General features: G+C 39.6%; 9 protein-coding genes, 2 long non-coding RNA genes and 1 other non-coding gene across 33 annotated transcripts; 8 read left to right on the forward strand and 4 right to left on the reverse strand.

Moving 5' to 3' along the window:
• Positions 1 to 7256: 7256 nt before the first annotated feature.
• On the reverse strand, positions 7257 to 9329 carry LOC112842498 (uncharacterized). Its single transcript, XR_003214286.1, has 3 exons — positions 9228 to 9329; positions 8313 to 9063; positions 7257 to 7779 (listed from the first exon to the last, which is right to left on the reverse strand). It is a non-coding gene; the product is annotated as an uncharacterized LOC112842498 (long non-coding RNA).
• Positions 9330 to 20686: 11357 nt separating this feature from the next.
• Positions 20687 to 34363, forward strand: LOC100704787 (integrin alpha-6). The gene is made up of 25 exons (XM_005467314.4): positions 20687 to 21006; positions 21082 to 21203; positions 23173 to 23252; positions 23332 to 23602; positions 23709 to 23828; positions 23968 to 24181; positions 25197 to 25393; positions 26129 to 26217; positions 26319 to 26446; positions 26886 to 26975; positions 27062 to 27126; positions 27689 to 27828; positions 28068 to 28211; positions 29127 to 29248; positions 29359 to 29509; positions 29798 to 29875; positions 29951 to 30030; positions 30148 to 30222; positions 30340 to 30442; positions 30535 to 30711; positions 30793 to 30894; positions 31042 to 31152; positions 31799 to 31903; positions 32150 to 32275; positions 32657 to 34363. Exons 1-25 carry the CDS (start codon positions 20831 to 20833, stop codon positions 32741 to 32743), a joined length of 3153 nt encoding a protein of 1050 aa, XP_005467371.1. The 5' UTR covers positions 20687 to 20830; the 3' UTR covers positions 32744 to 34363.
• gpc2 (glypican 2) lies at positions 34361 to 53783 on the reverse strand. Its single transcript, XM_003445246.4, has 11 exons — positions 52613 to 53783; positions 50760 to 50918; positions 49581 to 49715; positions 42446 to 42621; positions 42265 to 42345; positions 41656 to 41821; positions 40850 to 40980; positions 39963 to 40109; positions 39013 to 39149; positions 38011 to 38183; positions 34361 to 37930 (listed from the first exon to the last, which is right to left on the reverse strand). The coding sequence occupies exons 1-11, from the start codon at positions 52788 to 52790 to the stop codon at positions 37653 to 37655; spliced, it is 1761 nt and encodes a 586-aa protein (XP_003445294.1). The 5' UTR covers positions 52791 to 53783; the 3' UTR covers positions 34361 to 37652.
• On the forward strand, positions 52031 to 75739 carry stag3 (STAG3 cohesin complex component). Of its 19 annotated transcripts, none has more exons than XM_019362911.2 (33): positions 52031 to 52288; positions 54051 to 54142; positions 54698 to 54727; positions 55024 to 55117; positions 56498 to 56716; positions 57458 to 57554; positions 57862 to 57938; positions 58339 to 58543; positions 58804 to 58955; positions 59578 to 59775; positions 60307 to 60405; positions 60929 to 61008; positions 61513 to 61620; positions 61918 to 62014; positions 63355 to 63457; positions 63611 to 63714; positions 63863 to 63955; positions 64042 to 64134; positions 64651 to 64863; positions 65680 to 65747; positions 65836 to 65923; positions 66187 to 66267; positions 67562 to 67654; positions 68949 to 69117; positions 69555 to 69688; positions 70151 to 70252; positions 71116 to 71249; positions 71555 to 71677; positions 72016 to 72191; positions 73278 to 73470; positions 74805 to 74906; positions 75026 to 75113; positions 75468 to 75739. In XM_019362911.2, the coding sequence occupies exons 2-33, from the start codon at positions 54120 to 54122 to the stop codon at positions 75516 to 75518; spliced, it is 3687 nt and encodes a 1228-aa protein (XP_019218456.1). In that variant the 5' UTR covers positions 52031 to 52288; positions 54051 to 54119; the 3' UTR covers positions 75519 to 75739. The 19 variants fall into 19 exon arrangements, with proteins under 19 accessions (XP_019218456.1, XP_025766368.1, XP_025766365.1 ...); XM_019362925.2 differs by lacking the exon at positions 52031 to 52288 and having other exon boundaries at positions 54105 to 54142; positions 58339 to 58402; positions 58502 to 58543; XM_025910583.1 differs by lacking the exon at positions 54698 to 54727.
• LOC112847972 (uncharacterized) lies at positions 75131 to 76957 on the reverse strand. The gene is made up of 3 exons (XR_003221815.1): positions 76846 to 76957; positions 75439 to 76366; positions 75131 to 75285 (listed from the first exon to the last, which is right to left on the reverse strand). It is a non-coding gene; the product is annotated as an uncharacterized LOC112847972 (long non-coding RNA).
• Positions 76958 to 77021: 64 nt separating this feature from the next.
• On the forward strand, positions 77022 to 84966 carry mcm7 (minichromosome maintenance complex component 7). The gene is given in 16 exon segments (XM_003445180.5): positions 77022 to 77222; positions 79286 to 79365; positions 79855 to 80019; positions 80130 to 80254; positions 80341 to 80521; positions 80605 to 80742; positions 80826 to 80975; positions 81075 to 81189; positions 81276 to 81407; positions 81650 to 81733; positions 82000 to 82211; positions 82313 to 82388; positions 82391 to 82577; positions 82699 to 82867; positions 83943 to 84052; positions 84368 to 84966. Coding segments are annotated over 16 exon segments (2169 nt in total). The 5' UTR covers positions 77022 to 77191; the 3' UTR covers positions 84582 to 84966.
• An 845-nt stretch (positions 84967 to 85811) lies between these two features.
• Positions 85812 to 89273, forward strand: and4 (actinodin4). Its single transcript, XM_003445248.4, has 5 exons — positions 85812 to 86221; positions 86540 to 86591; positions 86687 to 86731; positions 86828 to 86988; positions 87551 to 89273. The coding sequence occupies exons 1-5, from the start codon at positions 86156 to 86158 to the stop codon at positions 88358 to 88360; spliced, it is 1134 nt and encodes a 377-aa protein (XP_003445296.1). The 5' UTR covers positions 85812 to 86155; the 3' UTR covers positions 88361 to 89273.
• Positions 89012 to 103122, reverse strand: cops6 (COP9 signalosome subunit 6). Of its 2 annotated transcripts, none has more exons than XM_005467331.4 (10): positions 103064 to 103122; positions 94255 to 94380; positions 94001 to 94132; positions 92951 to 93039; positions 92627 to 92689; positions 92490 to 92537; positions 92272 to 92386; positions 91365 to 91457; positions 91041 to 91141; positions 89012 to 89472 (listed from the first exon to the last, which is right to left on the reverse strand). In XM_005467331.4, the coding sequence occupies exons 2-10, from the start codon at positions 94364 to 94366 to the stop codon at positions 89332 to 89334; spliced, it is 894 nt and encodes a 297-aa protein (XP_005467388.1). In that variant the 5' UTR covers positions 94367 to 94380; positions 103064 to 103122; the 3' UTR covers positions 89012 to 89331. The 2 variants fall into 2 exon arrangements, with proteins under 2 accessions (XP_005467388.1, XP_003445229.1); XM_003445181.5 differs by lacking the exon at positions 103064 to 103122 and adding an exon at positions 95802 to 95926.
• LOC100705850 (uncharacterized) lies at positions 96125 to 100083 on the forward strand. The gene is made up of 3 exons (XM_005467330.4): positions 96125 to 96259; positions 96395 to 96470; positions 97828 to 100083. Exons 1-3 carry the CDS (start codon positions 96159 to 96161, stop codon positions 98875 to 98877), a joined length of 1227 nt encoding a protein of 408 aa, XP_005467387.1. The 5' UTR covers positions 96125 to 96158; the 3' UTR covers positions 98878 to 100083.
• Positions 101862 to 107222, forward strand: aurkb (aurora kinase B). Of its 2 annotated transcripts, XM_005467329.4 has the most exons (10): positions 101879 to 102012; positions 102859 to 102963; positions 103440 to 103478; positions 103722 to 103800; positions 104153 to 104198; positions 104290 to 104478; positions 105064 to 105202; positions 105303 to 105451; positions 105535 to 105709; positions 106474 to 107222. In XM_005467329.4, exons 4-10 carry the CDS (start codon positions 103782 to 103784, stop codon positions 106645 to 106647), a joined length of 891 nt encoding a protein of 296 aa, XP_005467386.1. In that variant the 5' UTR covers positions 101879 to 102012; positions 102859 to 102963; positions 103440 to 103478; positions 103722 to 103781; the 3' UTR covers positions 106648 to 107222. The 2 variants fall into 2 exon arrangements, with proteins under 2 accessions (XP_005467385.1, XP_005467386.1); XM_005467328.4 differs by lacking the exon at positions 102859 to 102963 and having other exon boundaries at positions 101862 to 102012.
• Positions 107223 to 108811: 1589 nt separating this feature from the next.
• Positions 108812 to 108893, forward strand: trnal-aag (transfer RNA leucine (anticodon AAG)). The gene has a single exon. It is a non-coding gene; the product is annotated as a tRNA-Leu (tRNA).
• Positions 108894 to 137958: 29065 nt separating this feature from the next.
• nkx3-2 (NK3 homeobox 2) lies at positions 137959 to 140551 on the forward strand. 2 transcript variants are annotated; one of them, XM_019362995.2, is made up of 3 exons: positions 137959 to 138633; positions 139329 to 139597; positions 139800 to 140551. In XM_019362995.2, exons 1-3 carry the CDS (start codon positions 138261 to 138263, stop codon positions 139866 to 139868), a joined length of 711 nt encoding a protein of 236 aa, XP_019218540.1. In that variant the 5' UTR covers positions 137959 to 138260; the 3' UTR covers positions 139869 to 140551. The 2 variants fall into 2 exon arrangements, with proteins under 2 accessions (XP_019218540.1, XP_005467390.1); XM_005467333.3 differs by having other exon boundaries at positions 137961 to 138633; positions 139329 to 140551.
• Positions 140552 to 141770: the final 1219 nt, after the last annotated feature.

Consider the following 141770-nt stretch of genomic DNA (forward strand, 5'->3'; position numbering starts at 1 on the left):
TGTGTTGGTGAACATATTCCAGTTTGTGTTTTTAAATCTGTCCTGGAGCACTGCGTCTGTCCCCTCTGGCCACACTTTAATTGTCCTCACAGCAGGTTTCACACGTTGGATGAGTGGTGAATACCTAGGTGTGAGGAACAGGGAGAGATGGTCCGATTGTCCAATGTGGGGGAGGGGTGTTGCTTTGTAGGCTCCAGCCAAGTTGGAATAAACATGGTCTAAAGTCTTGTCTCCTCTGGTGTGGCAGGAGACATGTTGGTGGAATCTGGGGAGGACTGTCTTTAAGTTGGTGTGGTTGAAGTCGCCAGCAACAATAAAAGCAGCCTCGGGATGTTTATTCTGGTGTTTGTTAATGGCTGCAGAAAGTTCTTTCATGGCCAACCTAGCATTAGCGTCGGGGGGGATATACACTGCAGTGAGTATGATCGAAGTGAGCTCTCTGGGGAGATAATAAGGTCTGCATTTGACCATTAAAAACTCCGCATTAGGTGAGCAGTGACTCTCAGTAGTAGTGGAGTTCATGCACCAAGCATTGTTAATATAAATGCACAAACCTCCACCTCTGGTCTTGCCGGAGTCATCTGCTAGCCTGTCGGCTTGGTGTGTGTGGCGTCCTGCTAACTCGATAGCATTGTCCGGGCAGCTGTTGTTCAACCATGTTTCGGTGAAAAACATGACATTTGAGTCCATAATCCGTCTGTTGTTAGTGATGGAGAGCCGTATCTCATCCATTTTGTTTGCCAGAGAACGGACATTGGCGAGGAAAATACTGGGTAAAGGCAGCCGATGTGGTGTTAGCTTTAGCTTAGCCCGTAGCCCTCCGCGCCTACCTCGCCTTTGTTTACGTTCTCTGCGCCGTCTGCGTGCACTTCCGCCCGGCCGGGGAGAGTGGGCAGCCTCCGGTGTTCTGGAGATCTCTGGGATGAGTCGGAGATCAGCGATAAAACTGTTGGAGTTATGAGTCCAGATGTCCAGAATCTCTTGTCTGCTGTAGGTCAGCAACGCACAGCAATTCTGGATGAATAATCCGGTTAAAAGTAGATAAAAAACCACTAAATAGCAGATTCTGGAGAGACACTGAGCCTCGCGTTCTTCACGCGCCACCATCTTGGTCAATGATTGACAAAAACATTAAATGATCATGTTTATTTGCACATCAATGTTCCATCGTCCATCTTTTAGAAGAAGTTTAGAAATTAAAAATACTAATAACACAGCAGGAAAAAGCCAACAGCACGAGTCCTGAAAGGCTTAAAGAGAAAATAAACGCACAAAGAATGAAACAAAAAGGCATAAAACCTCAAAACAAGAGTGAATTAAATCTGACCGACACACAAAGATGCTAAAAATCCCAAACATGAACCTGTCAGGTCATTAATACCTGTGTCGTTGCAGGCATCACTGCTCGCTGTCGGGGGCCCGGCGTGTCGGTCGACAGAGGCAGCCCATGAAGCATTGTCCTAGCGTCGGTTGCGACGGGCCGCTGCCGCGGTGCGCTCGCACCGTCGGGACCCGTCGGGGGACTTACATGGCCGCTCGCTTGCTCCAGCCTCTGAGTGTCTCTCTCCATTCCGGCGAGGGTGAGCTATCCCACTTCTGACACTAATGTGGCGAGCTCAGACAAGGAGAAGACAGAGGCATTGTTTGGTCTTGCTTCCCGCGAGCTAGCCAGGGAGCACAGCCGTTTATTGGCATTCGACAGGCGAGCACACAACGCTAACTCCACCGCTCGGCACAGCTCTAGCGTAACGACAACAACAACACAACATGGCGCTCTCTGTCAGAGAGAGCGTCACCTGTAACCATGGCAATATGACAAAACCCCGAACAGCCCTGGCCCGCTACAATATATAGTGATGGCAAACATCCTGTTTCCACCACCTGCTGGTGAAACCGTGTAACTGATTAAATCGTGTAGCTGATAAAATCATCCTCTGTTTATATAAACCATGTCTAGTCTTTTATTGAATACAGGTTTGAAAAAGTCGAATTGTGCCAGCATGTGAGTAGTAGGTAGGTGACCTGAGCAACAGCCACCCTAATATATTATCCACAAAATGGTAACAGAACTTTAGCCCTTTGCATACATCTGCGCAGACAGCATGCTAACACAAATCTAGTGGAAAATCCAGGATACTGGTAGGACTGAGTTGCTGCTGACCGCAGTCCTGCAGTCAGACCCTAATCAGCAGGTAACAAAATGATGAGTAGTCAGGCTTGTAGCATTGTAGACTCCATTTCTATCTTATTTTTTTCTACAGCAGCAATACTGTAGTGACCACTTTAAAGTTGCTTTGAACCGTTTTTTGTTTTGTTTTGTTTTTTAAATGCTGTAAGTAAGTTTAAGGATATAATTCATCCACTGTTATCCTCTTCAATACTTTGTGCCAACACTGTGCAGAGCAGCTACGTAAACGCTACTCCCACAGAGGTTGATTATCTTGTTAATAATTTTACTAGGACTATGTACTATGTACCGTGTACAGCTCTGGATACTTTAGCTCCTCTGAAAAAGACAGCCTCAAATCACAAGTACTTGACTCCCTGGTATTATTCTCAAATGTGCACCTTAAAGCAGATAATTCGTTAATTGGAGAAGAAATTGCATGTAACTAATTTAAAAGATCATCATTTAGCCTGGAAAGGCAGTTTGCTGCTCTATGAAAAAGCCTTCTATAAAGCTAGAACATCTTACTACTCATCAGTGATTGAAGAAAATAAGAACAACTGTAGCCAGACTGACAAAAAGTGAGAGCTCTGTTGAGCCAACCATTCCTTTAACGTGAACTAGGAGTGACTTTCTTCACAAATAAAATTTTAACCGTTAAAGAAAAATAACCATAACACTGAAGTATAAATATCAACAGTACTGAAAGTAGCTATACATTATGCTACTTTCAGTACTGTTGATATTTATTTAGAGTCTTTTTCTGCAATTGATCCTTCTGAGTTAACTTGATTAGTTACCTTTTCCAAACCATCAACATATCTTTTAGACCCCAAGACTGCTCAAAGAAGTACTACCATTAAATTAATGTTTCAGTCTTAAATATGATCAACCTATCGACTATGTACCAAGGGCCTTCAAGCTGGCAGTATTGAAACCATTTCTTAAAAAGCCATCTCTTGACCCAGCAGTCTTAGCTAATCATACAGCTAATTGTTACACAATTCTTTATATAGTTAATTAGCTAATTGTACAGAGACAGTGGACTCATCTCTGTGCTTCTCCTGCTGGACTGCAGTGCAACGTTTGATACAGCTGACCAGAATATTTTATCACATCGATTACAACATACTGTAGATATTTATGCTACTATGCAGCAGTGGTTTGAATCATATCTATCTAATAGTTTCCATTTTGTTCATGTTAATCGAGAGTCTTCTTCACACAATAAGGTTAAATATGGAGTTCCACAGGGTTCAGTGTTAGGGCCAGTTCTGTTTATATTATGCACGCTTTTTTTAGGAAGTATTATTAGAATTAATTGCATATATTTTCACTCCTATGCAAATGACACACAACTTTATCAATCTATGAAGCCAGATAGCACACAGCAATTAAACTGCAGGAATGTCTAAGAGACATAAAGACCTTGATGAAGCCTATTTTTCTGCTTCTAAATTCAGTCCCTGGTGGTTCAGTCCCTGGCTGCTGTAGTCTGCATGCCAAATATTGCAGGCTAGTATGTTAGTGTCTTGAGCAAGATACAGTACAAACCCCAAGTTGCGCTCTGATGCATCCAGCGAAGTGTGAATGCGTGAGTAAGGCATGTTGTATAAAAAGCTTTTAACAACATTTTAAGTAAATCCAAAAAAAAAAAATAATAACAAACTGGACAAGTAGAGAACAAAGTAGTATCAAGCCCCAAAAACGGGTTGTCTATACCAGATGAACAGTATCTAAAAAATCAGGTACTTGAGAATTAAATGTTTTTTTAGCATGACAAAGACACCAAACACACTGCCAATGGAGTAAAAGCATACCAGGGCTGAAAAACACGCAGTAGAACACTATCAGTTATAAGACTGGCCTCCAGAGAGCCAGAACCTGAATAGTGTTGAAGCAGAGTGGGTCATCTTGACACAGAATAGAACAAAAGGCAGCTAGCATCTAAAGAAGAAAAGATTTAAAATGCTATTGAAAGACAACTTGAAAAATTACAAGAAATCTTGAGTTTGTGCTGTTCTGTGTTGAAGAATAAAGGTGGTATTGACCTTCAAAATCATTAGAAGTGTACAACTTCTGTGTTTCCCTTATATACTATATGCTTGTTTCCGTATGTTTCCACATTTTAGTAAATCACTTCACCTATTTCCTATTTTCCTTTAAAGAAAAAGAAATGAGCAGTAGCTAAAGAAAATCTATTGTTATTGCCTCTCTAAGAATGTCAGCTGCTCTGATACTTGGACTTGGCCATCTGTGGGGAAATAATATTTGGAAATGGAACTGCACTGGAATGTGCTATGATTTTGTCTGAAGTACATTTTTAAGATGAGGGATAGAATTTTATAATAACAGATTTTCTTTTTGTTTTTTGTAGCCCAAACAACACAAACAGTGTTTATTCAAATTTGGAAGAAGTGCATTTCACTATCAATTCATTTAATTCAGGAATATAATAGAAGTACAAACTGACAACTTTCACCAACCAGCAAGTAATGAAAATTAGCAGTATTAAGTTCAAATATGAGTTCCATCACCATCTACATGTATTCTTGTATATCACACATTGCCTTTCACTATACTGAAATCTTTGAAAGAGAAACAAGAGGACGAAGGATGAGAGAGTTTGCTGAGGACAGTGTTCTCTTACATGGTGAGTAAAATGCTGATGCCAATGACAGTGTTGAGTGCGGCCTGAATTTAAAACAAACCTCACATCCTGTTACAAATTCTGCTTTTGACTCTGTGATGTATGCAATTTGTGTCATTTATTCTTCTTTCAGAGTTAGACAATACACATTCGGATGTATTTATAGTTGGTTGATAGTTTATTTCACCTATCAGTGAAACAAACTCCACATCAGCTGAGAACAGTAACATGATTTAGTCAGATTAGTCCTTATGCATTTATTTCAAAGAATGGAAACAAGAACACAAGACATATTCACCTCCAACTACAAGCTGAACACCTCCTTCCCTTAGATAATATTCTAAACTTTGACACATAAATCATCATAAAGCTTTCCACTGTCCAGCCAGAACAATTAAGTGGGGCTCGACTATCATAAAATCCCTTTTTTTAGTAATCAAGTAGTGAAACAAGTTAATCTACTGAATTCAATGATCGTCTTGCAGTTACAATTATGTCATCACATAAATGAGAGCTTATTTGTAAATCATCATTACAGTACAGGTTTGTGTCAGTGTGTGGTTCTGTAATTTACAGTTTATATAGTTAAATGATATTTATGTGACCATACCTTTCGGTTTCAGGGTGTGAATAACTAACATACTGGATTCCCTTTAAGAAAAAAAAATGTAATGTGTAATACAGTACTTTTTTGAATAACAACCCCAACACTGGATACAATTAATATTGTTTATTTCTATTTTTTTTATAAAAGTATTCACAGATACTACAGTGAGCAGATAAGGCAAAATTTTACTTTGAGTGTAACAGTTACAAGACTATAAGCAGCATATAAATTGTTGCCTGTATAAAGACTTTTACATAAAAAATGTATACCTTTCTGCACAGCTACCAAACTGCCTTGCAATAAAAATACACTGCATATATTAACAACTCTACCGCTTTAATTGCAAACAAGAATCCTTCACCCCAGAGTAATCACATCTGCATCAAACATAAATCTTCATTTTTCAGTAAAAGGACAGCCTTTTACTGGCCTTCTCTGATGCCAGAGTATATGGTGCACCCTGGGGACTCCTTCTTACTCTTCCATCTTGAAGATTTTCTTGAGGGGAAATCCAGAGCCACATAGTTTAGTCCTACTTCTTCACCCTCCTGTAAATTATTAACAGAAATTAACAAACTTTTGAAAATATTTTTAATCACATTGAACACATAAACGCAAACAGCACAGACAACAATGCATAGCCTTGTCTCTTTGTCTTCAAACGATAGTCTTATTTGACATGAGATGACTTCATGTTTCTGTGCAATGGTAACTGCAGGTGTTTCATAACCTTTTGCTAGTTACGATCATGAAAACACATATCTAAAGTAGAGATATTACACTAAAGTGTGACCTAACCAAACATGTAATGTTTACTTTAAAGAACTTCTAGGTGGGATGTCAGATGTGATTGATTAGTAGACCATCATTTAACACCTCATTTTTCGATCAAACGTATTTTTTTTCTTTTTGCACTTTCATGTATTACATAACTTAAAACTGCTTTCTGTTTCTTATATATATATATATATATGTATATATATATATATATATGTATATATATATATACATATATATATACATATATATCTAAATATATATATATATATATCTAAATATATATATATATGTATATATATATATGTATATATATATGTATATATATATGTGTATGTATATATATGTATGTATGTATCCATCTGGCTCACTGGAAACACTACCTCCATAACTACACTTCTCTAGATTCTCTCACGGACATTTTATGATTACTGTTGTGATATCACTTGGATTCTTGGACTGGAATTGCACAGTTCTGATATGTCCAAATAACCAAGGTTATTAGATTATTAGATTCATTTTATTTATTTAATTATTCTTTATTTGAGCTCAGGCCAAGTCTCTGATATTTGAATGAAATACATGATCTAATCAGCAACCAGCAAAGGAAAGCAACAAACCTGGCAAGTGCAATGAGAACACTTTGTGAGCTCTGTCCAGCATCTTTCACCTCTGTCTACTCCCATGCTTACTGTATATTGTAATAATTGTATACAGAGCATCCAGGAAGTATTCACAGTGCTTCACTTCTTCCACATTTTGTCATGTTACAGCCTTATTCAAAAGTGATTAAATTATTTTTTTCTCCTCAAAATTCTATGAAGAATAACCCATAATGACATGATAAGCAAAGGTTTGCTTGAAATGTATTAAAATTTATTAAAACTTAAAAAAAACATAACATGTACTAAGGAGTGCTAAAAGTTGAAATGTGGTGTTCAAAGAAGAAAAAGAATTTGTGGCGCTACAAAGTTTGTCTAATCTGCTGTACAATAATAACAATAAAGACAGATATTGGTGCAAAAGTAAAACAATAATAAACACAAATATAAAGGTAATAGTAATGTATGATAACAGCAGAATTAATCAGACTACTCACTTTGTGAGTTATAAACATACAGTGCTGTTTTATGTGGACAGACAGGCAGACTTTAGTACTTTAGCTACACTTTATTCATAATCAAATATGTAACATTTTTTATGACACAGAATATAACATACAACAACTTAAGACACTAACAAAATCGCATAATGATTATATATATGAACAAATTAACAATGTAATTTTGTATGTTACAGAGAGCCAAATATCCTGCTGTCAGTCACCCATCTGCAGCTTGTGTGTATTGCAAAACTAAATCCATTACAAGGGTTTCTTTATTATTCTGGGTCAAATCCTGGATGTGGTGAAAAAAAAAGATGGGTCTCTATGCTCCATATCTGTGCATTCTAAAGTTAAGAAAACAAAGCAAAGCAAGAAAAACTTTCAGTCTCTGGATAAAATAAGAACTGCGATCACGATCACACAGAGAGCCAACAGCATCCCAAGCACAATGACAACTGGGTCCCACTTTTTTCCTGAAATCACACAAAGATGATTTAAATTGATTAATTATCGTAAATGATATTTAGAGTTTGCAGAAGGAAAATATTATTAAATGTACTTAAAGATAGAATTTGAATAATTTTAACAAAAGTGCATTTCACTAATTAATAACATTTTAAGTCACTATCAGAGAGTCATGTAATAACATTTGATAACTGTGGAAAGCAAGAAATTAATCCTTTTGTTTTAAATGTATTTGGCCTTTCTTCAGGTTTAAAGGTTTTAAAGAGTTTGCACTGGTCCTGAACCAAGTCCACAAGGAACACTAACAAATTATGTTATTGTATTCACATTAATGTAAAATATAATAAGACATTTTAGTGTGTGTTCAAATTATTTATGTAGCCATAAAAACAGTACACCAATACTAACAGTCTCAATAAGGTCAATTAAAGCTTGCAAAAAAAAATTCTGCACAAGGATTTCTGCAATTAGAAGTTTAAATTCTAAATTATTAAACAAGCTAATTTAAAATGGTTATTTTGATAAAATTCTGAATACATACTTATGTCCACTTTTGTTCCTTCACCAAACAGGATCTCTCCACATGTGATCACAGCACAGTAGTACGTCCCAGCATCAGATGAGTGTGTTCTAGTTTTGGACAGACTGTAGTCACATCTCCCGTCCTCTTTATTTCTGATACTGCCATAGTAAATGATGCCTGGATGGGATTCTGATGCACCTTTAAACCAGTGCACTTTGTCTTCATCTGGACACTGATCTGGGTCATTTTTGTTCTTAGAAAGAAGTGAACACTGTACAGCTATTGTATCACCCAGATGGTCTGGAATTATTTTCACTGTGACAAATTTATGCTGGGTCTTAGGATCTGTGTGAAACACAAAAACACATGAAATTGTATCAAATGTAATAGTTTAGGTAGACATATCAACAATATAATGAATATACTTTACCATTCACTGCCAAAATTGTGCCATTAATAAAGCTAACACTGAATGATGATCCTGCTTGACAGAAGTACATTGCTTCATCTTCTTTGCTTACATTTCTTATGATAAGAGAAAGCACATTACCCACTTTTGTGGCACTGAATCTTGAGTTGTTAAACTGATGTGAAATTTGCCCAAAACTTCCTTTAGCAACTGTTTGAACCATATATCCAAAATTCAGCTTAAACCAGTAAAACAACCTTGGATCACTTCCAAAGATTGCACATGTCAGAGTCACATTATCTCCAAGTTTAGCCTCAGTTAAAGAGATCTGCTGAGGAACCTCATTCATTTCAGTCACAGCTGAAGAAAAGAGACAAACAGTAACAGTTAGAACACAACAGAAAAGAAAGCATTTAAAAAGGTATATTCATCATGTAATGTAAAATATTACAAAGCCTCATGCCTCATAGTTTTGTATATTGTTTACAATTATACATCCTACAGTGCAGAAGAAATAAACTCACACAATGTACTGAGAAGAACCAAAGAAACCAGTCTTCCGATCATTGTGACACCGCAGCCTTCTCTTTATAACTGATGCTTTCCCCAAGAAGGAAGATTTAGTTACAAGCTGATCGAGGTTTACAAAGTGATTGGCTGAAACACAGAAAATGTGTTTCCTGTAAAATTTTGCAAACCATTTACTGTGAATCTCATCAGTTTCCACTGATTCTGCAGAAATAACAATATAATCTGTATTCAAGAAATGTAATTATATATACATGGAATTCCAATTAGAAAATTCAGTATAAATCTGACAGATGCTTGCATTTGCGAACAGTTTTAGTCTGTGTATAATTTCCAGTTTGTCATTTTAAGCATATGATGATAAATATGGTTTAGGTTAAGCAAAGTTCAACCAGTCTATAAAAGACATAACAAAAAGCCTGCTTTTATTACTCGTATCATTAAAATAAAATGAGAATAAAGTCTTACAGTAATAGTGGGGAGATGCCCAAAATCTAATATTTAAAGTTTTGATGCTCATATTTCTATAATATTACATTATATGTGGTGGATTTTACAATCCAGTGGCAAATGACTGAAGTTTTACATTTCTGTTCTGTGTCTGTTCAAACTGACTTGCTTTTTTCTTTTCCTTTGTTTTGTTTTTTTTTTCAGACAAACTGATAGTGGAGCTAAAAAAAAATGTAACACAAAGCTGAAAAAGAAATAAAAGGAATTAATTCAGATATTAAGAAGAATCAAAATATTGAAACCTGGTGAAAGAACAAAGATTATTTCTCAGTACAGTGTTTTTACTAATACAAATTATGTTGCCTTATACTTCTGCTTCAATGAGAATTATAATTCAATGCCATATTTTGAGTACACTTTACTTCACCTGATCCTTTTAGCTTTAGTTATTACATTTGATTGCTTTGTAAATTTAAATATGAAAGAATGGGTTAAAAGTTAAACAAGACTGACATGGATCACCTGTTATAATACAATCAGACAATTATTAACAGCGGTTTGAATAATTTCACTATTACTAAAAGAAGCATGTTGTTATTTGCTCGTGATAAAAGAAAACTTTGTTCAAAATCTTTTTGCTGTTTACACATCTTCTATTCAGATTCACTCAACTAGACTCAAACCAAATTCAATATATATTTTTAACTGAAAGACTGAAGTGAGAAACTGACACTATCAAACATCAATGACTAACAAGCATGTTCTTTTTCTTTTTTGTGACACGACATAGAAAATATAAAGAGGCCATCACAGACATACTGATTGTCTTGATAAAAACTGACTGCAGGATGTTTATAATGTGTGCAGCTTAGTGTCCTATAAATCTGTTTTGTTTCCCTCCCTGCAGGCCTTGTTGCACGTAGAATGCAAGAGTGTGTTTACCTCACTACCACACTGTGTAGACTGCTAATCCTTGGTAACTTTAATATCCACAGGTGTTGTCCCTCCAAACCTTTGGTTGGGGAATTTTTACAACTCTTGGGGTCATTTACAGTGGCTTGCAAAAGTATTCGGCCCCCTTGAACTTTTCCACATTTTGTCACATTCTTTTTAAATTAGTCACGTAGCCATAAAAACACTACACCAATACTAACAGTCTCAATAACATGAAAAGCATGCAAAATTTATTCTGCACGAAGATTTCCGCAATTAGAAGTTTAATCTTTAAATTAATAAACAAGCAAATTTAAAGTGATTGTTATTTTTAATAAAATTCTCAATACAATGCACATGTCAGAGTCACATTATCTCCAAGTTTAGCCTCAGTTAAAGAGATCTGCTGAGGAACCTCATTCATTTCAGTTAAAGGTGAAGAAACGAGACAAAACAGTAACAGTTAGAACACGACAGAAAAACTGATTTTAAAAAGGTATATTCATCATGTAATATAAAATATGACAAAGCCTCATGTCTCATGTATTTTGTTTCATAATGTTTACAATGAAGTAAACTCACACAATGTACTTAGAAGAATCAAAGAAACCAGTCTTCCGATCATTGTGCTACCTCAGTCTTCTCTTGTATAACTGATATCCTGTGATATGAAGCTGATCAAGGTTTACAAAGTGGAAATCACAGTGATTGGTTGAAACACAGAAAATATACTTCCTGTTGTATAGGAATTTCTTTCACTTATGTATTAATCACATTATTTTATTGTAATGCCTTGGTGCCACTGGATTTTAACATGTCTGACACCCATACTGTAAGACAAATGGTGGGGGTCTAGTTAGGAAGTTGGGGGAAGCAGACAACTCCACAGGAAGAGTCTTTTGTCTCTTCCAGGGAGTGGTGAATCTTAAGGTGTGAAACAGCTGTGTACTGCCTTTTGTTCATGGAGAAGGTATTTAACTGAGAGCCACACTACTCTCAGTGAGACTCTGCTGACCCTGCCCCGTGGTCATGCAGGCTCTCCACCAAGCTTGGTTTTCTGTTCTTTGTGTGTTTTGATTAAAGAATGTTAGCTACCGCTCACCGCTCATCTGCAGGCTTTATTTAGTGGAAAACTTCCACAACAGAATGGCGCTGTGAGCAGGGTGGTCCGTGTGGTCGCTGAACAACGGTTCCGTGGATGGGCTGATCACCCCTGAGGGAAAAGGTACCTTTGTCCTACCAGCTGTTGAAGCAAAGGAAATGGAGGAGTCACGGAGCCGTGTGTTTCAGTCACCACCGAGACCATCAACTTTGAGGGGACTCCTGCAGATGGGTGAGTTGTAGCTAACTTGTATACAGTCATGGAGAGTTTTTGTCTGGCTGAGGGGGGGAACGCTGGCCGACTCCGGAGTTCGAGTCTCCGGGGGGAAAATCCTGGCGGTTTGAGACCCCAGGCTTGTGTTGGGTACGGTCCATCACAAGGACATTGGCTCGAGCGCGCTGTTGGGGAGAAGCCGGCCCAGACCTGTGTTCGGTCCAAGTACGTCACAGGGACAGCGACTCGGGTACACTGTCGGGGAAAATCCTGGTGGTTTGAGACCCCAGGCTTGTGTTGAGAACGGCTCATCACAAGGACAGTGGCTCGAACACGCAGTTGGGGAGAAGCCGGCCCAGGCCTGTGTTCGGTCCAAGTACGCCACAGGAACGGCGGTTCGGGTACACTGTTGGGAATCATTTCTGCGTACTACAGTGCGTGAAATGACGGTATTTTAGCACTTTTCTGCCGGTAAGGGAAGAAGGCCATTGCAGAGGACGCTCTGAATGTAAAGGGAAACTGGATCCAGTAAAGCGGCAGGCCTTCCACCAGGCGGCCAGGGACAAAACTCAATGTGTGACTGTACGTTAAGAACTGTGGGTAAAAGTATGTTGTGAGATGAAAGAGAGTGGTTGTGTGGGAAAAGTTGATGTGTGTGTAAAAACAGCGAAAAATGGGGTTCAAAATGTTGAAAATGGGGAACAAAACAAGGAAAAAAAAAAAAAAAAAGAGAGGAGTGTAGAAATGTGTGTAAAAGTTGTTTCCAACTAGCAGGAGAGGGTGGTAATGCAGGCTACCAGCTCCCCTAGTGTGGACACACAAAAATTTCTTTTTTAGCAAAATTGTTGATAAAAATAAGCAATAAAATAGGAAGAGGGTTTGGTGATTTTCAATGTAGAACAACTACAATCTCTCTGGGTTTTTAAGAAAGGGGACTTCAGAACCAGAGAGGGGAGACGTGTTTCTTTAAGCAGTGATAAGAATGATCAAAATGTCTCAGTGTGTCACTTGCAGGTGAAGAGCAGACCCTGATCAATTTTTCACGTGCAGCAGTCGGAAGAAATTATAGGTTAACATCATTAGAAACACTCAAGCCAAGTTTTGGCTGAATTGTTTTACAGCTTAACTTCCATGTGTTTGTCACCCTGAGAACACAAGCTCCAAGAATCTCTCCCTGAAGACAAGAAATGCAGTTCCAGAACAACGAGATGGATATCAGGAGCTCACAGCAGGGTCCTGAGCAGTGAAGAAAAGGTCCAGCAGCAGCAGCTGTGCAAGACAGCGACAGCAAGAAGAAAAATGGCATCATCATGACTGGATAGATGGATGTGCATTTCCAACGAGCTGCAACTTCACTGTGTGTGAATGGACCTTTGAAAAGACTGTCTGAGTTGGACATTTGCCACTTTTGGAGCAAAATGGCAAGATGAGACAGTGGAAAACACAGGACAACTGACTCTCACTGGACTGCTGCAAGGGGGAGAGATGAGATGAGACCACAGTGGAAGGAGCAGGGGAGAACATGGCTGTTTTAGTGTGGGAACTGAAATTTGGGTTTAGGAAACTGGGAAGAAAAAACGACTGCCTTGCGTGGAGAATTGAAAAGTGTCTGGAGCACCGCAAAGAGGAGAGGTACACAAAATTACACAAACAGAAAAATGCATTAATCCTACTAACACAAACACACATGCAATGAAGCTCATGAAGACCAAATAGCATTTTAAGCATGCATTGCTGTTACCATCATCTTGTCCGGTTCACTTAGTGGGTTAAGAAGTGATACATAGACTAGTGAACTAATATTATTTTGGGGAAGGATGATTGAATTATTGCAGGGGTGAACAGAATGATGCAGGGGGGTCAGATGAGTGGAGACTAATAGATTATTGAGTTTCTTGTTTCTGATGTGTGGGGGAGGTCTTATCATGACACACATCTGGTTACATGGGGGAAAACAAAACTCGTTATCTAATAGAATATTGTTGTGTGAGGTGTGACTGGTGGATGAAAGTTTTGGGGAAGTTTTGCATTTTCTTTGGTACCACTTTGAAACTGCCAATTAGTTTTGTTTTGATCTATCATTCTAAGAATATGCTTAGACAACTTCTAAAAAGAGGCCTTCATGTTTTTTGATTTTTAACAGTGCACTGAGATTTTTTTTTTGTTTGGCAATTTTCTCTTTTGAAGCAGGCCTGCAATATCGGGATCGAAAGCGCTACACAACATGTTGAACAATCGCAAGTGAGTTTCTCCAAAAATTAGAATGGGCTCGGGAGAAAGCCACTTATTTGGGACAATCAGAAAACAAGTCCCTGGCAAAAAGGATTCAGCGAGGTAATCCAGTCTAAATTCTTTTTTCTTTTTTGAAATGACGTCATTGCTGGCAGTAGAAACTTATTGCGTCACGAGGTTCTACTGTCAGCAAATAAAAATGGGGACTGACTGGACTGACAAAAGCTTTTACTGACTTGACACCAGTATGCAAGATTGCACCTCCACCTTGACCTGACAAAAGGGTGGATGTATGTATGTTTCTTTTACAGGAGCAGAAAGATGACAGCAACAGGTTGTAGGGGCTTTGGGCCGTGCTGACTTAACCTTTTAATTGTCACTTTCTGTGTCTTTGAATTTACCAGCGGTGTGTTATTCATGACCTTGTATTGTTTACAGTGCAGAGGTCACTGTGAGAAAGTGTGCATACAGATGCGCTACGCTAACATCTATTCTTCCACAGCAGAGGGCTAATCATATGATCTAATCACATGATTTACAGCAGGACACACCACTGGCTAATGTTTTCTTACGACAGGGCCTGGAGTGATGCTACTCCAGAGGAGAATCCCTGGGAATTTTTAAGAGACAATGCACGACTTCATTGTGCATGTCTAATTGTGCTAAGCTGATATAGGGCAAAAGAGGGTTTTCCGTGGAAGCTTTCATTTTAAATTGCAGTGACCGTGACATGAGGGATATGGAAGGATTGACACAGATACAGACCACGACCAGGAGAGAACGCTTCAACAGGACCAGTGAGAAGCACGGACCATCTGCAGGACAGCAGACAAACAACAGTGGGCTGCACCACTGGGCTTCCAAAGGATTGTCACGAGAAGATTTTGAACAGCAAAATCTTAAAATAAAATGAAAAGTTTCTACGTTGACGTTGAGGAAGACAACTAAGGTGTACGACGTGCTCTGCCTTAAATCTACAGCTGCGTTGGAACAGAAATCGAGGGATGGAGAGAGCGTGCCAAGCTCCAAAAGTGACAGCGCAGAGGAAGATCAGCGTTGGAATTACAACTCTGTAAATGGCACAGACACCAGGAGCCATGACAGGAACTGAGAATGACCATCTAATGCTTTTTCACTTTGCCATGCAAAGTACTTTGACACTCTGGAGAAGACCTTTCCTCTGTATCATTGTTGTTGCCATTAGCATGTGAGAGCTTAGATTGGGGGGAAGTTTAAAGATGAACAAAGGGTGGTGGGAGACCAGTGAAGTTAGGATACACAGTGTGAAACTCCTTTAAGTGTAAAATAATGTTGATGTGATATACAGAATGTCGGGAAAGAAATTCTGGTTTTAATGTGATTCTTGATTTGAGAATCAAAGGGTGGGATTGTATAGGAATTTCTTTCACTTATGTATTAATCACATTATTTTATTGTAATGCCTTGGTGCCACTGGATTTTAACATGTCTGACACCCATACTGTAAGACAAATGGTGGGGGTCTAGTTAGGAAGTTGGGGGAAGCAGACAACTCCACAGGAAGAGTCTTTTGTCTCTTCCAGGGAGTGGTGAATCTTAAGGTGTGAAACAGCTGTGTACTGCCTTTTGTTCATGGAGAAGGTATTTAACTGAGAGCCACACTACTCTCAGTGAGACTCTGCTGACCCTGCCCCGTGGTCATGCAGGCTCTCCACCAAGCTTGGTTTTCTGTTCTTTGTGTGTTTTGATTAAAGAATGTTAGCTACCGCTCACCGCTCATCTGCAGGCTTTATTTAGTGGAAAACTTCCACAACACTGTAAAAGCTAAAGAATGAAATGAAAGGAATTAACTTTGATATTTAAAAGAAAAAAAAAGATCATTTCTCAGGACAGTGTTTTTACTAAGATAAATTATGTTGAGTTATATTTCTGCTTCATTGAGAATTATAATGCAATTTCATGGTTTGATTATACTTTACTTAATCTGCTAGTTTCTATCTACATTTTAGCTTCAGTTATTACATTTGATTGTTTTGTACATTTAAAAATGAAAAAATAGGTAAAGTGAAATTAGGTCCTTGTCTGACAGTTAAAAAAAATTGATAATGATATACAAGACTGATATGGATCGCCTGTTAGCTGTACTTTTACAGAGTGATAATATAACGTTTAACAGTGGATCAATACTTTCACAATTACTAAAAGAAGCATGTTGTGATTTACTAGTGATAAACCTAATCTAATATTTTTTTTAAACTAAAAGATCGAAGTGACAAAACTTAACCTGACACTCTCAAACATCAGAGAAAGAGGCCTCCACAGATTGTCTTGATAAAAACTGACTGCAGGATGTTTGTGCAGTGTGCAGCTTAGTGTCCTATAAATCTGTTTTGTTTTTTTGTTTCCCTCCCTGCTGACCTTGTTTCATGGAAAACATGAATTTATTTTCCATTGCACTTAGAACTTGACTTTTAATCAAAATCAATTTTTTTTTCTAAGTGTTGTGGCATGGGATATGAAAAGTGAAGTCCTGTAGCGATATGCAAACATAAAACTAATGTTCTCCAGCATATCATAAACTTCAAAAACAGTCCCATCTGGGCTTCAGTAATATACAGTATTTTGATTTCCAAAGCAAACTGTTGTCTTATAGAGATCTTTAATACATATGCATGACATACGCTCACCAACCACAATATTAAAACTACTGACAGTAACACTAATGCTCCAACATGGTTTTTAATATGGACAAGCTGTGGTTAGCACACAGGAATAGAGAAAAAATAAGAACAAGCAAAGCCACATGTGAACTGCGAGATGCAAGCTGTGACTGGCTACTTCTACACTTCTGACACACACCAAGCCTGTTTACTCAGAATGCACAGGAATTTGGGCATCAACAGGACATGAATCTAGTTCACAACAGTTCGGTGCGCATGACATGGCCTCGTTTTGCTTCAGTTAATGTAGAACTGTACAAAAACAAACTTTTTAAACACACAACAACAACTTTTTCTAAGGAGGCCTGATTTAATCTTACTGTCACTTTCTCAGAATGAAGTTTGCAGACCACCAGATATTTGGTCAGACAGCCAGACACTCATGTGTAACTGAGGCGATAAGAAAAAAGACATGACAGGTATTAGAAATTAAGACAAATGTTGTCTGGTTTCTTATGAGGTGAGTGTGGGGGACTAAAAGACGATCTTTAGACCAACCAACCACACATACGGTTAAACTGTACAACCTTTGGTTTCTACACACACAAGTTAAACCAAGTCTGAGTTGGTAATTTAAACTTACAAAAAAATCTTTGTGGTCCCTTTCTTGAAAGAGAAGCATTTTACCAGATTATTGTGAGTAAATACCACACTGTGAAGGATGGCACATAAATGATTTGAGCAGGCACAATTCAGTTATGGCTTCATCACTGGAATAGCAGCAAAGTTTTTCTGCTTAAATGTTTCTTTGTGTCACTTTAGATCTTTTTAAATACTGATGTCAAGAGCATTTGTCAACTTGGTAATATTTTCAGCTACTAAGATAAGTGAGGCCATTTTAACATATACCCCAAATTTGTAAAACTTACTATACTGAGTGATAATATGCATAAAATGACCAAAGAACAAGCATGAAAGGGGCACAATAGCTTTTTAGGTCCATACACCTTTTACAAACATTTAAGTGTAACCAGTGACTAAACATCACATTTTTTTTCTGTACAAGCAACAAATGAAACCACATTGCTGCAATGCAAATTCTCATAGAACTATTTTTATATCATAGGTGATGCATGTGCACATGATTTCTACAAGCAGCCAGTGTTTAAAAGTTTCATTTAGTTTTACTTGCCTTGTGGGAAAGAGTTAAAAATTAAAACACACACACAGAAACTAAAAATAAACACAAAAGAAAAAGAAGATAGCTCATGTGGATTCACACCTCATTCAGACCACGCAAACACATTGCTGCTGAATTGCTGCTGAAATGTTGCTGACTGTGAAACATCAACCTAAAGTAATGTTTAAACAATTTATTTTTAATCCACTTATTTATAATTTTACTTACATTAAAAGAAATCAGTGCAAATCATGATAAGACCGCAATTTACTATTAATATAACATCTCCTTAACAATTACAATTGATACATAAAAGTAACTACATTTATTTGGTGCTGTCTTAAAGAAGCATAACTGAGCTTTCACTCTATTTGCACCAAGCAGAGTTGGAACATTGCAGGCCCAACATGTTGGACAAGTGATAACAAACACTCCACCTGCTGGTGAGTCATAAATTCTTGTAACTGATAAAATCCTCATTGTTGATAATACACCATTGCTAGTGTTTTATTGAATACATGTTTGTAGAAATCGCTTTGAGCTAACATGCGATTAACCACGTGATGCCAGGCACACCTTTACATATGTGTGTTGAGGCCATTTTGGTCCTTCATTTTTACTACATTCTGTTACATCTGAGGACCTTAAAACACTTTCTTACCATTGGTTATAGCCCACTCATGTCTGAAACAATACCTCATCTGCTTTATGTGAAAATCAACTGCATCTCATCGTCACTCATAAAGCCAGAACGTTAAATTCTTGTAACTGATAAAATAATGGCTGGTGTATACCAAAAAAATGTTATAAATTGTTATAATAATTTTTATTTCTTAAAATATTTACATTTTTATTTATCTCTGCAAGTTATTTTTTGCATTCTTGAACTCTAACACACTAGATTTAAAAAAGTATCAATATTAAATTAAAAAAGTGTCACATTGCGCAGGTCTTTTACCTGGCACCTTATTGTCTTAATTTGATGCATGTGAGTAGCAATGGTTAATGGCTAGTCCTGACTCCCCCCAGTTATTGATCCCAAAATATTAAAAGTCACAACTGATAGGTTTCACTTCCAACACTGCAGGCTAACCAGTGCTTAATCTGCTGATGGATTTTATTACAAACTAAAACATTTATTTTGTTTAGACTTAATTATACCTGTAGCTTTTTTCTTCCACATTGAAGTTCTTCAGTTTTATTGGTAATAAAAGTAATTTAAAAATGTTTAATAATATTCTCTTTTTGGTTCTATCGTTTCATGAATACTAATGCAAAGTTAAAATACCAAATAATCATAACTATTGTAGCACACTAAGTAGCAACTTGATACAGATCATTTACATTAAAATCAATGCCAGTTGTCATGGTTTGTGCTGTGTGGCAGACTTGGTTAGGACCCAAACGCAGGACTCTGAGACAGAATAATTAACTAAAGGTGGCAGCTTTATTGCTGGAAAATACACGCAAATGCGGAGGATGCGACAACAACCAGGTAAAGACACAGGGGTGGAGTACACAGAGGGATAACGAGGGAATGAGACACAGGAGGAGAGGAGAGCACAGCTGGAAGTAATCAAACATGGCGAGACCAAGGGGAAGTAAACTGAAAACATTAACACAGGACACCGACTGTCAAAATAAAACATGACGTATGCACAGAGACACAGACTTGACACTGAAACACGACTGACTGGATATGAGACCTGGAACACACGGAAGACAGTGACTGAAACTAGAAGCTAGAACAACAAATATAACAGAATCAGAATACTTTATTGATCCCTAGGGGAAATTATTTTAAACAGATTAAAGTACAAGTAAGAAAAAAAGAATATGTAAGAAAAAAGAACTAAACTAAAGAGAAAAAGCAGGAGCAACTGTAACAGGCTGCACGCTGGTTGGCGCATGCGCACTTTTTTCATCCAGAGAACTAAAACCATGAATAACAATAAAACAAAGCATCCTTTTGGAAAATACTCAAGCAGTAAGACAAAGATTTGATTTATCCCAAACTTAAAATTTGTCAGAAAACAGTGCTAACCACTGTGCAACTGTGCTGCACTGTATTTTAAAATCAAAGTAAGGCTGCTTTCAAAAGATCTAGAATGAGAAGAGCTGGACAAGGTTGTGTCTCGTTAACCCAAAACATCTTTTATAATGAGACTATTTTTTGAGCATCAAAGGTGATTAACCTTTACACCTTTCAAACTTTGACATGGTCGTGGTCAGAGGGCCCGGTGGCGCCAGTGTCCGGTAGCCTCGCCTCTGTCAGTGCGCCCCAGAGTAGCTGTGGCTACAATGTAGCTTGCCATCACCAGTGTGTGAATGTGTGTGTGAATGGGTGGATGACTGAATGTAGTGTAAAGCGCTTTGGGGTCCATAGGGACTAAGTAAAGCGCTATACAAATACAGGCCATTTACCATTTTTATCATTTATGTGCACAAATCATCTTTCAAATGAAAATGCAAAAAAAACTGATAGACTTGATTATCTGTGTGTAACATCTCTTGCACTGCTTTTTACAGCTGCAACTAAAGGCCAAACATAATCTCATTCATCTTTCCAGCTAACTTCCATAAGAGAAGACGCGCTCAGTGGGTGTGACTTTTATCAACTCAGAAACTGGTTAATATTAACTAAAGTTATGAATCATAAAGTTAAACAGTGTGGCTTTGTGACTGTGAAGATAAATTCTTTCCCACCACACCTTGTTTGTCTGCGTCTACAATGAGCCAGTCAGCAGCTGCTAGGACCAATCCCTTTTCTAGGAGGCCTTACTCTCCACTTTGCGTTTCAAGAGCGCAGCAAGAGAATGAGCAAAGTATACAGTTTTTAATTTAAATACCATGGCAAAGCAATGGCATATGGTGTTTCTTTGGATCATATGGTATTTTCAGACCTCAAATGTTACAGCTTTCAACCTGGACACAGAGAATGTACTTCAGAGAAATGGAGATCCAGGCAGCCTGTTTGGATTTTCTGTTGCCTTCCACCAACAGCTCAAACCTGCCAGAAAGAACCTGTGAGTGAAAGCAAAAAAATTTGTAAGTATGGAATTAATCACACCTTTGTCTTACTGCTTGGTATTTTCCACCAGACTGCTGGTAGGAGCTCCACGAGCAAAGCATCAGAACCAAGTGAATGTTACAGGAGTTGTTTACAAGTGTGATCTGACTACAACATCTAAGAGCTGTCAGCCCATTGAGTTTGATGATAAAGGTTTGTGTACTTTGTCTGAAGCTATATTTATCATTGTTTTATGGTAGCGAGTTTGTAAGTGTTTAATATTCAATACAGTCAGCTTGAGAGTGCCACTCTTGCTTGTTATTCACATGCATTTCTTAAAGGAAAATTACATTATGCACACCACAAAGAACCACATGCAAACAATATAAAAGACTTACCTGGAATTATAATCAACTGATTTCCTAGTCAACAGCTATTGTATTGTATCAAAGTTATTGCCATGAAAGTAAAATATAACATAAAAAATAATAATCTTATGAGTGTGTTTGATATCGGACAGCGAATGTTCATTTTACATGCTGATTGAGAATGGTTATGGTTTTAGGGTAGAAACTGTCCATGAATCACTTGGTCCAAGTTGTTAGTGACATGTGGTGTCTGCCTGAGGACAGAATGTCAAACAGGTGGTGGCCAGGTTGAGAGCAATCTTTAACATTGTGTTGGGCTCTGGAACAGTTGCATGTGATTGCAGTATGTTCGAGAGAACAAAGGGGGCAGCCAATGACTATTTCGACTGTGCTGATGGCTTCTATAGATCTTTATCAGTTATTAAGCAGCTAGCATAACACGATGTGAGACAGTATGTTTATACACTCTTGTGTGGTAAAAGCTCACTAACAACTTTCCCTTGGTGACTTTTCTTCAACATTTTCATAAAGTGCAAACATTGCTGTGGTTATTTTGTCAGCGTCTTTGATGTTGCTGGCCCAAGAATTTTAAGCTCTGGGCTCTTTCTTGTTGTACGATGTCACCTTCTTTATAAGCAGACTCATCTAATGAAACAAGTCCAACTACAGTGGTGTTATATGCAGTTTAAATAAGGAGTTGGTAGGACGGACTGTGTGTAGTCTAAATTGTATAGAGAGCACAGTATTAGGCTGAGAACACAGCACAGTGTGGGGAATTAGTGCTGAGTGAGATAATGAAAGAGAGATGGTGACTACACATTTTGTCGATGGTTTGCAAGAAAATCTTTGATGCAAGTTCAGGTGTGAGAGTGGAAGTCCAGGTAAATTTGCTGATCAGCAAAGTGTCTAAAGCCAAATGACCCCCTGTGAAAGCTGGTTAGCTGTCCAGTTCGTGCAGTCTTCTGTCAGCCCCAGAGTGAGTGCAACTGGTCTGTAATGTTCAGACTGTCAACAGCAAGTTTTTTTTTTGCTTCAAGGATAATATGAGCTGATGATAGCCTGGGTGAGAGAGGGGCATGTGCTAGAGACAAATTAAAGTTCATAAAGACAGGCATGACTTGGTTGAGTGCATTCTTGGGTATTCCATCAGAGCCAGTAATGACTGAAAACAACCAATGTCTGCATAGGAGGCAGACATTGGTTGAATGCACAACATACTGAACTAGAAGCAGATAAACTGCAGCAGAAGACCACACTGACAGACCTGCGATTTGTGAGTGAAGCCATCATGTGGCCCAAAGTATGCGAGAAATATTTTCAGTACTTTGCACAATATATGGCACAAAGGATTAAGACAGGTTTGAAGGCAAAACAGAGTGCAACCTGGTACAAGCAAGGTGTAAGAAATGAAGGGGCCAGTGAGTGTATATTTATATCGCACCCACCCAAAACACTGTGCAGCAAAGTTATTAATTTAAACTCCTTTTTAATAGTCCAATATCATATATAACTACTTAAAATTGTGCCAAACTGTAAAGAAGAAAAAGAAGAGAAAACACACACCAACACTTGCTCAAATTTCATTGTCAATATTTACTGAAGCGCTTAAGTGCAAAATAGTACAAGATATCTGTAGAATTTATCTCTAATGCTTTGAGCAAAAGGCTGTTGTAAGGGTTTGGAGACTTAAGCAGCAAAGTATATTTATTTTTCTGATACAACTCATTTAATGTAAATCTGTTTCTGGGAAGTAATCATAAAACTTTCTCTCAACTAAACAGTAACAGAGTGAGCTCAACTTTCTGGTTTTACAGAGTTCCTCAGTAGTAAAGGCATAAATAACCAGTGGATGGGAGTTAGAGTCACGAGCCAAGGTCCTGGTAAAAATGTAATGGTAAGGAATGCATTCAGATTTTAAAGGAAATTTTAAGAAAGTCAACATCTTTTGTAAATCTAGCCTCCTTCCCTTTTAGACTTGTGGGCATCACTATCGGGATTGGGACACAACCCCAGGTCTTTACGTTCCTCACCTACTGACGGGTCAGTGCTACCTCTTAGGAGACGACCTGAAGGTGGGTGAAGAAGAAAGGAGCTGGCGGAGGGTCGTTTGTGATAGAGAACACTTAACAAGACGTCAAAAGGACCACGACTGGTTTGCCTACTGCCAGCAGGGTCATGGAGCATCTTTTGCAAAGGATAACACATCCCTTCTATTTGGAGCACCAGGAGCTTATCAGTGGAAAGGTAAATTAAAGCTTAGCAGTCGAGTGGTTTGACAAAATATATTCACTTATTCATGTTTTTTTTTTAATGTTTCATGTTGTTTTCACTCAAATGATCCTGCTCAAAGGAATAGTAAGAATGGAGGTTTTGGACAATCTGGACCTCTACAGTGAGGATGCTCGCGAGACTGGAAATATTGACGATTTTAACCCAAAACTCATTCCTCTTAAGTCAAACAGCTACCTGGGTCAGTTTCTTCTCTCTTGAATACTGGTTAATGGTCAAGCAAATGTTAAAATTAAAATGTAAATTTTAGTGGTGTCAGTGGGTAAAACTCTTACAAAGTGAAACATTACAGTGAAACAGTATCATCCTGTACTATCCAGGATTCTCCATTGACTCCGGAATGGCCCTCATCAGGAAGGGCGAGCTGACCATCGTATCAGGAGCACCTAGAGGAGGTTACAGCGGACAGGTGGCATTTCTGAAGGCAGACCCTGTGGCACAGAGAAATCTGTCTGTGGAGCTGGTCCTCTCTGGACCAGGTCTGGCATCCTCCTTTGGCTATGATTTGGCAGTGGTGGATCTCAACGGTGATGGGTAGGTTGGAGATTATGTCCATTAAACCACAGCCATTACATCTACATTTTTAGTTTTATACAAAAAGCTAGTTTTAGCTTTTTGTATAGCCTTAGGAGGTGGAACACTAAATACACACAGGACAGGGACTATCAGAGTGAAACAGGAAATATAACAGGTATGCACAGACACAAGCTTAACACTAAGACATCAGACATGGCAACAAGGAGGGAACACAAAGATGTGGGACCAGGGCAGGCACAGAGATGCAGAACAGAAGGAACTCAAAATACTAAACCTGAGAACTAGAAATACTAGAACAGAAACCAAAATATTAATAGTGACAACCCTGAATAACAAATAATCAAGAAACACAAATAAAAAAGCTACAAAACACTGGGTCACCAACCCAGGACCATGACAATATTTTTACTGGTTGGTTCGTCCAACCCATCTATCTTCAAATTTCATGATGACAATCACCCATCTTCATGGTTCCTCTCATTGATTTATCACTAGAGTTAATTTCAGATTTAAAAATAAAGGGTTCCTGGGTGAGGTGTTCTGGGCATGTCCTACCGAGAGGAGGCCCCAGGGCAGACCCAGGACATGCTGGAGACATTATATCTCTCGGCTGGCCTGGGAACGCCTTGGTGTTCCCCCGGACAAGCTGGAGGAGGTGGCTGGGGGTTGGGAGGTCTGGGCTTCTCTGCTTGGGCTACTGCCCCCGTGACCCGGCCCCAGATAAACGAAAGAAGATGGATGGATGGATGGATGGATGGATGGATGGATGGATGGAAATAAAGGGTTCAGTCTGAGTATCTAATAGCCAATATGCTTTTCATGAAAAAGATTATAGATTTCTCTTTCTCTAAATTCAGAGAGCTGTCATGCTAACATTGTGAATTTTACACTCAAACACACATTATTCATCACAGATTAGGAAGTACACAGTCAATATAACTTTCTGTCTCTATTGCTATTCAGTAGTATTCATAGTAATTGGTTTTATATTGTGTTCTTTTGCTGGATGCAGGTGGGATGACCTCGCTGTGGGAGCACCGCAGTTCTTTGTCAAAGATGGCGAGGTTGGAGGAGCAGTCTATATCTATATCAATAACAAAGGAAGAAACTGGGAGAATATTGTTCCAGTCCAACTTCTTGGACATAAAGACTCCATGTTTGGCCTCGCAGTAGAAAATATTGGAGACATCAATCAAGATCATTATGGAGGTTGTAACATTTTAACTACATTTACAGAATATGAAAAAGTCACTAAATAACAATAGATAATATTACATACCACAACCACATTCACTACTGGGTAAACCACATCGAGTTATGCTGTGGTAGAAACCCCAAAAGTCATAAAATACACAAATGTAATAAACCACACTCATCCTCAGCACACAGTGGGAGTGTTTTATTGCTTATGGATTGGACTTTAAATTTTTAACAGATAGGACGTCTCGTATCTTCCCAAAGTAACTAGCAGGGTTTCAATTTAAGGCCTAAAAACAACAGGAATTAAAAGACACAAAAGACAAATGATACATGGAGGATACTCCAGTGTAAATGTCATTTATGAAGATTTGTTATGTTAATTTCCAGTTCGGACTCTTCTAACTTGCCTTTGCATGATTACCAAATATCCTACTACACAGTATCTTAGCCTTCCTAGATGTTATTTACCTACAAATTACTTAGGGATAGGCCCTCTCTTTGACATCATACAGACCCAAGAGTAGGGGGAAAAAAGTGGCTAGAGCAGTCTGACACTTCAGTCTTGGCTCACAGAGATGACTTAAAAATACATTGATCTAATTATTTTGAAACTTTAGCCATGTTTAAAAAAAACGAAGATCCACTATTGTAGGTGCTCTTAAAATGCATTTTTGGACAAACCCCCAACTTTGTTGTCTCTGTGTTGTCACCATGATTTGTATTAGTGTTTGCCTGTGTTGACAGATATTGCAGTGGGAGCACCGTATGAGGGCTCTGGACTTGTATACCTTTACTATGGCGCTCCAGATGGTGTCAACAAAAAGCCTGCACAGGTGAATTTGCTGAGCTTCTTCAACATCAGCAATTTAATTCAATAATATATGAATATTTACAATACAAAAAAACTTAATATCTTATATCTTTTCTTCTTTAGATAATTTCATCACAGTCAAAGAAAGTGAAACTGTTTGGATATTCTCTGACTGGTAACCTGGACGTAGATGATAATCAGTATCCTGACTTGGCTGTTGGATCACTCTCAGATTCCATTTTTGTTTACAGGTATATATAGAGAGAGAGTTACTGCATAAGCACAAGATAAAAAGTAACCAATGATAAATGCATCCCAGCACTTAATTTTCTGTATTTTATTTATACTTGAAGCTCAGTTTAATTTTATGTAAAAAAAAAAAAAAAAAAAATCTTCTGGATAGAAACTAACCCCGAGCTCAGATTTCTTTTAATGAACACATTTTATCATCATCTTCTGATCAATTAATTCTAATCATATTGATTTACTTTTTTAAAACAAATATGCTGTATAAATACTTTTAAACATGTGCAATAATTTATTAATGGTTCACTTTCTGACAGAACAACTTCAATTCCACAAATCACTACATGTGCTTTTAATGTTTAAAATTCTTCTCTGGTTATGATTCTATAAATATGAAGGTACAGAAAGTCTCATTAGTGATTTTCTTTCTCATATATGTTGCAGAGCAAGGCCAGTGGTCACCGTCAGCACCTCTCTTAAGATTGCACCAAATAAAATAGAGATCACAAAGAAACGATGTGATGAGCAAATATGGTAAGATGTTCAAAAACACAAATTATAACATGCTCTATCTGCAACGCTATTGGGTTTTAATCGAACACGTCTGCACAAACTTCAAGTTCTTTTGCAGTCGAGGCATGTTTTACCTACACAGCACATCCTGAGTCGTTCGACCCTAAGCTGAGTAAGTTTCCTTGGTTCAATATTCCTTAAATCCGTGGTTTTAAAAAGGAGGTATAGTAAAGGCTAATTATAGGACCTAGCTATGTGCACAATTTTGAGAACTAGAAAAATACATATATGTTCCCAGGCTATAAAAGGTACATATTTGTAGCATTTATTGTAGATTTTATGGTAAAATTTCAGGAGTTTGATCAAATACAAAACAATATCTTTAAGAGTTTATTGTTCATTGACAATTTAAGTTAACTGAAAAACGTAATGCATTCTGATACATTTGTTCTCTTTTTGACATGTTTATTGGTGCTAATATGATGCAAAGGATAACAATGTTGCCAAGAAAGTCCTGGGATAAAACCTTCCTGTGCCTGCTCTAGTTTGCATTTAGCATTTAAAGAAATATAACTGGTCATTATAAGTTGTACTGTGTAACTATGTAACATTAGGTACATGTTGCTGTACATATATATGGGTGTACTATAATCAGGTATTTACAGTAGTACTAATACTACGTTAACTGGAGTCAGTTGTTTCTAATCTGTTGAATGTACTTATCTATATTGCAGTGCTCAACTTTACTTTTGATGCTGATTATGAGATGAAAAAATCAAGAGTCAGGGTCAACTTTATGGATTCATCTCAAGGAAAGCTGGAGCTGTCTGGTCAAGGGAGACAGGCCTGTCACAAAACTACGCTCCAGCTTTTGGTACTGTTTCATTTCGTTAGAAGACACACGGTCTCATAATGCTGCTTGATTGTCAACACTTTCACTTCACTTGGTTATATTGGACTTTGCAGAACGTTACTTTAAAGTGAAAATCTTTAAAATGTAGTACAATTTACAGAGACTTATAATATTTGTCATTAGGTGTTATACAAAACCTTGTGGGTAAAAAAAAAAAAAAAAAAATCACATTAAATCACAGCAAAGCTTTTTTGTTCCAGAGAAATATCAAGGACAAGCTGCAGAATATTCCCATCTCTGTCACTGTGTCTCTGAGCTCCAGTCAGACAACCAGTGCTACTGCGGATCAGCTCAGTTTTACTCCTGTCCTTAACCTCTACCAGCAGAAGACCACTTCCTCAGAGGTAGAAATGAGTTTATATGCAGTTCTAATCAAAATTATTCAACATTTCCTAGGTGTATGAAGACTTAGAGAGTAAAGTTTTTCGAATAAACTCGAATTTTTGCAAATTACACCTGCATGTGCATTTAGTTAAAATATAATCAAAATCAAAGTTGCAGGATGTTTTTGTAGCAACATCAGTATCATTAAGAATCAATCTAATACTAATGTGTTTTATTTACTAGTTGTACAGTGTGTAAATTGTACAGTTAACTGGCTTCAGCTGCAATATATTTGCAACTGTGGTCAGAAATATACACATATACTCAAGTTAAATTAAAATTGGTTTCCTGGAGACTGGTGGGCTAGCTTAAGACAAAAAAATACTGAATTTATTTCAAAGACCCTCAGGGAGACCTGAGCACAGATGTATCAGACAGAAAATAATGAACACAACACAAAAAACAAAACTTAAATGAGCCTGTAGCATACTTAGTGTCAGTTTCACAAGAATAAAACTGTAACAATATCAACCCATAGATAAGGTAAAGCTGGTGTGTAAAGGGGCCTATATGACATCCCCAATGTTCATGCAAAGGAGGGTCGATTCAGTTGAAGAGATATATTTCCTCTTATTTTCCAAGTATCAACCGGTGATTTGTGTCACATTTATTTTAATCCCACTGATCATTTTCAGTGTTTGAACAAGTTGAATAACTTAAATTCAGAAGGTGTCAGAAGCCTGTGACAAGTGAAATACAGAATATTAAAATTAAAACTAGAACTAGAATGTTCTTGACTGTATCTTTCTGTTTACTGCAGTTATTGAAATTGTGTGAATTAAATCCCTTAATTCTCTTGTTGTGACGGATATGAACAGAATCCTGGAACCTAGCTGAAGCTTTATTAGAGAAGAGTTTCTTCTCTTTTTTAACAGATCGTTCTAATAAATAGAGGCTGTGGCAGTGACAAAATTTGTCAAAGTAACCTGGACTTACAGTACAAGTTCTGTTCCAAAAAAACTCAAGACGGTCAAGATGTTTTCAAATCACTGGCCAGGTAAACCAAAAATATCAAAGCTCAAAAATAAAGTCTTTTTTTTTCCTGGTAAACCAAAACATGCGACCCCTCAGCCCAAGCTGCATTAACTTTTACTGTCACTCCTTTAGTGAGGATGGTGTTGCAGTCATCACTCCATCAGATGAAGACATAGCTTTGGAGATCACTGTGACTAACAAAAACGGGGATGATGCACACCAGAGTAGTTTGGCCATTACACTCCCAGACATAGTGCGCTACTCATCCTACTCGACCACTGCAGTGAGTACAGAAAAGCTGGTTTTCCCCTTGTTAGATCGTATGTTTTACTCCATGAATCCATATCCTGTTCCTTATGCTTCACTTTTAGATTCCAACTTTGATTTCCTACTTCCTACTTGTTGTGTTACTCTAAAATGTGATGGACAAAATATATTGGAATATTTTAATGATACTTTTGGTAATTTTGGTACTCCAAAATTTTATGTCATCTCCCAGGACTTTTTTATAATCACTGTATATTTATAGAGTTATACATTTTGCGATGAGATTGCCTGCTTGTTTCCTCAGGAAAAACAAGTGAGTTGTGCAGATAACAGGATGCCAATTGCCTGTGACCTGGGAAATCCACTCCAAAGAGATGCTCAAGTGAGTAGCGTTGCTCAGTTTCTTCCACATCTGCATCATTATTTGCATGTTTGATGGTTACTTTGTTCCTTTCAGGTAACGTTTTATGTCATGCTCACAACTTCTGGCGTCACGTTGAACACAAAATTAATTAACATCACTTTACAGCTGGAGACGTAAGTAGGCTGATCTGAATGGATTATGTTACTAATCAGTGATCAGTGGAATGTAAGTGACATTCAGTAAGCAGAAATAATAATTTACAAATAATCTTGGTTCTTCCTGTGATGTAGGACGAGTGAGCAGACCATACAGCCAATACAGGCCTTTGCCAAAGTTGTTTTTGAGCTGCAGTTGCAAGTAAACGGGTGAGTTCTCCTTTAAATTAAAATTAACATTGTTTGTTTGTCATTTTAGAAATGAATGATTTGGCTTGAAGGATTTAAAAATGACTAATATTATATCATAATGTGTTTCTTCATCAGGCTCGCTAAACCTTCTCAGGTGTCAATTGGTGACATTGTGAAGGGTGAAAGTGCAATAAAATCTGTTGATCAAATAGGAAACTCAGTTCAGTATGAATTTAGGGTAAGGTGATATTTGGTTCTAAATTTTAAATTAATCCTGCTGCTTAGTTTTTTCTCATGGGTCCGAGAAAACATGCACTGTTTCTCTAATAGATAACAAATTTGGGCAGACCACTGAAGCATTTTGCAAATGCATCACTGAGCATCTACTGGCCAAAGGAGAACTCTGTAGGAAAGTGGCTTCTCTACTTGACTCACATCACCAACGACGGTGTGCATTCTGTCCCCTGCTCACCTGTAGATGAAGTCAGTCCACTTAAACATGTAAAGGTAAGGAAATCCTGTCATTGTTGAAATGTAAGCAATGCTTTAATGGCAAATGCATCTAACCAGATCATGTCTGATACCAAGGGCTGGCATGATACAGCAAGAAAAAGACGTGAGGCTGAACATAAAGCCCTCTCTACTGATGGATTCACATTTCTTCCAACAAAAAGAAAATATAAAACACTGGTAGGAGAATAATAATTTAATGAAAATTAAACATTAATTATAATAAATTCAAATGTTGCAGCAACTTGCTTTTACTGCTGAACTGATGCTTTATGCAAACTGAGACTGATGAATATGCACATCTGAGGCCTGTTGTATTCCCTTTAGACCTGCTCCGATGGACTGAATTGTGTGGAGATACGCTGCCCTCTGCTGGACCTGGACAGTGCTGCACGGATTGTTCTGCATTCTCGCCTTTGGAACGCCACTTTGGCCGAGGTGCTCCATTTCTGAAAAGTGCTATTGCAGTGTGTATAGCCACAGCAGGTAGCTGTTCTCAGGGAACGACTCATTCGTCTCAACGACTCATAGGCTCAGAATTCCTTGTCTTTGGCGTTGCTGTGTGAAGTTTCCTCTGGGTTCTCTGTCTTCAGCTTATATGTTAGTTTAATTGGTGATTCTAAATTTACCTGAGGTATAAAAGCAAAGTAGATACATTTTTACATGAATATATATGAAAAGGCAAAATGCTGATTGTAGTGTAAAAGTGCTTTGAGTGGTCATTAATGCTATAATGCCAGTTCATCCTGTAAAATACCATTAAACACTAAAAATCACCAACAAAGTGAGCAAGGAGAGACAAGAATATAGCCTACTTAAGAACATTTTTGAAAGTCTTTTACTATGAGGGAAGTGAATGCAACGCCTCTGATTATTTTACACAGTTGTGGTCCTGTGAGTAGGCTAATACTTAGGAACAAATTAAAACCATTTGAAACCTTCATGGCAATTAAACAATAATTTAGTGTAGATTCTTATTTCTACAAAACACTCACATGGACTTGTTTCTCACTCTGTTACCCATTTCCAGCCTTACTTAGCAGCGTGTCACCAGTATCTTATTCAGTTTTTCTCTTCCATTTAGGATTACAGCTCTTTAAACTATCTTCTCATTGTTGTTGATGCAACTCTGACTCTAACCAACGCTCCAGAGAACATTGGACTTAAACCAGACAAACTCAGGACAAAGGTAAAGTGGTTTTTTTTGTTTGTTTGTTTTTTACCAATTTTGTTTAGTTACTCACACAAGCAGTTGCTCTTTAATACAGCCACCTTTGAGTTCAGTGTACTATAACAATTACATTAAAATAATGTTTGTAACAGTCTAAGATGGTCAGAGAGTCACAGCCTTCTAGGATTTGTGCATCTCAAGACATACTGGTTGTTTTGGGTCTGCACATCATTATTATTATTATTATTATTTTAATGTCCACAGGCAAAACTGACAGTGTTCCTTGAGAAAAAGACTGAATTCCTGGTCAAAGTTGCGTGGTGGATAATCTTCCTGACAGTCGTGTCTTTGTTGCTGCTGTTGGCCTTTTTAGGCTTCTTACTGTGGAAGGTAACAAGAAATACAGAATACATGTAAACTGTTGTTTTAAAAGTTTACTGAGCTGATAGCTATACAGCACATAGGATCAGTAGTGTCAAATCAGTCTCTCAGTAATCTTCCAACAAAGCAGTAACAGCAGTTTGGTTTTTTTCCAGCAGTTGTAAGCATTTAAACTGCACCTTACTCTTAGCATTCCTCCTAAATTATGAATACTTTGAATAGAAAAGGCAAATTTCTGCAGTCTGAAAGCACTTAAATGCAGCATAGATGAGGAATGTAAATGTACAATGAACAGTTGAAACAGTTACTATTTTTCATGAATTCATTTACTTTTTACAAACTTGTCTGTGAACTGTCATACTGACCCTTGTCCTTATTTCTTTTTGTAAGCGTGGTTGCATCCACTGCATTGATCATAAGAAGAAGTTCTCACATAATGGAGCTCCAAACACAGAGACAGCGCCTCTTAAAGGCTAAGGCAAACCTTAAGGACACATTGAAGGTTTAAGAGGTGTTCAATGACCCGGTAACACTGAGGCTTCCATGGGGAGCTGTTGTTTTATATTTTCCACTATTAGCACAGAATTATCTGATAATTTTATGATGTGTTAGGATTTATTTTTTTATTGTTGTGGTTTTTGTTTGTGTTTTGTCAACCCAATTTATTTGCATGTTTACACTTTTCCAGCATTTTCCCTGTTTCATTTCGGTCTCCCTGTTTTTCCATTGTTGTTCATTTCCCGACTTAACACTTGCTGTTGTATGTGTGCAAGTGCATTTACCAACATGAACATCTGCAAGCATGGTGTGGAAAGTTGATTATGTCTCACCTCAAATGCTCAGCTTATTGGCTACATATTAGAAAAGGAGAGACTACCAAACATTTTTCTTTCTTTCCAGCCAGTAGAAGGAAGATGCAATGTTTTAAATGCCGAGCTAATTAACTGAGAGTGGTCATTAATTTTATGCATTTCAGGTTAACGCAAAATGACATATTTTGTGGCAGTGTTTATTTTTCCATTCCTGTTAAATTTTCATAATCACCTTGGAAGAATTTTATATTACGTGTAGTCATAGGCACAGTAATTTGCAGATGTTCACAAAATGCATAACAATCACAGTCAAACCTTAAAAACATACTCTCTTTTTAATCCCACACAAAACAGTGAAGGGCAGAAAGTCTGTTTATCTTAAATAACTGAAAAAACATGGAAAAAGAGGACAAGTCCTTCTCTTGCCTGTTTGGATATTCAGCTCCCATAAATGACACACCTCTCTCAATTGTAGCTCCTGCACTTCAGTGTTTTGCTTCTGTGTTTCATTCTGTCCTCTTTTAAATTAAATGGCAATTTCAGGCTCTAAATTAAACTTCACAGCATAAACTGTAAACCATTGCACTAGCTGCTAATCTTTGTCTGTTCATACTTAATCCAGTTTGTTTTCTTGTGTTTCACTGAGGTAAGTTTTGCCCTCTCACACAGAAAGAAAAGATGCTACCTAATCTTTCAAAGAGGAGTGGTGAAGGTCACATGCAAAAAAAAAAAAAAAAAAGCTTTCTTCTCTTCCGTGTCCTCCAGATGCAGTTTAGGAAGTGAGACATCCTTTAGTATGGTTTACTGATACTGATTTCCAGATCGCAGCAGGAGGATAGAGGAGATAATGAGGCACAAATCAGAGAAAAAAGAAAGGTCTTTAACATGTATTTATAGGAGCTGAGACAGAAGTAAACATTAGCATTAGTATTATTAAATGACCCAGTATTTGTCAGTTGTCAGTCTGTCCTGTTCTACTTCCTGTTTACCTGCCAGTTTACCTTCCTGTATCTATTCTTGTCTTCATGTTTACCTCAGTGACTTTGTTTCTTGTTTTGGATTTTGTGTGTGTGTAGTCCACTTTGGATCACTTGCTCGTTCTCTGCAGTCTTCTTATGTCTTCTTTGTTCAGCCATAGTTCTTTTTGTTGAGCTGGTGAGTTGTGCATACGATCTAAGCCTTAACATGGAAATATTCTGTAACTAAAGCATGTGTTGTTCAGTTTTTGTATTTTGGCTGTTATTAAATATAATTACCTTAAAAAAATTAAAGAATCAACATCTTTTTCTTCAGTTTTTTAATGAAGCAAAAAATGTCACTTGTTTGATACCAAAAAACTGTCACAACAACATGAAAAAAAAAGTTGTGCTATACTTTCACCATGAAGGAATGTGAGTCGTAGGAATGGATGCGAGCTGGGCCTCAAAAACAACTTTCCTAAAATTGAATGGAAATACTGCAGCCATCACAGACATGTCTGACTGCTGAGCACTGAAAGCACACGATTAAAACACTGTTGCTTTTAAAATACTGTGAAACACTTTGTCATTTTCTTTGTGCAATATAATGCTGTGTGTGGTGAAGTCTTAGCCGCGGTTCCTACTGTTGTTGAAGGCTTTCATTTCAAATGAACATATCCACCTTCACATGCTGGCATTTTGTTTGAGTTTTGTTCAACAAGGTGCTGGAAACAGTCCTCAGAGAATTTGGTCCATACTAATATGTTAGCATTACACAGTTCCTGTTATCCACTGAGCATTTTCAAAGGAGTTGGAAACAGTTGGTAATTGGTGTAAAAATGGATATGTTATGAAAGGAAATCCTTTTCTAGATCATATTTCTATTTTACAGGCATATTTCCACCTTAGTAGATTGAATTCTGTTACAAGCAAATGGGATTTTACAATTTCTCTTCAACTTAAGTTTCCTTTTGCAGCATCTATACATTCTCTTATATTCTCTGGTCTCCTCAGCTGTTCTATTCAGTCACTTTCATCGTCTCCTGGAAATAGTTGAGCATTTTGGAAACTGTGCTTATTTGCTTTTTTTGAAGCTGGACCTAATGCAAGCAGCTTAGCATAAAAGCTAGAAAGTGAGAAACACTGTCAACTTTCACTTTACAAAACACAAATTAAAATGCAACACTGAATAATGTTTAAGAAAATGTTACTTTAAAGATGCTGAAAAGTAAAGTGTAAAAATTGATACTGAGGTTATACACTCACTGGCCACTTCATAGGTTACAACTTCAGAAGACCTTGAGAACTACTTTAATTCTTTGCAACATAGTTTAAGGAAGGTTTTGGATAAATTCTTTAGAGACTTCGTTCTTATTGATATGACAGCATCACAAAGTTGCTGCAGATTAGTCAGCTGCACATCCATGATGCTAATCTCCTCTTCCACCACATCCCAAAGGTGCTCTATGTTCTTGTTTTCACCAAACTCTGACCAAACCATCTTCATCTGATCATCAGACCAGGCAATCTTTCTATTATCCAATTTTGGTCAGTCCACATGAATCATAGTTTCAGTTCCCCATTCTTAGCTGAGAGGAGTGGCACTCAGTGTGGTCTTCTGCTACTACAGACCATCTGATTCAAGACTGAATGCATCTGGTCATTCTCCTCTGACCTCAGGCCATCAAAAACGTATTTTGTCCGAGAGAACTGCCACTCACTGCATATTTTCTCTTTGCCAAACCATTCTCTGTAAACCCTAGAGATGGTTGTGGGGGAAAATCCCAGTGAATCAGCAGTTTCTGAAATACTCAGACCAGCCCATCTGACATAAATAACCATCCCATGTTCAAAGTCACTTAAAACACCAATTCTTACCCAGTCTGCTGCCCAGGTGGAAATTAACCAGGTCATCTTTAACATGTCTACATGCCTGCCGTGACTAGCTAGGCAGATATTTACATCAACAACTGAACTGATATAATTTATGAAGTGGCTGGTAAGTGTGTGGCAGAGATTGCATTTTTATTAGCAGATCTGTCAATTTCTTCATGCCAATAAACAATCAGTATGTAACCCATCTAAAATGATCAAGTGTTTTTGCACAAATTAAAAAAGTTAAAATATGTTAATTTGCAAATTCAACCGTTCCTTGTATATAGATTTTCTCATCCAAGCTAGTTACTTTGTTTTAAACTAATCAGCTGCTGAATCCGTCTTTTTGTTGTTTTCTTAATCTTAATCATAAACTTCTCATTTTACACTTTGCAAGCTAAGCACACTTCCCAGAATGTTAAACTAATCTTTTCCTCTCCTCTTTCCTGATGACAACTCCTCACAAGCTTTGTCTTGAAAAGTCTTTGATTTCATCTTCATTAAAACAGCACATGAAAATTAAGAACCATCATCTAAGTTCTGACATCATTTTTCTCTCTGAAACCATTCAGTCCAATGTTACAATACGTAGTGTGCTCACCGACTGTTTTCAACAACTTTTGTTGCTTTTAGGAAAAATAAGTACAAAAGCGTACTATTAAAAAAGGCCCCAACGTCCTCTCAACAAGACCGGCACATATAACAAACATTATAAAACAATCACACAAACACACACATACGCACACACTCACACATGATGCTCCTTACCCCTCTCTGTTTAGAAGTAAAGAAGCCAAAAAACAACTACAGCTGATAATAAGTGTTCTGATGTATATGATAATATTTTAAAATGACTGGTTTACAAAAAAGTATTAATACAACTTGATTTTTCCCTTTTTTTTCCACCACCAGAGAACTTGAAAGACAAACTTACATTAGAAGAAAACACACAGCCATTGTCTTGAAATAATAATAAAACAAAATATGATATTACAAATAAATTAAAAACAGCAATATATTACACTGATATAAGCAACCCAACTTGGTTTGAGCTTTTACATTCAAAATCAGCCCATTGTTTGGTTTCAAGAGTCACACTTTTACCTTTTTCAAATGTTTCCAAGCCAAAATATGGAGTTTAATTTAAAAAACTTAAACTTCATCTTACTGCTTTAAAAAGATAGAAAAATTAATTAAATGAACATCAGCTAAACTGAACCCCGATGTACTGAAGTTTAATTTAATGAGAGAAGCAGCAAATAAATGTACTCATGTTAAATCAGCTGCTCACTGAAACTACATAGTAATTATGGGCACGGCTAATCTCTACCTCACAGACCACCAAGCGGTCACCGCCATCACCCACACATCCTGCCAATTCATTTGATGATAAAAAGTTTATTCCTTTGTTCCCCTTAAGACTTCCAGCACTGCACACCGTTCAGCATTTAAGGCCAATCAGTCAAACATGACACAAAAAAATAAAAGATGATATTTTTAAGTTGTGTTTTTAATCATCAGTGTGTTTTATGTCTCATTAGTTGCTTGGGGAGTAGGAAAAATATTCAGTGTTTATTTAGTGCTGTAAACAGGTCTTTGATTATTGCTGAATTAGCCTGTTTTTACTGTTGTTTTAATGCTGGTGTAACCGAATGGAATGGCAATTATTTTCTTAATAATGTGCTTTAGACTCCAGCATGACAGAAATTTTCCCCTTCACCTCCACACTTTAATAACCAGCTATCTCCACATGGTGGCAGCAGTGACCACAAAAGGCAGAGGCAACAAAGAAAACGGGGAGAAAGGGAGCAGACCAGCTGCAGATCGAACCCGTCCCTGCCCGTTGTTTCTGTTCCACTTGGACCCGTTTCTGTCTCGGCCTCGAGGCGGCTTTGCAGGGTTGGAGGCGGGGTTATTTGAGGGTTTGGTGTAGGGTGGAGAGTAAGGCCCATAACCTGGCCAGTCATGATTGTACCTTTCGCCATGATCTCCACCTCCTGAGCCACTGCCTTCCTCACCTGAAACAAGAAAAGCACATTTTCATCTGATATATGGAGCAGCTATAAGAATATCAAATCAAAATTTTAGGAACACTCACTGTCCATGAAGTCCATGTCCTGTCCACTCATAGCATGCCTCAGTTTATTGGTCACCACTCTCAGCTCCATGATCAGCTGCCGGGTCCTCACATCTGGACGTGCAATATCCACTTCCACCTCAGGGTTATTGATCTGGCTCACCAAACCGTCACCCGTCACATCTGGCAGGTACCTGAGCATACGCACAAAGAGGCGTTCACATATATAGTAGCTTATTCTCTGCCATTTAATTTTCTTAAGAACACTGAAGGTTTATGTGCAGTGATACCTTTTGTAATCAAATCTTTAATGGCGAGGCTCTAGAGATGGTTATGGCCATTCAGTCCCTTTGCTTTAGTCCAGACAGAAACATCTCAGCAGTCATCATCTGATGGATTGCTGTGACATTTTGTACAGACACTAACAGTCCCCAGAGGATTAATCCTACTGACTCTGGTTTCATGTGGCTGCCTGGACCACTGGGCTGACATTTTCGGTACAGAGCACAATGTTTCAGCAGCTATTGGTTTGTTTTATGTCAAGATTTATTGAATTTTTAATAATGTATGTATTACTTTTTGCTTACAAGACAGTTAGCTGCAGCATATATTTTTAAAGTTACAATCTGGAATGCCCAAAGGTCATTTCACAGTTATTATCACTTATTGTATATGTGATAATACAAGATAATTATAGCACAGCCAGCACATCTGGTTTGTGACAGAAGATGGATGTGCTTTTATATAAAAAGCTGACTGATGAAGGTGGGCAATCAGTTCCTCTCTTTCTGTGTAACACACTCACTAGTGTTTCTTCTCAAATGAGCTTGATTCATTGGTGTGTACACAGAACAAGCAGACCCAGGTAGAGAACATGTGGGTGAGTGGCGGTGGCATAATTAAATAAACTCAGTTCCATCTGTTGCATCCTTCCACCTCTGCACCATCACTCACTCACTCACTCCTCCTCCTCCGCCTGTACAGACCCTCCCCTGAGCAGCCTTTTGCTCTGATCTCGCTCACCTCCCCCGGGTCTGCCCGTTCCAGCAGCGGTCCTCATTAGTGACGTCGGCAGCCATCTTCTCATCGTTGCAGATGGTGTGTGGGAGGGACACCCAGAAGCCCCGCATGGGCCGCAGTCGCTCTTTCAGCTCGGTAACCTGTGTGGAGGTGGAAGGAAACTGGCTATGACTCAGACATGGTTTTAAAGTATCTTTGTATGAAAGCTGCAGGGCTGATGCTGGGTAAAGGTAAAAACCTAATACAGCTTTGCTTCTGGGTCAGCTCTTAAACCACATTTCTTTTCAGTCTTATAAACAGATATAAATATCTAATACCCTCTTCGTCTGTGTTCTGATCTTAAGCTCTTTTTTATTTAGGCCTTTCTATCTTGCAAGACCGCACTATTCACAGAAATCCTGTCTGGGCTCTAACCACAGGGCTCTCTGTTATTAGTCGCTCTGACTTATTTTAGTGTTTTGGGGGTTTTTTTTCCTTTTTTTTCCGCCTCTTGATCTGAATCAGATTCATGTGCAGAGCAAACATGTGTGACATTCTTACAGTTTTATCCTGATAAATTAAAAGAATGCTCAACACAAAAGGGTAAATTGTGCACCACTAAAACAAGTAGTATCTATTTCTGTATCAACAATGTGCCAAATTGCTCACTGTAACATGTGAAAAGTGGCACTTATCATGAACCCACCAAAAATGGTCACTCATCAGCATTCTCGAACCACTTCAAGGGGTTTTATCTGGTTTCAATGTAAGCACTTTGTCTCTCTTAGTGAAAAAGCACTAAATGGCCAATGGATGGTACTTACCAAGCACCAAATGGCAAATACAGCAGAAATACAATAATTTTAGGCCTTAGCTGATTTTTTTCTTTTTTTTTTACCTTTATTGTCAAGTAAGTGCAACCCAAGATTAAGAATTCCTACTGGTACCGAGTCACCGTGCTGTTTGCTCCTTACCAATCGATCCAGGTTGGTGCCTGCAGCAGTGGTGGGTTTCTCTTCAGGAGTGTAGGTGCGGAAAGGCCTCCTGTTGCCCCCAGACTCTTTGGGCGAGCGTTTGGACCTTGCTGGAGCTGGCCTGGGGTTTCCACAGCCTTGGAACACCTGAGGTACACAGCAACAGCAGTTTTAAGATTAAGTTTGAAGATTCTTCTATGCGGTGTCAAGACAACTGTATATTCTCGAACTAATATGTGATGTCTTAGAATTTCTTCTAACAACACCTGGAGGATAAGTGCAAAAGGCTTAGTGCTTTCTTCTGAGAGAAAAAAGGTAGCTTTGATTTAAGTTTTGAATTAAAGCTAAAAAAAAAACACCAGGGACCTTGGATTTCTCGGGAAAAGAGTCAATGATGTCTACAGACAAAAATATTGCAACTGAACAATGTAACACTTTTGAAAAAGCTCCCCCTAACCTCAACAGTCACGCTCTGTTAGAGTGCAGTCGCACAAAGCTGGATTGTAAAGCAGAGAGCTGTCTGTTCCTTAAAGCACTACCAACACAAACCAGGAGCTTTTCTGTTTCTAACAAGACGTGGGTGTCTCTCTGGTGGATTCACTCCTGGGATGTCTGCCATGTTTTAATCATACTCCGAGGCTATCATGTTCTCATCTTTACTGCATGCTGTCTCATTAGAAAGATTAAAAATGAAATTAAACAATAATTAAGATTACAGCTTTTGCTTGAAGATCGAAGAAGATCATTTGCACGTCCTCTCAAAGGTTCAGTTAACATTTCACTTGATTGATTCACAATTGCCAAACTCTTGGAAAGCAATAAAAAAATATAACAATGCTCATTTGGTTTTCATTTTTATGTACTGATCATCTGCTGTGCTTTCTTACTTTGCTGGAGATGCTGACACTGTTTTCCTGCATGTGCATAATGGCCTCTGACACTTTGACAGAGATAGAGTCAGCTGCAAGCTCCATGTTGAAAGGCCCCTCCAGCTTCTCTGAAACCTGGTACAGAGCATCTGAAAAACATAGAGATGGTAGGGTGATAAAGTTTGCTTTGACTTTAGTTCTCACTTTCAGGTAATATATAGAAGAAAAAACTGTGTGTAGGTGGGCTTCTGTAGAGCCTGATGAATGTCAAGACAGTGGTTCCCTGTGTCTGGAATCTCCCCCCTGGCCAACCAGCTAAAAGAGTGTGATTTACATCTCTTTAAGGGGTGTTCAGTAAGATAAAGAAGCAAGCTGTCAAAATATAAAGAGAAGCGTGAAAAAGAGAGGAGAATGGTGGTCAGACAAAAGGCTGCATGAGGGTAAAATGGTTTTGAGTTCAGCAGGCACGGATGGAGCGATGAAAGGTAAGAGGAAGCACTCCAGATGACAAGAAAAAAAATAGAGGGAATGTATGGGTTTGATGAAAGGAGAAAGGAAACACAGGAAGACAGATCAATTGTGAAGGAGCAGAGAGGCATGAATGATTAATGGAGGAGGAACTCATTAGGGAAAAGGACGTGAAAGTAAATGAGTGACAGGGGCACAAGAAAGGATGCTACTTTTTGGGATGTCTGGTTTAATTATGATGAGAATAATTCAAAGTGCTTAGACGCTGACTCTTCTTTCCTAAAGATCTAAAAATGATGCTGAAAATGTGCCATCCACACCTATGAAATCACATATAAAGATATTCCATCACCCACCAATGAAATTGTTCCATTCGGTGTCCAGGTCAGCCTGATTGGCTAAGCAGCCCTTCATCACGTTAAGGCACAATGAGCGGCAGGGGCGCACGGAGGGCATACCTCGACACAGTGGGCAGTACCACTGACGCATCAGGCCACGCACACACTCTGAATCTGCAGTTAACTGAAAGGACAGAATAAAACAGATTAAATACACAAACACACAATGACATTACTTAACAAAGGGGTTTTACATATTTGCAGCTCCAAAAGTCAACAACAGCTGAAGAACTTCAAAGTTATGTTTAGAAAAACTAATTTACTCAATTACCAGTTCACACTATACTGGACAATGATTCACTTGCTGCTGGTAACAAGATGATTTTGTTTTTGCTTCAAAGTTTAGATTTGAAATTAAATGTCCGATAATCTAATAAACAGGATTACTCTATAAAGTCTAGACTAACTATTGTGTTTTTGAGTGACTAGCCGTTTAAACAAGAACATAATGAAAGGGTATAATTGTTTGCCAGTATGCTTTAGACAGCAGAATATCATCGATGCCATCTTGGATTAAATATTCCATTCAAGATAAGCATGAAGAGATGCTGAATAAGATCCACTCACCTTTGTTGCTTTGTTGACAATGTCCCGACCAGTAGCAAGCCCTTGAGACAACGCTCTGGCTGCTATGAAAGCCCTCGACACCTGAATGTCAAACCAAAGATAACAGATTAGGGTCCCCCTTTGCCATCCTGCTATATAAGTACAGTTTATATCAGCTCTGTAGATTTTACTATATACACACTTGTACACGAAGTTTGCGAGGGACATCCCCAAATGGTTGCAGCTGTTCAGCGTGCTTGCTGACACACTCTAGGTAGTCCTCACTGAACTGATACTGGGGGTTTACCAGAGAGAAGACCCGCTCCACAAGTCTGGACCAGAAATCTGACAGAACCTCTGCCAGACTCACACTCCCCCCTGTGAACAATAGAGTAACAGTTATATTATATTAGAATATGTTTTTTTTTCTTATCTGATAAATGCTTTGAAAAAGAGTCACAGCAGTTAGAATGGATTTCACCACGACAATGCTGTTGGAGGGTAAAGACAAATTTCTCTCATCTTCTTCCAATAAAAGCTATGTTAAGCTTTAAAAACCATCAGATAAATTAGTTTGGTAAGTACGGCCATATTTGAACAGCTAGAAGGACAAAGAAACCATTCTCAATATTTATATGCGCTGTTTACTTTGCATTCAGCATCCTAATGACTAACTGCTGGAGTGTGTGCATTAAAATTCCAAGGTTTTTGAAGGAAAGTACAGAAAAATACTTTTATAAGTACCTGATTCTTTTACTAAAGTGTTTTCCAGATGCTGCGAGCGGACAGGACGAGAGAGAGCGGTAAGAGGAAAGGAGGGGGACTGACAGTGTTTGTGAATGACAGATGGTGTAACCCCGGGCACGTCACTGTGAAAGAACAACTCTGCAGCAGTTAGCATGCGTCCGTACTACCTGCCCCAGGAATTCTCGCATGTTATCGCGTTAACAGCGTGTGTCCCCCCCTCAGCCAACGCGGATGCAGCCTGTGACTCTCTCCACTCTGTGGTCAGCAGACTGCAAACACAATCTCCGAGAGCCCTTCTCATAATATCAGGGGACTTTAATCATGCCTCACTGAACTCCACACTGCCCACCTTCACCCAGTATGTGACCTGCCCAACCAGAGACAATAAAACACTGGACTTACTGTATGCCAATGCTGAAGAGGCATACAGTTCATCACCTCTCCCTCCCCTGGGCAGATCTGATCACAACCTGGTGCACCTTGTCCCTGTGTATGAGCCCTTAGTGCGCAGGGAGCCACCAGCCACCCGCACAGTGCAGAGATGGTCGGAGGAGAGCGAGGAGGCTCTTAAGGATTGTTTTGAGTCGACTGTGTGGGAGGTGATCTGTGACGACCACGGAGAGGACATCGACAGCCTTACTACATGCATTACTGACTATATTAATTTCTGTGTGGATAACACCGTACCTACCAGGACTGTACGGTGTTTCTCCAACAACAAACCTTGGATTACCCCAGAAATTAAAGCTGTCCTCAAGCAGAAGAGGAGGGCCTTCAAATCCAGAGACAAGGAGGAGTTGAAAAGGGTGCAGAGAGAGCTGAGGGGACTGATAAGGAATGGGAAGGACAGCTACAGGCAGAAGATGGAGAACCAGCTTCAGCAAAATAACGTTGGTGAAGTCTGGAGAGGCCTCAGAACCATCTCAGGCCACAAACATCAGAACTCTCTGCCTGGGAGGGATGTGAGGTGGGCAAATGAACCGAATCATTTCCTTAATAGGTTTGATTCAGCCATGAGGCAGTCTCCAACATCGGCTGCAGACTCACCCACCCCCACTGCTGCTGTTCCACCTCTGACACCTCAGACACTTCACACCTCCTCTATTCACCCTGCTCACTCCTCCCCACCCCCAAGAACAGCATCCAATACACAATCAACACAAGGCTCCAGCCTGTCTCACTCAACCACCCAGGTTAGGAGGGAACTGAGGAGGATTAATGGCAAGAAGGCAGCGGGCCCAGATGGCATCAGCTTGAGGGTCGTCAGGTCCTGCGCGGACCAACTGTGTGGGGTGATGGAGCACCTCTTCAACCTGAGCCTGAGGCTGGGAAGAGTCCCACAGCTCTGGAAAACCTCCTGTGTTGTTCCAGTGCCAAAGACTTCACGCCCCAAGGACCTCAACAGCTACAGGCCGGTGGCTCTGACATCCCACCTGATGAAGACCCTGGAGCGGCTGGTCCTGGCTCAGCTTCGGCGCCTGGTGAGCTCATCACTGGACCCACTTCAGTTTGCCTACCAACCTGGCATTGGAGCGGATGATGCCGTCATTCACCTCCTACATCGTTCCCTCGCTCACCTGGAGACCGCTGGGAGCACTGTGAGAATCATGTTCTTTGATTTCTCCAGTGCCTTCAACACTATTCTTCCCTCGGTTCTGAAGGACAAGCTGGAGAACTCTGGAGTGGACCATCACCTCACTACCTGGATTTTGGACTACCTCACCGACCGACCACAGTATGTGAGGACTCAGGGCTGTGTGTCGGACAGGGTCGTCTGCAGTACGGGGGCCCCACAGGGAACGGTTCTGGCTCCGTTCCTCTTCACCATCTACACTGCAGACTTCTCCCACAACTCCACCCAGTGCTTCCTGCAGAAGTTCTCTGATGACTCTGCAATAGTCGGCCTCATCACTGATGGGGACGACAAGGAGTACAGAGGACTGACTCAGGACTTTGTGGACTGGTGCCAGCTGAACTACCTCCAGATCAATGCCAGTAAAACCAAGGAGCTGGTGGTAGACTTCCGCAGGCACAAGCATCCTCCACTGCAACCACTGAACATCCAAGGTATGGACATCAAGGCTGTGGACAGCTACAGGTACCTTGGTGTTCATCTGAACAACAAACTGGACTGGACTCATAACTCAGACGCCCTCTACGGGAAAGGGCAGAGCAGGCTGTACCTGCTGCGGAGACTCAGGTCGTTTGGAGTGGAGGGCCCACTCCTGAAGACCTTCTGACTGTGGTGGCCTCAGCCATCTTCTATGGTGTGGTCTGCTGGGGCGGCAGCATCTCTGCTGGGGACAGGAAGAGACTGAACAGGCTGATCCGAAGGGCCAGCTCTGTTCTGGGATGCCCTCTGGACCCAGTGGAGGTGGTGAGTGACAGGAGAATGGTGGCTAAGCTGTCATCCCTGTTGGACAACATCTCCCACCCCATGCAGGAGACTCTGACAGCACTGAGCAGCTCCTTCAGTGGGAGACTGCGGCACCCACGGTGTGGGACGGAGAGATTTCGCAGGTCTTTCCTCCCCACTGCTGTCAGACTCCACAATAAAGACTTTTGCAGCTGATCAAACACACAAACCCACACATGTGCAATAAGACTGCTATATGTGCAATTCTTCTTCTGACGAAGTTGTATTTTTGTATTTTCCTACTCAGTTGTATATAGTATTTGTATTTCTATTTTATTCTGTTGTATATATTATTCTATTCTATTTTATTCTATTGTATATGGTATTTTATTTTATTTTATTGTATTGTATTTTATTGCTTTCCAGTGTTTTCTAATTTCTGCTACATAACTTTGCACTTTGCTGTAACAAAACAAATTTCCCACCTGTGGGACTAATAAAGGTCATCTTATCTTATCTTATCTTATCTTATCTTATCTTATCTTATCTTATCCTTGGCTAAACACACAGTACAAGCTATGGAGTCTGATTGACATTGCTTTAAATATCTCAATAACTTTTGATGCATTTGAGAAATAACAGTTTTGGGGAAAAGATGGAGATTTTAGAGCAAACTCTGTCCTTACTTCTTTAAATAACACTCTAGGAAAGTAGTATGTCTCACTTTGGTGAAAAATATTGTAATCAAATAAAATTTATAAAACTATATAAAATTTATAAAATTTAATAAAACTTAACCCAGTTGATAAATGAACACAATTTCTTTAAATGATCACATAAATCTGAATACTAAATGTTTTCTGCTTTTGAACATAATAGTATCCATAATGTTTTGTCTGCTTGGGTGTTTCTACAGAATGAGCATGTGAATCTCCAATCTGTAGTCTACTATACTGCCTTAAATTAGCCATACATGCTGTTTGGCAGAGAAGGACAGGCTGACTTAGCAGCCTGCAGATGGAAGAGTCAGCGAGCGGCTGTGAAGCCAAAAACAGAACGATCCGGAACAAAAATAGAAATGGTCTGGCATCTGTGGGAATCCAACTCGCTCTCCTTTTTTTCCTCCAGTTTTTCCTGGCATGTCGGTTCCCCTCAAAAGACAATGATGCTTTTTTTATTGCTGTCCATAACTGCTGATTTACCACAACATGGACGTGGACTGTCTGAACTATACATAAATGTCAGTGTCGGAAGGAATTATTGTACCTCTTTAAACAGAGATTAGTCTTTTTAAACATTTTGCTGCAGTTAGTCTTTCCTCGTGGTGGTACCGGAGCCCAATGTACACTACATAAGCCAGGCGGGTTACTTAAATTACTGTTTTAACACTGTGGAATAGAACGTGGATTTTTCCCTTCATGTTGTTTGGATTGGAAGCTAGTGATTGCCATTTGTGTTTTGGATCAGTAAACCATCATTACATCCCTAATCTCCTTCTTTTATATGGCAGAGCCAACCAAAGTCCACTCAGCAGCCAGCCTGACAACCCTGTGCACTTGGTCACTTACTGTGCACTTATCAGGGAAGTTATTTTCAAGGATTATCTGAATTTAATTTTAAACTGCATGTGTAGAACTGCCAAAAAGTTGCTAAAAACCATGTACAAAGTTTGCTGATTTGTGGTTTTCTCTTTCTCTTAGTTGGCTCTCTCTTTGATTATGTATCACTTCCTGTTCCTGTTGTTTTTCTGTAGCCAATTTTATGAAATAAGTTGTTATGTATAGGTTTTTAATTGAGTAATCTTCACATGCTTTATCCAAAGCACACTCTCTGTTGATTCACTCACTAATTATATTCACAGTATTCACTGTCTCTTTAAGGATTTGCTGGCTCAACTTGTAGCCAGCTAGCTAGTAGCATGGCATTTTCACCTGTCCCTTCTGCACTTTCCTGCTCCCAGATGTTTAGTTACTCCACAGACTCCTATAGTAATAACGATACTTGTAATGAATGGCAGCAATCTTCCACTCCAGCTTGATAATCAACCAAAGACTCAAAAACCATTCGTATTTGTTATCATTTATCATTTCTGTCTGAATTCTCAGACTTTTTATCTGATTTAGTGCTCAGCTCAGATAAAATAAATATTGTGGGTGATTTTAACATCCATGTAGATGCTAAAACTGAAAGCCCCAACACTGCATTAAATCTATTATCAGACTCAGTTGGCTTCTTTCACAATGTAAAAGATCCCACCCACCACCTTAATCCCACTCTAGAGCTTGTTCTGATATATAGCATAATACTGAACATTTATCACCATTTCCTTCAAACCCTCTTTTGTCTGATTATTTCCTAATAGCATTTAAATTTACAATAATGGATTACACAGCAATAGTATATAGATTTTATCACAATAAATGTCTTTATGAAAGTACTGTAACTAGGTTAAAGGATATAATTCATCCACTGTCATCTTCTTCTATGCCTTGTGCCAGCACAGAGCAGAGCAGCTATCAGAACACTACTCCCACAGAGGTCGATTATCTTGTTAATTATTTTACTTCTTCACTGCATACGACTCTGGATAATGTAGCTCCTGTGAAAAAGACAGCCTCAAATCAGAAGTACTTGACAACCTGCTATAACTCTCAAATGCGCACCTTAAAGCAGATAACTCCTAAGCTGAAGAGGAAATGATGTCTCACTAATTTAGACAATCATTTATCCTGGAAACTTAGTTTGCTGCTTTATGAAAAACCTCTCTTTCAAGCTAGAAAATCTTATCACTGATTTATTAATGATTAATTAGTGATTAGAGAAAATAAGAACAACTCCAGGTTTCTCTTTCAGTACTGTAGCCAGGCTGACAAAAAGTCAGAGCTCTGTTGTTGCAAGCATCACAAATAAAATTTTAACCATTAAAGAAAAAATTCGTCACAACCATCACACAGAAGTAGCATTATGTACAGGTACTTTCAGTACCACTGATATTTATTTTTTTATTTCTTTCTTTCTTACCATTAATCTTAAATGTGATCAACCTATTTCTATTAATCGGGTTTTTAGCACAGGCAGTAGTTACACTGTTACTTAAAAAGCCATGATTTGAACATTTCAATTTATTCATGTAAATGGAGAGTCCTCTTCATACACTAAGGTTAATTATGAAGTTTCACAGAGTTCTGTGCTAGGACTTATTCTGTTTACATTATACATGCTTCCCTTAGGAAGTATAATCAGAAGGCATAGCATACATTTTCACTGCTATGCAGATGACACCCAACCTCATCTATCCTTGAAGCCAGATAATACACACTAATTAGTTAAACTGTAGGAATGTCTTAAAGAAATAAAGACCTGGATGACCTCTAATTTTCTACTTTTAAATTCAGATAAAACTGAGGCCATTGTACTCGGCCCTAAAAACATTACCAATACGGTATCTAAACAGATACTCTGGATGGCATTTACTTGACCTCCAGTAAGACTGTGAGGGATCTTTGAGAAGTTCTTGACCAGGATATGCCCTTCAATGGGCATCTTCAGGCCCCTCTTCCAGCTTTCAGTTTGGAGTTATGAGATAATACTTTTAAGATTAGGCTTAAAACTTTCCTTTTTGATAGAGCACATAGTTAGGGTTGGATCAGGTGACCCTGAATTCTCCTTTAGTTATGTTCCAATAAGTATAGGCTCCTGGGGGATTTACATGATGCATTAAGTGTTTCTTCTTCAGTTGCCTTTTTCACTCACATTTTTTTGTTTGTTAACATGTGTTTATACACCTCTCTGCATTTAATTTTTAGTGATTCATAATGTCTTGGTCTCTTCCACAGCATGTCTCTGTCCTGTCTTCCTCCCCTTACCCCAACCGGTTGCAGCAGATGGCCGCCCCTCCCTGAGCCTGGTTCTGCTGGAGGTTTCTTCCTGTTAAAAGGGAGTTTTTCCTTCCCACTGTCACCAAAGCATTTTCTCATAGGGGGTCACATGACTGCTGGGGCTTTCTCTGTTTTCTTTGTTCTTTATTGTAGGATCTTTGCCTTACAGTATAAAGTGACTTAAAGCAACTGTTGTTGTGATTTAATGCTATATAAATAAAACTGAATTGAATTGAACAGAATTGAATTCTTTTATAATGTCTCTGATCCTACTTAGCTGACATATCTTTGCCAAAATCATTAATTATCTGACTCTCTATGACTGTCAAGGTGGACAAAGGAGTGTTAAAACCAACCAGAATAATATCTGCGAAGCTCCAGGAAAAGCTCTTGGAAGACGTGGGCATTCTGGGTGAAGAGCAGGCCATAGGTCTTGGTAAACATCTGGTTCATAGACTTCTCTGAAAGGTCTATAAGCTCTTTGAAGAACTCTGTGCAGAGACAGAAAAAGCAGCGATTAGCTACAAACTGGTCACCCACCCTCTTTTTCTCTAATATCTCAGCCAGGTTTCTATGTAGGCGCTCCCTCACCCTCCTCCCCTCCCTGAAAGATTAACAGCTCAGATCCTGCACACTGGTAAATGGGTTTAACAAAATGTACTCTATTTAAAATCCATCTTTAAGACTCATATGCAGTCTCCCACTCCTTAAGCGTCTTTACATGACTCATCATTATATATTATATAAAAGTGTGAGGAAGGGTGATAGCAGTCTACTGCAGGTAGGAGGAGAAAGTGTAAATTCAGCTCTGTACTGTGGCTGCTACAAACCTGCAGCTGTAGACACATTATTTGAAACAATGACTGATAAAATCTCCCAGATACAGAGCACTATAAAAATATTTGGGTTTCCCAAAAACTTTAGACAAGTTTATAGTTTATAAGTCATTATAAACTAGTCCTACGATGCCAGTGAAACCTTTTTTCATAAAGACTTCTGTCTGTATAACCCTGGCAAAATCATAGCAGCATAATCATAGTTAATTCAGCTTAGGCAAGCAGGTTATATATTTTTAATGGGAGGCCTCAACTGGGATTTTCTCCAGTTAAATATGGTGTTTAGCTGCATTATGGAAAATGTTATTTAGAGCGGAAAAAAAAATGCTACAGACTAAAATGCAGGATAGCTTGGCCCTGGTTGCTTGATTTGTAACTAGTTTTATAACCAGTCTCTTGTGAGTCGCCACTTGTATGAAAAATGCCTCACAGTTGCTGAAATTACATAAGCAACAAGCATTGTAATAAATTTGCTGTGCTGTGCTTCAAGTATTTAGCAGTAATTTTAATAGCTCGGAAGTATCATCTGAAGTAAATTAGGAAGGTAATTTTATAATTAAAACTCACTGGTTTAATTTCGGGGAGGGTAATTTTTTCACAAACTATGGTATCAAAAGTAGTAACTAGGTTTTAATCAGCTTCGAATCAAATAATGTTCCCATTACAAACACAAGAACTACGAAGGTGTCAGCCTCTCACCGTCAAACCTGCGGTGTCTCTGGGTAAAGGTGGTCAAGAGAAACTGGCTGTTGTCTGAGACTGCTTTGAGGAAGTCCCTTTCACTCTGCTGGGCCAGAGTCTCCTCCATCTGACTGGAGCAGCAAGTGTAGTCCTGAGGACAGAGCCGCAGGTGCTCACCTAGAACAAACATAAAACCAGGCCATAAGAGAAAGCAAGGATTGATCCCACAGTTAAACCTATGGTGAGAAATCTGATTCCCTTGGGTTTAATTATATGCTTCTACTTTAAATATGCACTTGGTTTTGTGAAGCACTTTGTGCTGTTTTTATGACTGAAATGTATTATTAAGTGCAAGGCCAATTTCCATTATGGAGGTCAAAGCTGATTTTTTTTTAGTTTGAAAGTCAATTCCTCTACTTGTCAGTCCATTCAGTGGGGAAATCTTATTAAAGATAACGCCGTGGTAGAAAAAATGTAATTTCCATGCATGAATTATTCAACTTCAATCTGTCTTTCTTTGTCAGCCCAGGTTGGGTCTTTGATATGTCTGAGGTAATGATATATGCAAACCACGCACAGGAGGGGGGGGCGGGGGATAACACAGGAGTACTCAAAATATGCAAAATCCTTGAATTCTTTGTTTCTATAATATTGCATCCGACATGAATATTGCGCCTGTTAATAGAGCCGAAAGTCTAATTCCTAACTCCACCCTGGCCGATGTTCCTCTCTGCCTCTTTTGTTCTCCCTGTGTCTCTCACTATTAGCCCTCTCTCATCCCTCTATTTCCATTGCTAAACTGCCTCCCTTCATCCTTCACTCTCCCGGCCATCTGCTCCCCTGGCCCACGGGACAGTGAGCCAAGACTCAGGCAGTGATAGCCCAACATACACACACACATGCACACACACACACACCAAAAAAATCAATTCTGCAGTTGCCTCACACACTAAGCTAAATTGCTGTGAAAGAAAAGGGAGGGGGAAAAAACCACTTCAAACATACATTTTATTCACAATCACTTTTAAAAGCAGCTCTATGTGTGTCTGAGAGGAACAGACACATCCGCTCACTGATTTACATGCAAAGCTAAACCTCCAAGAAGTAAGCTACATCTTCACTCTGTCATTTGCACCCTCACATGGTCAGACATCTTTATTTTGAACAATTTAACATATAAAATCCACTTTCCTGTACCCCCTCCTGCTCTGTTCTACCCCATCACCAACTTCAAATTATTCAAAATCTAAGTGTTTGTAATCCGCATCCAATCTTCTCATTCTCAAGATAAGATTATCAGCAGTGAACAGAGTCTATGGGTGTATATGCAGGGATTTAACAGTGAGCCAGTAGGCAAAGACTAATTAGGGGCGAGGTTCTTTGTTGCACCGGTGTTGGCAATTTGCTCATCCCCTTAATCATCCTATTTAAACCGCACAGAGAGGAGGAGGGGGCGGGTGTAATTTGTTTTAAACCATACTGCATTGTTTCTCTTGGGGGGTAAAAACTCACCGTGGTGATCCTACAACGGCTCTCTGGGGCGTTTAGTGAGTTTGGAGCCACCTTGTACTTCTTTATCACTTTTCTACAGAGATTTGTTGCGTTTGTGTTTATAGGGCCACATCCTGCTACAATATTCCCTTAAAGATGCTTGCAGTGCGGAGCAGTGAGTTTACACTGACCTTAATGTGCATTATGTTATTTTTATCCCATGCTGATGCGCCTACATTTCTGCTGCGACATAACTGCACCCTACCCTAAAATTTACAATTTAACCTTCCCCATATATATCATTACAGACTGCCCTGTGTGGGTCCCGAGAACTATGTACTTTAATTTATTCCCACTTTGCGGTATAGGAACAGTCTTACCAGAAATTTGAGTCAGCGGAGCGGTGCTTGTGCTGTACCCCTTCTCCAAGTACACCTGCCGGGTGTCCGAGCAGCTTCTCCCCGCTGCAGCCAAAGGGCTCCGGGTCCCTAAAAGGGCAGCAGCCGTGCAGAGAAGTACCAGCAGCCGACGAGTGGGAAAAGACACCCTGGTATCCATCCTCACTGCAGGACTTAGAAAAAAAAACAGACTCCAGTAAAGGGTTCGGATAAAGCCAGACTGTGGTTGCAGCAGCTTATAAATGAATGAATGTCTGGCCGGTTTGGATGCACGCAAAAGTGTAAGGAGTAACGGGATCCCAAATCGTCAGTCGTTTGAAACAGTCATAGTTTTTCCCCAATAAGTGCAATGAACATCCGGGCCGGGCTTTTACATCACAGACAGGCCTGCGTTTCCATCGGCCGTGTTCATTTAATTTGTCCTTCCTGGGAGACCCGCTGTTGTACGTAAATACACAGGGAGTGTGAAAGAGGCGCTCCCGGCCCACAGCATCATCTGACAGGCAAACTGCGTCAAACACTCGGGACGTAACCGGGGTGATACCGGAAGGAGGGCTGCTGTCAAAATAAAAGGGGAGACTTTAGTTGTAGTTGATGGGACAGCCAGAAAGACTAACGTAAGGACATTAAAAAAACAACCGTATAAACATGTTTTTGTTATAATTTTTGAGCATTTGAAAGAAAGAGTCCCAATTTTGATTTATACTTTATTCATTCCACATGGGAAATTGTTTTACAGCAGCAGCGAAAATAGTAGTCTACAATAGATAAACAACATAACTAAAGTAAAAGTGCCATAGTAGTGCAAAAACTGATGTATGCATAAGTGATTTTTAAAAAAACAAAGCATAAGAAATTAGATCAAGTTAAGAGTAAATGAATGAGCAGGACACAGATGTAACAGTGGAGCTGCAAGGAGCAGAGATGGTGGATGAGTTTAAATACCTGGGACAAACGATCCAAGCAACGGACAGTGAAAAGAGGGTGGAGTAGGTGGAGAGGAGTCAGCAATGATTTGCGGCAGAATGACAGCATCAAGGGTTAAAGGAAAAATTTATAAGACATTAGTGAGACCTGCTATGATTTGTGGTTGGGAAATGGTAATACTGACAAAAAAGATAGGAGGGAGCAGATTTAAGATGCTAAGATTTTCAGTGGAAGTGACGAGAATGGACAAGGTTAAAAAAAGTAATACAATATTTGAAATTTAAAAAAAACAAACAAAACACTTTTCTTGTTTGCTCTGGGGTTGTTTTTTTTGTTTTTTTTTTGTTTTTTTGGGGTACTACTTGTACACTAAAGTGGCCCTCCAATGAAATGACAGTACCAGCAGTGGCCCACAGCTCATTTAAGTTTGAGGCCCCTGCTTTAGAGTAATCTCATGTGATTAACATGAGAACATCAATATTTTATTTTGAAGGTGAAGACCAGAAGTCGTGTTTCACGCGGGCTGTTTTGACGCTGGTCACAGCCTTTCAAACACAGAACAATGGACCAACTGGGAACTGAGGGGTGAGGATCCTGCGGTGGTGGGGCAGGGACCAGTCAACCACCTCAGGGTGCTACAAGCTATAGATGCAACCATGAAACCTATGAACACAATATAAATAATGAAAACTATCTATATGAACACAAGAGTAAATTAGCTGCGAGGTGAAAGGGTTGCAAGTCATGGAGATGTGTTTAACTGGTCCCTTTTATTGCCAATACTACTAGACAACCATACACAAGAATTGACCAATGAACATCGACTAATTTTCTGCTAGGACCAATCACCTTCTAGTAACAATCCACAGCAGCGCGCTTTCGGCGGTTCTCAGTTTATGAGGAAGAAAAGTTAGCCAAGGCAGAAAATTGCTCAACACTAACAATATTATCAGGTGGTAAACTTATATCCTTAATCTGCTAGTGGTGGTTATTGAGTAGTTTCATTTGAAATACTTTAAGTGCGTCTTAAGAGCTTCATAAGTCTAGTAAATGTTTATCAAACAGGCTAATGAAGTTTAGCTTGTCATCTTGCTAATTTCATTTTATATCGTTCTTCACGGCCTCCACTCCTGAATAAAGTGAGCCTGGTACCTTCCTTCAGCCAAAATGGCAAGTAGAAGTTCAGGTTTGGACAGGTAATGCTGATACTTTGTGTTAAAATGTCAAAAGGTTGAGAAAAATTTAAATAATTGTAATTTGACAGCGTTCATATTAAAAAGCATTGTGAAAGTTGCTACTAATGCTCTGGGTGCTCTGGCTGAAGCTAATAGCTTAAGGGTTGTATAATAATTCTACTTTTTCATAATGATACCTGTCTGTTTTCTTATCACCCTTCATTTAAATTCACCAAAGTAAAGCTGAATTTTTTTTTGTCAAACTTGCCAATTATTTCCCTTGTCTTTTAGTCTTGAGGAGTTAGAGTCCCCCACTGACTCAGGCAGTGACTATGAGGCCACCATGAAAGGAACAAAGCGAAGAAAACCAGCAGTATCTAAGCAGGTAGATTTTTGTTTCCTCTTTAAAATAACTTTCTGCTTTTTTATTAGTGATTGTGAAAGATAAATCTGCCATCACAATAGCTGCAAATGTTGTATTTATAGACCTTTCAGAAATTCCATTTGTGTCATGTGGTGACTGTCAGACGAATAAAACTACAGCAGAAAAGACATCAGAGCCACGGCTATTCACTTTCTTCTCTTGGCTGCTCCGCTCAGGGGTTGCTACAGCAGATCATCTGCCTCCATCTCACCTTGTCCCTAGCATCCTCCTCTCTCACACCTGCCCTCTGCATGTCCTCCTTCATTACATCCATGAACCTTCTCTGTGGTCTTCCTCTTTCCTGCTGTCTGGCAGGTCCATATTCAACATCCTTTGTCCAGTGTAGCCATTATCTCTCCTCTGCACATGTCAAAACCATTTCAAGCTTGCCTCTCAACATTGTCTCCACACTCTTAATGATCCTCATTTGGTGGCCATATGCCCTACCTTGATGCAATCCTCCCCATTCATCCAGGCTTTGAACTGATGCTAAAAGTATACTAGTTTGTCAGATTGTCACCTCCTTTCACTGGGTTTTTCACCAAGATTAAAGACATTAGAAAAAGCATCAGCAAAAATCAAATACAGCTATCTGCAAGTGACATCCACATCATTTCATGTCACCTAGACTTGTTCATCAGAAGTATGCTACTAGGTATAAAAGACCTCTGAGCTTTAGATGTCCATTCTGATGGTGTATTCACCACGAAGAGCCTGTAACTCATCACTGATGGTTTCTCGCCCCACCACCCTTCCCAAAGTTGCTGACTTGTTGACTGTATTGTTGCTGACGTGCAATCTTACCTCCCATGTAAGAGATGTAAGATTGCAGTAAAACAAAAAGGCAGTAAAACAAAAAGTTAGAGTGCTCTCAGCAAATTACCAATAAAAAAAAGAACAATATATATCTGTCCACATCAAACTGACTCCACTTTCACATCAAGTATAAATGTTATAATCCTTTTTTTTTTTAAATGACACTTATGTTTGATTCCTATGATAGTTTTTCATCAATCACTATCCCTATGTATTTGTATTCATTTACAAATTCAGTACAGTCACCACTTACCACTACCTGTTGTTGTCTCTGCCTGATGGCACTAAAATTTAAAAAAATCTTTTGTGTTCCTGGTGTTTAACTGAAGTAAAGCATCAAACTCATCTAGATATCCACAATACTTTGCTCCAGGTTCTGTGGCCAAACTGGTAATCACTGTGTCATCAGCAAAAAGACAACAACACTATAATGGATGTCTAATATACTTTATTTTGGCATGTTACTAGTTCAGATGACAAGCAAAATGCATTCTAAATCCCTAAATAAATCTCTTTCATCTCAAGCCACCCAAGAGAACCAGGCATAATGCTGCACTGAAGGGGATGTCTAGCCCCAGTGGCATCTCAGTTCCCACCCCTCCAGGTCCTTCCCCACAATCCATCTCCCAGGGGACATCCATGCAGCTCTCTGCTAGATCTGTTAGGAGCATGAACGAGGAGAGCCAGATTATCAGCGCAAAGGATATCTATGATGCTGTCTGCTCTGGAAAGAGTGCCATGGTGGTGAGCAAACCCCAAGCAGAGGAGTGTGGAAGGAAGGGGGAAGGTAGCTTAGAGATAAACACATGAAGGGAGGGGGTGCTGAATGAGGAATGTGTAATTATAAGAGAAACAAGCTGACAATGAGGGGTTATCATGTGCTGTCAGTGGCTGACTGATGTGATCCTACAGAAGTGACTCTGATACATTAAGAGAGATGGGTGTTCTCACTGGACCATGTAGTCAATGATTGACAGCACTTGTCTATCCCAAGTATTGTTCTTGCTATAGCTGCTTTTAGGTAAAGACTACAAAAGAAAGGCCGCATAACAAAAGAAATACAGTAATAAATAGTCTGTCACTACAGTGTAGAACTGCAAGACAATGCAGATGGGGACTCTGGGGGGAGGCTCATTATGCACATTCAGAAATTCTGGCAAATGGCAGTTCAAGAAATCTGTTTTGAAAAGGTTTCACAGTTCTCAGCTTAATTTGACTGCTTTACAATAGGTTACACTTCCAGTATCAAGAGAATGGCTTCTCTGCAGGGGTGTCTGCAATACAGAATTGTTGGTAAAAACTGCAATTTAATAGTTTTAACCACGAAATAAAAAGCCCCCGCCTTATAGTGCAGAGCATATAAAAAGCCAGTTTTTAAGCTGAAATCAATAATGTTGTTTGACTGATATATTCTTAACATGTGTATCTGCTGTTTGATCTGAATGAAGCATTTTCACTGGCTGCTTTCTCCCTGTCAATCTTAAGACGGTGGTAGACGAGTGGCTGGATAGCTATAAGCGGAGCCGAGAGGCGGGACTGCTGGTGCTCATCAACTTCATTGTTCAGTCCTGCGGATGCAAAGGTCAGAGGTTAAAAGACAGGCCAGAAGATGGGTAGTAGAGGGGGTGGGGGTGAAAGTTTTAGAGATTGAAAATTTGACTCAGTCATCAATAGCATTTCTGCTAGTAACCCAGTGATGCAATGTTGAGACGAGAAAACTGATATTTTGTAAGAGTGGAATGAAAATGAGAGGAAATTGTGTAGATGAAATTATTAATAGGTGAAGTATTCTAAGTGTTGTAATATTAGGTTTATCTGAGGTGGTGGGGGGGTCACTTCATTTCCAAATCTGGAACATTTCTTTATCCTTTAATTTTTTTCATGTCCAGGTGTTGTTACCAGAAAGATGTTTGACAGCATGCAAAATGCTGAGATCATCAGCACCCTAACCAAAGAGTTCAATGAGGTGAGGGAAAGGGGGAGAAAACAGTTCAGCTATAGTTTGGTTAAAATGTATTTAAAATATAAAGCTTGTTCCTACAGGAATGAAAGTTTGAATCTAGTTTGTAGTCTTTGTCTGTCCTCTCCCTACAAATAATCCTTCTGGAATTAGTTCAGAAACTTTAATAGCCTCCATGTCTCAAGAGATTGTGATCTGAAGGTTGGAGCACAGCATGATGGAAAACTCTCATTAAAATTTAATGCTGATAAATGGACACATTAATGAGTTAATCACTTTGGTTTTCCACTGATGTAATTGTCATTAGCAGAACAAACCAGAAGTCTGTGCTTCAGATAACTACATGAAGCATAGAATAGGAAGCTTAAAGCTCTTTGTCTCTCTGCTTCCCCCCCTTTTCTTCCAGGATTCAGTGAACTACCCTCTGTGCACTCCAGGGCCCCAGCTGAAGCGTTTCAAAGCAGGCCTGTGTGAGTTTGCTAGGGTTCTAGTGCGCTCCTGTCGGAATAGCCTTGTTTATGATGAATACCTCTTCCCTTCCCTGCTGGCTCTGCTCACCGGCCTCTCAGACTCCCAGGTCCGAGCCTTCAGACACACCAGTACCCTGCTTGGTGAGCGATCTGATTCATGTGTATAAAAAAAGAAAGGCATAGAAACACTTAGAACCGCATGGTGTTTAAACAGAACTCTTGCCATGATTGGAGAAAGGTAGTTCAGTGCAATTTACTTTTGTACTTGATACATGGAAGAATGGTAAGAATATACTTGCGCTTTTGTACTTGTCAATAAAAAGTACATACACCTTCTGCAATAATATGTTGTTAGAAAAGTCTATAAAGTACTTCTCAATCTCCATGTTTTCCTCTGCTAGCCATAAAGTTGATGACGGGGTTGGTGGAAGTAGCTGTAGTAGTTTCTGTTCAGCTGCAGACCACCCAGCAGCAATACAACACGGAAAACAGCAAGAGGGCGCACGACAGAGCCTCTGACAGACTGGAGGAACTGCAGGCCACCGTTAGAGAGGTGACACATGTAGACACACAAAGAAAAACAAAAGTTTAGAGACACAGCCACTTTTTCGTTAACACATAGGTCACAACATTAAAGCTGTGACATCTGCTTTAGGGAAAAGTAATTGAAGAACATTTTTTGCAAATATCCCTTAAAATAATTTAGTTATTGGCACTACTACACCAACATTTTCTTCTCTTGTTGCCCAGGTTGTTTAATGGCTGTCGTGTTTGAAATAGTTTGTATTTTACTAACAAAATATCCATCCATCCATTCTCTTCCGCTTATCTGATTTACGTGCTTGCTGACATTTCCTATCTTGCTCGTGTTAATTCTGAGTTGTGCAAGTATAGGGACAACAGGAAGTGCATGCTCTGTGAGGAATAGTAAAATATGTAAAGTAGCATTTATACAGTGTTTTGTGTCTGTGTTAATCTGATAATCATCAGAGTTATCACCTTTTGTTCTATAAGGACTGGTCGTTGCTATTTATTCTGCCCACTTCAGCAAAAGATGGTTACCACAGCAGATCAATATACCGACAGTGTTGGAGTCCTGGTAGACTCATTTATTTAGTCTTTCTGTACAGTATGTGTGTGTCTGAGTGGCTCTGTTTGATATTTGTGTGTTGTAGTTGCGAGAAAACAGAGAGGAGCTGTCCTCCATGATGAATGCCACTTTCCGTGGTGTGTTTGTGCATCGTTATCGGGACCAATTGCCTGAGATCCGGGCAGTGTGTATTGAAGAGTTGGGCCTTTGGTTGAAAATGGACCCTGAGGACTTTCTTAATGATGGATGTCTTAAATATTTGGGATGGACCATGCATGACAAGGTATACACACATAGAGAGGACAAAAAGTACAAAATAGTGTATGTCCACTGACTTTTGGAACGGTGACTGCATGTAAGCACTGTTTGTCTGCAAATAGTTATAGAAAAGTCTAGGTGTTGTCTTGTCCTTTTTGCCCATTCTATAAACAAATATGTATTTTAAGCTTAATTTCAGCTTAAAAAGTTTTTTCTCTGGTGAAGGGTGGAATATTAAAAACCCTGACAACTTCCTGTAATGTCATCCCATTATTCACATAAACATAAACAGCATCATTTGTCACCGAGTGCAACCAACAGTAGAGATGGAAGTAATTATATATGAAATTCCTTTTTTTCCTCAATGAGAACCTTCAATTTTGGTATTCATGCTCTCGTAGACTTCCTACATACGACACTATGGCAGAATATGTACAGACAAAGGAAGACTCACATTTTCACAAAGAGAAATTCCACTATGTACAGGCTTGAGCACAAGTCTATATTCAGGTTATAGAAAGAGTGTTGCCATACTTTGTTTTTTCCTCCCCCTCAGCAAAGTCCAGTGCGTCTGCAGTGTGTGCGTGCCCTGCAGGGTCTGTACCAGGAGAAAGAATTCATTGGGCGCCTGGAGCTTTTCACCAGCAGATTTAAAGTGAGGCATCCCTCTGGATTGGATTCGGCCCATTTAATTCTTCTTGTCTCCCTCTTTTCTTTCTCCCCCTTGACTGTCTGCCTGTCTCAGCATCTGCTTTTAATCTATTGTTTCAGCTTTTTCTATTGTTTTTATTTTGTTGTCTGCCTGTGTCTTCCCTCCCAGTATTTTGTGCCTCCTCCCTGTATTTTCTTCCCTTTTGAGGGATTTTTTTCCACCATTCCTGTTTGTTGTTATGGTTTCATCCTTTGTCTGGGCATATGTCTGGGTGCATTAATTGCTGCCAATTACTGATGGTTAATAAGCTCTTTTCAAACATATAAAAACCCTCCTAAGCCACATGTGCTGCAGCAGATAAATGGTATTTATGCCATGGCTTAGTGCCTAATGATGGGGCTCGTGTGTGTGCATGTATGTCTGTTGATGTGGGTGCATTATGCATATCTACCGAATGTCTGTTGGCATGATTGAGCAGTATTCTGTTTATGTGCCACTGCATATCTAAATGTCTGTGTGTGTTTAGGAGAGAATTCTCAGCATGGTGCTGGACAAGGACCCAGACGTGGCAGTGGAAGTGGTCAATCTGCTGCTGCTGATCCAACAGTAAAGGGCTTTTTCTCTCTCGTCCCCATGCTTTGTTCTCATTATCTGAGGAAGAGTTGGAGCTCAAAGTATATCAAATATAGCACATTTTAATGCCGGAAGTGAATACTTTTGAGTTGCATCACAGAAAAGTCATATCCAATTCTGTGATTCAGTCTTGTTTTCACACATTTAGCATTCGTTTAGAAGTCAGAATAAGAAACTTTAACACCCAGTTTCTTGTTTTAAATATAAAGATGCTTACTCAACCAACATATGTGATGGTTCCACATAACTCCTGCAGTCTGCTTGGTCATGATTGCTGATGATTCATAGCATCAGTCGTGATCTAATGCTTGCCAACATCTCACACCTCTGACTGCAGTGAAATTAGATGTTTTTAGGGGAAATAAAAAAGATGAACAAAAATGAACTGAAACTGCTGGTTTTTGAAATGTTTTTCATCTTCTTTATCTAGTGTATGTACCTCAGTTGATCAATACATTTTTGTGTGCTTACTTGCAGGAGAACAGAGGAAGGACTGGACGAAGAGGAGTGTGGCCACATTTATCCACTGGTTTACGCTTCACACCGAGGTCTGGCATCTGCAGCTGGTGGCTTCCTATACAACAAGTACGCTTTAACCACACTTGTTCACATACATTTACAGAAGTGTAAATGTTGCTGTTTATTTATTTATTTATTGCATATTTCCCTTGGATTATCTTTTACAAAAATGTTCTAATTTTTGTTGGATTTACTAATTAATTATTGGCCCTCAAAAATAAAGTGGAAATTCTATACAAACATGTAGTTTCATTTATGATTGGTCAACAGTAAAAACTCAATCTCATTTGCATAATTTCGCCTGTATTTTTATTTAATATTATGTAAAATGTTCTTTTTTTTAATTTTATGTGCATATGTTAGGCTGAAAGGTGTGATGACCAGTCACAGCCAGGAGAATGACAAAGCCAACAATGCAGCCTTTTTTCAAATCCTCATCTCCTTCTACATCCAGAGTGAGGTAGTATTTCTTTCTCTCTATGCCCCCTCTCTTTCATTCTCCTCTGTTTGGAATTTAAGGTGACATGAAAGTACAAAAATGGGAGCCAAGATGAAGTTACTAAGTTGGTCAAACTTGTTAACCTTTCTGTGAACGCATCAGCTTTCTGGCAAGAGTTCATCATAGATGGACAAATGATGACTCTAAACATCTGTCTCACATCAGGGAAACTAGTCTTGACCAGCGCAGACGCATGAGGACATGCTTTAACTCTGACTTAATTTCAAATATAGAGACTGTATAATACTTATTAACACACTGTAAAATTTTCTTATGAAAAAATTAATCCAACCATATTCTGCTGCTAATCTTGTGGGTTCTGGGGGCAGCAGTCTCGTGGAGATGTCCAGAGCTTGCTGTCCCCAGCCACCACCTCCAGCTCCTCAGGGGTGACACTGAGGCACTGAGGCTATGTCCACACTAATGCGTTTTCGTTTGAAAACGCATCGTTTTCTCTCCGTTTTGGCCTCCCGTCCACACTGAGACGGCGTTTTCCCCAAGGAAAAACGCAGCGTTTTGAAAACGCTCTCGAAAACGCATACATTTCAAAACGGAGCTGTCCCGTCGCAGTGTGGACGCTCGAAAACGCAAACTTTCTAAAATGATGACGCATTTTAGTCATGTGATGCAGTCATGTGACCAATTAAACAAAGATAGCGGAGAGCATTATACAGCAGTTGTTTTGATTGCTCTCAATTTTGACAGCCCTAAGAAAGATTAATATCAGTTTGTACATGCTCCAGATAGCTTTTCTTCAAATTCTTTAATTTTCACTCGCTTTTGCAACTTTGTACTTTTGTGTTACTCGCAGCAACAACTCCACCTCATTGTTAGTCCATTTAAAAAAAACTCGGTGCTTTTCCTCGACATTTTGCCGCAACGTTTCAACGAGCCGGAAAGTTAAAAAAAGGCAGACAGAAATGAGGCAGGCCGAATCTTCTTGCGTTTCACTCATGGGCAGGACTGGAACGTAAGCGTTTTCGGCCGTTTCAATGTGGACGCACAACTCTGTGAAAACGACTGAAAACATTAGTGTGGACGAGGAGCGTTTTCAGATGAAAACACCGTTTTCAAATCTATCCAGGCTAGTGTGGATGTAGCCTGAGACAGCCAAGAGATGTAAATAGCTCCAGCTTGCCCTGGGTCTTGTATGGGGCTTCCTCCCAGTATAATGTCAAAAACACCTTTGCCAAATAGGCACCCAGGAGGCATCCTTATCAGATATCCAGACCACCTCACCTGGCTGCTTTGATGTGGAGTAGTAGTTTAGACACATGCTAAAAGAGCCATTCTCCTAACAGTTCCATGAGCATGGAGCATATCTGGTGGACAGCCTTTGGCATGTGGCAGGATCTGAGCTGAGAGACTGGGAGACAATGACCACTTTCCTGCTACAAGATGATGGTGAGGAACAAGATAAAACTGTAAACATGACAGGAGTATGAGCCTAAGCACGTAGCCATTTTTCCCCAGCACCAATAAAAATGGCAAGTTGGTGATATCTGCTCCTTTTTGTTCCTACTCTGTTTGTTCAACTGTCTGTTTTTGTGTTGTCAGAACTGATGTATGAGGAGGAGGGGGTGCTCATAGAGCTGATGATGTGTGCGATCAGACAGGCAGCACAGGCAACCCCACCTGTTGGGAGAACTCAGGGAAAAAAGGTGGTGACACATTCAAATGCAAGAATAATGCTGTGTGGCTTGTGTTTAATGGAAAAGTGGAGGCTGTAAATGAAATATTTTGTGACACATTTTCTCCACTAAACAAATCTTGCCTGTGGTTGATTGCTGAATGGTCATGTGGAATTAGAACCTCAGTATGAAGGATAAGAAAATCCAGGAACAAGACAAGAGACGCATCACAACACACTTCATCCCTTTACTGCCACAGCTGCTTGCCAAGGTTCATTTAAATACAAATATTCAGTATTTTTTTTTATTGTTGCTTTAAATTTTTAATGAAGAGTTTATGTTTTTACTGACCTGCAGTACTCAGCGGATGCAAGGAACGTGAAACTGCTCCTCAAAGCTCCCCTGTACTTTGACCTGGAGATGTACAGCAGCGCTCAGTGGCTGGAAAAGGTAGGAAGACCAGAAATGTGTTTATTATCGTCAATATGTAATGAAATATATTTAGAAAGTATTTCTGCTTTTATAGTTTTTTGGGGGTTTTTTTCAGTATCCAAGTTACAGTGCACGCTCAATGTGAATTATATGCTATTTAATATAAAGAAATCGGAGAAATTAAGCTTAATGGGAATGAGAAAAAGAGGCTACCAATGCTCTAAGACAATTTTATTTCTGTTATTTTGGAGCTTCACTGTTATTTTATGATTTAACATCTTAATATTAATACAAATATAATATTCCAATATTAGAGGAAAATGAACTGAAGCCTGTCAGGTCTACAGTTAAACAGTGGCTGACTTTCAGGTCATGACAGCTGTGAGTTTTAAGCTTGCCTGCAGTTATAGATTTCCTCAGCCAGATGCTGAACCAGCGGTTCAGTTGAGTGTCCTTGAGTGGAAGGGCAAGCGATTTACCTTTAAATATTTACTATCCTAAGCGCTACATTCATATTCTACTTCTTCTGTTCAGCATTTGGACCTGCTGCTGTCCCAGGTATGTGGCATTGTGGAGAAGCACACAGAGGTCGCCGTACTGGAGGCTTGCGCCCACCTGGCCAGCACTCTCAGCTCCGACTGCTACACCTTCTCCTCCCGCGCACAACTGGCATTCAGCCAGCTGTTTGATGTCCTTACTGAATGTTTCAGCACCTACGTAAATGACCTGCTCCAGGTTGGAGAGTGTGTCAGTGATGCTTGCATACCAGCAGATACATTTTATATTGTGCATGTGCATACTTTATACTTACATGCAAGTTTTGTTGAAATGTAATACATTATGTTTTCTTGTTTTTAATCCTCTGTTTTGTTTTGGTTTTTTTGTTGTGAAACACTTTGTTATGCTGGTTTTGAAAGGTGCTAAATAAATACAAATTTAGTTATGTATATAAGACATACAAGTACATGCATTGTATTGTATGTATTATCTTACAAAAACAGAGATTCCTCAAGAAATCCTTAGTGACTCACTCTTTCTAATATAGTTTAAAGGGGCTGTACTGTGCTTATTTTTATGTCCATATTTTCATGTCTTGGACTAGAGTAGCTTTGCTTGATTCACTGTAAAATAATCTTAATTAAAAGCTTGTATTGGGCCTCGTTGCTGCCCCTCAGTTCATCTGTCAAGCCAATATAGCTAATTTGTCTCTCTTCCCTTTAAGCTGGCTTTGTTATGATTGGCTGCCCTTTGTAAACAGAAGGCTTGTAAAGCATGCGGGTGGGGGATGGCATTTAAAGCAGTATTTATGAAAGAAAATAGATCAGAAGCTTTACAAGAATTTAGTTTGGGGGCTTTTTTGTTGGATTGTTGTAGTATTGCATGAGTGTTATTTAGTTGTACTGAAATACTAATAATGATGTATGATGAAAACTGGGAAACAGTAAAAACTCAGCTTTGTATATGTACATGGTTTAGTATGACACATTAAGATGAAACAGTATTAAGCTGAAATAATATCTATGTGGAACTATTATCTGTATCATTATGTGTTTGTGTACCTAGGGTACTGCAGATGATGATGACACATACAGTGGAGCCACTGCCTTAAAAAGGATTGCTGCCCTTAGCAGGTATGCTGTTATAATACATGTGGCAATAGTGTTAAATAATTCTTACACATAAGTATGTAACTGTATTGTGTGTGTGCATTATTTCCAGTGCTAAGGACCCAACTGCCTGGAAGCTGTTTGATTCCTGTCTTGAGCTGCTGAAGAGCCGGATGGAATCCAGAGAGCTTGATAAGGAGGTTTATGCCAATGTTTCGTATTTGAGGGGGAGGACTGTGAATGTCATGACTATTGCAGTGCCATTTTATGAAAATAATAAGCAAAATGGGGAATGTAATGAAATTGTAGTTAACAAAACATGAATGCCAGATGAACTGCAAGGCTAAAAATGTGATCTCTTAATTCTCATGTCATGTTTTTAGGTTTTTGTACAGGAGTAGTTTAAGGAAAACATTTTATTGTAATTGGAGGTCAATTTTAACTCCCTTTTGTATCATTTCAGCTGATGGCGCCAGCTATGAAGTGTGCAGCTTTTCACCTGATGTGGGCCAAAGTGAATGTGGTGAACTCCAAGCCAACTGAGGTGCTGGTTTCATGTTATAAAACTGCTGTTGTTTCCTCCAACAAGGTTTCAAATGATCTGAATCTTTATTCTCAGACACACATTCGGTTATGGGTCCCGGTAGTGTCAGTCTACCTGCATGAAATAAGCTAATCTGCATGATTAATACTTTCATAATGGCTATCACATCACAGGAAGCCCTAGGCGACCGTGCTGGTGGCCTTCTTGTGTGTTTGTTAAGCTTTTCTTTTCTGTGTTGTCGAACAATTCACCAGCTGCGCAGACAGCAGGCAATTAACGCAACAGTCTGTTAGAGTGCATCTGAGCCCACAGCGACACTCGGATATTTATTTCCCACCGCTTCACACTTTTTCTTATTGATTGTCTTCACGTGTTTCTTGTCTCATTCTTGCATTTCTTTAGTTTCTATTCTGTCTTTCTGAGCTCGTTTTCACTTTTTCTGCTGTTTTTCTCTCACTCATTTTCACACTGAGCATGTCATTATTACTCATGCAGCCATTTGTGTGTTTTTCTCAACACTGTTCCAGAGAGAACACATCCAGATCCATTCCTCTTGATCAGTTATTTTCATTCCTTGTCTGTTCATGTTTTGAGAGATGACTCACACAGCTTTTTCTCTTCCTGTGTGATATGCACTTAAATTATGTTTTCCCATTGGCATCACATTATTACTGTTACAGTGTTGGATGCTCATTATAAACAAAGTTTCAAATAGTGAGTTCAGCCAAAAGGATCATAATGGGAGAGGAGATAAAACGACTTCTTGATTAACTGAGGGGCTGTAACGAGGCCTAGATAAAGATAAACTGGGATGTGTGCGCGTGTGTGTGTGTGTCACAGACTGTTTTGACATAGTTAACAAAGACAAGAGACTGGGAGTGTCAGATTCTACCTTTAAAACTGAAGATGTATGTTAAAGATTGTGTCACCTGCAATTTAAGATGTAGAGGTGCAACTTCTAACAGGTGGTTCCATGCTTGCCAAAAGCAAAAGTTCCTGGGCCAAGTCTGGGAGGAGACACAAATCTCTTGTGAGCTATAGCAGAAAGGAGCTACCCAAGCTACCTGCTGTGGCAACCCTGTGTGAATAAGGGAGCAGCCAAAATAATCTTATCACTTGAAATGGTTTAATTAGTATTTCTGTTATTGGTGTGTGGAAGGAGCTGAATTTCTAGGTTAGAAAATTAACTTCCCTCGCCCCCAACCCTGCCAACACACACACACATGCCTTAGTAAGAAGATAAGAAAATATTTAATCTGTCTTCCTCTGTTATTGTGCGCCTCTCTCACTCCAGGCAGAACTGAAGCGCTTGAAGAAGGAGGTGCGGTCGTTCTGCAGAGTCTGTCAGGATTGTTTGTCTTTGAATCAGACAGATATCAGAGATCAAGTAAGAGTTCTTTTTTTTGTCTTTCTTCTTCTTCCTCTTCTTCTTTTTTTTTTTTTTTTTTTTTTTACAGTGCGCACCAATCCCATATGTGAAGTACTAGTGAAGCCATATCATTTTTTAACTAAAGGCAACTTTATATTTGGCTATCTGAGACAAAAGTCCATCTTAGGATATCAGTCCAAAACAACAGAACTAGATCACCCTGTGAGACATGACGAAGCATAACATGAAATAAAAGTGTCTGAAAATTACTGTGGCTGATCAGTTATGGCAAAAATCACAATAATTATTTGGTAAATACTCAGATTACAATTCTTCAAAACGGTAACTCCACATGAATGATCGCGAGTGCTCTTGAACCTTTGTCTTTGTTGCTGCTGCTGGACCCCTTGAAGCCAAACTGTTTCCAAAGAGATGGACAGTAATTGTCTTATCTTGATTATTGTGGCTCCTTAATCATTGTAATTGGTTTTAATCTTTAAATATTTACACCATCCTGTTTATACCAAAGTCTCAGTGAGATTTCCAGTATCTGTAAACAAACCATCGAGAACACGGTATACGATGCACAATATATTGGCCTGTGTGAAATTGTCAGGAAAAACACCTGCCCTGTAGGTATGGAGGTGAAATGATTAAAAAGATTTGTGAGGCTTTGTGTGCAGTGATTTTTTTATTTTTTTTTCAAAACCCGTGAGCTGATAAAATGCATCTGTTTTATTTACTTAAACCTCATTTCAGCAGAGGATTGCAATGGAGACTTGTATTTTTTTTAAAAAAAAAAGCATAGACCAGTTAGACTGTGATGTATAATAAATTTGGGCTTTTAAAAAAATCAAACTTTAGTGAAGAGCAAAAAACACACTAGATAAGTTTTACTCAAACATGTTGGGCCTGTGTGTAATGATGGATGCAGCCACCATTGCATCACACTGAGGTTAGTAAAGTCCTGTGATGATGCCTTTGATGTTTTGAAACCAGACACGATCTGTGACGGTCGATGAGACTGAGGAACAAGGTAGTGCCACCCTAAGGTGCCACCTGTCTTCCTTTTTGACTCTAGTTTACTCACAATTTACAAAATTAGTCAAGCCTGGCACGTTTTTGTTACGTTTATGTATTAAAACACAGATATATATGTTAATTTATGTTGTTATTCCTTTTTTTAATCAGATTTATAGTCTATAATTTTCTTTACAAACTAAATAGTTATTCATCAGTTTAATCTCGGAGTCATATAAAGCTGGGTCTTGATATTTGGATAAAAAAAATAATGTTTGTCCTTCTCTTACAGGCATTTGAGCTGTTATGTGACTTGCTGTTGCTGTACAGTGTGGGTTCAGTCCGCTCCGAGCCCGCCCTCCGGGCACTGGCCCACCTGCCATCTGATTCTCTGCGCTCCGAGTTGGCCGCTTTCCTTCTGGACTACGTCTTCACTGACACCGAAGACGTCGAGCTCGATGGTATCTTGACACCAACTGAAAAATTTACGCCTACTCTCAATAAATGTTTGCATGAACTGTGATACTTTCCAGAAGCAATTTGTCGCTTTGTCAGCCAGCGCTGACAAAGTGACAACACTGTTAGCAGATGTCAGAACGAACTGAATAATGAAAGGGATGTAGTTTTTCTTAGCTTGTACCATATTTTGGAAACTGCTTAGTTGTAACACTGCCAGAAGCTACCCAGAGTACTTTATCCATCACTGCCTGTGGGTATAGTTTTTGATGTCTTGTTTTAAGTCTTCTTCTGTATCTAATTTCTGTTCCATATTTTATAATGTTCTGCCAAATATCCCTTTCATTCATGCTCTTATAGACCCCACAGTGTGCTTTCCCTCTGTCTCTGCATTTCTAAACTGTTAACTCCTCCTTTCTGCCACCCTGGCTCTCCTCTTTAGCTGAGAGCGAGGAGGAGATGAAGATAAGTCTTCTTCAGAAGAAGCGTAACCAACTTGCCGGCTACTGTAAGCTGGTCATCTACGGGGTGCTGGACCTCACTGCTGCCACAGATGTCTTCAAGCACTACAGCAAGGTGGAAGGATTGTTGGATTTTATCAGCCCAGCCTATTACATATGACCACAAACACATTATATTCACATATATTACAATTCTTACTGTTTCTGTATCACAGTCGTGCGTGAATGTAGGCAAAATGTGTTAAAAGGTAAAGTCGTGACTTTAGTAATCTAATTGGAGATCAGTCGTTGGTCTGCTCATTCTTTGGGGGAATTAATTGGGATAGAAAGACGGGAAGCAGATTCATAAAAAAGTAATAATGGAGAGGATGTGTAAGAGAGTGGAGGAGGGTGAGAAAATCTGTTTTAGAACCACCGAGGTGCTGGGAATGAGTCAGAGAGAACGGTTGCTAAAAGAGGCACAGGTGACTAGAACAGAGTGGGTCCGATTAATTTTTTTTGAGACATTTATCAGAGCTGTTAATTAAATAGATTTGATGTTTTTCTGGTTTTTGGTTTGTTTGTTTTTTTCTGTTAGTACTTTAAGGACTTTGGTGACATCATCAAAGAGACTTTGAGCAAGAGCAAGCTCATCAACCCCGTGCAGAGCGCCAAGACTGTCTGTCTGAGTCTGCAGCAGGTGTGCACTTGCATGTCACTGTAATCTTTTGTATTTAGTGTAGAGGTTATCAAACTGTGCAGTGCGCCTCCCTGGCACAGTGTAGGAGGCTCACAGCGGGGGCACAGAAGGAGAGAGGTGAGATGAAAAGTGCATGCTGGTCTTCTAAAAACAACACAAAGTTATTAGTGTTTCAGTCAGCAGTAGGTATGTGGTAGGTAGATGCTTTCAAACACTTTAACTTGGGAGTCATAAATCAAACAATATTTAAGATTTGCTGTGACTTATCCAATCGAAGCATAACAGAGTTAGTTTTCTTCACTATAAAAATAGCCAGTTAACTGGTTTTGTATATTCGTGGGTACACTGCTGACAGGAACAGATATCACCTAAGTCGGCCAGAATTAATGGTTAAAAATTCCCACAGTTTGTATTACTGTTTATCATTTCATTTGTCACTTAAGCACATTACAGTAGTCTGATGATGATTTTCCCTCAGTTTTCACATTAAAAAGTTGTTTTTTTTTATTTTAAATAAAACACCTACCTAAAGTACACAGGGCTCCATATCAGTGACATTTTTGTATGCAAGGACCAGTGTCACATACACAATATCCTTTGTGACTTTGTGTGTTAGCTGAAGTACATTCTGGGTTGTTTTTCCAGTTTTAATAACCAGCTGCACATATTTACGGTCTCTTAATTTGAAATTAAAACACATGTTCTTCATTTTCGTGGGTTATGTGGGAGTTCTCTTCTATAATTACAACCAGTACTTGAATTACTTAAAAGTTTGCAGCCTTAACTAACCAAAAGACAAAATTTGTTTGTGCATATCCAGATATATATCATGCCTTTTCTGCAACATGTCTGTGTGTGCTCAGCTGTTTTCAGAGATGCTCACGGAGCACCACAGCAGGCAGGATCTCACTGAGATTAGAGACTTGGCCAAGAGGCTTGCCATGAGCTTTGGCATTGATCTTCATCGTGTCCGCAAACCACTGGTGGCCCTGCACATGTCAGTAACACACGTTTCTCTTGACAAACGCACACAGGCCAACCTTGCCATGACCCATTTTACCTATTTATTTATTTTTTCTGTTACTTCTATGATAGCATTTTTAGAAGCGGCTACAGCTTCACATAGCGTTTTTCTATTTCATGGCAGAAATCGTGTGTAATAATTAACTCAGAGCTAGTAAGAAGTCATCAGATTTGAGGATTGTAAAGAGAAATTACAGTATTTTTCACACTTTGGTTGTTTGTTTTGTGTTTCTCTTTATGTCAAGAGATTCTGTGTGTTGTCTTTTTTTTTTTTATCAGGGACGGCATACGTTTCGCATTTCGGGACCCACAGGAGGGAGAGGAGCCAAATCCAAATGTGGCCTTCTTGAAGATCCTCAGCGAGTTCAGTTTTAAGTTACTGCAGCCGGACCGCGCCCAGCTGTGAGAAGCAAAAACACACAGACATGCTCAGTCTTAACACTGCAGCTTTTCTGCACATGTATTTCTGTATGTTATACATATCGAGGAAAAAAATCTCACTTAGCAACAGTCTGAGAGAGAATACTTGTGATGTCTTGAATCCACATTAATTATTATATTACAGGTAAAACAAAATAAAACAGTGTTTTCATTCTTGTTCCATAGTCGGCGTGTTGATCATATTATTCATTTAACTTAGATTCAGTATTATTTGCTCAAATCCAGTGAAACTGTTTGAAATGCAAACAAAGGTTTCCTCAGTCTTTGTCCCATCCTGATTCTCTGTCATCTCCTCCCAGAGCTGAGTTTCTAAAATCTGCATGTCCCAGTGCTGCCCTCTCCTGGCCGCCAGTCAAACTGTATCAGCGTTCTTTGGAAGCTCGCTCCACCTCTAAAGCCACTGAACAGGAGGGAGGTGATGAAGTCCCTTCTCATGACACACCTGTAGTGAAACGCAGGAGGACCACAGCTCAGGGTGATGCACATGCTACACAAAACACTCTGCATGGATATACTCTACGTCATAGCAGCAATAAATATTTTTTTTAAATGCTTCGAAGTGGGAAGTCAATTTAATTTAACTTAATTTAATGGAAAATTCAGTCTTACCCTGTCTTATGGTCAGAGGGTGAGGAGAGGTATACAATTATTGGATATGATTTAAGGCAAGGAAGTGCTCTTTAATCCTAAGAAGTGTCTCATTATTATTTTCAGTATTAGCTACTATTCGGCAAGGAGGTTATGTACAAATTGATGGAAAAAAAAATGACACTGGCACACTGGTTTGCACTACCACCTTACAGCAAGAAGGTTTGCATCCACCTTTCTGTGTGGAGTTTGCATGTTGTCCCCCATGCCCTCTATTTGTCTCTCTGGGGGCAGCCCTGAGATGAACTGGCTAGCTGTCCAGGGTGGACTCTGCCTTTCGCCCCATGTAACTGGATATGTGGAAGAAAATGGATTGATTAATATTTGGGGCCAGTCAGAGGATGAGTGACCCAAATGTCAGAACAAAGCAGTCATTTCAACCCAAACTGTTACTTTCAGTGCATGGATTCCTCAACAAATTACAGTATAATGGATGAATTTGTGAAATCGTTTATCATAATCAATTATAATAACAAGAATATTATGTATTTATTTTTTTTAGCACATGAACCATGTGCCCATTATTTTCTTTCTGCTGTTGGGTTGGGTGGTAACTTTTGGAGTTGATCTGAATTTGAGTCCAGGAATTGCTGTAATGACTCTGTACCATTAAGAGAATCGGTGCAAAACTGGACATTCTAGATCCTATTTTCACAAATATCTATCAAACTTTTTATAATTTTGAGTCGCGGTCTACAGTCATAGTTGTTCAAAATACAGTGATGTAAAATTAATAGCATTCTTCACATTTCGAAAGCTTTAAAAACATTTATTCTGTGGTATTTTTGCTTCACACATCTACATTTGTGTTTGGGAATCTGCTGAATTCTGCAGGAAGCAAATTTGCTACTTTACCTTGTCAATTAAAGCGTCATCATCAATAACCTTGTGTGGTGACTTGTCACTCCTACAGGTTCAGCGTCCACCACCAGAGGACCCTGGTTGGACAACAGCAGCATCCAGAGCAGCCTGCACACCCCAGCCCTCACCTCCACTGTGCAGAAGCAGCCCGCCAAGCGCATGGCATCCAGGAAACCAAGACCCGTGGAGTCAGATATCAGCAGCAGCTTAACTGAGCCGGAGTCAGAGGATGAGTTCTCCCCAGGGTAAGTAAAATTTTATGATCAGCATGTCTGCAGTATCTGCTGCCTCTGATTCGAGCATTTGTAAATTACTGCCATGGGTCAGATGATTTCATGTCTAGGGATGGTTATGGATAAGATTTTCACGATTCCGATTCCATTTTCGATTCTGTTTAACGATTCGATTCTTTATCGATTCTCTTATCGATTCTTTTTAAAAAAAAAGGAGAACACTAAGGTCGATTAGCTTAGAACTTTTATATCTTCTCTTTGAACAAGATAGAAGTTTAGGAGTAACATGGCCTTACAAACCCAACAGTGAGATCTTAAGAGATCCACAGCCTACTGCTCTTCAATGGGGTGTCACAGGGTCCCCAGGAAAAAAAAAAATTGTAAATGTAAAATAATAAAATAAATATTCTTAACATAACATAAATTATTCTGTAGCAATTACACAAGAATATCCAGTAATGTCACTGCCTACAATTAAACACATTCACTTACCGAAAATCGGGAGCATCTGCTGTGGCAAATGGGTGCAAGCCTTTGACCACAAACTTAGTCACTGCTCGGTGACATTCGTCTATCCTGGCCTGAAAGGAGACGCTACCGGTAGACTGCAGCGAGAACTGCCAGCCAGACTCTCTCTCTCATCATGGTCACCTAAATGCAGCGCACAGTAATGGTAGGTTTTGTAATAAGGCAGATCGCGCTAACATAATATGCACTGTTAGTTGATTATTTACCTGCCGCATTAACGGGAGAGGACGTGCAAACGTTTCCACTGCTGCTGGGTTGAGATTCACGAGTCCGGAGCGGAATTAAAAACACGACATTCATTTAAGGTTATCGCGTGTTTTGTGAGCAAATGCTTTTGCATATTCGTAGTGTTTCCTCCTTTAAATGAAATATCTACTTTGCAAGTATTGCAAGTTGCCCTGTTGTCATCCGTTCTCGTAAAGTATAACCAAACTTCTGAGCGTTTGAGCCGCTTAGGCGCCCTGCCAGGTAAATGACGCTCCGCAACGTGGTGACGTCATTCGGGGCGACTGGAATCGATAAGGGAATCGTTTGCAAAAATGGCAAACGATTCCAAGGAATTGAAACAGTGGGAACCGGTTCTCAACAAGAACCGGGTTTCGATACCCATCCCTATTCATGTCAGTACCTGGTCTTTTCTGTGTGCTGTGTTACTGGTCAAAAGGGCAATCAGCAAAAGAAGGAAGATTAAAGCTCCTGCAGAGTTTTGCTGATGATGAAACACATTTAATTTCCCCTGTGTATTAATGCATAATCATAGACACAGAATACAGCAGGTAGACAGTGAAGTCGGAAAATTGTCTTCTGCTGCTCTCCAGGTTACAAATGCGAAAAGTGAAACCCAACAAAAGACGGCTGGCTTCCTCCAGCAAGAACACCCCCTCTCCAGGGCAGCAAGACCTGAACTCCCACCTCAACTTGTAAGGCTGATTTTTAGACTGTTTAATACTTACTATTAAATTGTGAATATGTTTCATTTTACAAAAGCTATTTTCAACCAGAAATAATCACAGAGTGGATCTGTGTGTGTGCTTCGCAGGCTTTCCCTGATTGAAGACGACATCGCAGAAAGAGATGAGGACGAGATTGAAGATTATCAAAGTGACTCTGACACTGGATACACACTGGTAAGAACAAAAAAAAACAAACATCATATTTACTCTACTTTCTCTCATGACTGTGTAATCTGTTTAATCAGCACCTGGTCAGCTAAGGTACAAATGAATTAATTCTTTAAAAAGAACATATACTTGTCACCACAAATTCATTTTGGTCCTTCAGTGACCACAGTTGTAGGATCTGTGCAGAGAAAAAAATATGTACAAGGCTATTTATGATGAGAGGAAAAGAAGCACATGTGTGATGTTTCTAACTTTGCTTCTAGTGCTATATTTATACCCTTTGTATACAAATATGTTACATAAACCTAAATCTAGATTAAGGACAACATACCTTGAAAACTAAAACTTGTTTGCTTGCAGCCTTCCACACGTCACACCTCAGTCAGTGTCCTTGACGAGCTCTTTGACTGAGGTCAGCGGGATCATCTGTTCAGGACTTATACAGTTTCAGTGTGACAAATATTAAGAGTCATCTGTTCTTCTGAATGACGCCAAGTTCACCTGTCAGACCTGTTTTTGTCTCTTAATTTTGTTGTTGATTGGGAAGTCTGGAATTAGAAGGTGTTCTGATGCATTAATAGGAATGTTTTGAAAATAACGATTTTCAGAATAAATGTTTCACTAAAGTTGGACTTGGTTCGTCTGTCTCTCCTCAGCTCTTCACATTTTTCAAAATATCCTTCACTGTTGACATCACAGTTTGTTTTTGTTTTTTGCTGAACACCTTAATGTATATTAAAGATGCCTGATTTGACAAAGCAATACTAAAAGTAAGGCATTACAATGTATTGTTTTAAAAATGAACAAACTCAATGTTATTTAGATACAATGAAGCACTACTAGTTATTCCTGTTTGTAATGTGTGATTTGTTTGCATTATTTATAGGTCAAAAAAATCACTAATAAACAAGATCAAAATGAGCAGACACTATAGTAAATGAATGAATTCTGAGGGTATCCTTTGTAAAAGATTAATAAAAGTAACACATATTGCTTTGTAGTGAATTACACCATGAAGCAGAAGGAGCTTAGAAAAACAAGTGCAAGGAGTAAAGATATACGGTGGTATTTTACAGTGATCACAAACCTAAAGAATCAGCTTTAGGTTTTCTCTGATTAATTAATCCAAATTTGAGGTTATTTATCTAGAAATTTTGACTTACTCTGAAACGGTACTTGTCTGTCTTCCTCCCCTCACACTCAACTGCTGTGATAAATGGCTGCCTCTCCCTGATCTTGCGTCTGCCGGTCGTTTCTTTCTGTTAAAAAGCAGTTTTTCATTCCCACTGTCGTCAAGTCCTTGCTAATAGGGGATCATTTGATTGTTGGGGTTTTCTTTTTATTATTGTAGGGTCTCTATTTTATAATATGACATTATAATTTATATAAATATAACTACTGTTGTGGTTCAGCACTGTATAAAGAAAATGAATTGGGGAAAAAATTATTAGGCTTCTCAAAATTTTGTCCTAGTTGTAAGTAACTTAAAGTTGGGGTACTCAATAAGTCAAAGTTTTAAGATTCATCAAAATGTTGACTTGGCTATGACAGGCACTTTTAAGACACAAACAAGCTTCCATACAATCTAATGCCAATTAAAATGTGCGACATTTTCATTATATCTCCTTATGTGAGAAAATGTCAGAAAAACATTTGCTATATAACATGTATGTTATAAACTGGGGAAATACAGCTGTAAATCATGACTTTATGTTGGGTTCATTCGTTCCACGCTCACCCTGTTGACACTGGGTTGCGCATGAATCCAATCATCGCATTTCGCGCCATTCCTGACAAACGGGGCGGAAGTTCGCACAGTCAGGTGACACCAGACTGCCCGCAATTTTCGCGCCACCACAGAATCCCGCCTCTCCCCGCGGAAAGAAGCGACTCTATTGGCTGAGGGAGACGTCAGACTCGCGCCACTTCTTGTACCGAGATAGGGGAGAAGCGCTGGCTGCCAGTGAATGAGTGTCCGGTGTTAGTGAAAAATTTTAAAAAGACCCAGCTTTGAGCTAAACTACGTTTCCCCCATCGCGTTTTTGGAAGTAAGTTATCTTAACTGAAGCTCAATACCTGCAATCATGGCTCGCAAGGATTACGAAGCAGAGAAAGGTAATGTTTCATCTTTAACGTCATGGCAGCAACAGGTTGGCCCATTTTAGTTAACGTTTTACCAAACGGCTCTTCTAAAACCCCACACGAAACCTTGGTGAATGTATGTTACGGGGTGTACTGGCTATGAAGTTGGATATAATATAAAATCTGATTTATGTGTGCGATAACGCTACATTACCGCTTCGTTTCATTACTAACTCAACTTTAAAGAAAACAGTTATAGAAAATAAGTGAGTGCTTGCACATGGTGTCAAGAAACCTGCGACACAAGGGAGCAGTGTTAAAACACAAATTGCACAAACTTGTGTGAACATTAGCTATCCTCTTGATAACGTCTTCAGTACTCTGTGTGTGTGCGTGCGCGAGTGAGAGAGGCTGTTGGCTCCACCGTGACCCGGATGGATCCTTAAACAAAGGAGCAGGCGCCACTGTGCAGTGCAGCAGCAAGCACATGTCTCAACAGTTACACGAGCAGCTTGACTAAAGATAATCATTAATGTCGCGAAGTTTTTCATTTTTAATGTGTAACATTTAAAGTCAACGATAAAGCACTAGCTGAAAAGTTGTTCATCGTTTCAGAGAACTTTATGAAGGCCAATCAAATGCTAGCTAAGTTCATATCAAACGCGAGTGCAACCTTAAAATTTAATGGTACACAATGGCAGTAAGTGAACCACTACTTCGCTTTTTAATAACTGAAATTTATAATGTCCACATTTAGAGTTTAGTTGAAGTGTTTAAACGTCTCGAAATCGGGTTAAGTAGTAACCGCTAGCGAGCGAGCTAGCAAGCACCCCGTTAGCCGCTGTCAGTTAACGTGCTGTTCTGTGTGTAGCACGTTTACGCCGAGGGTCAGAATATGTATATATATTTCTAAAAGCGTAAGAAGTCGCAAAATGATTGTTTACTTTGGGTAAACTAACTTTATTTCTGTTACACAAACATCTAAAAATGTAGGGTTTTACCAATAATCGATCATTTTAACAACCGTAACGTTGATGGTGTAAGTTTAAATTTGCAGCGGTGCTTGAGTCACTCCAAACGTCCGAGTAACCTAAACTTTGCAAGCACCCGAGTCATCTTTCGCAGAATCTAACCGACCGCTTAAAGGCTGAAGTTTGCGGTGCGTCAGTCATCGATAGCATTAAGAAAGCTACTTCCACCGCCAAGAGATTAAGAGCAATAAGCTCGCAGTGGTGGGGCTGCCTGCGCCTTGTGTTCACTACACCCCGGCTAACCTAGGCTAACATTAGAAGATGGCTGGCTGTGGTTTGAAAACAACAGCCGGGACTGTTTTTAAGAGCGGAGGGATGGCGGAGGGATACCGTGAGTGACTGGGCACAAAAAGCCATGTGCTGCTTTGTTTACAATAACATCCTCGAAGAGAGAAATAAAAAAGCAGAGGTGCGGATTTGCTGCTACCGCGTCAAAGTAAGTGGAGTATTTTATTTATCACGGTCAAGAGTAGTTTCGTTCCTCGAAGCGCTGAATTAAATATTGTTAACAGTTGTGGCTCTTTCGAGAAGTGGGGGGATATTTTCCAAAAAAAAAAAAAATGGACACTGAACTGAGCGCGCCTGTTGTTGTATTTACATTATTGCCCAGGAGCTATCTGCTGCGTATCGCCAGTTATTTCGCTCTAAAACTATTATGGTGGGAACGTCAGAGCGGAATTGGCTTCATGTAACACATCAGTGGCAGTTTGTGCTTTACTGTAAGGCAGTAGTGACTCATCGAGATTACAGGATGCCATGTTACTCAACAAAGGGGGTCGTCGCAGGACAACAAATTAGCTCCCAGTGTGTAGGCCCATTGCCGGTGGTGTTAATCAACAATTTAAACAGATTTTAAGCTAAGAAATAAGATTTATTATTTAAAGAAATTTAAAGGGAACTTCAGTAAACAGCCTTTTCTTTGTGTGTGTGTGTGTGTGTGTGTCTGTCTAACAAACAATCTCCACCTAGTGTTTGCTGCATGTGGCCTGTCTTTTTTTTTTTTTTTTTTTTTTCTCGTCTCCCTCCTGTTAAATTGTGCTGAAGGTATTTTTGGTTGTTTTGCAGAAAAATGCAAAAGGTTCCTGCAGGAATTTTACACAGAGGATGACAACGGGAAGAAGCTGTTCAAGTATGGAGCCCAACTTGTGAGTATACTACAGAAATAATGAATATAGGATTAGTTTTCTAGAGTTGGTTTATTGCAGATTTGTGATATTATTGCACTTAAAAAAAAAAAAGTACAAATCTGGTGTGCTAATGAGCACTGATGCTTCACTGGTCAGTGAATAAAACATTTTAGCTACACTGTTCTTAGACATCATTTGTTGTCTTTACAAGCAGAATTTATGATTTGACAAAATCTTAAATTTAAATGTTTATTTGAACTAGTTATTTTTGTTATAAGTAGAATAGTTTTGGGCGGATTGCATTAAAATGTAAAAGTGAAAGCAAAACCAAATGGCTCTTAGTCAAACTGCCATGTGAAAGATGAAAAAGGCCCTCACTTATTTACAAAAAGCACAGCTCCCTTTCTGCTTCTGAAATGGAGATAAAGGTGTCTTTGGCGTTAGTAGTAGCTGCAAAGATGGTTGTGTAATTGTTGGGTGATCATCGAATTAATTGCCTGCGTACAGGTGGCGCTGGCCCACAGGGAGCAGGTGGCTCTCTTTGTGGATCTGGATGATGTGGCTGAAGAAGACCCCGAGCTGGTCGAGAGCATCTGTGAGAATGCTAAACGTTACACAGCGCTGTTTGCTGATGCTGTCCACGAGCTGCTGCCAGAGTACAAAGAAAGAGATGTATGTTGATCAGTTTAAGAAGTGCCAAAAATGTATTGCTATTGTGATTTTTGCCCAGTATTAATGTGGCTTTTTTTTTTTTTTTTTTTTTTTTTTTTATATATACATAGATTGTTGCCAAAGATTCTCTGGATGTGTACATTGAGCACAGGCTGATGATGGAACAAAGGGGTCGTGACCCTGCAGATACAAGAGACCCTCGTAATCAGTACCCACCTGAACTCATGAGGAGATTGTAAGTTGAATCTGATTCAGAGCTGAGCTTTTACTGCATGTTTTTATTCGTCCTTTGATTATCCAACTGTGAACTTCTTCCCACAGCGAGCTTTACTTTAAAGCTCCAAGCACCTCTAAACCCAAAGTGGTGCGTGATATTCGAGCCGACAGCATCGGTCACCTGGTTGCAGTTCGGGGTATTGTGACCCGAGCGACTGAGGTCAAACCCATGATGGCCGTGGCTACATACACATGTGACCAGTGTGGCGCTGAGACCTACCAACCAGTAAGATTGTTTTTAATCGTCTATACATTCATATGCTTTCACAGGAACTACATTTTTCATTGTATCCTCTCGTTTTCGTCCAGATCCAGTCTCCTTCCTTCATGCCCCTTGTTATGTGTCCCAGCCAAGAGTGTGTCACCAACAAATCTGGAGGGCGACTCTACTTGCAGACGAGAGGCTCCAAATTCATCAAGTTCCAGGAACTGCGTATTCAGGAACACGTAAGAAACTCTGAAACTTGTTATGTTTGTATTCACTTGTTTTGGTTTACATTTGCTCACAAATTTTGTCTGGTATTACACAGAGTGACCAAGTACCTGTTGGAAACATCCCAAGGAGCATGACGGTGTACGTGCGTGGCGAAAACACACGTCTTGCCCAGCCAGGAGACCATGTAGCCATCACAGGAATCTTCCTCCCTCTGCTGCGCACAGGCTTCAGTCAGGCTGTTCAGGTATAATCTGCTTGTCAAAGTACACATGGGCTACCACAATAATTTCATCTCTAATCTCCAGAAAGAAACTGAACTGCATTGTGGGTTTGCTCTTTTCAGGGTCTCCTGTCAGAAACGTATCTGGAGTGTCACAGCATTACACTCATGAACAAGACTGAGGATGATGAACTCGGTAACGAGGAGCTGACTGATGAGGAGCTGCGAAGCATCACAGGTCTGTTTGTTGGACATCACTACAATAGGAACACATAAACTGAGATTTCGGTCTTTAGTATCTGAAGTGAGTATTTTTCTTTATAGATGAAGGATTTTATGAGAAGCTAGCTGGCTCCATAGCGCCAGAGATCTATGGACATGAAGATGTGAAGAAGGCTTTGCTGCTGTTGCTGGTTGGAGGAGTGGAACAGGCTCCCAAAGGCATGAAAATCAGAGGTGAGGACAAACGCAAACAAGATTATAACGGCTAAATTCTTTTCTTCTGTTTAATCATATTGTAACATAGCTTTCTAATACTGATTTTAATGTATAGTTTTAACATAATTTATGATCATTTATCACTCTGGCACAAGACAAAACTTCTTTATTGCATAGGTACATTTCTTGGAAGTTGTTTTTCCTCATTAAATGTTTTAATCACTGCAGTGCTCTTACTGTGTTGTCTCATCTTCCTCAAGGCAACATTAATATCTGCCTGATGGGAGATCCAGGAGTCGCTAAGTCCCAGCTGCTGTCCTACATTGATCGTCTGGCTCCTCGAAGTGAGTCCTGTTTGTTGTCCCCTATCTGGTTTAATGCTTTATCTAGTATGGCATTTACTTTCCGTTAGGTCCTACACTGTGACGTTTTAACTTCTGGTGGGATAGTTTGACTAGAGCACTCACTTCTTTGTGTTTTAATGCAAGGTTTCGAATGCCAACAGCCTGTCATATCTAAATTGGAAGTTTTATTCTGAGTGAAGCTTGAAGTATGAACTGTTTAATCAGCAGCTAATTGTAGCTTTTCTTGTTCCCTGTCTGCTGTTCAGGCCAGTACACAACAGGTCGTGGTTCATCTGGGGTCGGTCTGACTGCAGCAGTGATGCGTGACCCCCTAACCGGTGAGATGACTCTAGAAGGAGGAGCCTTAGTTCTGGCTGACCTGGGCATCTGCTGCATTGATGAGTTTGATAAGATGGCTGATGCAGATCGAACCGCCATCCATGAAGTCATGGAACAACAGACCATCTCCATTGCTAAGGTATCCTTAATTACTGCCAGTACTCTTAATTAGGGGAAGTATCTGGAAAAACTCAATGCCTGTTTAACATCCACACTCATGTTTTTTAATCTCCCCTCCAGGCTGGCATCATGACCTCCCTCAACGCCCGTTGCTCTATTCTAGCAGCAGCGAACCCCGCCTACGGCCGCTACAACCCCGGAAGAGCATCGAGCAGAACATTCAGCTGCCAGCTGCTCTGCTCTCCCGTTTCGACTTGCTGTGGCTCATTCAGGACAAACCGGATGCTGATGCTGACCTGCGTCTGGCCCAGCACATCACCTACGTGCACCAGCACTCCCGCCAACCGCCCACACACTTCACCCCTATTGACATGAAACTGATGAGGTGAGAATTTGCATGTTTAAAAATGAACACATGAAGGTTATTGTTGTAGCTCAGATAATTTACTTCAAATAGGTCTGCGTAATAGGCAATATTAACTAATGATGAATGTAATTTCCATCAGGCGTTATATATCTCTGTGCAAGAAGCGGCAGCCTGTGGTGCCCGAGTCACTGGCCGATTACATCACTGCTGCTTACGTGGAAATGAGAAAAGAGGCTCGGGTCAGCAAAGACACCACCTTCACCTCCGCTCGTACCCTCCTCTCCATCCTGCGTCTCTCCACTGCACTGGTGAGAATTGCACATCCACTTGAGTAGTAGTGGGTGGCTGGAAACTTTCAGAGGCCACTCTCACTGATTGAACTCCTGCAGGAGGGGTCATAATTTTGTCAGACATTTGTTTTAAGAAGTGAAACAGGGTTACATTTGTTCTTGTTTTTCATCAAGCTCCAGTGGAACTTATTTTTGCAGAAAAGTGTCGTGTGGGGTTCAGTTGCACTACTTTTGTGGAGCTTTTAATGGAATTAAATTGTCTTGATCGATCGTCCAGTGTGGGATAAAGTGCTTACAGTGCAGGTAGTGATGATAATCTGGCCTACTGCAGTGTGAGCACTTCTTTCCCACGCTGGACAAAAAGCTCTGACTGCCAAAACCAGTCCCAGTAGCAAAAACGCTACACCCACTCACAACATGAATATTATTAAAAAAGCTTGAATCAAGTCTGTCTTGCATCATCTCTGCCTCTGGTTGTCAAAAGTGCTGTTTGTGCAGGTAGCAGTCATCCACCTACTGCAAAACCAGCACTTCAGGTTAACAGGTAGGCAATGTGCTGCACACAGATGTCCACAAGGGGGCAAAACACAGCCACAAGCAGTATTGGTGCCACAGCTGCACATCAGCTTATTTGTGTGTTTTCAGATGACTCATTTGGTATTTTCCTCTTCATGACCACGAGGGAGCTGCTTTAATGTCTTTACTGATCCTGGCCAGCTTTGCAGGGTGGGCAGTCAGCCTGTGTGCATAAGGACCAGCTGTGCAAACCCATGCAAAACTGACCATGGCCAGGACTGTCATCCGTGTGTTCTACAAAAAAACCCCACTTGATCATAACAGTGTTCCGATGGGATCTTTTGCGTGGTGTTTTGATTTCATGCTATAGAGAGACTAGCTGGTGTTGAGAGGCGGAGACTTGGGCAATTGCCGGGCATCCCAGAGGGCATTGCACTTGTCTCGGTCTGACAGTGCCGGCACAGCGCAGCCTAAGTTGAGATGGATATTGCAGGATTATTATTGCAGGAACTCTTGTTCGTGCATTCACTCAAACTACAGTCTTAGCATTATCTTCATCTTTAACTCCCTGCTTCAGGCTCGACTTCGCATGATGGACACCGTAGAGAAGGAAGATGTAAACGAGGCCATGAGACTGATGGAGATGTCCAAGGATTCATTACAGGCTGACAAATCCAGCACCACAAGGTTAGAGCTAAAAACCAGGCCTGTTTTTTAAATATGGCTTTCAGTGAGACTAACATGACCGGATGTCATCTGATTCAGAGCTGTTTTATGAGTTTCTTGCATGTCCTGAAGGAAGCTGTAAAACTTGATTTTTATGGAGCTCTGTTCACACGACCGCATGTTCAAAACGGGCAGGAAGTGTAGTTTGTGTATGTGTATATGTATATGTCGTATGTGTTTACATGCCTTACTTTGTGCCATTTTTGAGTAGGTTCATTCAAAATTCCTTGAGGCTTTAAAGTTGACATTTTTAAATATCTGATTTCTCATTTGCAGGACGCAGCGACCGGCCGACGTCATCTTCTCTCTGGTGCGTGAGCTCGCCGCAGAGGGCCGTGGAGCCGGTGGGTTGGTTCGCATGGCTGAAGCAGAGCAGCGTTGCGTCTCTCGTGGCTTCACGCCCGCCCAGTTCCAGGAGGCCTTGGAGGAGTACGAGGAGCTGAACGTGTGGCAGGTCAACCAGGCTCGCACGCGCATCACTTTCGTCTGAACAACTCAGGACACGCCTTCATGCACATTTTGCTTCAGTCACCTGAGGGAGGGTGGGGGACTCTTTGTTGTGGGATTTCTACAGACTTGTAATGAGGTTAAGCATTTTGTAAGTCCAGCAGAAGAAAGATTCTTTTTAAATATGACTATTATTGCAAGAATTCCAGCTAATGGAAACCCAGAATTCCAGAAGAATCCTGTTAACAGTACCTTGCTTGTAAATATGTATGTCAGAAGTTAGTATTGTGAAGTATTTCCTGTGGTTTAGCTGCGAGCATCCATTTAACATTGAGCATTTCTGTACATTTTATACTTGCTGATGCAAATCAGACAAATTTATATTGAGCCTTGTATTGTGAGAGTTAAAATAAATTGATGGTTCAATACTCTGCCTGATGCCGAGTCTTCTGTGCACATAACATGGGATGAAGAAATGTGTATGAACACCTGGTTTCGCAGTGGGGACGCCTCGCTAATCCTTTGAGTAACGCCTGCCCACAAAACATACAGGTTTGCAAGTAACAATTTTCATGTTGAAAGACAACCCGCACAACTTTGGTTCAGTGACTCACAAACCCAAAGGTTTCGCACAAGGCTTGGATATTCATAAAAGGCAACAAATTGTATAAATGTTTAATGCTGCCAAATCTAGCTTTCAAAACCACAAGCTTCCAGCTGTATAATGAATGATCCTGTAACCCACTAACACATTGTATACACAGTCTTGGTAGAGTAACTAGTAATCATGTGTTGCCTAAATGTTTTGGTCTAAAAAGTCCTCAAGTTGTGATGCTAAAGTACAAAGAAGGCAATTGCAGGGCATCCTAGAGAGCAAAGTAGAAGCCCTCAGTGCAAAAGGTGCAATACTGGGTTGCTGTACTTGTACTGATGACATGTATCTAAATAATTACATCCAACACAGCAAGAAGCTAAAACAATATAAACTTGGAAATTACATTTTCATCATGGACATCAATGAGTGTTATTCACAATCTATTTATCACATTTAATATCGTTATGATTGGGGAATGTGGGAAAATAACATTAAACTAACAAGCGTGTGTTATTCCATGTATGTTTAGTATGACGGCCTCCAGTAAGAATGCAGTCTGAATATTGAACATGCTGAGACAAAAAAAGGCGGCTTTTTCTGTAGATAGCTGTCCTGTGTTCGAAAAGCAGGTGTTCACTGGGTAAAAATAACAACCTTTAGAAACCGGTGGTGTTTTAGAAATCTGTGAAGTCTCATTATGAATGTATGTTTAAGGCAACGTGGGTTGTCTTCTATGTTTTTTTGTAAGGTTTTCTGGCATAGATATTGTGTTAGTAGGCAGCATTTTCACTACGGTTGCAGTTGCCCCAGCAGGTGATGCTTCACTTCCAGACTTAATGGGGAGTTTCCATTTGAAGTCTGTTTTGTTTTATGGCTTTGCTGCAAAAGTCCTGAGGCTTTCTGTTCTTAATTGGCGCCAAAGGCCCCACATTAAAGTGTATTAAAAGGAAGGTGGAGACAAGATTTCGGTCTCAAAGTCGGTAGAGTCCGATTGGATAGAAGATAATGTTACAGGGTGACCGATGCAGAGATGTGTATTTAACCCGCTCAGCCTTGTTCAGACCAGTGAAGACTGCCTCCTGAGTCAGGTGAGTAAAACAGGAGCGGATGTGTTTTCTTTACAATATTGGGTCGTGCAATAAGAAGCAAAAATATAATTTAGATGAATAAAGTTAATAATTGCAAGCCACATTTATATTCTACAGTCTATATTAGTCTTTGCATTTAGAGCATCAGATTGCAGAAGAGTTTTACCTGAAGACGTATTTTTACATCTTACAATTGAATTTTGGTATTAGACACCTTTGTTAAATGTGTAGATGTGAAATGGAATTGATTCAGAGTTATTTTGTTTGAACTAACCGTTTTTTCTCAAAATGATCATTTCCTTTTCTTCATGATCACAGAGGTTCAAGATGATTTCGGCGGGGGCACTCTTCTGTCTTGTGTTTCTCCCAGGTCTGCTCTGCTTCTTTTACTTCACAATGTCACAGCTTCACCTCTCAAAAACAATCAAAATCAACATCCACAAATGATTTTTCATCCTCTTTCAGGCCTGCTGGAGGCCAAATCTTTGCTGAATGTCATAAAGCAGGAACGTAAGTTAAAAAAGAACAATTTTCTGACCCTTTATGCAGCGGTGCTGTTTTTCCAACTGTTTTTGAGAGACTCAGCTTCATCTCCTCTTTTAACAGAGATGGTCCCTGTAGGTGATGTTAGCATTGATGCAGAGAAAGCAAATGATTTTCTGACTCACTCCAGACCAAAGCGCAATGCGGACCCCCGGTGGTACAGAGGAAACCCAGACTTCCAGGCTTACTACAAATACTACAGCAGCATCGGACACACTGAGGGGGTAAGAAACACTTTGGGCTTCCTGGGGTAGCCCAAATATTCACTGTCTGTATAGGCACCTCAGAATGTGTCACTATAGGTGTTCTTTATGTTAAACAGTCTAAGTTGTAACAGAAAACTGTGACAAGTCACCTTTGCAGACCAGCAAATTTTAGATTTTAGCTAATAACGATGTTAAATTTTGAATTCAGTCCAGGTTCCAGTTGTTTAAAATCAGCACCAACATGTTACCTCTGGATGTGGAAGATTTTAAATCTAAACCTTCATAGTTTAAAAAAAAGCAGGAAGAAAAAAGATTTTTCATTTTGAGGGTCGGGATTTTGGGATTCAAATCACATCGCACCTCTCAGCTTAGTCGAGAAGTGCGATTACAACTGAGCTTTTTAATTTAGAAACACATATACTCATGAAGGATTTCAGATTTTAAATGTTTCTCAGGGTTTCTTTCTTAACCAACCGAAGATTATAAATCTACTCGAGGCAGCTTTTCTTTTTTTTTGCAGTTTCATGCTACATAAATAAACCTGGGTTTGTCTTTCCTTTACTCTTTTTCCGCCTCTCAGCTCTATGAGATCGACAAGCTGCGGATGCTCTACCAGCAGATGAGGTACCTGGAGCACACCTACGGCCCTGATGCTTCCTATTTCCAGAGCAAACTGGGAGTGCCTATGATCATGTGTGACCCAGCCACAGACAAGAAGTGCAAAGTTGTCGCGCCTCCTCCTCCTCCTCCTCCTCCTCCACTGCTGATGAAAGGGGTCCCAAGACCCACGGAGCCTCCAGCTCTTCCTATTGCTCCAGCCATTTCACAGGCTGATGTGCTCTACCTGTGTAACCAAAAGGACCCCCTCTGCAAGCCTCACATTGTCTACATGCCCACAGGTGCAGTACCTGTGCTCTGTGACCCTCGGTACCACCCCCACTGCACTCCCCAGAAGGTTGCACCAGCTCCCGTGGCAGTGCCTCAACCACCTCCTCCTCCTCCTAAGAAATCTGGCCCACCTCCACCTCCCCCAGTCTTTGTCAAGAAGTCTCCCCCAGCTCACATCCGCACCTTTAAGGGCATGGAGTACGATTGTGACCCCTACTGGGATCCCGACTGCCTGATTGAAAACCCACCCAGGCCCATCAAAGGAAAGGTTGTGGTCCCGCCACCCCCACCCCCTCCAGTGGTGGAGGAAGAAGAGGAGGAACATGTGGAGGAGCCAGCACCTCCTGCACCCATTGAGAAGAAAGTAACCTACTACCCTCACCCTTACTACTACCAGCACCCTCTACCCTACGACCCCAGGGATGATCTGTACGATCCAGCCCGCTTCCAGTACCCACGGCCTGCTGATGCTGCTGACGAGCCTGCAGAGGAGAGCCAGTGAAACATCCAGAGGGAACAAAACAGACTATGAAAACATCCAAGTTGCACACTTTCACATCTTTTAAATGTAATGTCAATAAAACCAATGTCTTAGCGCATTTTTAGATGCAGTGTAATTACATCGATGACTCAATGTGTAACTGTCAGTATGTGAAAAAGCAATTTTCTTTTTGACAAGAATAAATTGTAACAAATCAGTTTTTCATCAGCGAGTAGCATTTCGAGTTGGAATATCCTTTTTGAAAGGTGCAAAGTAGCCTCAAAAGGAAAGCTTTGCTCCACCCATTGCCACATGGCAGGTAAATATCACTTGTGAAGTACCAGCATGCATGCTGGGAGGTCATTATGTCTGTTCTGCTGTACATTTAATAGCCAAATAAATGCTGACTCCTGTTATTTTCCATACACTCTGGAGCAATAAGTCACCCTGCAGTCTTTTTCCTGCCTCTCTGTCCAAAACCTATAAGGGCAATCAAACAGCAGGAACACAACTTCAGAAGGTGATCTGCAAACGTGCTGCTACTGCCAATAAACCTCCAGCTAGGCGAGCTCCACGTAGCAGACTTTCACATGCTCATTTGAAAGTGCAGATCAGACTTTTTTTTTATGTGCTTCGTTGACAGAAAATTCAAAGTCTCATGGGGAAAAAAACGAAAAATCAGCAGATCATTTATTACATACAGGAACATGAAACAATAAAACAAACTGGGTAAAATAACAGAACGTTCATGTACAGTGGACTCATTGCTGTGCAGACCCGCCAAAGAGTTGAGTGACTTTGTACATAGCTTTTAATGATCGGTGTTTTTAGATACACTTGTGGTTGGAAATTTTTTAACTGCTCTGAAAAGCTACGGTTGGTTTAAGAACTGCTTTTTAGCAAATCAAAGTAGAAACAGACCAAAATAAAGAAAAAAAGGGACAGAACAGAGAAAAATAAACTGCAGTGCTCGTTTTGTTTCTCTGCTTTGCTCAAAAGAAGAGTCCTCTCATCCTCCGGCCGATGCCCTGTCTGTCGTACAGGACGTTGAACTTGTTGATGAACTGATTCATACTGTTGCAAGTCTTGGTGATAGTGCCTAAGTAGGCCATGAGGCCGACGTCATTACATTGCTGCAGGGTAAACAGAAGAATGGTGTCAGAGAGTTCTCACTTTTGCAACACAAGGAACAGTAACATCATCACAAGAGATATTTAATCATCAATGGGGGGTTTTTTCTTGCATGGAGGACTTTTTTGGTCAAATGTGGATTTTATTTAGTTTAACACAAATTTTTGTTTAATAAACCGTAAGAAATAAGGTAAGGCACAGACATCTGTCAGACAAACTTTACCTGGACAGATTGTGCTTACTGTTACCCACCAAAGGACCACTCTGAGCCACGATCATCCCTGCTTAATTATCCAAAACATGTCTTAAAAGAAACATCAACCAAAAGTGCCTGTCTCTAAACTTGCAGTCCTTCCAAACATATTAAAGATTGATAACTGTTCAGCAGAAGCTATATTTATACTTTAATGTATTGATGTGTAATGCCTGTGTTAAACCTTATTCCTCTGTGGTTTGAAGCTCCACTATCAATCAAAAACCACATTAATGAAAACCACTGGGTGTCGTCCTCTAATACAATAAACAGGGGCAGTGTGGTTTATGAGTTTTACAGTTACAAATGTATATCAAGGACATCAACAAACCCAGGATTTAGCTAAATTTGAATAACATCTGGTAAAAGACTTCAGTGTAATGGTGTTTGTTATTTTTATTTTTTTTTATTGTGACTGAGACTTCTTATCTTATCTAACCGACTATCTTTTATTGCCGCTTTCATTTTATTATGTAGTATTCGATGTCGATGGCAGCAAAATGTGCAGCAAAAAGGGTGTTTTTAGCAGCTACACTGTGATAAAATGAGATGTGAGCTTTGATTTTAGGATTGTGTTTGTCTTCAGTTTTTGGACCCAGTACTTGGGTACACTGCGAAAGATTTATGTAATGTGGGTAAAAGTAAACAAATAGAGACTGGAGTACACTGTGTAAAAGTGACTAAATAATCACCAGCTGGTACTGGCAAAAAATACATTCCACTGCTCCGTTAGTTTCTTGTACACTGGCAGATTATTAAAAAAACAATGCAAAAATAACTCAAATGACTTCACTCGTCTTGCATAGAACTTATCAAACTGAAGACTGGTGACTTTTTACAATACAGTTGCACTACTTAGGAGTTGCTTTTCATTTATTTTCTATCTCACCAAAAATGATCCATATGGTTTATGTGGCCAGTGCAGCAATGGGGTCAGTTTATAAACTGATGCATTTGTCTTTACATCTTTGCTTCCTAAAGCAAATGCTTGAAAAGTACTTTGAGCATTTTATGTGTCTCGATACGTAACGAAAATTTATTTGGCTCTAAACTCTGTCCACTGAAACACTGTAGTTCCATCTTTATAATTACATGTAAACACATCATATTTGAATGCACTGATCTCTGAGTCGCGGGCGTTTCCCTGCCTGTTAACTGTTACAATGGTGCTAAATATTAGCATATTTAAAACTGTTACCAAAGAGGCAAGTTATATTATTCCTTTTCTCATTTTTCCAGGGATTTTGAAAAGATACCTGCCTTGGTCCAATTCTTGTGTGTGTGTGTGTGTGTGAAGGAGCAACAAAGATTACTTACATCATAGAAATCAGTTTTGAATTTTATGGTGCTGAGGACTGGCAGTCTGTGGCACAGGGCGTTTGCTTCTCGAAGGATCTCATGATTAAATGGCACCTCGCCTGTGAGAAACAAATAAACAACATGCTGAAAAATGTTAAGTTACTTTAATGCTGTCAAGAAACTGTCAAACAGAAGCTTGTAATTACAGAGGCATGTTTGAGGAGCCTCCTTTAAAAAAAATGAAGGAGAGGAAACATCTCATTTAAAAACATCTGCTTTTCAGATTTATTTTCACATTCTTCGCTCTCACTCCGTCATTAAACGACCCTCTCATCCTCTCACCTGCTTCCACGGCTTTGACGTACTCTAGAATGATCTTCACTCGGCTGTGGAGCATCTTTATCGCACTGTGCTGGGCTATAAGGTGTTCAGCAACTAACACAGAAGAAAGACACCAAACATCACAATTAAACTCTGATTCATTTTGATGGTGACCAATAAGGCGCAGGTCACAGGACAGCTGACTGATGGAGGAGACACCATGTGACACCATGCCCTAACTGACAATTTTTTACACCTCACTTAAAGACATTTTAATCATTCTTTTCTGGGTTTACTTGGTTGTACACAGTAAAAATTTCCCCCCAGTGTGAGGCAGTCAGTTTGGAGTTCTACTGTAAAACCCTGAGGGAGAAAATTCAGCTGAAACCATCTAATCTGTAGATCCTGCCACCATGCATCTGGCAGCCCAGGGGCTAGATTCACCTCTTTTTTGACTTTGCCCATTTCCTAATAACTAAAATTCAAATGCAAAAACATGACTTATACACTTGAGAAGCTCTAGCATGCATCACAGAGGCATGAGTGCAGAAAGACATAACTAGAGAGCAGCCAAAGTGAAATTGTGAAAGCTTTTTAAAAAAAAAATCATACCTCGTATCACAAATCATTTGTATATTGTAGTTTTTTAAAGAAAACAAATTTTCGTAAAAAGTAGTCAAGTCTGCCTTTAACCTTTGACAATGGCGCCTCTCACCTAATCTAAGCCTTTAGAAACTCAACAAAGCTACAAAAGCCATTTCTTTGGGATTTGTGTTAAGCTGGAGAAAAGCACTGATTTACCACCTTTTGTGGCATATTGTTAAATAAAGAATGCTTAATTAGCAACAATTCATGACTATGATCAGTGTGTAGCTAGTAAGACAGTAGCACATGTACAAGTAATTCTTAAGGTAACAGCTTGTCTTGCCTGTTGAGTTTTCTCCAGTGCCGGTGGCCGTCATACGAGCTACATGGTCAACGCCAATTCTCTCCGCTTCCTCTGTGGCCAGAGTGTACGTCAGCTCAGCAAATAACATGGTGGCCTGGCAAACAAACAAACAAAAACAATACATATCAGATAGAACTGAAATATCTGTGCCAATCAAGATTAGATCTGCACTAGATAAAAGTGGAAGTAAACTATACCTCGCCACTGATGATGTCAATGACAGATTCATAAACGCTAACAGGAAGCTGTGGGACAAAAGCACACTTTGTTTAGAGCAGATGTGTCTGTGTTTGTACCACTGACATCGTTGCTGAAACAATGCAAATGAACTCACGTCCGTGTGTTTGGTCATTGGGTTGAGCTTCAGGAAAAGAGGGCTCTCAATGATCTCGCACACCTGCCAGGAAGTAGAGAAATGAGGGTAAGGCAAAAGCAAACGATCTGAAGTATCCGGCATCATTTATTTGTGTGTAGACTCTATAGCAGTATAAAGGCATGTTTTTAAGTACAACACAAGTGAAGCAGGTGTGTATGGGATTTTAAGATATTTAAAAGGTTAAAACTGATACATTTCGCTTCTGAAATATTCATGGCCACAGTACACGTGTCAAAACATCGACATCCTGCCACCTGTCAGTGGGCTTCAGTGTCTGCCTACCTGCTTGTGAATGTGGATATCTGACTGGTCTGGAGGACCACCTGTGGTGTACCAGCCCAGAAACTCCATGTCTTTGAAGACCTGTTTGACTGAGAGACCAGAGGACAATGTAAGGACAAAAATGATCTGATGACTTGACTTACTAATAAATACATATCTGAGAGGGGCTTGGAGAACATAATCATCAATGAACTCTCTCATAGTTACATGAAAACTGAAGAGTTTTTTTTTTTTTTTTGCTTTGCTCATGCTCCGCTTTATTCAAGGTTACAGCAGTTAACTAAAGCGAACTAAAACAATATAGTGAACCTACAAAACAAACTACAGGTTTAAGTCTTTGTCATTTTAATAAAACGTGATAAAAAACTAAATAAATAAAAACTCTGCTTTATGAGGCTTTTCTGCAAACTCTTACAGAGTCTGCACGACTGTGAGTCAACTGCCTTCATAAAGAGTTGTGTTTTTATTATAAGGCCTGTTCTGATTTTCTGGAAATTAACAGCAACTTAACCGACTTGAAAACAAAATTACAAAATCCAAAATAAGAGGCAGAGAATGAGAGTTTTGGTAGTTTTTATGTAATTTTGACCAAAAGACTTGTGTGTAAATCATTTACTTATGGCTCAAGAACTGGATCCAATGCTGCCATCTCTTGGTCAAGTGTTAGAAACCTCCCTTCACATGTTTTACTCCTTGCCCATCCAGACATATTAACAATGTATCGGTACTCTTTGGGAACTGAAACGCCAAAACTACAGAGTCCCATTCTGGCCTTCAAGACTTATCAATTGTTGTATTGTTTATTGTTCTTTGTGTGAGAAAGTCAGAACACAGATACAAAATGTCTCAATTTAATAAAGCAGGCAAGGACAAAACTAAAGTCTAGAAAAACACATCCAACAAGCTGATGTGTGAACTGATCTCCTGAATGATGATTATACCGGTGTTACTAATTTTAGCACAACTCCAGCTACCGAACAACTGAGTCATCAAAGAAGATGCACACACAAATATGTGCATTATTGTCCTTAAGACTTGATGAAAACTTACACTGTTCCTCCTTGGTGTAGTAGTACTCCTTGTCAATGTGCACTTTGTCGTCTATGGTGTGAGACAGCAACTCAAAGGAGTTCATCACCTCAATGTTTCTACCCTCCTGTTTCCCAATCAGAGCTCCAATCACTGAGCAGAGAGACAAACACAACAGCATATGTTTATCTTTAACTTAGACTTTTATTCCAATGCACGTAAGCTCAAAATATATAAATATGTGATTGGATAATGTGTTGTTTTTTCACACATACCCTGCATTGGTCGGCCCTCCTGCGAGCGGATGCGTATCCAGTGATCGGATATGTTTAGGATAACCAGAGGGTGTAAGGCCACAGAAACACTCCCAGTGACCCCTGAGGCCATAACACTGGGGCTGGCTACAGTCATACAAAGACACAAATAAGATTGGGATTAACAGTATGTCAATGACAATATAAAAAAGTCAAAAAACTTGTTAACTGGAAGCACTTTATCAAATTCAAACAATTACTGGAAAGCCAGACAAAGGGATCATTCCATTTCAAATCACCATGGGTTTTCTGCTCAACCATCTTAGAATTTTATGGTCCCAAGCTGTAAAATTTTACCTTCGTATGATATCAATGAAAATGTGTCGATGGACCATTTTTGAAAAGAATACATCTTGAAAAGTATTTGATATATGAAGCTAAAATTTCACAGCAATAAATATGTATCCAATCTGTGGACCATTGCCTTTTTAGGCAAATCTGAGATAGTTGTGCAAAAGGGCAACAGTGATTTGAGATTAAATGAACCAGGTACAAGTGGAAATACTTCTTCAAATCCAAATAATTACTGAAAAAATAGGAAAAAAAGGAACAGTGATCAACCAAAAGTGATTAATATGCTCCTATCACATTAACTGGAAAGTTAATGAACAATGGATCAGTCCTGTTTCGGTATACGTCTAATCAAACTGCATGTATATGTGAAACACAAGAAAATAAGCAGAGACACATCAATAGCCGTAAATCAGTATGAACCCAAAACAATCAATAACGTATAACCAATGCATAACAGACAAAATAATAAGAGAAATTATTTACACTCAGATTGTAGCTGATGACAATGATCTATGTCACTTAGCTTCAGAGCCAAGCAACAGTGCATACACAGTTTTCTTTACATTCAAAATAAGTGACTGGATATATCCTTTTGGCATTAATCATCTGTTTAGTTTGGCACAAAAGATCAGTCTCATGATCGTTCCTAAAAAGTTATATAGCATATGCAATCATAAAACGAGTTCCACAGTTTCCCAACAGGACACCTGAGCAGGTAGATCAGTCAGTGAGTGCCCAATGACACAGTTTATAAAATTAATAAAACGCGACTTTCTCGACTCTGAGTGGTCGCCCTATGCTCGCTACATACAGTCATTTTAATGTATGTGTAACTAATCACACAGATATAGGCCTGCATGTCGGTTCCCCTCATGTACAGCTAATGTTTACGTGGTTGGTGTTGCAGCACTGCCACAGCATTTTAATCAAACTACACATGATGTTAGATTTTACTTCGAATTTCTGATGCAAACTCCTGTGGCAGAGCAGAGGGGACTGCCTCAAACATCCACAGTGATGAATGTACTGACAGCTTCACAGAGCTGAGTACGTTAACCTGCTTATGTCAGCGAGCAAGCTCCTTACGACCCCTTAACACCACGGAGTCGTCACTTCCGCTCACTTATAACACACAAAAACAACATATACGGCAACCTGCACGCAGGTTTTGGTTGATGTGGACAGAAACGATGAGATGAGGGATAAATACTCGCCTGCCCCATCCACTTCCATTCCTCCACCATTGCTGGTCGCCATCTTGTCCGGTAATCCGCGCAGGCGCAGTGGACTGTTGATGCAAAGGACGTTAAGTGGCTCTTCGTGGGGCTCTTTTTTAAAACAAAACGTGCCGCATATTCACGGTCATAAACCTGACGGGTTTATAGAAACATAGGCTGTCTGGGTCGGGGAATGTTGTGTTGAGCTTAAAGTAGCTGATTTGATTTCTGCCCAGCGGCCGCTCGGTCACACAGTCAGTGGACCGGTGTTTCCGGGGGATTGCTGATTCGGGCGCAACCCGTGTGCGTCCATGTACCATTCCGTGTGTGAGGTTTGAGAGTTTTGTTTACAAAATGGATGAATTCTGGGGCTGCAATCTGGACTACTTTCCCGAAAACATTTTAATCGATGTGTTGTCTTACCTGAACGTACGAGAGGTCGTCAGAGCCGGGAGGTAAGGGGATTTCAACTTTGCTCTCAAGGATTTACTAGTTATTCGTCGTTTAAAACAAAACTCAGGTTTTCGTTTGTTTTGTCTTTTGTTATGTGATTTGTGTATATGTTTATATATTTTAAATTGTGGTTTTAGAGTATGTAAGAGGTGGAAACGCCTTGTTAAAGACCAAAGACTGTGGAGAAATGTCGACCTGACTTCATGGAAAGGGGTAAGGATGTTGTTGCCAGTGTGGCTTCATAATTTTTCGTTTCTGCTGTTAATGCAGGCCAGCCATTTTTAGTAATCTAGTCTGTTACTTGGGGATAATAAAAGAAACAAACCCATAGCGATAACTTCTGCTTTTTCTTTTTCTTTTTCTTTTTTTATAAAGATGAAAGACTAGGAGCTGTTGACTCATGTTTTAATATATCCCCTCACATAAAATCAGCACTGGTTTCATCTGTGTCATCAAATAAAAATACAACACCCGGATTTTCCTGTCTCAAAACGGGCCCACTTATACAGTTGTGCTGAGAAATTTATATGAATGAATGCCACAGGAATTTGGGTCTGTGTAGGTTCTCATGGTAATCCAAGGAGCTTGGAAATAAAAGGGACTGGACTGCTTTAAGTTTCTTGAAGACATTTCACCTCTCATTCGAGAAGCTTCTTCAGTTCTAAGACCAAACGACCGTCTTAAGGGACAACTCCCACTAGAGCTTAAATACCTGGGACTTTCCACCATTTGGTCTTAGAACTTAAGAAGCTTCTTGGGTGAGAGGTGAAATGTCTTCAAGAAACTTAAAGAAGTCCAGCCATTTTTCTTTCCAAGCTCTTTACATAGAAATTTGGGGCTTTTCATAATTTCTTTGAACTGTTCTTTGTCCAGGGTGGAATAATTGTACAGAACGCATCTTTAATGCCTTTAAAGAGGAAAAACTAGATGCACAAGTTTGAATCAAATATACACATACAACCCCAACTAATATTTAGTTAATATAAATATTGGTTGCAATTCAGTTAGATACTTTCGGTAGCCATCGACAAGCTTCTGGTGCAACAGTGGCTGCATATTTGACCACTGTTCTTTGCAGAATTGGTCGAGTTCATTTAAATTGGTTGGTTTCCTGGCACAGAGCCAGCTTTTAAACATAGTCTACAAATTTTCAGTACGATTGATGTTGAAGCTTTGGGAAAGCTATTTCAGGAGCTTAATATTAGCCTGCTTTAGTTTTGACATGTCTTTGTTTCAACAACCTAGCTGCTGATTTGAGTCTTAGGCCATCTATTGACAGTTTCTGAGCTGTTACTAGTTATTCTTAACAGCCGTCTACTAATATTTTCTCCTGGCGAGTATGTGTTTTTCTATTGTGTGTGTATTTTAGTTTCTTTGATAGTAAATAAAATTGTCTATTGCTTTTTAAAGCCCCTTGTAAAGCAAATGCTTTTGTGTGTAAAATATGCTCTAAAAATAAACTGTGAGCATCTTTTGATAACATATGGGTTGTGTGTTTGTGCAGTTATTGACAGTTATTGTTTCTCTCTCTCAACACACACATATTCATGGACTGTCCACTGTGTGTTAGGTGACATCCCGCATCCTTTGGGTCCTGCTGCGTCAGTACCTGGGTTGCGGACTAAGGTGCCTTCGCTTGCGTGGTTTGCTGCTGTCCGCACGTGGCGGAACCTTTCTCTCTGAGTCTTGGCTTAAAGCTTTGTCCACAAAATGCCCTCGACTGAGTAAACTCTATCTTCTGCATGCAGACCTGAGAAGCCTGCCCAGTTGCCAGATCCTACCTCCATCTTTGCAGGTGCTGGAGCTGCGGGGTTGCGAGCTGCCTCGTGGCTTCTTCAATCAGACCCTGCCTACTTCATCAGCTAGTCTCCAAGAAAGAGCAGAACCCACATCCAGTGTTGGTTCTCAACTGAAAGGAAGGAACCAGAAAGGAAAAGGGGCTGGCTCTCCTTCAGGGATTGGTATTGAGAGGTTAGTCCTTAACAATGTGCCCTCTTTTACAGACCAGCACCTGCAGGGTCTGACATCATGGGAGAGGCTCTGTCGTCTAGAGCTACGTGACACCTTTCGCGTAACAGCTAATGGGCTTAGAAGCTGTGCTGCCAAAGATGGTGTCTGTGGTGTAGAAGGGCTTTCCAGGCTCAAGTTTCTGGAAATAGGCATTACAGGGCGGCAGGGCTACCAGTTACATATGGCCTCCCTTGGCTTGGGGGCTGGCTGGCTTGGACTGGAGGAGCTAAGTCTTGGTGGAAAAGAGGTGGGTCCAGGTTTGCTCTGCGCCAGCCGCCTGAGAGACCTGAAACGTCTGCGCCTGTGGGACTGCACACTCAGCGAGCTGCAGATAGCCCGGAGTTGCAGGATGCTCCGTGGACTTCGCCAGCTGGAGTTTGTGGACGTCAGGTTCCAGCCTCGTCAGAATCCACCAGCAGAGGAGGGGGAGGGTGGTGAGGAAGAAGAGCAGGACAGAGAAGAAGCTGCAGGTGCAGATGGCAGCAGCGATGAGAACAAGACGGCAGATATGAACGATCCTATTCCAGGTCTGCGTCGCACACTGGCTGTCCTGCTGCCATCCTGCACACTGGTGTTTACCAACTGCTCTGTTCAGAATAATGAAGATTGAATGAAGCTATATGCTGCTATATACAAGCAACCCACATGGGATTTTAAAAATAAAATAAAAACAACAAAAAACAAAACGGTTACATAGGCTTTCAGATCATGTTGACATAAGTAGAGCCGGATTCAGAATGCTTTGTCAACTTTTTCTGACAATGCCACAATAAGTCCATAAATAAATAAAAATAATTTTAAAAGTCTACTCACAATGATCCATGTTTATAGTATTTTTTTAGGCTTTTAGAATGAAGTAACAAAAAACCGAAAAGCTGTACACAGTAATGTATTCAAATGTATTAGGGGATTATTGAGCGATAAAATAAAATAAAAATAGTATGTATAAAAATAAATGACTTCCTCAATATAATTACCTTTGAGGGCTTTAGAGGAGGATTGCAGGTTTCAGCAGTGCAAGAACAACAATAAATGTTTTGGCCCTTTATTTAGGTTTTTACAGTATTATGTTCAAAATGTTACTTGTCTCGATTAAAGCTGACTTAGAAGTAGGAGATATATTGTGATATGGTGTTTTCTGAAAAATCTAATTGGTAACAGTTGCCTAAAACTTCCAATCTGAATTGTCTGTCGTTGACAAATCGGATTACTTCATCACATTGATGCAAACATCATGAAAAACATCTTTCTCATCAGTTTGAAAGGTTGCCTCATAAGCTGAGGCTACTACATTACGAAAGTTAAGAAAAAACATCTGTCATCATAGACACAAATTATATTGTCTTAAGGGATATTTCATGATCTCCTACAATACTCAGTGTCTTTGAGGTAAGTCAGTGGGAAGTCTCTCCTTTTTAGTGCTTAGAAACGATATGAAATAAAATGCAGAACAGTTGCTGTTAGACTGTAAACAGATAAGCAGGTGTCAGCAACAAAGACAAACAAGTCATGATCCACCTGTTTCCTGTTCTTTACCACTTCTCAACAACATATACTGTCAGAGAACATATATTTTACTCTGTTTGGTTGGGTGATGCACAGGATATCGTTGGGCTTTGCATATGTGATTTGTAGAAACTGAGAACAAAAAAGAACCGCTCATCCTGAATGTGTGTATATTGTCTCAATTTTAGGAAAAAACATGTAAGATCTGTGTCATCACACCGAAGTGTGTTGCATTTAAAGCAACCATTCAATGAAGGTTCATCTTGTAAAGAACAAATTTTTCTGAATAAAGCTATTTTGATAAAGTAAACCCAGAATTTGTGCTTGAATACAAATACAGTATGTCAACTGCACCTTTAAAGATGACTGATCAGTTTGTCATGAAACTGCACGTCTCATTTTTCAAGGTCAAATGCTACATTTTGTCTGGTCTTCTCTTACGTAGGTTATTTCTTGTTAGCTTAAGCTTCAGAAAATTGTCACGGGTCATTTCTCTTGTTTTGAGTGTTGGAGTGGCCAGTAACGGTTTTTGGAAAGCGGAAAAACAAGAATTTAAATGAGTAAGTATTAATCCTACACAAGTAGCTTAATGGTACACAAACCGTATAATCAAAATTAAAAGCATCTTAATTAAAAGTAGTTATGGGATTAAAAGTTTGGATTCATGAATTTATATATGATATACAGTATATTTTGCAACTGGAAATCATTTTATTATTTATATGCTACATAACAAATAATTTAACACCTACATACTGTTGAGTTCAAATTTGTCCAGTGTGAACATTTCAGATTGAAAGTGACCCGAAATACACATAGATTAAAATAGTTAAAAATGTTATACTGTTGTAAGGGTGCTATGAATTTTTGTACATTACGGCTGTTACTGATCAAATTTGAGCCGCAGCTATTTGGATACATTTTAGATCCACCATAGGTCAAATCAAGGAAGACAGTGGTTTTAGAGACTCTTGAAACTGTAAACATGTACATGCCATGTCTGTGTGTATCTCCTTCTAGGATAGTGGTCACAAGAGCTTTCTGTATTCTCACCACATTTGCTCAGGTTCCTGCAGAGACAGGCAACTGCTGGTGTTTGAAGTAGCATGTGGGAATCTTCCAACAGTGAATTAGTAAAACAGCATAGATGTGGTCATATATGGTGCACCTGTTTTACCCATTTCAGAACAGGTGAGTGGGAACCACATTCAAGTCCTGCATACAAAGTTTCCTACCACCCTGAATGTACTAACTAGTTGCAATTAGCTTTTTATGTGCTCCAAGTGTTGATTATTGTTGAAGTAATGTTGCTAATTATATATAGTAGTTATGAGGAATTTTATGCTATAGCAGTGAGGACAATATTAAACAACTGAAATTTCTTGCCATTTTCACTTTCAGTAAATTAATAAATATAGCTATAAATCAAAATAGCTTTTATGGCTGTTGTGTTACTGTGTGATGATTTATTCTGCAAAATAAGTGTTGTAAATTTGAAAATACACTTCCCATACTCTTTATTAAGGACTAATCAACGATTTATTATCATTGTCAGGTAAGCTATTTATACATTTTATTTAGATCATTGATTTTAAAAAAAATGGTTAAAATGTATGGAGTTATTTACGAGGGAATTTTTGGGCAAATATAGACTAGAACCATACTGTGAAGGGATTGATTGATTGATATACCTTTATTAGTCCCACAAGGAGAAATTAAATATTCATATTAAGTATGTAAGAATGAAATAATAAGTATAAAGTAAATGAAGTATAAAGTAAAATATTTGCATTTGTGAAGTAAGATTTGAAAGTAGCATAACATAGAAATGAAGTAAAATACATTCAAACCGTACCAGGTGTGTTAGGTACTGTTGGTTTTCTGTCACGTGCTTGAATTTTGTACATTTTAGCCAATGAAAATTTGAGGCTTTATGAACGCAGACAAAGGATATAAATGCTTTATACAGCCTACATACATCGCATACCATGGACGTTACTCCTGCTTTTTAAAAATAATGTACAGCATGTGGGCGGGACCACAGCCAGCGCTCACCAATGACACGCTGCCCCTTGCAGCGCTTTTGTCCAATGAGTGTTCTGTAAGTGTGCGAAGCTCACCAATCACGTTCGTGAAGATTAGCTTTTTGAAAACGCTGGCGGCCGAGGAAGTTCTAGGTTACAAGATTGGGGTTTTCACGCTGTAAAGTTAATACTGTTTTTCCTTCACTACGATGCAGGTAATTTGATATTTATACATTTATATCGAAGCGTTACCGAGTAACAGTTGATAACAATTTAAACTCCCTATATAATGTTTACGTAGACGTAAATTTTAGCTTAATTTAGCTAACCTTGTGCTCGCAAGCTATCTTAGCAGACTAACGTTTAACGTTAACTCGAGGTAAAAAGATCACACGTAGTATATTCTTTGAACGAGGCAGTGTTTTCCACTTAAAGTTAATGTTTTCCTTAAAGGTGATCAGCACAGTGACTTGTACTGCAATCGTTTGAACGCTGACTTTAATTAACAGAGGCCTGGTAAACCTTGTTCTTTGTTTAACGTTTAATTTAAATGTTTAACTCGTTGATCTTCAATCCAGTAAGTGTAATTTATGAACTGTATATAAAGCATTGAACCAGCATATCTAAGGTCAGTGTGGCGATCAAGTCATGATAAAACAAGGCGTCTTTACCTCTCAAACCGGGTAAAGAGTTGTGGTGGGTAATTCAGCCACCCACAGACTGTTTCGTTCTCTACTTTGTATATGATAAGGAAAACCAGCTGAAGTCAAATTTATTACTGTCTCTGGCACTAGAAAATGCTTTAGGTGTATGCACAGTTTAAAAAAAACGAGAGGGGGTGAAATATAGAAATAATCTAACCATCAGTTAGGTCACAGTAATAGCCATCTGTGCTCTCCATTATATTTCTTTATTTTACACATTAAGTAATAACTTGAAGTGGAGGGTGTCTCTCCAACTTTAGGAACGTGTGTTATTTTGGGATAAAACAGGAAGTGACAGTGATTGTAGAGGTGGCCCTTCCAGTAAGTAAAAGCATACAAATTCTGTATCGTTTCTAGAAAGATTAATTGGGGACCTGAACCTAGTTAAGATGCTGTTGCATTAAGTGAAGAGAGCTGTTAAATAAAGATCTCCAAGAAATACTGATGAACTGAAACAGTTTGGTAAGGAGAAATACTCCAGCATTCATGTTTGTCAATGTGCATGCATCATAAGGTATACATGAAGAAAGTTTCTACAATTTACATAAATAAGTTCACTTACTTTTTTCACCAGACTACAGCTCGGTGTGTGTGTGTGCGCGCGCAAAGAAATGAAAAGAACACCTGGTTGTGTTTAATGATTGAAATCAGAATGTGTTTATAATTGTGACTTGGATGAACTTCAGACCATATTTTATAAGTAATCTATTCAGACATTGAGTTAATTCCAAACTCTTGGTTATAGTCACCATTAATGATAAACAGGGATGCACTGAGCCTTGACACAACACCCTACGTTATGAGTTACAAAGTGTGCCTTAATCTCTTGCTTGCTTTCCTTTGTTGGTTGTCTAAAATAAGTATAAAGCTAAAAACAAGGGGCACAAAATAGCTCAAATGTACTGTGTGTTTAGTGAGTTTTCTTTCTTTCTTTACAGAATAAAGAAAATTACGAGCCCAGAGGTCTTCAAAGACCAGTAAGTAGTGAAAATTGTAAAAGATTATGTTTCTTGACCCATTACTGTTAACTGTGCTTAAACCTAGCAAGCATATCTGATTCAGATTGGACTGAGGTGTTATTAAAATACTGAAAGTCACTTTGAGCAAATCAAATATATGTAGGTAAAATTTTGTAGTAATATTAATACGTGAGTGATTTAGCCATAGTGGAATGAATAAATCACTTATGGCTGTGTTTTTATGTTTGCTCTTGATGTCAGTTTGCCACACCGAACCTGTCAGGCCCTCAGCGAGTTGTGGTGAAGCAACGACCAGACACAATGAAAAATACTGTCATGGGTAAGTCTTTCTTCCTTACATGCAGATGCTGATGAGACCCAGGTTATTGTAGTTAACTAAACTAAAACTGGATGTTGGGGGGGAAAATTGATCAAAATAGAAATGAAAACTAAAGTTTAAAAAAAATCCATATACCTGGAAAACTACATTTAGAAAAACAAAATTAAAAGACAGAAATTTAAGAAGTAAACTGAAGTGTTTATATCCAGTCTGGAAACTGACTGAAATTGAATTTGAAACAAAGTAAAAATGACATTTAAAAACTAATCACAATACACAAACCTATGATAACTGATTGAGACCCCTCAGGAAATTTTTAATTGCTAAGTTTTAATTGTGGTGTTATTTTTAGGTCCTGCGAGAGAATGCATTGGCTCATCCTCCAGCTCAGCTTCAAAGTAAGTGTACTACCTAAGGCTAGTTCTATATTCCTAATATGTTGTCTTTGTCCTGAATATTTAAAAGACCTTTTATTTGTTTTTATTTCAGGAAAATTTCCATTGATGACTTTGACATTGGTCGGCCACTTGGAAAGGGAAAGTTTGGAAATGTCTATCTTGCGAGAGTGAAGAAACCCCAAGCAATTGTGGCGCTGAAGGTGTTGTTCAAGTCTCAGATGGAGAAAGAAGGTGTGGAGCATCAACTCAGGAGAGAGATCGAGATTCAGGCCCATCTCAAGTTAGTATCCTGCTTCTTTGTTTTTTTTGGCTCTACTCCCTTTTATGTCATCTTAAGCACACTGAGTTTACAAACACAAGTTTAATTGGTCACACAAGATGTGTTCAGATAAGACGTGTGGTGATACATTCATTGAAATGTACAAAATAACCTTTTGTAGGACTGTCTCATTTTTAGGGCAATTATAACAACCGTCCTATAATTCACACACATTTGGCAGGCTATGTGCTACCCTCCACTGTCTGTTACAGGGGCATTCAAATGGTCAGAAGAATGCCAAGTTAAAGCTGAGAGCTTTGTACTTCTATATCTAAACGTTTCAATAATTTGTGTAATTTTAAAAAAAAATCTTTAACTGTGCCATTGCTATATACTGAGAAATGTAGTTAATGTCTGGGCTATTAACCGATGATTTACATGTATAATGCCTCTGGGGACAAGATACAAAGAAATGGTGTGTTCTCAGTGGTTTATTTGTCTCTTATAGATTAGGCTGATATTGTATAAATGCATACTGTATAATGCCTGCTTATATTTGGTGCATTTAGCATGCTGATTTAAATCTCTTCTGCTTCATTTCCTTAGGCATCCAAACATCCTGCGCTTCTACAATTACTTCCATGACCGTAAGAGGGTGTTTTTAGTGCTTGAGTACGCCCCACGTGGTGAAATGTACAAAGAGCTTCAGAGATGTGGCAGATTTGATGATCGGCGTACTGCCACGGTAAGAACTCAACCAGAATTGTAGGTGACAAAAAATGCTATACTCTGAACTGCATAAACAGTAAAGTTATAACCTAATGCCAACTTCTTTAAAATTCCAGTACATGGAGGAGATATCTGATGCACTAATGTATTGCCATGAGAAGAAAGTAATTCATCGTGACATCAAGCCTGAGAATCTTCTTCTCGGTTATCGTGGAGAGCTGAAAATTGCTGATTTTGGTTGGTCAGTCCATGCACCTTCTCTAAGGTAAGGAACTGCACTGTCACTACTTTACTCTCTTTAAGATGCCTGTTCACCCTTCCCTGCTTACATCTTTTAAACCTTCCCAGACGTCGCACAATGTGCGGAACACTGGACTACCTTCCTCCTGAGATGATTGAGGGACACACCCATAGTGAGAAGGTGGACTTGTGGTGCATTGGCGTCCTCTGCTACGAGTGTTTAGTCGGCAACCCACCGTTTGAAACAGCAAGCCACTCAGAAACGTACAAAAGGATTATGAAGGTTGGTGTTTCTCTGCATGTGTAATGCACTTGGTCAGTCAAATCTCATGATTAAGTTACAAGTTTCAAAGAGAAGAAGCTGATTTTACTGTAGTGAGAGGAGCCATTTAGGTATCAGTCTAGTCGAGTACTTGTTTCCCTTTAGCTCTTACTTTATACAAAAAAAACCTACCAGAAGGATACAGCTAAATTCTTGTAGGTTTTTCATTATTTCTTCTGGGAATGTAATGTAGTACACAAGATAATTTACCTTCTGTAGCATTATGCATACCAGATTTAGTACACTCATTTTGAGTTTTAGCTCAGATTAAAGTGTTACGCTGAGCTGACTTTCTTGACTCTCTCAATTTTCCCAGATCTTAACAATTATTCTGAACAAAATACATCACAAGGAAAGGTTTAATTTAAGCTCAGCTTGTTTTAAACTTATGCATTTTCTAAAACGTGCATAAGAACAGTAGCTGACTGGCATATGTGGATGACTCTGAAGGGCACAAGATTTGACTGCTCATTCCTTTCACAAGTTTTAGAAAATGCATAAAAATACTTTTATCTATGTTGAATTACCTGGTTATAAATTCTTAAAATGACACATCTTGCATCTTTTTCTTTTTCCTAACTTGATTGGATCATTACATCTCATGTATCAGGAAATGATTATCAAACTAGACTGTACCTAGCAGTTTGTGAGTCAGCTAATACTTTTAAGAATCCTAGTGTTCCCCTTTGCTGATAAATGCATGAATCAAATCTTTCCATTTGCAGGTGGACTTGAAGTTCCCTAAAATTGTCTCTGATGGCGCCCGAGACTTGATCTCTAAGCTGCTTCGCCACAACCCCATCGATCGCCTCCCACTACAGAGTGTCATCGACCACCAGTGGGTGCGTGCCAACTCTCACAGGCTCTTGCCTCCAACCTGCCCTGTCAAGAAATCCTGAGCCTGCTCACCTTCCTATGATGGGTCTTTTTCCTTCCGCAAGAGACTGTGGCCCAGTATTTTTTGGTTTCACTGCTATGGGCTTCAAACTGCCATTATACTGGCATTTTTATACATAAAAAGGGTTCAGAGTATTATGTCATGCATGACAAAGATGAACAGCAAATCCTGAGAACCCGGATATGGAGAGAATCTTTCACTTCTTTTGCTTTAAAATTACTTTGGTTAATCAGTTTTTGCCGTTTGTCTATTCACGCATACCCTTTTTTTTTTTTTTTTTTTTTTTTTTTTGTCTTCTTCTTGTTTTTTTTAATGTACAGTTCTATGTATAGTGCCTTCTCTAGAAGTGTGTTTTGTTTTTGTTTTTTTTATTGTGATTTCTTTACTCTTTAAAATGGACACAGCTTTGTTTTGGATTGCTGCCTCAGATGGTGTTGACACCAAAATACTACTATTAGACTGCCTCATTTATATTCTTGAATAGTTTATGCCGAGGAGTTTGGGGCTTACGCAGGAAAGGATGTTTTAATTTCCTTCGAGATGTACTTTAACTTTCTAATAAATGTTGTAAAAGGATTTGTTTTTATCAAATGAGTAATTGATCACAGAGTTTATAACTGGCTGCTTGGCAAACCTGGGTAGTGTAGTGCAACTATAAGTCCTACTTTTGCTAAGGGTTATGTTAAGTTGCCTATTCAACATTTTTTTTTTAAACATATTGATTTGTAGTGACAGACTTCTATCAAGTAAGGGTAAGTAAGTTGTTTTGGTTTCAAGGTGGCTTGTTTTATATGTTCAAACCCAGCTTTGATATGTGTTTGGGATCACTGTTCTGTTATAACACTTAATCGTGTCCAAGATTCAGCTTCACTGGGAAGTTTACAGTTCATGGCAGGGTAGCTGACCCTTGATGCAACACACTGAAAATGTTGGGACAGAGGGAACTTTACCACTGGGTCACATCACATTTTCTTTTAATTAAACACTTTAATCTTTCTGGAACTGAAGAAATTTTTGCAATTTTACACACAGAAACTTTGCAATTCCTGCTGTAAGTAAGTAACAGCCTGTGGTCGGCTGTCTGATTTTCTGTCATGATGCACCAGACAATATCAGTGGGAGACAGCTCTGGACTGCAGGCAGGCCAGTCAAGCACACAGACTGTGTTTATGAAGTCAGGCTGATATTGCTCTCCTGAAATACACATGGAGTTCCTGGGAAGAGATTATATGTTAATGGAAACATCTGTCCCTCTAAAAGTCCTATGCAAGAGTCTGCATCAATTATGCCTTCAAGCCCCCATGCCATGGGCAGTGTTGCACATCCATACCATCCAAGCTTTCTTTTTCATCTTTGGAATGTAGAATTTGATGCTAATTCCCCCCCCCCAAAAAAAGCTCCAACGTGGAGTTATTTGACCACAAAACAAATTTTCCATTGTCACTCGTTCCATCTCAGATGAGCTTGATATAGCAGCAGATTGTGTTCAGTGACAATGATCTTCTGAAGTACTCCTGAGCCCACTTGGCTATGTCAGTCAGAGTAGCATGATGATTTTGAATGCAATACCTTCTGAGGTTTTGAAAATCACACACATTCAGCAGGAGTTTCCTCCCTTGGCCTTTACGCCCAGTGATTTCTCAGGTCTCACTCACAATGTTGTCATGCACTAAGAAACATTGTTTTTATACTGAAAGATTATTTATTGATTTATTTTCTCACAACATCACAGTGGTGAACCACAACCCATCTTTGCTTGTAAAGACGGAACTTCTGGTGCATACCCCTTTAATATGCAATCTTGATACCCATACCTGTTTTAAATTAACCTGCTAATTGAGAATGTTACAGATTGTTACTTGTTACTACGTTTAAAGGGTTATTTTGCCTCTGTCCCAGCTCTTTTGGAATGTTTTGCAGGCATCAACTTATGTTTAAAAAATGAAGTTAGTTGGCGAAAACACTTAACATATCTGATTTGTCCTTTTTCCTGTAAAATGTTCAAGTGCATTACCAAATTGCAGAAGACTCACTGGACAGTTAAACTGCATGCACTAATATGCCACAGACGTCTGAATAAGAAGAAGGAAACGGCAGAAGAAAAAATGGTTGATTTCAGTAGTATTGTAGCAGGTATATACTGATTTCTAAATCTGAGTTCACACGGTAGCGTGGCCGAGCGGTCTAAGGCGCTGGATTAAGGCTCCAGTCTCTTCGGGGGCGTGGGTTCGAATCCCACCGCTGCCAGTACTTTTACTTTCACACAATTCTCTCACTTCGAAAGCTCAGTCCGCAATAACAGCTGGACTTTTATTTTTTTTCTCTCTCTCGTGTGTCAAATTTTGTAAGATGAGCGCTCTAACTTAAACTGCAATTGTTAATTGAAAGTAACACAAAATAATCTCACTGATAGTTAACCGTTACCGCAGAAATTATTGTGTTTGGGAACCATCAGTTTCGTTGCTATATTTGTCTCTCGGAATCACAAATTACACACATTACCTGCAAAACGCCAGGGTTTGAATACACCTTGCAGTTTCAAACCGCTAGAGAGTGCCACATAAAGTGTTTAGTACACCTAGTTATATCGGCAGAGATGCACAAAACATGACGGATAACTAACAGTTAGCTCAATACATTTCAGTAGCTGTATGCCCCTCTAAATATTACAAGGTTCATGAAAAACTGAGAAACTGTAGCAAACGGAGGCCTTTAGATTTTAAAACTGGCTAAAATAATAACTAATTCGCCTAATGTCTAAAATTTTATACCGTGGCGCTTTTATTTTGGTATGAGAAGAGGGCTTTCAGAATTCTTCCGGTTCAACTGAAACGGCTAAGGTTTTCTTTTGACAGGACAGGCGGTGTTTCCGGGTCACCCTCGCTTCGAACTTCACAAACCATAAACAGAAGGCTGGTGCTCTGTGATCGGAATTTACCTGATGTATTGACAGCCTTATCGCTTTTAGTCACCAAATTCTAAGCCAACTAAATTGAGTCATGGCTGGTTTACCACCGGGAGATCCACAGCTGGTCTCAATGATCGTAAATCATTTAAAAACCCAGGGACTCTTTGACCAGTTCCGAAGGGACTGTCTGGCAGACGTTGACACAAAGGTAAGCACTAAAAGCATGCTCATAACACATCAATAGACGGTGTTTTACTTAACGAGTGTAGAGTTCAGTTTAGGGGACTATCTGTTTTGCGTTATCCGTATTTTTGTTGGAGCTGTTTCGACACTGGGGTCTCAGCTTTGCTACAGAAGCTACCTACTGCACTTTTAATTGAGGATACTAAATGTGTGTACTACTGTATGCCCACTTTCGCTACATCCATTAATCTTCTCTGTGGTTTCCTGTCTGGCAGTTAAAAATTCAACATCCTTTGTCCAGTATATCCACTATCCCTCCTCTGTGCATGTCCAAACCATCTCTGTAACTTTCTCTCCAATACACTCAACCTGAAATATCTCTCTAATATACTCATTTCTGCTCGTCCGTCCTTGTCACTCCCATCTACAGTTCTGCCACCTCCATCTCAGGACTCCTGTTTTTTTGTTCATCTCCAAGCCATTCCTAAAAACCTATCAATTTCAACTGTTTTTAGTCAAGTCTGAAGTCTCATTTCAGCATGTAATGTCCATTTGCAGTGATGTTCTCCTTTGTGTGCTTGGGAGTGATATTTGTAATGGAAGCATTCAAATCTTTTACAGCCAGCCTACTTGAATCTGAAACAACGAGTGGACAACTTTGTCTCCAATCACCTCTCCAATCACACATGGAGCCCTCATTTGAACAAAAACCAGCTGAGAAACAACATCAGACAGCTTGTCCTGCAGTAAGTGAGACATGGTATTCCTTCTTGGTCTGGCTTGTTGACATTGACTAAACTTACCGCAATCTGTGTCTCTTAGATCTGGGATGCTGGAACAGGGAGTGGACAGGATTGTGGCCCAGGTGGTGGATCCTAAAATCAACCATATCTTTAGGCCGCAGGTGGAGAGGGTTGTCTGTGAATTTCTGTCCCCTGGCAGCTGCTCTGAGGAGCCACCAGCCCCTCTGCCTTCAACAGAGGCCAAACCAGACAGCATCATTCCTGAGCAGGGTACACAACATTTTATGATTTTTATCAGCTGCAAATGTCACATGTGGTTGTATATCTTTGATTACTCTCAAATATTAAAATATTTGAACAAGTGCCATTTCATGTTTACAGCCTCAACATCGACTCCAACTACCACTGCCAGCGACGCCATGTCCATCCTGGACACTATAACTTCTCTAAACCAAGAAGCTAGTGTCAGAGCCAGCTCAGCACCCGAAAAAGCACGTAAAAGCCAAACTGCAGATGACTTCATGCAGGTGATGGTGGAGGATATCGAGCAGGACATGAGTATTGTTGAGGAAGGTGACAGTCACCAAGAGGTAAAGCCACTGGAAGAGGAAGAGGAAGCAAAACTCTCAGCAGAGGTTCAGGCGTTAGAGGTAAAGACAGAGGAAACACAGGAACAGGTGGAACTGGGAAAAGAGCCGTTAAAGGAGGATGTGAAAATGGAAGAGGAGGAGTACGTGGCTCAGGAGCAGACAGAGGAAGAGAAGGATAAAACAGCAAGCAAAGTCAGTGGAAAACCCTCTGAAGAAAAACAGGATGATGATCTACTGAAATCTACAAGCAAGGCAAAACAGAAGGCCAGAGAGAGGATAAAAGAAGGTGATCTGCAGCATCCTTTGTTTGTTTTTATATTTATTTAGCATTAGAATAGAATAGAATAGAATAGAATAGAATAGAATAGAATTCAACTTTATTGTCATTGCACACGTCACAAGTACAAGGCAACGAAATGCAGTTTGCATCCATCCAGAAAGTGCTTTAGCAATAATATAGATATATTACAGAATATAGATCTATTATAGATATGATACAATGTACATGGTTTGAAGGTGTGTTATGAATATACTATAAGTATGTACAGGCTATAACTGAAGTGAATGTACAAGCTATGAACAGGTTATACGTATGGTTATAAATATGAAAAGCTATAGCAGATAATAGATATACAATTGCGAGTATTAATAAACAGTTGTAAAACTATAATTATTGTATTGCACAGTATGATTGTCTATACAGAATTTACGTTACCTACTTCACATTACTTTATACATTTGTCACAGTGAAGGGATTTAGATGCATTTTCTTATGGTGGACATGGCTTTAATACAAATTTACTTTACACAACAAAAATGTGATGATGCCATGATTCTGTGTTTATTTGAACAAGTGAAGAATTTAAAAGATATTCAGGTTTTCACTTCGTTACCTTATCTTACCTTACACTTACACTTAAAAGAAGTTTAAAATCTCAAAGTACCTTTTTCCCTGCAGAGTATTCTTTGGAGGACTCTGACCTGGAAGGCCTGAGTGACATCACAGTGAGCTCTGTCCACACCAGCGACCTGTCGTCATTCGAGGGGGAAAGTGAAGACGAGCAGCAGCTGTCGGATTCTTCCGAAGAGGGCGAGCTTCCACCTGATGGTCTCTGCTGGCAGCAAGCTTTGTATTTTTGAATAACATCACCATTATTTGGAGCACTTTGAAAATATTTTTAAATATTTTTTCTGTATGTACTTGCTTCTTTTTCTCCCAGATGAAGGTGAGAGGGAAGAAAAAAAACACAGCACCGGAGACACAGGAGATGAAGACAAAGAGCGTAAACCTCGTCGCAAGGCCTATGTTCACAAGCCCTTCCTCTACTCCCGTTACTATAGCGACTCAGATGATGAGATCACTGTGGAGGAACGTCGTCGTTCTGCGGTGAGCTGTTTAAATGTTAACATGTTACGTGCAGAGATTTAAAACTTTTTCTAGTTAAATGAAAAGCTTAGATCGATGGACGGTTATAGACTGAACACATTATGATGTTTTATGGTTACATCTGCTGTCTTTTAAATACATTTATTGAACAAACTGTGGTCCTTCCAGGCAAAGGACAAAGAAGAACGGCTGCTCAAGAGACAACAGAACAGAGAGCGAATGGAAGAGAAGCGCAAACAGAAAGCAGCACAGGCTGAAGAACAAGGTTTTTATGTCATAGACACTTGTGGCCTTCAGTGTTTCTTCATTTTCCTCATCTTGTGTATTCCACTGTTTTACTTTAGTTATATACTCCCTTCCCCATGCTTTCACAGGACTGCAAAGAGTCCACCCACATATATAATAGCAGAGGTCTTACCAAATTGCTGGCCTGGAGGATTCAATGCCAGTGCCAGAATTTCACCTGCGGTCAAAGTTCAGAGGAAATGCAAAAACCTAGACTCTTCGGGCCTCAATTAGCATGTTAAACGTTAAAAATAATGACAGTGCATTTAGAAAAAGACTGCACAAGTTTGGCTCTTGTGCAGGAACGGTTGCCAGGGGAAAGCCTCTTGTCCTCAAACCACAAGACCGAAGTGAAGGTGTTCAGCCCTAATGTATTTGTGCCATTCCTGCATTGCTGCAAAAACTAAATGTAGCATGTTAGCTGTCAAGCATGGTGATGAAGAGGTGATGATTTGGGCTGCCTTGCTGTCATTGAGTTCACCATGAACTCCTCTGTATACCAAAGTGTTCAAGTCCGACAGCTGAAACTTAGCTGACACTATGTCATGCAACACGACAATGATCCTAATCACCGCAGCAATCCTAAAAAAGAATGACTGGAAAAGAAAAGAATCAAGGTTGCAATGTCAAAGTGCAAACCTGAGCACCCCCCCCCCAAAAAAAAAAAAGATTAGTTTAATAAAGTGTTGTTTGTGCCTACACTTTTTGTGTTTCCCCTTGATCTATTTTGGATGATCAGAATTTTTTCAACCTGTTGAGTTGTCTGGATGTTGTCCAAAAAATAGAGAATTTATACTCATGTTTAGTTCAAAATTCACATCACAAACTCCGTAAATTGTATTGCCTTGGCCAGGTTGCATATTTGTCCTTTATTTTCTCCTGGAAATAACTTTGTGTACTTGTAACACCTGCATGACATAAAAGGCCGAATGTCCTCCACAGATCACAAAAAACAAAAGAGCAGCGACTCTGCTGCCCTCGAAGGCCCCGGAGCCAAAGAGGCCCGCAAAGAGAGGAAAGTTCTGGAGAAAAAAATGGCTCTCAACAGGAAGAGAAAACTAGACTCAAGGTTTGCAAAGGCTTGGACACAATTTTGTACAGTAGATGCTTATTTTTTATTATACACTGAAAATGCATATATTAATTGTACTTTTTCAGGAAAGAGGGAGATGTTTCAATCAAAAAGAAAGGAGACACGAAAGACACTGTAAAGAAAACGGTATGTAAAAGCTAACATTGATGAAACAGATTTCAGGCATCAGGTTTTCGTCATGAGTTGTAACTTTGTGTTTTTCACTTATTTTTGAAAATAGGAAGTGAAATCTGCCACCTCAAAGACACCACAACATAAGCTGATGAAAAATCTGTCCGAACCTTTATATTCTGATGAGCGACACAGAGGGACAAGCGGCAGCATCTCAGAAGATTCCAGCGATACAAAGAAGATAGCTGACAAAGGAAGGACACATTCCTTCATCTTGGAGCTGGAGCAAGGCTCCCAAGAGGCTCTCAGACAGCGCTCAGTTGGAAAATTTGACCGTCTGTCTCACAAAGAGCTTCACTCCAAAGAACGCAAAGAGAAAGAACGCAGCTTGTCAGATGAACGTGTCAAGCTCAAACAGAAGCAGGAGAAAAAATCTGAACATCAGGCAGATGAATCTCAGCAGAAGGAAGGCAGTGCTGTTAAAGTATCCTCTGAAGAGAAAGGCGAGAAGAAGCCCAAGATCAAAAGTGAGAAGAAGATCACAGGAAGTACAAAAGAAGGCAAGATGTCTGAAAATGTTTCTGAAGAGGGAGGTTCTAAAGATCCAAAGAAGGTGAAGACTACATCTGTGGAGGCTATCAAAACGGAGAAGGACAAGAATAAGGACAAAGATAAGATCAAAGAAAAGGAAAAGGCCAAAGGAGAGAAAACCTCAGTTAAAAGCGATTTCAAGCAGCTGCTTCGCCCTGATTCTGCAGGTTCCTCTGAGGATCGATCCGACATGGAGCCCGAGTCAAACAGCAGCAAGAAGAAAGATAAACACTCCAAGGAAGTCATGAAAAAGCCAAAGAGCCATAGTGAGGACAGGCCAGGAGATAAACTCAAATCTAAAACTGACAGTAAAGACAGTGAGAAGGAAAAAACAAAAGCAGATCAAGATGGACAGAAATTAAACAGGTCAAGCTCTGAAAGTGACAAAGATCCAAAAAGGGTCAAATCATCAGAAAAAGGAAGAATATTAGAAAAGTCAAAATCCAAATCCAAAGAGGAGGCAAAGACTCCATTGCTGTCAAAGACGGAGAAGAGAGTTCACAGTCCGGATGTCAAAAGTGCAGGAATTTCATGCATCAGCAAACCTGAAGCAACAAAAGAGAAAAAGAAAGAGGGAAATGCAAAAGACCAGAGCAAAGTCTCTGAAGAATCTTCACAGGAGAGATCTGACAGTAAAAGTGCAAAGAAAAAGCTGGAGAAGAAGGATAAAGTTTCAGAAAAGAAAGATGAGAGTCAAGAAGAGAAAGCACCAAGAGAGGAGAAACTGGAAAAGTCGGATAAATCCCCTTCGGTTTCCTCTCTGAGTCTTGAGACAGATGAGCCGCCGAAGAAACGACCTCTTCTCCAAGACACAAGCACAGACTCCGATCCCGTCACCACCACCGTCACCACGTTGTTCTCAGACGATACCTGTGACGCCTTGAGCGACATCACCCCCGAGCCGCCCGAGGGAGAGACGGAGTCACGCCTGTGCGAGATGCCAGCTGTGCCTGCAGAGGCCGATGCCCTGCTGACTCTTATGGACGTCTGCACGTCAGCAGAGGCGAGACTTCCACCTGAGAACACTCGAGAGGACGTGACATCCGAGATGGAGCTTCAGGATGCTGATATGAAGATGAAAGAGGCAGCTCTGACCCTGCTCTCCATGGATCCCGACAGCACAGTGTCCACCAGCTTACTGTGCCAAGAAGCAAGAGAAGAGTCGGCGGTCGTTCCGCCCGCCCCACAACCAATGGAGACAACTACAGCTGAAGAGGAGCAGCTTCCTCCTATGGAAGTGCACACAGCTGCTGAAACCGAGTCGCCAGCTGCTGAAACCGAGTCGCCAGCTGCTGAAACCGAGTCGCCAGCTGCTGAAACCGAGTCGCCAGCTGCTGAAACCGAGTCGCCAGCTGCTGAAACCGAGTCGCCAGCTGCTGAAACCGAGTCGCCAGCTGCTGAAACCGAGTCGCCAGCTGCTGAAACCGAGTCGCCAGCTGCTGAAACCGAGTCCCCAGCTGCTGAAACCGAGTCCCCAGCTGCTGAAACAGAGTCCCCAGCTGCTGAAACAGAGTCCCCAGCTGCTGAAACAGAGTCCCCAGCTGCTGAAACAGAGTCCCAGCTGCTGAAACAGAGTCCCCAGCTGCTGAAACAGAGTCCCCAGCTGCTGAAACAGAGTCCCCAGCTGCTGAAACAGAGTCCCCAGCTGCTGAGCCATCACCAGTTGCATCTCAAGAAACCGATGAGCTTGCTGATGTAAAATCAAACATTGCAGGTTTGTGCCATTGTGTATTATTGGCTGTAAAACAAGTAAGAATAAAGAGCTAAACATGTGTCTCTTTACAGATGAGTCAGAAAGCACAGAGGTAAAAATGGACACTTCAGATGTTGAAACTTCTGAGACGCTGGCTCTAAAGGTAAATGTCACAGCTGCAACAAATCAAAAATATGTAGTTTAACTATACTGTAGTTAATCTGCATATTTTGTCAGTGGTATTTTCTGAGTTTCTATTGTCTGATGTTTTTCTCTATCATAGGAGGATGAAGCTATTGCAGATGAAATTCCTTCAAAAGAAGAAGCTGAAAATACTGAAATATTTCCTGAAATGCAGTCGGATGAGAAACCAGCAGTACCACCTGAAGAGGGTATACTTTCTGATCTGTCATGTTCATTAAATCCAGATCTGCATAGCTGTGTTCCAGCTGTTGAATCGCTCACTCTGTAGTGCACAGTGTAGCGGGGAGCCATTTATAGTGCAGTTTGAACTCTCAGTTGTATTTAATGCTTGACTAAAAATGATCTACGTCAGTGGTGATGTATGTATGTGTGTGGTCAGAAAATAAAGCCATTAGAGATGGATTTAATGTATAGATGTCTCCCCGAAATCCAAACCAGAAGCATATTTAATAATTTGACTGCTTGTTTAGCGATTCATTAAGTAGTTATTTTAATGGATTTGAATGACTTGTAAGATTAGTAAAAGTCTCCTGGCGGCTCAGCAGATCAGAGGCTGTGACTGTTTGATGATTTCCCAATAGTATCAATAGTGTCCCCGAACATGATTTTTTACATTTCTTTTCTCATTTCTATTGATTCTTATCCATATACACGAAATCTGCATTTTGGGGGTTAGAGGAGTTGGTGGTTCAGAAAAAAAAATTCACCAAGTTCCAGTCACACATGTCACAGATTTTTCCACATCATTTGTATTTAATATTTTATTTTTAAAGGAGTTATTCATTATAAATACATTAGTTGTTTAAGTTAAGGCTTTACAAATCATATGGCTATGGTTAGAAAAAGATCACGTTTGGGTTCAAATGTAATGGTTGCTGCTGTTGGTACTAGTAGTGACAGTCCCGTTCATCCTCGTGTAGGTGGATAGAGTTCAGCTGAAGTATTTGCGATTGCATGTGTTTGCATGTGTGTTTATCCAAAGCAGCTCAAATGCACTGGCCAGCGTTCTGTTATTTGTTCATGTAAAATTAGTAACGTTACATCCGAACATTGTGCAAAATGCCTCAGTAGCTACTGAGTCCATTATTTTGCAAATCCCACTGTGTCTGTGGGTGAGAGAGTCAACAGTTTGAACACAGACCTTGCATCTTCTTCTTTTCTCATGATAATACAGCTGTAACTTATTTCCTTTTACATCAGTGTCATAGCTTTATATTAACTTAATACATTTTCCAGCTGCTGTGTGTGAAAACGAAGAGCCCACAGGAAGCACAGAGGAAAACACAGCGGCTGGTGTTCCTAACACCAGTGAACAATTTACTGAAACTCCTGGTGAACAAGGTGAGCGCTGAAACAAGTTACTGCAGAGAAAAATACAATGGTGTGTTTGACTGACAAATAACTCTACATCTCATCATAAAGAACAACCAGAGCCAGATGATGCCGTCACAAGGGAAAACCTCGAGGTGAGTAGTGATCCACAATACCCTGAAACAAATTAGAACTGTTTACTTTCATACATTTGTTTGTATTTGTATGTTTTTTACAACTCAAACTCAATCATCTTATTTCAACAATAGGCAGAGGAGGCGGTGGGTGAGGAGGATGGGACCAAGACGGACATAATTAACAGTAAGTTTGTCTGCAGATGGTGAATATTTAAGATAAATTCATAAAAACACTTTCAAAGGCCGCCGTTTTAACCTTCTTGTTTTCACCACTAGGTGAAGCTGAGAGTAAGCCAGTGGAGGAAGGAAATGTCTCAGCAGAGAAAAGCGATCCACACACTGTAAGTGTTTAGCTTTTACCCGTGCTCACTTACATGTTACTCATCCTTAACTGTTTAATCTGATCAGTTTCTCCTGTTTGGTTTAGATGGAAACCAGTGTCCCAGACAGGACTGAGGAGGCCCGAGAATCTGAGCCGGAGTCTAAGCTAGTCAAACAAATCAGTGAGTCAAGTGGCTCCTTTGGAAAATTACTCACACTTGTTGAGTTTACTCTTTGAGTTTACACTGCTGTATCTGGTTTGAAACATGTCGCCAGAGTAATGCTTTTAAGAGGATTACATTTTGTTTTTACATGCTCGGTACTTGTCAGCTGGTCCTTTTACAGTTAATCTCAGTTGTTCTTGCTTGTTTGAAATTTCCAGGTAATGTCTCCAGTGCAGATAGCCAAGATGATGAAAAAGGCTCAGATCTGTCAGAAAAGGTAACTCCCAGCAGTTTTTTTTAAATTCATCTCGTAAATATCTAAAAATGGATGTGCAGAAATATAGTACAATACTCTGTATGCAAACACTTTTCTGTTCTGTAGGAGGAGAAAACAGAGGGAAGAGGAAGGCGGAAACGAAAGCTGTCCAATCAGAAAGCTGCAGCAGTGAAGGAGTCTGGTACGGCAGCTCAGATTTATTTCTTCACCTAATTTCAAAATACAAAGAAATTAAAAGACGAAAGGGTGATTTGTAAAAAATGATTTTTATTACTCGGTTAGCTGAAGGCAATGGCTTAATGGTAACCCTTCCAAAAAAGTCAGTAAACAACATATTAACCAGTTATGACCACTGAAAAGTGTCCTTCACCAGGTTCTGGTGTGATTTTTGTCAGATAATCATCACAGTCTAGTTAACTAATGCATTGACTCTGTTTCTTTAACACATCAGGTGAGGAGGCGAATGAGAAAGAAAGTAAAGAGCAGCTACCTGCTGAGGTAAATAACGCTTCATTCACTTCACCTCTATCACAAATACTGTTAAGAATACAAAAACAATCTCTGCTTGTGTTTAAAAATACACGTTTGCTGTTATTTTTATCTCCAGGACGCTGAGCAGGAGAAGCCAGTGGAGGTAAAAACCCCTCGCAGGGGACGATCGTCCAAACCCACAGAGGAGGCGACGAAAGACGAACCAACACAAGTGGAGAAGTTGGAGGAGACTCCGAGCCGCAGGCGGAGACGATCAGCACCCAAAGAAGCCGCAGCTGGTAAGCTGCTCACTTTAAATTAGTGTTCACTGTTAATGTGTGAAAAGGAAATGACCTGAAAATAAGAAAAAGAGTTTTATTATGTAGAAATGGATTTGGCTTTGGACACAAACTGAACACAGGTGAAAAAGCTGATGCACTTTATGTGGGGCTATAACTGCTTCTTTAATTTAATTTATTATTTGTGTTATTAGATAATTAATGCTTCTTTAGCTTCTTGGTTAAATGGGATCTGTTATTCTTTTTCCTGCTGAGCAGAAGAAAACTGGTTTAAATGCAAGCGGCAGGAGAAGTGAATCGACTTGATTCAGGCAAATGAACCAAGCGCCTGCACCTGGTATAAGAGAAATAATGTTTATTCAGTACTGTGAATTGTGCCAATCTAACTTAGAAGAGTTCACTGATAAAAAATGCGCAGCGTAATAGGAAATGAGTGTAGTAGGGTCCCTTTAACAACATGTCGAATAAGTGCAAGAATTTTTTTTTCTCTAGATTGTAGTTTTTTGCACTATAAAGTGGTTGCTGAGTATAAAATAATGTACAACACAAGCTGTTAGTTTTTTTTCTTTGAGTTTTGCTCTTTTTAAAAAAAATATCTCAGATAAGCAGAAGGAAGACGAAAATAAAGTCGTTGAAAGTCCCGAACAAACCTCATCGGAGAACGCAGCAGAGACGGAAGCGGTGGAAGAGGTGTGTTAAGAAAATCTCAGCATGTCCGTAATATTTAATAACACGTGTCGTTGCAGCTTCTTTGCCTTTGTTTCTCATGTGACATTGTTGGTTAACTTTGATGTTTTATACTCGTAAGAGTGAGTACATTAAGACTTTCTTTTGTTGTGTTTTTCCTATTCTTAGAGAACTGAAGAGAAAAATGAACCAATCAAAAGTGAGGTCAGTCTGCTGCCGTCTGTTCCAGAGGACGGCGAAGGAGCAGCAAGCGCCGAATGCAGCGATCCTGCTGACACCAGTGAGTTTGTTTTTTAAATGATATATCGATAACAAGTGGGTTAAACCTCAACAGCTTCTCATATTAAGAATTTTCAAATTATGCAAGTGTGTTGGATGAATATGAGCTTGTTTTTTTTGATGAGGGAAAAACAAACAGGAAGTTCTTTGTCATTTAAATGTAACTTGAATTCTTTTTACTGTGAATGATTGATAATAAATGTTTGGTGTGAACTTGTATGGTTTCTGAATTGGGCCATGAAGGAAAGGTTTGAAAACTAGTGGTTTAAAGAAAGTCTGGAAATGAGTGAGCTTTAATATAAAAAGCTTTAAAATACATGTTTTGATTAATCATCATTGCAGGTGAACAAACAGTGGAGACCAAAGAATCAGAGGAAATGGAGGTGTGTGAATGTGTGGAGGTGAGATTTCTTTACCTGTAACTCCTCTCCTCCCAGTATGCATTCACTACCCTGTTAATGACCTTCATCTGAACTTCTTCTTGTTTTGTCCTGCAGGAAGCTCGAGCTCCGGAGGAGGTGGTGCAGGACAACAGTGGACAGGAACAAAGCGAGCAGCAGCCTGATAAAGACAGTGGTGAGGCAGCACACAGGCTAGCTGTGTAATTACCACAGTGCTTCATGTGTTTTAAAAACACCTTCAGTTGAGAGTTTGCAGTCTTTGTATCTCAGGTTTATTTTTTTTCAGGCCGTTCCCCGTCTGCGAGTCAGTCAGAGGCTCATGAGGATGTAAAAGAGCAGAGCTGCAGTGAGAAGAAGACACAAGACGTATGTTTAAAAATGATGTATCTGCATACTTTACTTTTTATACTGAGGCTGATGTTTGTGTAAGGACTTTTTACCTCAGTCACAGTTCCCAGTGTACGTTCACTGACTTATTTGAACTCTTCCAAGGGCGGGGAAGAGCAACAGCAAGAGGACCAAGAGACGACTCCAAAGAGGACTGGTCGGAGGGGACGGCCATCAAAGGCAGCAGCTACAGAGGATTCAGGTAAAATGTGATTAAATCTGAGTCAACAGGCTGTAGCAGTCACTGTGAAGCTAACATGATGGTGGGATATAAGATTATTTGCTGTGGATGAGTGCGTTATGCTTCAGTGATTCTATAGCTCCATCTGACAGACTTTATATATTTAACCGATAACTCTCGCAAAACTTGTCATCTTTCCCTCAGATAAAAAGGTCAAAAAAGCAGAGGAGAAGGAAAGTGAGCAGAATGATGAGGAAGAGGAGGAAGACGAAGGTGAGAAAGAAGGAGAGGAAGAAAAAGAAACTGCAACTAGAGCCACAACACGGTTGGCTTCTCGCCGGGAGGCTGAAAGGTAATTCAAACATTATCTGATGGTTCAAATTTCAGATTTCCAGTAACACCAAAACAGAGACTTTGCCAAAAACCTGCAGATGAGTTAAAACAACATATTTCTATTATTGAATGCTGAGCATTAAAATTCACCTGAACTGTGAAACTGCGAAGTTTCTCCAGTGTTCACGAATGAGCATTTGATTGTTTTGGAGCTGAATATTTGCACCTCGAAGGCATCGTCGCCGTCAAATCATATTAAATAAAATCAAGGGAGATTTGGTACTAAAGCAACAACTGTTGTTTTGTACTTTTCTTTTTACTGTTCCCCAGAAACAAGCCAAGTAAACCATCCACCCGGGCAAGCAGACAGAACGGTAAAGAGGAGACCGCAGCTGGCACACGGTGAGCTTCAGCAGCATGAGCGAGCTACTGCTCAGTCGCTGCTCTGTGAAAGAAAACATTTTGCCAAAAGATTTCCTGGAATTTCAAGATGTTTTTCACTTATTAGCTCCTAAAATAAAAATAAGTCTTCTGCAGAACCTGAGCTGTGTTAAAGAAAGGTAAATCAAACAGCGGTAATAGGACTTCAGTATGTAATTGATTAATAAAATGATGATAATAATACTAATTTGGGTAATTTGGCCTCTACATGTAAATATTGTAACGCTTGTGCTGAAATCATTTGTTTAAATTTGCAAATGAGGCATTATCTATGTAAACGTGTGCTTTTCCAGAATAGAAATCTGAAACTGCGTAAAACCAGATGCAAATTCTTCTTCTTCTTCTTCTTCTTCTTCTTCTTCTTCTTCTTCTTCTTCTTCTTCTTCTTCTTCTTTTTTTTTTTTGCTTTTTTTTTGGTAAATCGTGTTGATACTTTAGAGTGAAAAGTTTTTAAGGCAGGGATTTTGAATCTCTTTTTAATCTGAACATAGAACCAGCAGCCAGAAAAAGTCAATTTTTTTTTTTTCTTGTTTTGGGGAATAAAATGTTCCAAGACAACCTTTGTGTAAAAAAAAATCAATAAATAAGTAACAAATATAAATCCACATTATAAGTTGGAAAATTCGGTAAATGTTTGTATCGTGGTCGCTGGCTTATTTAATGGAAAGTAGTATTTACTTGAAAACGTTAATAGATATTTTGGCATCTGGTTAAAAATAGTCAACAAATTATAAGTATGACTCATTTTATCATGAAATATGCTTAGATTTGTAGAAATGGTAAACAGACACACTGCAGGAAAATAAAGATCTAAATCTTTATTTTGAACGTTAACTTGCACTGAAAGGAAACAACACAGTGAAAAATATCAAAAACTGACCAGAGATTCAAAGAAAAGACACTTTTGCTTGCAGTGCCTCATCTTAATAGGAACGTAATGTGATTTTTTTTTTTTTTAAGTTTATAAATCAAAGGTGTCACAATACCACCAACATAAACAAACAAGAAGAAGGTGAAATAATCGTTTAATGTAATTAGCTACATTAGGAATAAGAAATGTGGGTTTTGGTGGAAAAAGGAAATTATTATAATTTTTTTTAATCACTAAATTTCTAGGTCAACTAATTATTTTATCTCTAGATTATGAATTTAAAATAAAACTTATATATAGAATATATATTCTTTATTTTTCTTTATTACAAAGTAGTACATTTAATACTTTATCAAAATTTAGTTTTAAGACAATAATTTAAAAACTGTTTCTCAGCATCTATGGTGTCTAAGCCAGCCTGTGTTTGACTTTAGTGACAGCTTGTACACTTTTTTAATTCCTTCAAAATAAAATTAATCTAGTAGGCCCTAAAATAAGGACTTCAAGTCTTGTATCTATTTTAAACTTCTAGACTTAAATTCCTCAGTTTATGGATACAGAATGGAGACTTCTCTCTCTCTACTTATTCTCCATACCTTTTTTTTAAGGAAACAATACTTTCCTTTTTGTTAAAGGCTAAACTCTAGCGGGCTTTTTCTCCTTCTATTTTCAACTCAGTCTCCAGCACTGTTTTTCAAATCCAGAGATTATGTGAACAAGCTCCACTGTTTCGACACGTATTAGTTATAGCATTACTTTTCCCAAATAATTGTATATTTAACATGAACACGACTCTTGAACAAATGGATTGACACTTGCTCCTTGTTTCCCTCCTGCAGCGGGACGAGGGGCCAGGCGGCGGCGGCGGCAGCTGCGGCGAAAGGGGGCCGCAAGCGGGAGACCAGCCCTCCTGCTGTGCGAACGCGGGGAGGACAGAAATCAGAGGAGCCCCCTTCCAAAAGAGCCAAACGCTAGGATGCCTGAGAGCGGCACAACGGTTTACCCCAGCGGTGTTGTTTTTACACTCCATATTTGAAGAGCCTCTGCAGTCAGGCACGTAAAGCTGTTTCTGCTTCGCTGGCTGCAGATATCGAAGAGCTCTGGATAGTATTATACACTCTCCTCTGATGGTTGAGTGTAAACCTGAGGATCTGTGTAAGAATCCCCCAGAATACCTTCTGCAGCTCTGCACACATATGGTTTGGATCAGACTTCATATTTCACCATTTATTCAGTAATGCCCAGTGAGTATTTCAGCCCAATCAGAAGCCTAATGTGCAGCCAAGTTGTGCTTTGTGATAAAGAGGGTGAAGTCTGCAGAGGCCAGATTGTGTTTCATATACACACTTGTACGTAGAAATCAGCAATTTGTGAATTTTATAAGTACATTTTCATTCTGTGAATGAAACAAGATGTTTTCCTCCTAGCTTTATTTTTTTTATGTAATAGTCAAAAGTTAAAGAAATGATTTTTGGGTTTGTTTGTTTTTTTTATTCCACATTTTAAATTGATTTAAGACCTCAAAGACGGGGCAAAACTTGAAGAGTCTTTCATTACATAGTTTACTCCTGGTTTTTACTCACTAAATGAAGACCATCTAGTTATTTTTATTGTTACACAGTTAGCCGTCAGTATGTATTAATGTAAAGCCAGAATTTCAACATTTTTAAAAAAATATATATTAAAAAACCCACAAATAACATATTTGTTGTTCCCTTGCTACATTAAAAGCAACACAAATCAATATTATATGATCTAATCTTTGTCTTCTCAAGCTTGCAACTGATCCACACAGGAGCTGATTAAAAGCAAAAATGCTCACCTGATTGTTTCACTGAAGCTTAGTGAAGAAATATCTGCAAAAGGAAACTCAACCACGCCACCCTGCGCTGCAGTCTGTGTTTATGAAAAGATTACACACGGCAGAATATACAGATTTTTATTAATTCACCCATATTATGTCTCGGACGTTATCTCCGCTGTTTCCTAAATAGATGTGCTGTCTGTGATGTGTAAATAGCCAAAGACGAGAACCAATCGCCTCAGAGCGGAGAAGGGGAGAGGACATTCCTGCCTGCTAATGGGGGATAAAACTGACAAACTCGGAGTGAAATATTCCACCATCATTAACATGTTAGGGGGCTCTAATCACCGCACCTGAACCTTTGTGATCCACAAAGCACAGACACGGAGAAGGAGAAGGTTACAGAAAGCCGGAGCTCTCAGGTTGAAGTTTTCCACCCATTCCTGTGGATGGCCAAATTCGATTCCTTAAAGGTGTACCTCTCTCAGGTATTTCCTGGTGCTGCAATCCAAGCATTAACTTATTAGCCCAACGACTCTGCTTTAAAGGTTTGGATCAGCTTTCATTTAGCCACCAGGTCTGGCAGACAAACAGCGCTCCTTTCACTTTCCGATGCCACTGGAGCAACTTGAGATGTCATTTTATTATAGTCGTTTGCATTGTAGTCCAAAGTAATTTTTGCATTTGCTTTGCAGTCTCTGTGGCTGACTATCAGCTAAATATTTGAGGCAGATTTATTAGCATCAGGTTTCATGGATGAGAGGGGAGGAATACTTTCAGCTGTACATGGACCTCGATTTTTTAGAAAATAATCGTCTAGATCTACTCACTGAGCTCCTGCTGCATAAATCTGAGCAGATGTTGACCTGCTTTTAGATGTTTTCAGTTTGCCGTACCTGCAGTACTTTTCCACATCCTGGGAGAACAGGGGTCTCGGTTCATAATCGCAAGTAAAATTTTCCAAAATGAATCCATAACTGCAGCAGATGGTTGGTGCCTGTTACTGGTCCGCTGTGAGGCCGCAGCCAGTGTGATATCTGAAATAATTAAACATTTAAGATGTTGCCGTCATCAGGAAAACGTGACATGTTTCCAGTTTTCTTATATGCAATCCACTGACATGATGTGTTACACCAAAAGTAAGAATGGATATTTCCATTTTTTTAATAGTCGCTTTTGCAAAAGACTGTAAAATTATTCAGTTTTAGTTTCATCATTTATTGTCCAGGACCATGCACAAAATATTGATCACATAGGAGAAAAGCTCCCCTTTATATGTACCAGATTAAGCTACTTAGTTGGGACAGGTACACACAGTATTAAACAAACCATAAAATAAAAATAGATCAATGAAAATAAACCTGAAAACAAATAGTTCAATAATGTATATATGTGGTCTTTTTTTCTTTACTATACAGGGTATTTAAATGAATTTATTTTAAAAAGTTTTTTTTTATCTTAAATTCATCAGTGGATAAAAAAGACAAACACACACAAACCAGTTTTTAACATTCAGCTGTTAAAAAACAGAAATTAATTACAGAGGATTGAAGACGTTCTCTGATTTACGACAATTATAACAGAGTTAAAAAGCAGAAAGTATTTTATTAATTAATTAAGATTTAACGTGAATCTCCATTTTATTTCTACTACTATATACACTCACTGGCCACTTTGTGAAGTACCCCTGGATCGGACCCCCTTTTGCCTTCAGACTTGATTCTTCATGGCAAAGATTCAACAGGTTGCTGGAAACATTCCTCCGATTTTGATCAATGCTGACTTGATAGCATCACACAGTTTGTGCAGATTTGTCGGCTGCACATCCGTGATGTGAATCTCTCGTTCCACCACATCCGAAAGCTTCTCCGTTTGATTGTGATCTGGTGACTTGGGAGGCCGGCTGAGTCCAGTGAAGAAACCAGTTTGAGCTTTGTGATATGACTCATTGTCCTGCTGGAAGCAGACATCAGACCATGTGGACACGGTCAGCAACAATACTGAGGTAGTATCTGGGGTTCAAACAACAGGTACTAAAACTTTGATTATAAAATATCTTCCACAGCATTACACTGGCAGCCTGAACAGGACAGGATGGATCCATGGCAAACTCTGACTCTACCATCTGAATGTCCCATCAGAAATTGAAAAAAAAAAAAAAAAATCAGCAACATTTTTCCAATTACTGTTGTCCAATTTTGGTGAGCCCGTGTGAACTATAGCTTCGGTTTCCTGTTCTTAGCTGACAGGAGTGGCACCTGGTGTGGTTTCCTGCTGCTGTAGCCCATCTGCTTCAAGGTTTGACATGCTGTGCATTCATGCTCTTCTGCACCTTGGCTGTAAAGAGTGGTTATTTGAGTCAGTATTGTTTTCCTATCAGCTCAAAACAGCCTAGCCATTCACCTCTGACCTCTGCCATCAGTGAGACATTTTCAGCCAGAGAACTGCTGCTCACCAGATAGTTTCTCTTTTTTGGACCATTCTCTGAAAACACTAAAGATGGTGTTTAACTTCAACAGATCATCTTGATCATTTCTACCTGGCTAAATGCACTGAGTCGCTGCCAGGTGATTGGCTGATGAGATATTTGCAGTAATAAAAAGCTTAACATATGTACCCAATAAAGTGGCCATGACAGTATAGTTTTTGAAAAGGGTGATATTAGAACTGGTGCTGATCTGTACTCATCTTTTACTATAACAGTAAAAACAAAGCAGAAATCCCAAGTAGTAAATCTCACATTAAAACTTTTTTATTTTAAAAATTATGAGAGATGGTGCGTAAAATTAGCAGTGGACAATTATTGTTTGCAATATTAATCGTGTTTAAGGTGTCCAAAGCTGTGGATAAAGGTGGAGGAGTAAGGTATAGATTTACTCCAAAATGTAGAGTAAAGCAAGAGGAAGTACAACAAAAAGTGATTAACCTACTTTAGTGATGCACAGAGAAGACTGAAACGACCCAGCAGACGGTTAAAAAGCCAAAACAGTTTTCTGGTTTTGTGAATGAAGCTCGGTGTGCTGGAAAAAGGTTGTGCAACGTGTTTTTGACTTTCTTTAAAGCAGTTTGGGACTTTTCACACTGGGTGGTACAGGACCTCTGGGCTCTGGCAGGACACGCTGCACCACCTTGACCTCAGCGCTGGCATCTGAATCTGACAGGCAGAACAGAAAACTCGATCCAGGACAACAACAACAACGTAAACTGCCTCTCGTCTCCCTTCTTTCCCTCCTGCGCGTGCCTGCTGGTGGGTAGCTGTTCAGTTTGTGGAGCAGAGAGCTGTGGAAAGATGGCGGTTTCACACAGCTGTCAACTGGAATAGAAGTAACTGTTGGGTTTGAGCAGAGGGGATCCTCTCAGGCTGTGGCAGGGGTAAGGGGGCTCACTCACTCCCACTGCTGCCTCTCTGCACTGGGAGTGGTCTTTCCTCTACTGGGGATTAGGCCAGGCCGACTGGCACTGAATATAATGCTCTCCCATTCAGCCACTCCTCTCACAAGACATAAAAGTTAACAGGTGTTTAATGTCAGAAGTGTTTCATACAAGAGTCATAGAAATAGTCAGCGACAGACAGCAGGGAGGGGTGGTGACTTACAGTCTTTATGGGGTTTTTTTTTTAATGCTTTTGCAGTATTGAAATGGCCTCTGTGGCTGAGCTGAAATTTGGATCAGTTTTGGCATCTGAAGCTGCAACAAATACACACCGGAGTGCAGAAATGTTACTAATATTTTGTTTTCTTTCCTACATTTTGGGGTCAAATGGATTGTTTGCAGTATGTCAGCACTGTGTGAAGTTTAAAAAAACACCACATGTTTTTACTAAACTAAGTGACGCTTAGTTTTACTGTGACAAGTAGATAGATTGTAGGTCTTTTTTTCTCTAGTGCTGTGATGACTGGGGTTTGCTTCCAGAGTACATTAAGAAAGGAAAACAAAAAGGTCACTCAGGCACTCAGGGAGCTTGTCCTACTCTGAGGTTCATGCCCTATCAGTATCTGATCTACACTATAATTTAATAGGTTCTTAATTTGCCCATTCTCCATCCCTCTTTTTGGTTTCCTGAAATCCAGTCCTTGTATTTTTTTTCTTCTTGTTGGCAGCTGAAAACATACTGCTCCCGTGCGCTGGCAGAAGAAAACAAAAACTCTGCTACAAGCTGAAAAACCTCAGAGAAGATGCTACATTGTTACACTGCGTATGTTAAAGCATTACAATACCTCCAAACAACACAGAACAAGCACATTATATTTGTTTATAAGATGTTAACAGGCAAAGCTGTGCCTCACCTGGACTATGTGCAGAGTAGGTGTGCAAGTACGGATGGGAGGAAATTAACTAGTTACTAACTTGTGTTTATGTTTCCTGATTCCAGCTTCTCAGGTTTTTGAACTGCTGGGTAAGCCGCTACATTATATTGTCAAAAGTATTCACTCGTCTGCCTTCACACAAATATGAACTTGCGTGACATCCAATTCTGAATCCATACATTTGCAGCTATGACAGCTTCAGCTCGTCTGGGAAGGCTTTACAGAAGTTTTAGGAGTGTGTTTATGGGAATTGTTGACCATTCTTCCAGAAGCGCATTTGTGAGGTCAGACACTGATGTTGGACGAGAAGGCCCCGCAGTCTCTGCTCTAATTCATCCAAAAGGTGTTCTGTCGGGTTGAGGTAGTAGTGAGGAAATTTCAGGACGGGACTTGTTGCACAGGTATCAACCTATCACGGTACTGCGCTGGAATTCATGGAGCTTCTGGGAGCGACCAGTTCTTTCACAAATGTTTGTAGAGGCAGTCTGCATGCCTATGTGACCATGGAAGTGATTGGAACACCTGAATTCAATGGTTTTGATGGGTGAGTGAATACTTTTGGCAATACAGTGTATGTCAAGCAACATGAAAAGCTACTTTGCATTGTATGAAAGAATATTCAGCAGATTAATTAATAATGACGGAGGATGTGTTGTAGCCTACTTTATTTATCAGATTGTATAAACAACAGCTGATACCTGTTTCCAGTATGTAAATGCTTTACCAGACTTATCAGGGCACTGTTTATTCAAAATGTTTCTACTAATCTCGGTCTTACAAATAAAACGTCAGCAAAAAATAAATCATCAGTATGTGAATTCACACCTTTAATAAAACGGTAGCTTCACCTCCCGTGCTTTGTCTTTGATATCAACAATTTGGCAAGTCCTGAACGAGCATCTTATCTAAGATTCACGGGAATTTCCTCCAGTGAAAACTGTTTTTCTGACTATTTTTTCCCCCTAACACAGTTACTGCAGTTCCATCCCTCACTGTGTGGGTTTGATTTAATCAGATTTGAAATTACATTTCTTCTGATGCTACGAAGCAGAACTTTTAAACTATGATCTTGTTGATATTCTACATTTGTTTGACCACCAAGAAATCCCATAAAACACCAAAAGCCACACAATTAACTGAGCTTGATTCCAACATTTTCTGCACATTCAGAACTTTGCATTGCACCTCTAATTCCTGTAATGTACTCGCATTCATATCACCCCAAAGCCTTTTAGACTGCAAGTCTCATTTTAGCAGTGTTATACACACACTTTACCTACCTTGCACTGACAATATAGAATTACCTGTTAACCTAACGTGCATGCCTTTGGACTGGAAACCCATGCAGTCCCAGGGAGAACAGGCCACACACAACAGTTCAGACAGTTTATTATCATCTCTGTCAGAGCTGTGGGTGATCAAACATGTGGTTTCATTACTGGACTCTAACATCCAGGTCACTGATTTCTTCTGACCAAAACCTGTAGCTAAAGACTTATTTAGGCTTACTTTTAACTAGTAGATATTATATTTGTGTCTTTTTATTTGTTTATTGTTGTCTGGAAAAATAATAAATACATTTTACTTATTTGATTGCGACAGTGCTAACCACACCGCCACCGTGCTTCATCCAAAAACTATCATTATGAGCTGTATAATGAGTGGATAAAAAAACAAAAGAGTTACTAACAATCATTTGATTTAATGATTCAATAATTTCTAAAGCAACAAGGCTAATGCTTTCACATGCACACAGTCACCATATAATTGAGAAAACTATTCTAATCGGTTTAAATTCAATCTCAAAATGACGTAGAGCAAATTTCTTTTTGCTTTCACATGTTGGTGCTATTTGCTTCCCACACTAGAGGTCTGTGTGTGATTAACTATTTCCTCTCTGTGGATCTGAAGTTAAAGAAAAATAGATTCATAGTTTTTGTCATGCCATGAAAAATCAGTCAGTGCCTCCAACCTTGCTCTCTCAGGATCAGCTGTGCTTTTTGTACAATAACCCTCTAAGTACATATAGGTTGGCTCTGGCTGTTTATACCTGTGATCCCCTTATAACCTTTTAATTTCAGAAGCTACCACGTGACATTTTCAAGGCAGAAAACACATTTAAGCATCAATATCAGAGAACATTTTATGATTCCAGCAGCAAAACTGCATCAATTTAATTACTTAAATTAGTGGAAATAAATAATGCTACCTTGGATTATACTTGTGCTAAAAGGTAAGTAAAACTAAACCTTTAATATAGTGTTACCCCAAATTATGAGAAAACCAAAAAAAAAAAAAAAAATCCAGGGTACCAGGGTTTCTGTTGCTCTAAATTATAGACATTAACCTGTCGCAGTTTTCTGCTGTGAGATATGCCATGATTTTGGCTTTTACATGGTAGCACGCAAAGTGGGTCTCATGTTTTATGTGTTCTTTAGCCAGGAACATTTCATACGCCTTCATAAGTCCATCTCCTGGGCGTTAAATAAATTGTGAAAAAGATTGAAGTGCTAAATTTCAGTCCAAGTGCCTGTACCTGAAATTGAAGTAAAATTTTGCTTACATTCAAGTTCTTGTACAAAAGAAAAGCTGATTCTGGGGGGGTCGGTGCACAGTTTTTTGTTTCCATGGCATGCTTTCTACAATATCTTGTCCACAAAGTTTTGAGTTCCTCCATTTCGCTGTTATTCATCCTCGTGATTGATTGTCTTTATGTTGTGAACTGCTTGTCAGACATTTGAACAGTTTAATATAATATCATATATCATATATGCATTAATAACTATCATGCTTTTGTTCTCTAAGTTGTAAACAGCACCCAGAGAGGAGGTAAATGCAAAGTATAAGTGAACCGGTAGGTGCAGCTGCAGTCTGAAAAAGTCCCATAATATCTCAAGAATTTCTAAATGGTCCTTGACGTTTTCATAACTACATCAATTGTATGTTCAAAAGTGGTATTTTGCATGTGACAGGAAACCACTGAAAGGGGTTCACAGCTTTGAAGGACATCTTTATTTAGGCGTGAGCGGAGGAGAAAGGAGACGGTCACTGAGCCCTGAGGAGGCAGCGAAAAGGCCCTTCAAACCTGAGAAGCCTTTCATGATGTGCTTGAGCTGCATGCATTATCTGTTGCATGCCAGGGGTGGATGGGAGCTCGTTTGTCAGCACAGCAGAGCCGAAAATAAACTATAAATCACGTCTGCACTATCTACACACATTAATTGGAGTGTAACAGCGGGCTATCCCCCCACTTCTGCCCCGGTGTCTGCAGTATTGTAGCCTAGAAGTTTTGAACAGCTTCCAAGAGGTGGAGGAACTTTTTTTTTTGCTTGTCTCTTGGTTCCATTTACTGTATTAAGTGTTCTGTCCCCAGGGCTCTTCCATTTAGTGCTCCATCGCATGCAAGGATAATTTTTCTTTGGGAAAGTGGGTTCAGTTGTAACTTAGGGGACTAAAAGCATACTTAAAGCTGGCAGTAACCCCCCCCCCCCCCCTCTGTCCCTTTCCTACCACTTTCCAATGTTGAGGTTGATTAAGGGTGCTATCACGGTGGACCTGATATTTGGTGGGAAATCTAGAGGGTGTTTGGGAGCATTTACTGCAAATGACTCTTGGCAGTGCCCTCTCATGTATTGCTCCATCTGAACACAATTTGGCAGCTCTAAGGAGGGGGCGTGGGGGCATGGCGTGCTGCGAGCCTCCTCCTTCATACCAGCGCATGAGGGAAAAAAAGAAAAAATCAAGACCTGTCATAAACACATCCTGCGGAGGAGGGGAAACAGAGATGTTACCACAGCAACTGGTATGTTACTGCATGGTGCAGGATTTCTGTTTAAAACATGAGATTAAATTCAAAGAACAGGCAGGATGGTGGTGGTGAATTAACAGCCTAATATGCTGTGAAAGTTTATTTCTGTACTGGAAAGAATGCAGGAATTTCACTGGAGGGGAGCTGCATTAATTAACTGTGTCAATGTAGAAAAAAACAGACTGAATATACCTTTTCCAGACATGGTCATCTCATCTTTTTAACGTTAGCATTTTCTAAGGTAGGCAGTTTCTTATTTTCGCCAGCAGAGGGGGCCATCCTGTGCCAAAAGCAGCCCTTTAAGCTTCATGTTGACCGTGAACAGACAAAGCGTGGGGTGTTGGCAAAGAGTGAAATGCCTTTTAAATGCAAAATTGAAGTTAGTTTTTTTTTTAAATTTGGTTTGATCTTTTTTCGTATGTTATCCAAAAACATAGTTTAAAAAATTCTATTAATTATTTAAGTATTAAAGCAAAACGCCCTTCAAATTGACAAGTTTCAGCTTCTCAAATGTGATGATTGGTTGCCTTTCTGTTTTAAACTGAATAGTGTTGAGGTTTGAATTGCAGGCTGGACGAAAAGAAGCAGCATCCTGTTCTTATCATGGTCTCAGAGTACATGTAATACCTCGTTTTTTGGCTTATTCCCCCTGTTTTTAAGTGCAGATGGCCAAAAGTTGTTGTTTTTTTCACTTATGAAATTCACAATCCTTCTATGCTTTGGTAAATAAAATACATTTTGCTTAGAGTTGTTCACAGTTTTACATATAATACCCCAGTTCATGCTAAAAAAGTACAGTAAAAATCATTTTCTGTATCTATAGATCGGACTTAGGATTTCAGGATCAGGTCTATGTGTACCTTTTGAATGGTGAAAAAGATGCATGTTTGTGCAATTCTTTTTCAGTTTTAAGGTGCAAATACAAACATTTTTAATTGACTTTTTTTTTATTATTATTATTTTACTCTAAAATTTCAGGGTTAAACATAAGAATTTAATCCAATCTGACATGTTTCACTCAGTTTCTGTCATTTGTATTGGAAGCAATGTGGTGGAGCACTTAGCATTGTCACCTGACAGTAAGAAGGTTCTGGGTTTGAACTTCCCTGGGGTCTTTGTTCTCCGTGAGCGTTTTGGTTTCTCTGGTTTCCTGCCACAACCCGAATACGTGCTTGTCAGGTTAATCTGTGATTATGAGTTTGCCTTAGGTGCAGGTGTTGAGACACGCACGAACAAAAAAAGATTTAAGTGGTTAGCCTGAGTAGAAAAGTGCTCATACAAATGCCAGTCCATATTCAAGTGCATGAATAATTAATAATCAAAAGTACATAAATTAATTGAATGTGTACCTCTAAAATCAAGTTTATGCCTTATTTTAAAAAGTCATGTTTTTGCACTATTATAGAAAGCACAGAATTGCCAGAAGAAATCTAAGACTGGTCTCCACAAGCTGTGAAGAGTACAAAGGTATTACCTTAGACGGGTACCACCATACTGTCTTATTAAGATATTTAAGGATACAACAAGACAATAACGTCTTTTATTTTAGGAGGAAGAGTGTTAGGGGGAAAATCTATTATCTATTAAGTCTATTAAAATATTATATTTATATTAGAAACTATTAAAATGCTATAACTGTGTCATATGGTTATATCTCCAGCAAAATAATTAGGTAAGTCATTTTCCAAGTATTGTATTTAAATACAGTTATTAGGGACAACTACGTCATCTGGGTATTTTATGATACATATTATTTTATTACCAAAACAAGAGATTACAAAACCTAAACGAAACAGAAACCGACTTAATCATAAAATAAGAAGGTTACATAAGAATGTTACAGAATAAACTACTGAGAGAGATTCGTACTGAAATATTGTTGTAATCGATTAGAAAATATGACGCTAATGGGATTATTCTGTATATCATTCATTAAAAAGTGCTCAAATATCGGCATTTACAGGTAATAATGTAACATTTCATCATCACACCATCATGGCCTGAAATGGCAGATTTTTAGGAGCCCATCACACTTAAAAGAAAAAGATATAAAGAAAAGAGAAACGATAATAAGAAAATCATTTTCTGATCGTTCCTTTCGGTGATTTATGGCACATTTTCAAGACTAAATGTAACAAAGGGTGTTGAACGCTGGGGAAAGGGCCTAATTTACCTTACATTGTTATGAGGTATTGATTCCAGTTGTTCAAATGAATCAAATGATCAAATGATCCCTTTTTTGTGAGTCAAATCAGCTGTTTACATTTCCTGCCTCTTACAGCTACTTGCCGCTTATTGCTGTTTCTCGCAGTGTGGTTACCAAAAACACAGAGTAACCCGCGGAGCTCTGCTCGACATCACAGTGATAGGCTGCACACTGGCTGACTCTGCTGGAGAATTGGCAGACTTTTCTATTTATTTTCCATTTTTCCCAGGATGAAGCGCAGTGTACGGGTCAACGAGGCTTGTTTAGGACTAAAGAAAACCGTGTGGTATGAGAAAGAGGGAGAGAGAGAAACTTTCTACAATACAAGAGATTTTTTAAGTGTGTGATGTACCACTCTGTGTGTTGTTGGCCTTGGGTGGAATGAGCAGTTTCTAAAAGAACAAGGGCAGGGTGTGTGAAAATATCCAGATGTGTCGGCGGTTTTGTGCTTTCCCTTTTTTCCAGTTGTGTTTTCATTGCTTGCGGTGATGCAGACTTTCATCCGCAAGGTCACATCCAGCCCTGAGACAATGCCACTTAATGTCATTTAATTCATTTTCACGGGGCAGGGAGATGCGGTTGCACCGAGTGATTTTTAAAAGAAGCTTCAGACGTGCGGCTTCACATATCGTTGAAGTTTTGGGGGGAGAGAAACTTCTTTTTGAGATGTGTTCACTGAAAAAAAAGCAAAGCGTGTTTTTAACTTTTCCAATGGCTGGGATGACCCCAAAGACACCAGATGTCAAAAAGTTAAGAGGTATTTTCACTGGCCACTAGATGGTATAATATATGCACGCAACAGGGTTTGGACCAGATGACAGCAGCACTGATAAACTCCACTCAGCTGGGGCGAATTTTCACACTTTTTCTACGTGTTATTCACAGGATGCTGGGTTCGTTTAGCAGAGTTGTGGGTGTATTACAGAGCCGCACCAGCTGCTTTCAGGATGCACAAAAAAAAAAGCGCTCGCAAGAAAGGGCATATTTAGATTTATCATCCAGCTCAGCATTTAAAGCTAATATTTATTCAGTTCCTCTGATTTTTCAAAACAGAAAGGATGTCCAAAAAGCGTCTGGATCGAGAACACTGACTGAAGCTTGAGCTTTTCTTGATCTTGATTTCACAGTTCAAGATTATTGAACGAAACTTTTCATCTGGTATCTTTTCAAATAATCGATTCTGCGTTTAACTGTAGATTAAAGCCGGCAGCGAAAGTCAAGCGCAGAAAATGAAATGAGTCTCAAAAGCGCAAAGGAAACAAAATATAAATATGTAGTAAAATTAGACAAAAAGTTTAACAGGTATTCGTGCTAATATAATAATAATAATAATAATAATAATAATAATGATAATAATAATACGTTTTGTCCCTGTTTATCTTAATTGACGCGATTTCTTACCAGCATTGATAAGAATAAACTGAATTAAACACATTAAACAGTTCCATAGACAAATATGACTCAAAAGCAAAGGTTTTAATACCTTTCAGAATGGTTTATTTAGGATCGTGTGAGGTGTCTAGGTCATCTGAAAAAGTCTTATTAATCCTAATAACTATGTCATGTCCATGTTATCCTCTGACCTGAGCGTTTAGACGGCGACGAGGTCATTATGTTAACTATTTAATCCAATTTAGTGGTAAATAAAAACAGCAGAAAAGCGCTGAGATCCGGTTTTTAGGCGAGCGACGTGCAAAACGCCACAAAGGTCAAGATCCGGACCTGCAGCTCAGATGGTTGTCCACTTAAACTTTGAGACTGGGTGGACTATCACGCTTGATACCCAGCAACATACTAACGCCTAAAAGTGGTCATACATTCAGTATATCTGATACTTAGAGCGTTTCAACAAAGCTCGGCTTAAAAAAAGGCAAACGTTCATTTTACGCACAAAATAATTATCCGTAAAAAAGGCGATTTTTAAAAGAGTCACGTATTCTTTTAAATGGAAGTTAAATCAGTTTGGATTCTTAATCATCAGGAAAAGGAATTCATTGTTTAAAGGGCGTTGCACTGAAATCAGTAAAAACAGCCTCTACTGAATCTAATAAGACTTCAGAAATTCAGTACTTGTGAGGTGCCTTTTATTTTTCACTCATAGTCTGCTTATATAGTTGAAGACGTTTGCGGATATGCTGAGGTTTTAACGATTCAAGATGCCGGGTGTAAAGAAGGTGATACATTGTGTTAACTTAATTAAAGGTAGACGGCGTGAATAGCCTGTCACTCGCTGGTCAACCCTGAAGGCAACAACAATCACATTACGCGCGGGACTCACAGGATTCCCAGACAGATCTGAAGGTTGATGAAGGGTTAAGGTTTTTTTTTAATGATTACATTTTCTACAAATTCAGTCCTGATGTTGCATTTAAGTGATTTGAGGAAAATCGGAGACAATGCTTACTACTATACAGTTCTGAATGATGTTGCTGGTGAATTATACTATCTTGTGATCTCGGACATTTGCGCATGCAATCCTCATTTTTCTTGCTGCAGGATTGTTTTTATTTTTATTTATTTATTTTTTTTTACTTGAGCAACGCAAGAGAATCTGGTCTTTAGCTAAATTAACCATACATTTTGTTACATAATAAAACATTACCAAAAAGCAATCCTATACCCAGGAGTCATACATGCACGGAGATCGTCCTCTTGTTTTGGATGAAGTTTCGGTTAACATAAATGCGTTGGTTGACATTTGCTTCTCAAGCTCTGACCAAAGTAAGTTTTTTTTTCTTCCCCCAGCTGGTTAAAAGCAGCATGACGTCGTTTACAGTGGCCAATCATAAAACGGCTTTCCTCTTCTCTGGGCCAATCGGACGCGAAAAGGACTGCCTGTCAGTCACAGGTGAGGGCGTATGGTGAAAAAATTGGGTGAAAAGAGCTGGAGATTGTAGTGAGTCCGGGTTGATGGTAGAGCTATGCAGCGGAGCAGCATCGCTTCTGCGGATGTAGCAGAAACTTTTTACGGCTTCTCCCGAGGGATGCGACTAGAAACCAACACTGGAGGGGAAAAGTTAAGAGCCAGCAGCGATCGACGGAGGGAGTAAAATAAAATGTGGATGAACTGACATTTACTCTACTATCTGGGCCGGGTAATTACTGAACCTGAAGTCAGAGCAATCTTCGCTTCTTTGAAAAATGGCCGTTCGTGGCAACTCGCTGATGCCTTTCTCAATCCAAGCCATCCTGAACAAAAAAGACGACAGTCGACACTTGCCAGATTTGGACATGTGCTTCTCAAAGACTGCCTGCTGGAAAATATTTGGAGAGATGGACGGCGGATCGAGGAGAAACGAGAGTGAAGCTTGTGAGCCGACCGACCAGAAGAGCTACGACTCGGATTCGGGACTCAGTGAGGACAACGACAGCAAGACTCCAGCCCCATGTAAATCGGAGAAAGACGGAGACCCTGCGTCGGATGTGCCGGAGGAAAGCCTGCAGGAGGAGACGGACCACGAGTCTGCAGCTGCGGAAAACTCCAAGAGTGACACGGAGCCCGGTAATGGCACGGGTAAGTAGGCCAGAAAGATCAGAACGACACTATAACTCAGGGGGGAAAGCGTGACTGGTTTAAGTACAACAATAAGACTCCGCGAAACTCTTCGCTTTAATACAGAGTTCAGTCTGAAAGAGCCGAGTGCTCTTTTAATTTAGAAGTTTACACTGCTGTTACAGCTGTGTGGAATCATAAGAAGTGCTGCGAGGTGTTATTGCAGGGCATAGGCCCTATTTTCAAAACTTCTTCACATCCTGATAGCTTTTATGCACCAAGTCCTCTCGTTACGCATGAGTATATATGCATACCTGGCTTAATTTTAGACTTTGTCACGATAACGTTGATGATTTGGCACGTTTATGTTTTGACTAACGATACAATCGACCAGCAACACACAGCTGGTTTAGTGTCAGGAGTAATGATCTTAAATGAAATTTTAAATGAGGCCTAAATGAAAATCGACCTTTTTTGTTTAATCTAAAATAAAAAAGAAAAGTAAACGCAGATTGTTTTTAATAAAAAGTGAAAATAAGCACACCTTCGTATAAGTTCGCACATTTCTCTAAGTTTAATTTTTCGCCTTTTCATTTCACTGATTCAAAACTCAAAGCAACCATGAAATAATCGACAAGTATGAACTTAATGACCCTAAATGTGAGACAAATAAGAGATTCAAATGCATCGTCCATCTGTGTGCCCTCCTCTTCCAGATTCCAGCAACCTGGACGAGAAGAGTCTGGATCAACCTAAACAGCGGAAAAAGCGCTCCAGAGCTGCCTTCTCTCACGCTCAGGTCTTCGAGCTGGAGCGCCGTTTCAATCACCAGCGGTACCTTTCCGGGCCGGAGCGGGCGGACCTGGCGGCCTCCCTGAAGCTCACAGAGACTCAGGTGAAGATCTGGTTCCAGAACCGCCGGTACAAGACGAAACGCCGCCAGATGGCCGCCGATCTTATGGCTTCAACCCCAGCAGCCAAGAAGGTAGCGGTGAAAGTTTTGGTGCGGGACGACCAGAGACAGTACAGCCCGGGAGAGATCTTGCGGCCCCCGCTGCTCTCCCTGCAACCGTCCTACTATTACCCCTACGCCTACTGCCTCCCTGCATGGACGCTCTCTGCGTGTGCGGGGAACCAGTGAAAACTCGGTGACTGTATTTATTCACTTTTATTATTTTTGCTCCCAGGAAGCCCAAATAGCTTTACTTCTGACAAGAGGAAGAGGCCTGAGGGGACTGCTCAACGTCTCTGATTGAATTTCCTCACCATGTTGTCCAGGCAAGACAGCAAAAACTTTTCATGGCTTTTCACATCCTGAAATACTTTAAAGCGACTCCTTCATGTATGTAGTAAGGTTTTTCCCCCCTCCAGGGACCCGTTAAAGAAACAGTTTCTCATGATTTAGACCCTAAAATCATAAGCGGAGAGACAGGACCTCCTAAAAATGTCACTATGTTATCCTCTGAGGAGTGACACAGCAATAATATTAAAGTATTTGTGTCTTTGCTTGGACTCCCTCAAGGACCTCTGAAGCCCCCGGAACCTGTTCTGGAAACCGGAGGCCTGAGCAGACTGAAAATGTCACCTTATGTTGATTTATATTTTACATGCGCCTTCCTACCTCTGCAGTGATTGGAAATAGGCATATTCCATTAACTTCTCAAACAGCTGTCTCTGTTGCAGGTTGTGTATTTTTTTTTTCTCTTGCTGTGTTTGTAAAGGTAAGATAATTCAGCACTTTTGAGCATATACGTTACTTTATTTCAATGCATTATAGTGTGGTTCGCTGTTAGACTGAAAAGAGGCGGTTTGTTGAGTTACTGGCCTATAGCAGGAAGCAGGCTAAAACAAGCCGACCTCCTATTAAAATGTACATGTTTTATTTGTGTTAAGTGACTGTTTAGATCGAAAAACATTAAAACATATCAGGCATTACTTTCATTGGGATGCAATTTTATTTTTTAAGGGTTACGTTTAATATTGGAACATTAAATCTAAATATCCACAAAGCAATCAAAATTTTACCAATAATTAAAACAATTTAACCCTTTTTTGTCCGACAAACACAAATAAGCTCTCTTTCACTCTTTTTAACCTAATGGCCAAAAAGAAAATAAATGCACAAACGCCCCCCATTGAATTATTGTTGATATTAATTGTAAGCTTTTCTAGAAATTTCAGAATAGTTACAGGTCCAGGTACAATACTGTACTGCGCCCCCCCCTTTTTGTGTTTTATTTTATTTTATATATATATATATATTTTATCACCAAAAGCTCCCTCGAAGCTTAAAAATAATCATAAATTGTCGTTAAATCGGATTAACGTGGATCTGAACTTATACCAATAATTAAATTAATTAATTGAAAAGGTGGCTTTTCTGTGCTTTGAGATCTGAAAACGATTGAAACACGGATAATATCCTACTAAATCAACAGTGGACACACACACGCACACAAACACATACACAGAGACGCAGTAAACCAAAAATTAAATATAGTTTTTTATAAAAATCTAGTCTATTTAATTTCAGTTAAATTATTATTTATACACCTACCACTGTAAACATTATTTTGCTTAAATTGTGTGTCTCGTTTCACTTTCCTCCTGTTTACTATGGTGTTACTGTCAGACACTGAGACCTTGTAGATGTCATCTGGGCCACTATGGCTTTCTTCCTAAACACACCTGTCAGACAGTGATGAATGGCTGTGTAATTCCCGGACAGGGCAAACTGACAGCTACCTTTAGGGCCGTATGTCAACACGAGGAGAGGAGTATTCTGGGGTTAAGGAGGCCGATGTCACTGCTGTTAGAGAATAAAAAGGGGGGTTCTCATTTGCGGCTGTTAGCAGATAGAAGACAATATCTTAAAAGAAAAAAAATGAAACAAAACACGAAGCTTCGCTAACTTCCGGCTGAATAGTGCAACTGAAATATGAGGGGAGTCGTACAAGCTGTTATTTTGTATCCAATAACGGCCTAAGTGTTAAGTCAGGGTCAACAGGGAGCTGTCGTACGTTAAATATCCATCTCTTACCTTTCAAAATACTTCCATTACTTACGGACACTAACGCAGCCGTCATGAGGTGTATCATGAGGTGTTGGCTGTTGGACAGGAAGATCAGCGTGGATGATTAAAGATACACTGAACATCC

The sequence above is a fragment of the Oreochromis niloticus genome, linkage group LG2 (assembly GCF_001858045.2).
Source record: "Oreochromis niloticus isolate F11D_XX linkage group LG2, O_niloticus_UMD_NMBU, whole genome shotgun sequence".
NCBI classification, from domain to species: Eukaryota; Metazoa; Chordata; class Actinopteri; order Cichliformes; family Cichlidae; genus Oreochromis; species Oreochromis niloticus.

Bases quoted from the DNA above. Each gene is read 5' to 3' on its own strand.
- stag3 (XM_019362911.2), top strand. From the start codon at position 54,120: ATGGACCAACTGGGAACTGAGGG. The intron at 58,544-58,803 runs GTGAGCGATCTG...TTCCTCTGCTAG, and splicing joins ACACACCAGTACCCTGCTTG to CCATAAAGTTGATGACGGGG. The intron at 61,621-61,917 runs GTACGCTTTAAC...TGCATATGTTAG, and splicing joins GGTGGCTTCCTATACAACAA to GCTGAAAGGTGTGATGACCA.
- nkx3-2 (XM_005467333.3), top strand. From the start codon at position 138,261: ATGGCCGTTCGTGGCAACTCGCTGATGCCTTTCTCAATCCAAGCCATC. The intron at 138,634-139,328 runs GTAAGTAGGCCA...CTCCTCTTCCAG, and splicing joins GGAGCCCGGTAATGGCACGG to ATTCCAGCAACCTGGACGAG.
- and4 (XM_003445248.4), top strand. From the start codon at position 86,156: ATGCAGAGATGTGTATTTAACCCGCTCAGCCTTGTTCAGACCAGTGAA. The intron at 86,732-86,827 runs GTAAGTTAAAAA...CTCTTTTAACAG, and splicing joins GAATGTCATAAAGCAGGAAC to AGATGGTCCCTGTAGGTGAT. The intron at 86,989-87,550 runs GTAAGAAACACT...TCCGCCTCTCAG, and splicing joins GCATCGGACACACTGAGGGG to CTCTATGAGATCGACAAGCT.
- gpc2 (XM_003445246.4), bottom strand. From the start codon at position 52,790: ATGGATACCAGGGTGTCTTTTCCCACTCGTCGGCTGCTGGTACTTCTC. The intron at 50,919-52,612 runs GTAAGACTGTTC...TGTTTGTTCTAG, and splicing joins TCCGCTGACTCAAATTTCTG to GTGAGCACCTGCGGCTCTGT. The intron at 49,716-50,759 runs GTGAGAGGCTGA...GTCTCTGCACAG, and splicing joins GAGACACCGCAGGTTTGACG to AGTTCTTCAAAGAGCTTATA.
- LOC100704787 (XM_005467314.4), top strand. From the start codon at position 20,831: ATGGCAAAGCAATGGCATATGGTGTTTCTTTGGATCATATGGTATTTT. The intron at 21,007-21,081 runs GTGAGTGAAAGC...ATTTTCCACCAG, and splicing joins AAACCTGCCAGAAAGAACCT to ACTGCTGGTAGGAGCTCCAC. The intron at 30,223-30,339 runs GTGAGTTCTCCT...TTTCTTCATCAG, and splicing joins CTGCAGTTGCAAGTAAACGG to GCTCGCTAAACCTTCTCAGG.
- aurkb (XM_005467328.4), top strand. The intron at 104,479-105,063 runs GTTAGTATCCTG...TCATTTCCTTAG, and splicing joins GAGATTCAGGCCCATCTCAA to GCATCCAAACATCCTGCGCT. The intron at 105,452-105,534 runs GTAAGGAACTGC...AAACCTTCCCAG, and splicing joins GTCCATGCACCTTCTCTAAG to ACGTCGCACAATGTGCGGAA.
- LOC100705850 (XM_005467330.4), top strand. From the start codon at position 96,159: ATGGATGAATTCTGGGGCTGCAATCTGGACTACTTTCCCGAAAACATT. The intron at 96,260-96,394 runs GTAAGGGGATTT...TTGTGGTTTTAG, and splicing joins GAGGTCGTCAGAGCCGGGAG to AGTATGTAAGAGGTGGAAAC. The intron at 96,471-97,827 runs GTAAGGATGTTG...ACTGTGTGTTAG, and splicing joins ACCTGACTTCATGGAAAGGG to GTGACATCCCGCATCCTTTG.
- cops6 (XM_003445181.5), bottom strand. From the start codon at position 95,844: ATGGCGACCAGCAATGGTGGAGGAATGGAAGTGGATGGGGCAG. The intron at 94,381-95,801 runs GCGAGTATTTAT...GTATGACTGTAG, and splicing joins AATGGAAGTGGATGGGGCAG to CCAGCCCCAGTGTTATGGCC. The intron at 93,040-94,000 runs GTAAGTTTTCAT...CTGGTCTCTCAG, and splicing joins CTACACCAAGGAGGAACAGT to TCAAACAGGTCTTCAAAGAC.